General features: G+C 31.5%; 1 protein-coding gene across 1 annotated transcript; it reads left to right on the plus strand.

Annotated features, from left to right (window-relative positions):
* Positions 1–21,862: 21,862 nt before the first annotated feature.
* Positions 21,863–105,806, plus strand: LOC123670133. The gene is made up of 6 exons (XM_045603639.1): positions 21,863–21,932; positions 84,343–84,705; positions 93,029–93,146; positions 101,770–101,939; positions 103,272–103,343; positions 105,730–105,806. Exons 1-6 carry the CDS (start codon positions 21,863–21,865, stop codon positions 105,804–105,806), a joined length of 870 nt encoding a protein of 289 aa, XP_045459595.1.
* Positions 105,807–144,179: the final 38,373 nt, after the last annotated feature.

The raw sequence follows: 144,179 nt of genomic DNA on the forward strand, positions 1-144,179 counted from the left end.
AATGTATATATATAGTATTATATAAATATATTGTAATTAATAAACAAATCGGACGTTAAAAATAAGAGAAAATCACTGAAAGTCAATTTTTACTTTCTCTAATCTATTGAGGTATAAAATAAAGAACAGAAAAAATACACAGAAATACACAGTAACAAAAATACTATAACAAGAGCAGGGTGACGTGATAAAGAGATACATTTTGATATAATGATCATTACTCGAAAAATAATAAATAAAATGTCTATAAAACAGAAACGGTCATAATTATGTTTATAAAGTAAACAACTTAATGCTAGGTAATAAAAATTCTGTGTAAGAGCCGACTGACATGGCTATTTTTTTATTGAGTATATATAAATATATCATCATCATTGGCCTTAGTCCCTCTATTACAGACGGTTTAGACAGTGTCAGACAGACACTGTGTCCCTAGGACACTCTTCAGGAAAAAACGCAGAGTTGTTTAAGCTCTGCGCCATCGTCTCGACATCACTGGCTAGGCATACAGGAATGACGAGTCGATACGTGTGGAGCCAGTTCGGCTGCAAGAGTCATTCCTTCTTCGTCAAGCATTCGTGGCATACTTAGGTACCTATAATATATTAAGGAAACCGGATGATTATCCTAAGTATGGGTTATTGTAGTAACCCTAAGGATAAGAAGTCAAATAACCTTTCTGACAATAAAAATAATAATAAATACATATAATTCCACTATTGCAGACCCTAAACACCCGGATCAGAAGGCAAAAAAGAATAATTGAAAATTGAAAGATGGGTATTAGTCATTCCTATATAATCATCTAATATAGTAATATCGTGCCAAGCTTATCACCACAGCCAATGCTTGTTTCATCTCCTTAAAAATACGAAAGCGGATACATTATTTATGTCGCAATATCATATTGCACAGTGCAAAATTGTGACTCGACAGCGGAATACTTTAGTAAGTATTTTGTGCCCATAAAGATTGTAAAGAATGAACATTTTCTGACCTTTTATCATTTGGTGAAGATATTGCGAATGGTATATTATATTTCAACATTATATAAAATGTAATTGAAAATATTTATATATTTTATATAAAAGCCATTGTTATTTTTTTTTTTTGTATTATGTTCAGTCATATTATATTGCTACCAAGACTACAAATTTTTCTTCTTCTAGTAGAGTTTTATTGAGGTAGAGTAGAAGGGTAAGTCTTACTTATAAACTAAAACGGCCCAACTGGGGAAGTAATACATCAAAATAAAACTGCTCTCAAGCCGTCAAGCAGCGATGTGCTACCACCACAACGATATGAAAAAATCTAGCGTTCTCATGTTATATATATTATATCTTACCAAGAACACAAAATCAAACCAATATCATAATTATGTACATATGTACTAACTGAATTACCTTAAATGAATACAAATAGAAATTTTTTTACGACTAGGTCGGCAAATAAGTGTACGGCTTACCTGATTGTAAGCGATTACCGTAGCTTTAATTTATATATATATAAATGCCTGTAACACCAGAAACATCGAAAGCGAGTTGCCGATCCCACCCCTGATTCCCCCAGGATCTTTGGTACCTTAATCACCACATGAACACAACACTGCTTGAAAGCAGTATAATATTATACCGCCTTCATTACTTGAGCCTATCGCAGTCCATCGCTGGACGTAGGCCTCACAAGTTCGCGCCAAAGCATTGCGTGAACTCACGTGTGTTGCCCATAGTCACCACGCTGGGCAGGCGGGTTGGTGACCGCAGGGCTGGCTTAGTCGCACCGAAGATGCTGCTGTTTGTTTTCGGCCTGTGTATTTTAAAACCAGCAGTTGAGTGGTTATCCCACCATCGGTCGTCTTTTTAATATTCAAGGTGGTAGTGGAACTGTGTTATCCCTTAGTCGCCTCTTACGACACCCACGGAAAGAGAGGGAGTGGCTATATTCTTTACTGTCGTAAGCACACAGTAAAACTTTCTTATTCATAAGAATTTAATTTCATACTATTCAAGTGATTTTAAGACACCTAAAGACAGATAATATTAATTACAATTTAATAAAGCCAACGGTCGGTCACAAATCCTTTCTGTAATCGTCGCCAACTAAAAGACAGTCTGTCCAAAGAAGGCGCCAGCAAATTGTCAAAGCAGTACAATAACCCATTCTCGATTCAGCTTCCATTCTTTACCCTTCATTATTTGAATCCCGAATAGTCTCGACAATAGTCGAACGTTTTCGCCTATACCTTAGCTCATAAGAACAAATAGTTTCATGGATGTGGTATCAATCATTACTGAATTTATGCAATCTGTATTTCCGAAAATAAGAATGACTGATGTGTGATTAAAATTTTAATAATCACGAATTATACATACAATTGCAAGAAAAAAAAAAAAAACATTTTGATACATGTTGCTTGGCGCATTTTAAATGAAACGTGTTTTTATTTTTTAGTTATTAAACAATATATTTTAGTTACAGTTTAGCGCTTAAACAATAAATATTCGTTATTCGCAATTTTATTTGTTGAAAAACCATGACGACTTTTTCGGATTTTATCGCGGTTAATTAAGTTTTTAGATGCCCAACGTTTCGGACACTTTGCAGCAACCATGGTAACGGGAGGTGGGTCCTATGGTTTGATTATAATACGTAAAGGTATAAAAGCGATACCATTTCGGTCACACTGTTTATTCTTTGAGTAGGCCTATTACGCGAAAATACGGGTTTTCATTTCGTATCCAGAAAGGTCCGGGACACGAGGCTATCGCATCTGTTACGTAGTTCCAGCTGATTTTATTGCTTATACTGTAATTGGATCAGTAATTTAAAAATTGTTGACGTTTCAGAAATCATTTTTTCAATTCCTTATTTCACAGCTCTTCCTATATATGTATATAAAATCTGAAAATTTTTAGTTTACATATTTAATCGTTAGGGTAAACTTTTTTCACTTTAGTTCAAATGATTTTTTAACTTGTACTCGATGACAATCTTAAGTGAAATCTTAAGTATGATCTAGTGTACAATAAAAATAACAAATATTGACATAAACTCAATATTTTACGAAACTTTTGCTCGTAGCAAATAAACAAACATAATTAACATCACAATTTATCAAAATATTTGCTCCGTGAATACAAACTTAATTAATCAGAATATGCATTATTACACAGTAAATAACGACCTAGCGTTCGACCTTCCGTTTGTTTGACGGCTGAAGCTTTGAATATACTGTTTCGGAAATTGGAAAGTAACATAAATTTTTTGAAAAATAAAAATAATAAGTATAAAGAGGTGTAGAGGAATATAAGTATCGTAATAAAGAAATTGATAATTAAAATTTAAGATGTAGTAGGCGTATAGTTAGCCAGTATATAGGTAAGTAAGTTATCAGCAGCGTGCAGGATAATTTTTACGTATTTCTTATATTTTCAAAATGTCCACATGTTAAAATTATCGATCAGTTACTTAATTTGTAACTTTAGCATCTTGAACAAGTTTTGTAATCCCTTGTAATCAATATACGATATCACAGGCTAGGTAATGACGATTTATCTTTAACTAACTTCCAAAAAAGGAGGTTCTCGATTTTTCTCTTTAACTGACTTCGAAAGAGGTTCCAGAGAGGTTCTCAATTTGATTGCTTTTTTTATACGTTTCTTCTGCTGGTTTAAGTAAGCCATAATTATTTATTGGCATATATGTATAATTCATATATCAGCGGACCGACGTCAATAAATATACGTTTTTATCATACTAAAAAAATATAAATGCCCTCTATTTGTTTTTTATTAACATTTTCGTCTTCAGGAAAAATACTAGTAATATTTTTTTTCTTTTTTTAATAATATCGTAAGGCAATACACTAAAAAGTACTAGAAGAATAGAAAACTGAAAGTATAATTTTGTTTGTTCGCAAACGAAAAAAAAATAATTTTGTTTGCTCGCAAACGAAAAAAAAAACCGACTTCAATTACATCGACGAGTAATACAACGTAGATCGACGACAAAATAGTCAAGTAACTACGCGTTATCAAAGATTACTCAAAAAGTAGTTATCAGATCTCAATAAAATTTATATGTGACCACATGACAAACATCAGCTTTCGATTAAATTAAAAATTATTAAAATCGGTACACCCAGTAAAAAGTTATAGCGGATTTTCAAGAGTTTCCCTCGATTTCTCTGAGATCCCATCATCAGATCCTGGTTTCCTTATCATGGTATCAAACTACAGATATCCCCTTTCCAACAAAAAAAGAATTATCAAAATCAGTACATCCAGTAGAAAGTTATTGCGGATTTTCGAGAGTTTCCCACGATTTCTCTGGGATCCCATCATCAGATCCTAGTTTCGTTATCATGGTACCAAACTAGGGATATCCTCTTTCCAACAAAAAAAGAATTATCAAAATCGGTACATCCAGTAGAAAGTTATGCGGTATAATACAACGTAGGTCGACGAAAAAAGCGTCAAGTAAAAACGCATTATTAGATATAACTCGAAAAGTAGTTGTTAGATCTCAAATAAATTTAAATGGGACCAATTGGCACACAAAACCTTTCGATTAAAACAAAATTTGTCGAAATCGGTCCACACGGGCAAAAGTTCTGATGTAACATACATAAAAAAAAAAAAAAAAAAAAAAAAAAAAAAAAATACAGTCGAATTGAGAACCTCCTCCTTTTTTGGAAGTCGGTTAAAAAAACTTCAATACCATCGACCAGTAACACAACGTTGGTACACGAAAAAAGATTCAAGTAAATACGCACTATTATAGATAAATTACTATAAGATGAGTGAACTGTGTGTCGTATTTATTTTTCCTGTTGAAGTTTTTTTTTTTTTATTTCTATAAAAGTTATATATATATATATATATATATATATATATAATTCTTTTCTGCTGTGTGGTTACGGCAGTAAAGAATATAGCCACCCCTCTTTTCCCGTGGGTATCGTGATAACACAGTTTCACTACCACCTTGGAACTTAAAAAGCCGGCCGCTAACCATCCAACTGCTGGGCTTTGAAATACTCAGGCCGAAGATGGGCAGCAGCGTCTTCGGTGTGACAAAACCAGCCCTGCGGTCACCAACCCGTCTGCCCAGCGTGGTGACTACGGGTAAAACATATGAGTTCACCAGTTCCAGCAGTGGACTGCGATAGGCTGAAGTGTGTGTGTGTGTGTTTGTGTGTGATATATTATTTTTTTCCACCTTCGAATTCCACTGTATTTATGAGATATTTCTATTTGCAAAAATTTATCTAAAATTTGTACTTTTTTAATTGAGATGGAACATGTCTTAATGACCTATTCTACCTCCTGCTTTTAAGGGCGACCTATATCCACAACTGGTGATAGTAAAATTTGATAGTTGACAGATTGTCAAGTTTTAAAAATCTTAAAATAACAATGAAACCACAATCTGTATAAATTTAAAGGAAAATTTCCTCGTACTGATTATAAAGTTAAATACTTTTTATTATAAAGAAAAAATAAAAAAATAAAACAAACCGGTTTTTTCCGCCGCTATCAAGCTATTTATCAAGCCGAACAACGGAAATACATTTTACCGTACGTCTTACGCAATTCTTCTTACACGCTTTTTTAAATATTTTTTTTATTACTCCTTAACACTCAATCCACGTTTTATTTGTGAATTAATTTATAGTGTTTCAAAGACAAAAAAAAGAAAAATTATACCCTAATTTCCACGATGTAGTTACAGAACACCCATAGGAATATTAAAATAAATAATAATTAACATTATATAGATATGTCACAAAAATCATGCATTAGAATATATAGAACCTCATTCTCTTCAAAGTCGGTTATAGATATGAAAATTAGTTTTACGGGCTGACGTCCCAACGTACGAGTTGTGTCATTAAATATGAATCAAACTTTTGAAAGTAAACTAATTTTTGTAGTAAAAGCTGAAAATTGTAGCATCAGTTGAAATTAGTTTTAGAATTAAATATTTTCGTTTCGGGTTTTACTAAACAGAAAGGTTAAGTTATAATGAAAGAAACTGTTTTAAAATTAATTTCGATTTAAATTCTTGAAAATTAATTTAGTCTTTCCTTTGTTCGTTTATTAATATTAAATTTGTTAAAACTTTAATAGAATCAGTACTCTTAGGTATTGAAATTTAAACTTAAATCCATTTTTAAATATAGAAATAATCCCATAATAATAATTGATAAATAATTATGGACATATATTTTTATTTGTTGAAATTAAACTGCGAGACTAACCGATAACCTACGTGAAGCTGAATTGTCCTTATGTTATATTGAAATAAAAAACAGCATAATTAAAAAAAAAACTAATACAAGTACAACTAATACAAGTAAGTTATCAGGTTCAAGTACAAAAATATTATCTAAATACTACTTGTATGATTAGTAGGTTCAAGTAGGTACCATATTTTTTATTCGTAAAGATTCGAAAAATACCTCCCTCAAATGGACACGCGACTATCACGGTTGCTAATTACGCCATGGCCATCTCCGCCTACCCGCCAGTTAAATTTATGCACCGAATTTTCTAGAGCCACGTGGCCTTACTGAAATTTATGTTACACGACATTCGTATAGGATTTTACGCTTATAATTTTAACACAAAGTTGCAAGGTAAGCCTTCAAATATTACATTAATATATGGAAGATATTTGAAAAGTGAAAGATTCACTAATGTTATAATATGGATGGATAAAACACCAAGGCTTTAGGAAATCGTAAAAATCTTTTGGTGATGTGGGAATTTCTACAAACACTTATAGTACCTACGCTTAAGTAGCTCGACTAGCCCGTTGGCGCAGTTTGTAGTGACCCTACTTTCTGCTCCGGTGGTTGGGGGTTCGATTCCCATCCCGAGTCTGTGTGTAATACATATATATTTATTTTTATATTTACATATGTATTATTTATAAGTATGTTTATCGAAAAAAATATAGCTATACCTGTCGGTTGTTACCTATAACACAAGTATTAAGTTGCTTACTTTAGGAACAGACGACCGTATGTGTATTGTGTAGACATTTATTTATTTATTTAAATAAAAAGCTTTCGAAAGTCGTCAGCCCAACTGGTTGGAAATTGGCCCATGTTCTTTTGCGGCGACATGGTCATAATATTAAATACATAATAATTCTATTACAAACGAAAATTGAAGCATAAAAGGAAAAAAAAAAACTTTGACCGCTCGATATCAGCGAACAAAACGCTTTTATATGAAAATTAATTAAAACTAAAAATAGTCTGTCGCTTATAACGAGTAACTTTTTGAATTATTACAAGATGAAATTGCTTCGCGATAAAGAGAAAGTTTTTAAGGCATATTTTTATTGTCTTGAAATTTATTTTATCTCCATTTTAATGTACTTATTTTTTAGTATGAAAAAATCACCAATGTGTAACGATTTGCGAAAAAGCGAGTATTCGTGAAGGATTTTATTTTATTACTAGCTGCCCGGACAGACTTAGTTCTGTCAAAAGTTAATAGTAATTTTTTTAATTATTATTTTTTTCTTCTTTTATTTTATAATTAAAACCTTCCGTGGCTCTGAAGGTACATACAAAAAATATATTATCCAAATCGGCTGATACATTCTCGAGTTATACGCTTAGCAACATTCATTTTTATTTATATAGATAATTTAAAACCAAAACTATTCTTTTTTTCAATAAGTACCTTATTAAATCTAGCATCAAAAATATTGGCCAGTTTATATCAGAAGAAATCAATTTATACCAAACATACAAAATTGTAGCAATATATAACTGTAAGTTAATAAAATTAGTACAGGCTTATTATCAAAACTTACACACGTTGACAATGTTAGAAGACTCGAACTCGCAGAATTTATTTTCATATCCTTACTCCACGTATTTACTTAGTTGATTAAAATCCCTCTATTTTGCTCTCTAAAACTTTTAAACAAAAGAAATTCTTTAGAGTAAAATGAGCTACGTTGTAGAGCGTGTCAACTAATTCTGGTTTAAGCTCCAAGTGAAAAAATATAAAATGAATAAAATTTAAATTAGTTAACGAATGTTATGGATGTATCTATATTTATTTTAAGACAAGCTGCCCGGACCGACTTCGTTCTGTCAATGGTCAAAATTAAAGAAATATAAAAACTTCATTTTTTTTTGTATTAAAACTTTCCGTGGGCATTAAGGAACATACAAAAAAAAATTGCCAAATTGGTCAAGCTATTCGTGTATCTCAAATAAATGTCTTTCTTTCTTTCTTTCTTTCTTTCTATTCTCGATTTATGCGCTTAGCAACATTCATTTTTATTTATATATAGATTTAACCGCATCGTTTCAGCCTAATACATTCCACTGTTGGACATAGGTCTCCACAAGTTCGCGCCAAAAATGGAGTAAGCTCATGTGTTTTGCCCATAGTCACCACGCTGGGCAGGCGGGTTGGTGACCGCAGGGCAGGCTTTGTCACGCCGAAGACGCTGCTGCCCGTCTTCGACCTGCGTATTTCAAAACCAGCAGTTGGATGGTTCACCCGCCATCGGTAGGCTTTTTAAGTTCCAAGGCGGTAGTGGAACTGTGTTATCCCTTAGTCGCCTCTTACGATTTAACCGCTTTGCACAATATTTCTTTACTATTTTATAAGGGATTTTGAAACATAATTATACGTATAATAGCAAAATGGGGATTTTGAAGTTCCTTCAAAGAATATGAAATGAGAAAACAAAAATGATAAGTATACATATTTCAATGTCTGACCTTGGTGTTTGGCTCAAATTGAATTTTCTAAAACATTTTACATTGTTCTCTAAAGTTTTACAAGACAAACCGTTTTAATTTAAATTCAATTACTTGTATTGACCTTTGAAATGTATCGACTTCTAATGGTCTATAAGCTTACAATCTAAATTCCAAATTGCCTCTTAAGATTTAATCAAATGATACGAACTACACGAATTTACAGAATTAGAGTATAACAAAATAGAGCCAGGAGATTTACTATTACTATTGACTAGATTTAAAAATAAATAAATTCTAGTATTCTATGGTCATTATTTTATGTTCTTTATCCTTGAATTCCGTGGTTATTTTTATTTAACTATGGCAGCCCATAGACATTTATTCATCATTACCAATATTTGTTAAAACTAATTACACAATAAAATAAAATTAAACTACAAAACGACGACGTGTTGTCGCAACGGTCACCGCACTGGTATGTGGCTGTTGCGCTGGCGGTTGCGGGATCGATCCCCGCAGATGACAAACATTTATATTGGCCATAAAGATCTTTTCCGTGGTCTGGGTATTTGTGCAGTCCTTGTGGGTCTTCCCGTCGTGCCATGGAGAACACGTTACGTCGTCGGTCCCGGTTGTTATCATGTAAACCTGATAGCGATCTTTACTCATAGTAGGGAATATATCCACCAACCCACATTGGAGCAGCGTGGTGAATTAAGCTTTGATCCTTCTCCTACATGAACAAAGAAGCCTATGCCCAGCAGTGGGATATTACAGGCTGAAACGTAAACTACAATACGGATAAGTGTTGCAATTTCTTAAGGTGCACATTAAAATTAAAGTCTAAACTGTGTGTTTCTAACCAGTCTTTTGTTTGACAAATGATGTTTAAATAATATTCCTTTCGCTAAAATATCTAATTCAATCGAATTAATAACAAGTTTTTAAGTCGCTTGATACATATTCTTTTTACTAGGTATTCTTTCGCTCATCCAGCACGACGTCTGTTGCGTTCTCTGCATACATTCCCAGGCTTTGATCTCGCGGGCGTGACTTCACATGCGGTTCAGAACTTTGCTCGATCCGATACTATTCAGAGGAAAGTGTTAAGTAATAGTGATAGGTTAATTTTGTTGTTATAATGTCAAAAAAGTTGTTAAACGCTTGTAGCCGTAGCGCAGATTCTGGTTATTAGAACCTTGTCATAGATTTATTTAGTTTAAAAAGCACAATCACTTATTTTTATAGTATGTGCGAATAAATTATGTTTTATTATATTACATTATAGTTATTCTACACCTACGCATTATTTTCTTGCAATTACGTACATGTATGTACACTTGATAGCGATCGTTACTCATAGCAGGGAATATATCCGCCAACCCGCATTGGAACAGCGTGGTGGATTAAGCTAGAATCCTTCTCCTACATGAGGAAAGAGGCCTATGAAAAAAATGTATAGAGGATATCACGGAAGCAATGATAAGCATAGGAATAAGTTTACTTAAGATTACATATTTTTTATAATAAAAAAAATTATATAAATAATTGTAAACACAATGTTTGCTCGCAAAGGAAAAAAAAACCGACTTCAACTTCATCGACAAGTAATACACGTTATCAAAGATCACTCAAAAAGTAGTTATCAGATCTCGATAAAATTTATATGTAAAACCACATGATAAACATCACCTTTCGATTAAATTAAAAATTATCAAAATTGGTACACCCAGTAAAAAGTTATTGCAGATTTTCGAGAGTTTCCCTCGATTTCTCTAGGATCCCATCATCAGATCCTGGTTTCCTTATCATGTTACCAAACTAGGGATATCCCCTTTCCAACTAAAAAAATAATTATCAAAATCGGTACATCCAGTAGAAAGTTATGCGGTATAATACAACGTAGGTCGACGAAAAAAGCGTCAAGTAAAAACGCATTATTAGATATAATTCGAAAAGTAGTTGTTAGATCTCAAATAAATTTAAATGGAACCAATTGACACACACCACCTTTCGTTTTAAAAAAATTGTCGATATCGGTCCACCCGGTCAAAAGTTCTGATGTAAAATACATTAAAAAAAAATACAGTCGAATTGAGAACCTCCTCCTTTTTTGGAAGTCGGTTAAAAAACAAGTTGTTTTATAATTATTATTGAAGATATTATCATTCACATTTCTTTAGAGTTATAAACATTTGAAGTCATAAAAACATAGTCAATTAGAGTTATATTCTCTTAGATAAATAATGCTTACGTAGAGAAATATAACACATTCAAAGTAAAAATTCCTACTATATTTCTACTTCTGAAAGATAAAGCGCACATATACACTCTACGTGACGTAATACTTAATACGCAACTCAGTACAATAACGCTTTTGTTTTACAGGCAAGCGTCAAAGTCGCTTTGAAAGCATGTAATTATTTCAAAAATGAGGACATTTCATAAACTTACGACGATACGATTCGGCCTGTTACATCCTACTGCTGGGCTATATAGGTTTCTTTCTCCATGTAGGAGAAGGATCATAGCTTAATCCACCACACTGCTCGATTGTAGCTTGGTGGATATATTCCAGTCATCTCTATCAGTCTATCAGTAACTGAGGTAGGGCACAGTAGAAATTTCCTGCTCAAAATATGGAGCAGTCCGACTGGGGCAGTACCTCGACTTTACAGAAGATCACAGCAAAATAATACTGTTTTAAAGCAGTTTTGTGTTCCTATTGGTGAGTAAGGTGACCAGAGCTCCTGGGGGGATTGGTCGGCAACGCGCTTGCGATGCTTCTGGTGTTGCAGGTGTCTATAAGCTACGGTAATCGCTTACTATCAGGTGAGCCGTACGCTTGTTTGCCGACCTAGTGACATAAAAAAAAATCAGTATAGGTCGCTATCAGGTATATATGATAACAATATATTACAAACTTACTTGTTACAATATCAGTAATACGACGAACTTATCAGATGATACGCTATTATTTTTTGGACAAAATGAATACATCAAATCTTCAGTTCAGCCTATTGTAGTCCACTGCTGGACATAGGCCTCCCCAAGTTCGCGCCAGAAATCCCGGTTTTCCGCAATCCTTATCTAGCCTACACTGGCTATCTTAAGTAGATCGTCGATCCAACGGGCCGGAGGATAGATTAAATGTGATCGGTAATAATATAGAAACAACTAGGGTTCGTATCCAAATGATAAATCAGTGACTATAAATAACTAACAAAACTCCAGGTAAATTTTTTCAGATCATAAAATCTCAAAAAAAAAGTAATTTTTCTACTTGCCTAACGCTTATTATGTGTAAGCTTAATTTATAGATTAAAATTATATCTTTAAGTTAAATTCTATATAGTACTAGCTGACCCGGCGAACTTCGTATCGCCTAACAGTGACTTTTAAGTATTATCACAAATCTTTTGTATGGGAGTATAGAAAAGTGTTGTTTTTAGACTTTTTCAGAAAATTTAATTTTTTTTTTTTTAGAATTTTTCTCTCCGTAAGAACCATCCTCGTACTTCAAGGAATATTTTTAAAAAAGAATTAGCGAAATCGGTCCAACCGTTCTCGAGTTTTGCGCTTAGCAACACATTCAGCGACTCATTTTTATATTATAGAAGAAGATGTAAATCGATCGAATCTATCGTTTAAAAAGAAATGATTATAGATGACATAGCGTTGTAACCACTCAGAGCTCTGCTAGCCTTATAACATTCTAAAATAATGTACTAATGAAGTGTTCATATGAAAAACAATTTTATTTACCGTATCTGTAAAGTCGATATTCATTTGAAGTTAAAATTAAATGTATTAATTAATAATTATGATGATAACGATTAACAGTTAGAAAATGCAAAAAGTTTTCATTTATCAACGGTATCTATATAAAAAAGTACAAATCCCGCAGGACGTTACACTGAAGTTAATTTGTACTATAACAATTTTAAAAGCTACCATTTAATAACCTTAATACAATAATGTACTTCAATCAACCTCTTATCTGATGTAAACACACAATTGAATTGTTTCATTTGTCAGAACAATAAAAAAAACTGTACAATATCCATTAAGCGGTTAACTCTTTTATATTAAAAGTGATAGTTTAGTATAAGCCTTTACTGAAACGTGTAGCATTTAGCGATGCTCTGTATAATCGTTTCCATATTGTGTTTAGTGCCTTTGTATTTCATTTTTAATTTTCTTTGATATCATTTTTATGTTGCTTCTTATCTAATTTGTTTAGTTAAATGACACAAACGCCTTTAGACTCTTGAAACATAGTTGAGACAATCTTTTGAACTAAAAAAAATACATGTAAATATTTTCTTACATATTTTGTTACAAGAAACAAATTAAAGTTGCTTAATAACAAAACACCATCCCAAAAACTGGCTACGATCATATTATGTATTAGTGTTATACATTGCGAATTTACTACCACTATAATTAGTAATGGAACAAATAAAACGAGTCATTGTACAACGAAATTTTATTACTTTCAAGCTTTTAGGACTGAGGTCGTTTTTATCTGTGTTCACGATAAAGGGCATAAAATTCCTTGATTCATTTCCATATAGCTCATAAAGTTCGCGTGATTGCGGCCTGAACTTTACAAACAAGCATCTGAACTATCCCAAAGTAATTCAGAATGTTGAAATGAGACACGCAAATCGAATACTAGATTGGAAGTGTATTATTTATACTATGTTGAGGCGTAAGCGATTAAATTTTCTATAACAAAGTATTAAAACACAGTTTATATATTATTTTTCAAAAGAGTAACTGCGGAGTTTCTTGCCGATTCTTCTCTGCAGAATCTACATTCCGAATCGGTGGTAGCTTTACTTCTACAAATATTATAATTTATTTTTAAAGTTTTAATTTGTAGGATGACGATTCGAAAGTGATCTTGGAGCCTATTTGAATAAAGCTGTTTTTGATTTTGATTTTTGATTTTACCATACTTGACTGTAGAAATATCTTAACCTTATAGATGATCACAACTAAGTAAAAGGTTTCAAGTAGTAGTAGTTAAGTTCCTGAGGAGAGTAAGGTGGAGAGAAGTCCAGGGGACTCCTCATTATCCACATAATGATTTATTTATTGATTTAATTACAGAACAATAATACAATTTATGTGATAAACAATACAGTAAATACAATTAACAGTTTAACAGTGCACTGCGTTTCTAACTATTAACTATTATAAATATGATAAACTATTATAAAAATATGTCATTAAATTACACAAATCATCGGTTATACATCTATATTAATAATATAATGCTGAAGAGTTTGTTTGTTTGTTTGAACGCGCTAATCTCAGGAACTGTAGGTCAAATTTGAAACATACTTTCAGTGTTAGATAGCCCATTTATCGGGGAAGGCTATAGGCTATTTTTTTCAAATTAACGCGTGTGAAACCGCGGGCACAGCCAGTGTGAATATATTTGAAGAAAAAAAAAATGAACAAAGTGTAGTTAAAAAAATAAAAATGGTAAATATTTTGTATTTCTATTTTGTCTGTAAGTCAAATACGTTCATTTATTTATTTACAGACGTCAGTTGTTGTATAAAAATTTAAAAGAATTAAATAAATAGTACCTGGGTGACCGAGCTTAGCTCGGTATTTTTAGTAAATCGTGTGTTTTGAAATTATATTTAAACACGAATTACATATTGATAAAATATAAATAAGATTTTTCGATTTTACCGACATGATAATAAAAAATAAGAACTGCCTATTTAAATAAAAAATAACGAGTGCAATTAGAAAAAAAAAAGAAAAAATAATTCATCAGGGACATGGGGATTTGAACCATGATCTTCTTGGTTGATCCCGACCGGCCGACTTCTCACCGAGCTATTGCAACTGACTTGACAAACTCGAAATTTACCTTCGTATTCTAACGATATTTTTTTCACTCCCTAAAAACAGGGATAAAACGACATTTTCTAAAAATGAATCCTAGCTAGATGAATTTATCTCCCCCGAAACCGCCTGTATACTAAATTTTATGAAAATCGTTGGAGCCGTTTCCGAGATTCAGATTATATATATATATATATATATATATATATATATATATATATATATACAAGAATTGCTCGTTTAATAGTATAAGATTATGTCATTGTTTAGTTACAATAAATTGATTGCCATCCTTTATGGCTTCATACTACGGGCTTTTACCCGTCACCCTAAAGAATACTTCAGTTAGCCAGCGTTACCGGTGTCACTATTTAAAAAAAAAACATATTATTAAGTAAAACAATTTACATTTATATTATTAAAGTATTTAATTACGCAGCATGAAGGAATTTTAAACTTAATGTCTTATCTTTTCAGTACACTTTGAATCATGTATGTCTGTAGCTAAGGTCTTAAGTGTGACGTCTACGAACAAACGCTCTTTGAACTTAACAAACTTGTAATATCTGTTTAATTAAATGCAAAGAGATATACATTACACCTTGCTTTGATTTTTAACTGATATCAAAGAATGATGAGGACTCATTAGTGATACTGCAAAATATAATTGTTACTTATTATTTAGATAGATCACAGCGGGAGATATCACTCCTCTCGAGAATACTCTAAGATCAGGAGTCTCGCTAGCGCGTAACAAATCGGAGTTTCGCTAAGACTCTAGTTAGATGTGTCCGGACCATAGGCTATAGTTACCGATTACAATTTAGCGAACCATACGATTGTTTGCAGCCCAAGTCTTACACGAAAAGAAAATTGATTACACATACCAAGACGCGAGTATTGACTGTGACGTAAATATTTCTTATTGTCATGAAATATACTGATCATTTTTTACTGAACTTTTTACTAACTAGTAGAATTATAAATTTGGAACAAAGGACTGACTTAACCAAAATTTTTGTGCTGAACTATATTATGTATGTACGTGATCCATTTTTAAAACCTATTGTCAAAGAAAAAATGACAGTCCTTATATTGTTACGAGGAAGTATAGAAACTAAAGAAATAAACGCTTCAGCTTGTAATATCCCACTGCTGGGCATAAAGCCTCTTTCCCCATGTAAGAAAAAGATCGGAGCTTAATCCACCACGCTGCTCCAATGCGGATTGGCGGATATTCCCTCCTATGAGTGACGATCGTTATCAGGTGTACATGATAACGACCCACAAAGACTGCATACACACCCAGACCACGGAAAACATCTGTATGGCCAAAACAAATATCATCACACCTTCCACTCTCCATCGAACCCGCAACCGCCAGCGCAACAGCCACTAATATAAAAAAAATAAAAGATAATTAAAAAAAATATAATAGATAATTTAAAAAATAAATTATTTTCAAAACTAACTTAAACTTGAAATAAACTATACATTTACTAAGAACAAAGATACCCAAACAACAATTTGACGTTGTACTTAATCACTAAACACAAATAAAAGTGACCTCTGCAACAGATACGATTTTATTACGGCCAATAGAAAGAAACTCCTGTTCATATACACACAGCTAATGGCATGTGAGGCTTTTATATGTACGGCTGAATTATTGTAGGACCCCCATTAAGTTATAGGGCAATAAAAGGTTTCCGGCTAATATCACGAGCGATTTCCAAGGGGAAACAGTGTCTCCTGCGTCGGTGAAGCTGTTATTTGATTTATGCTATACGAAACACTAGACGGGTTCTTTTGGAGCAAAATTAATGGAATTATTTTGATTATTTATTGAATATTTATACTAAAATTAAAAAGCTAAAAAGTTTGTTTGTTGTTTGCTTGATTCGATTTGAAAACTTCTTTCAGTATTAGATAGCCCATTTATCGAAGAAGGCTATTATGGGCTTTATATCATCACGCTAAGACCAATAGGAGCGGAAGCACCAATGAAGAATGTTTCAAAATCTGGCCGTTTTTTTTCAAGTAACTGTTCCACGCGGACGAAGTCGCGGGGAGAAGCTAGTATTGTATATAATTATATATTTGAAAACGATTTGAGTATCGTTTTGGAAGTAATAAATCTTCGGAAAAATGTAATTGATTTAGCGATTGTTAAAACCCCACAAGTAACTTTGAGTAAATTTTTCAGGAGAGACTAAAATCTATTTATTTAAATATAATATACTGTATATAAATATTTATAATTGCTATATGTTATAGTTCTTTTATATACCTAGCCATAGCTTACTTTTTTTTAATTTTTAATTTGTTTAGTATACTAATTTAAAAAAAAAAAAATTTCACTTGTGTTGTTTTTACAATCAACGTGTTACATGTTTTGTTTTAACACACAACTGAAAGAAAAGTTAATGAAACACAGCAGATTACTTATTAATTTTATTGAAATACCTTTAAATTTTGCACATAAACACACTAACAGTTACTCGCAATCACTTTCCATGTCATTTGTACATTCTAAATTAGTAGTGGGCCATTGTAGGAGATCTTCATAAAATTCTTTGTACTTTATAGGAACATAGGGTATTAATTTTCTTACATCCCCAATTTTTTTAAAGTTTATTGGCTTTTTTGTTGAATAAGCAAGGTTGATGGGAAGGGTGAGCTGTTCAGGCAAACAACATTTTTTGGACATTCTCAAATGGAAGTTTAAAGCATTCATTGTATTGTCAATATATTCTAATGCTTTAATATTTCCAGGATTATCTGCTGTGTGGATGAAATGAGAATACTTTGAGATCAAAAAATTTACCTTTTGAGTTTTGGGCACATTTCTCCCATATGAACATTCTGACAAACAAGATTTTTTAAACCATGTCTTCCACCATATTTTAAAGTTGATTATATCACTTGGTTGTACAAGATGGACAAGAAATTTTGATGGAGAGCTACTAATAATAATTTTCATGATTTGCCCCAATGAATAGATCCTATCTACTTTTTCTAATTTGTGCGCGCGAATTGACGGTGTTGCCAACTTGAGTGTCAAAACAACATATTTGAAAAAGTTATGTTGTTTTAACAATCAACGGCATTTTGACGATCGTTTTTTTGTACTGATTTGACTGCAGTTGTGTTGTTAAAATACTCATTCTAAATTTGACCATAGACAAGGGATACAAAAATGCAAAAAAAATAATTTCAAAAAAAGTGTTACTTGTGGGGTTTTAACAATCACCGATTCAATTATAAAAATGCTAGAAGCTTTAAATCTAATAATAATTCATTGTAGACATTTATTATTATATTATAATATATTTTATAGCTTTTTTAATTTGTACGATTTTATTTCTATGTTACCCACACATTAGGGAATTCTAAACATTTTTTTAAAACTAATATCAAAAATCGACCGTTCCAGCGGGGATCGCACTTGCATCTCCGACGGACCGTGTCAGTTGTCCAACCAATTAAGTTGTGGAACGATGTACCTGTCATATCGAAATTTTTGATATGGTGATTTTATACACTGTAAAGAACTCACTATAGACGGCGCCACGGTCGCTTAGAACCGTATATAAAATCATCATATCAAAATTTTTGGTCTAGCGGGTACATCGTTCTATAGCTTAATTGGCTAGAGCACCGACACGGTCAGTCAGAGATACAGGTTCTATACCCGCTGCAACGGTCAATTTTTGATATTATACCTATTTAAAAAAATGTTTAGAATTCTTTAATGTGTCGGTAACACAAAAATAAAATCGTTCGGATATTGTATTTTATTAGTGAGTAATATTTTAAATGTCTTTTTTCCCGTCAATTTTGAGTTCAATTGTTTCAATTTCTTTTGTGTTAATTTTCATCTTATTTCATTTTCATCGTATTGTATCGCAGTGTGTCATTGCAAATAAAGCACTTATTATAATATACGATATTCTGTTCTTTTATTCCGCGTAAGTACTAAAATGAAACAAACGGCCCTTGTTTGATGTACGAGAGATATTAAACTGGCCAAATTATATTATATATGCACTTGATTACGATGCTGTTTGTTCCACCATTCAACTGTACACTAAACAAACGTGTTTGTACCGAATCAATATTTTCGGACACTTTATTTGTTTAACTTTTGAAAACTATTGATAAATATACTGGTAGAGTGTTAAAATATTGTAGGATGTTGTTTTTTATTATATTATCTATTTACTTGTTTGTTCGTTTTACTAAAACATTAGTTAGTTATTCATTTACACGTAAATCGATTTATTTAATAGTATGGAAAATTCGAAAATAAATCTAAATATTACCTAATAGACTGACAGAAACCTAATCGATTGACAGAAACCATCGACTAAACAAGGGGTTAAGTGCTTTAAAAAGGAGGTTATATAAACATTTTTAAATAAATAAATTAAAACTTATTATATGACAGATGCCACCTTCATGCATATTATGTTTTTATACTAAATTAGTATAGCTACGGCACTAAAGAATTTAGCCACCCCCTCTCTTCCCGTGGGTGTCGTAAGAGGCGACTAAGGGATAACAAGGTTCCACAACCACCTTGGAACTTAAGAAGCCGACCGATGGCGGGATAACCATCCAACTGCTGGCTTTGAAATACACAGGCCGAAGACGGGCAGCAGCGTCTTCGGTGCGACAAAGCCAGTACTGCGGTCACCAACCCGCCTGCCCAGCGTGGTGACTATGGGCAAAACACATGAGTTCACGTTATTTTTGGCGTAAACTTGTGGAGGCCTATGTCCAGCAGTGGACTGTATAGGCTGTAATGATGATGATAATGATGACTAAATTAGTGGTCGCCCAGTGGTCGAAATTCGAAAATAATTTAACCACAAACTTTAATAATAAACAAAATAGTATATATGCGTGTGTGTGTCCAATACATGGTAGTGTGTGTAATGTTTATTTATTTATTTATTTAATGTATTTTTGTGCTCAATTAAAAAAAGCATTCTGTACTCTTTCTCTTATATAAACTATAAGTGTGCGAAATTTCATTCGCTATTTTCGTATAAAAGGGTACAAAGTTTTTGCTTCACGCTTTATACTAAATGATTAATCTTAAGCTTTACTCTAGTCATAATATGTCGTTTTACAGCCTATATCTACTGGCATTAAAAATATTAGCGTTTATGTTAATCTAACTGTTATTCCACAACTTGCGTTCAAATAATATACTCTATCGCTTTATCGTGGTTTTGATAGAAGTTTATTAAATATATTTACGTTATTCCTAGAAAATTCTCGGAGTAATAACGTCTAAACCGATATCAACAAGTAACGATAATTTGATATACAAATGATTTGATGTCGTCGACCTTGTCACGTTATTATCGTAAATTTATTATATATACTGTAAAGTTATATCAAATATAACGTAATAAATATGTACTAGAAGAAACATTAGTACGTTATATACGTTTACATAAGAATATTCTTAGATATTTCATTATACAGATAATAACTAGTGATAGTCGTTACTTTGAGTTGCGTTTCATTAAAAAAAAAAAAAAAAACAGAAGAGGGGATCAGGATTTCTATGACGGAGTTTTTGAAACTGAGTCAATTAAGACATATGCCCAGACCCTGACGAATATTTATATAAATAAGAATTAAGTTGTTATCATATTATTAAATACATTTAATAACTCTTTTCCACTAACGAAGCTACGTTATCTAAAAGAAGAAAAAAAAACATAGTTTTCTCTTAGAAGTCAAGCAAAAATTACTCCAAACGACACAAAACCAACTGGAGAGAATCACGTGGTGTATAAAAGTTTACAAATCGAGTAGAAGACCTCAAACTTTTCGGGGCTCCACTTGGCTTTAAAATTCCCGATATCTCCGTCCTAACGTTGCGCCGAAACTTCATCGTCGACAACTTTAATACGAGTTTCAGTATTATCGTTATAAAATCGCCCGTCCAATGCCTTTTTTTGTCGTTTCGTATCTTTTGTGTTTATTTTCGGGGTGTCGCTTCTAATTTTATTAATTTTTTTCAAAAAACTTAAATAATAACTGTGTTTGCAGGCAAACGAAAATAAAACCGACTTCAATTATATTGCCAAGTAATACAACGTAGGTAGATGAAAAAATATTCCAGTAAATACGTATTATCAAAGATTACTCCAAAAGTTGTTATCAGATCTCGATGAAATTTAAATGTGACCACAAAATAAACATCTGCTTTCGATTAAACTAAAAATTATCAAAATCGGTACACAAAACCGGTTTTACCTCGATTTCTTTGGGATTCCATCATCAGATCCTGGTTTCTTTATCATGGAAGAATTATCAACATCGTTTCATAAACGACGAAGTTATCCCCGAACATATAATATATATCTCGACTCTATGGACAAGATATGAACCAGCCTTTCTATCATTAGTAAGAATTGAGCGTGGAAGTTATTTTTTTTTTGCTTTATATCTTGATAATTGTGTAAAATAAATAGAAACGACACTAATAAGATAAGTGATACAGATGATAAAGATAGTACTATAGAGTGATAGATAAAGATAGTGCTATGCGTTACTATCATATTAAACTTAATTCAGTCATTTTATTATACTTCCAATTCAGTTTTATCTGCCAAACTTTTTCACTATGTACAAGTAAATGTATTGTTTTTCGAATAATGAGTTAGCCTTACATTAACGAATAGAGCTAATCTTAAGCACTTATTTACTTATAAATTTTATGTTAGTAGCAATTAAATCTGTTGACTTTCGTAGTAAAATTGAATATATGAAATAATTTATTTCTTGTATCTATTATGCTATAATATATTTGTACGTATAAATAAAATATCACAAGCTTTAGCACTTAAAAAAAACAAAAGCGTAAATCAATTTAAAAAGAAAACTCATGAACATTTCGTTGCACCCTAATAGAAGGCAATCAAGCTGAAACGGCAACGCTTAGGAAATAATAAAAATGAAAAGCTAACGTCCAATGAGACGAAAATCGACTGGGACTGACACGTGGTCTCGACACTCGGAGTAAATAGCTGCGTTGAGATACAAAACATTTGATACCCTGCCCCCTCCGAAAGCCTTCACTCGGGGTAGCTTCAGTCGAACGCCGGCCGTCGGAGCGAGCGGATGTCACTTACGACGAATTTTAAGTCGCTTTCGACGAACTTTATGTTACGTCACGTTTGATAGAGTGAGGTTTTAGTGGCATGGTGGTTCGATGATTGAGTTAAAATGGTGTGGCGTAAGGATAAATTTACGTATCTGTGCGCGGTGTTCCTATGGCTGTTGACCTTATTTAGCGGTAAGTTAAGTTATAAGGGTCAAAATGGACTCGAAGGGGTTGCGTTGTGGTCCGTTGCTTTCGACCGTTGCGTAGTTCCTGTCAGGTATCGTGTTGTTATTCCCGGTTGTAATTGTAACCGGACGTTGTCATTTTTTTTCGTATAATTAAAGCATTCCGTTGAAAATCTTGTAACATAAATTATGTATGCACATATAATGAATAGTAATAATTTAAAATTAAACAATAAACAGCAATAACTTTTAACGATAATTTTCTACGTAAGTTTTAAAAAGTAAGCATTTGATATTAATGCAAGCGTTGTCACAGGTTAAATAAATATAACTAAAAAACAGCAACCACTTCTTTTTTTCAAAATTACATTAACTTTTTTCTGTATTAAATTAAAAAATAATTTCGCGCGTAAAAAAAACATCAAATTCAATTATCTGTCGATCATCATTACAGCCTATACAGTCCACTGCTGGACATAGGCCTCCACAAGTTTACGCCAAAAATAACGTGAACTCATGTGTTTTGCACATAGTCACCACGCTGGGCAGGCGGGTTGGTGACCGCAGGGCTGGCTTTGTCGCACCGAAGACGCTGCTGCCCGTCTTCGGCCTGTGTATTTCAAAGCCAGCAGTTGGATGGTTATCCCGCCACCGGTCGGTTTTTTAAGTTCCAAGGTGGTAGCGGAACTGTGTTATCCCTTAGTCGCCTCTTACGACACCCACGGGAAGAGAGGGGGTGGCTAAATTCTTTAGTACCGTAGCCACACAGTACAAGTACAGTTATCTGTCGATAACTTTCTTAAAAAGTGAAGTACGGTGGTGCTCTATTTAATCACTTCTCGATAGACTCTTAAATGATTGATCGCTAAATTTAATATGAGATGGTTTATTTTGTAAGGATTTTCCTTAAGAAAATATTAAATAAAATTAATATTTTTTTTATACTTCAATAATAAAATTGATTTGAAATGTATATAAACACAATATAAAGCGTCACAAAAACGCTATTAATTTTTCATATTTTCAAAGCTATATTTATAATTATTTTATCCCACTTCTTTCTAATGTATATTTTTATATTTAAAATAATATAATATTTAATTATTATTAAAATAGGTTAGAAAATAAGCAGTAATAATAATGTGGTAGGAATTAAAGTACATAAAAGTTCTGATTAACATCAATCAATACTTGCTAACATTTCAAACAAAAGTAGCAGGACCAATTAAATATAAGGACCTATAAAAGCGATTTTAAGAACAGTTGTCATTTATCGTTCAGTGTTAAAAAAGGTCTGCTTATCAATTCAGGTTATATGGAAATGAAAAGAAATACTCAAAAATTTTCTTTTGAAATAAAACATCTTTTAGCAAACGAAGTGAAGCTGTGAGATTATCGACAGAGTGCCTTTTTACAACCGCGTAAATTTTTACTATATCAATATAAAAAAATCTTAACTTTTTTTTTCTTAAAATTCATGACAAAAGTATATTTAATTTTTGTAATTGTAAAATCACAATTCTAATTTAGTGGTGGTTGAAGTAAAAAGTGAAATATATTTTATATGAAACTAGTGACCCGCCCCGGCTTCGCGCGGTTGCAAAAACTATCAGTGTTCCTCTACTATATTATGCATGTATTATACATATAAACCTTCCTCTGAAATCACTCTATTTACTAAAGAAAACCGTTGCATAGTTTTAATGATCTAAGCATAAAGACAGCGAGAAGCGATTTTGTTTTATACCACATAATAATTTACGAGAATATTAAAATAACTTATTATTTATAACACACGCGTGAACTCAATTGAAGTGGAATAGTGGCCTATAATTTTCTATAAATGGACCTCCTCTTCATGCAATTGTAGCTTATTTCGATACTGCTTTGTGGGTAATTTTGCTGTCACGATCGTTATCAAGTTTTTATGATAATAACTAAATTTTCACGTGTTTTATGAAGTTTAGTTGATTTTTACAAATATTTTTAACATTATTGAATCTGTCATTACCTTCATACCAAAACGTTCACTAATATTAAAATACAGTCCAAACTAAAACCTTTTAGAAGCATCACTTTCTCGTGCATAACTTTATTTAAATTGTTTACTATCTGCGCGTATCTAGAACTCATAACCTGCAGGGCGTCATTTATATTTTCCAGCTACTTATAAACTGTGTCGAACTTGAAGCGACATCACACTGAGAACCTATTAAAACTTTGCTAGGATGTTTTTAAATAAATCATGAGAAGTCAGACAGAAATATATGTATTACTAGGCACATGACCGAATTTTACTAGGGGCCAGGGTCACTTTAATGATTAAGACCCGGGGCACTTACGATAAAGGGGACTATGAGTAAAGTCATCAGTAATTACCGTTTGATATGATAATATCGTATTGGTGGTCGGTTATCGGTCAAATCTGATAGGAACTTGGCATTATTCACTGTACTCTGTGTCAGAAAGGCTTGACTAAGCGTACTGTGCGATTTCACAGTCGTTGAGTTCCGATGGTTTGCATATTTAAACAATTATTGTTTTACTTTACAAAGTTTTCCTTTTTAAAAAACGTTGCGCAATTTCGCAATATCATATAGAACCGTCGTTTATAAACAGACTCTGTAAGAAAAAAAAAGTGTCAATAATGACATTTATATTTAGAAAAAAAAAAAACAAACATACTCTACAGGCTTTTGATAGTCTAAATGTATTTAATTAAAAAAAAAAAAAAAAAAAACAAATTTAATAATCTACAAGTCTAAAAAAAACTTTGGAATATTGAAATAAAAAAGTGCAAAAGCTTTGCTAAATAATGGTTTTATAATTTTAACGATTCTGTTAACATTACGCTGCATTTGAATAATATACGGGTATATACCGACTTGCACTCGATAATGACATAGCGCGTATTTGTTCAATGTTACCAACAATGCCTTTATAATTCTTTCAAAAAAAGAAAATTTATGCAGCAATAAAGGGGAAATGGTTTTATTTCTGAGGAAATACTGCAAAGGATTTGAATTTTAAAAATGTGTTATCGTGTTATCGAGCAGACACGATCTTAAGCTTAGTTTATAGCCATTTTGTTTTTGTGTTACAAAATATAATAGTATATTATTAACTGAGCGAACAAAGGAGGACATTTTTACCAGAGTACGTAATTGACACTAAAGCTGTAAGTATATATTTTAGCAAGTCAGGGTTGAATTTTGAATTTTTTTTTTACTGTTGTACTCGTGAGTTAATTATAGTCATTTATTTAATGTATTTTATTATAATATAGATATCTATGTATTTTTGAAAGGAGTACGGAAAATGAAATCACATTCACTATAAATAATTCTAATGTATCAGTGATTATACCTAAAATAATAAAATTTAAAAAATAACAAATTTTTGTATAAGTTTTATTGATGTTACGTATCATAAAAATTATTAATGCATTGTTTAAAACCAAAATATAATTTACTTATCATTGAATATTTTTGTTAAATCTTATATAAAATATTTATTATAATTGAATACGCTTAACAAATCTAACTATAATTGACCTTTAAAATAGTTGCTAGGAAAAGAGATTCTCATAGATTTAAAAATAATACATTTTTTTCACACACTTAACTTTTTGTTTCACCATATTCTGAGGTGGAAAAGAAGCTAACTTTTCTTACAAAATTTGGCAGAAAATCGAAATTTTTTTGGTGTTTGGTAGGTTCATAAATTAGTTTAAAAACATTTTTAAGTTCAATACAGTTGATAATTTAATAGTCCATTCTAGAATGCGCAATCTTTATTTTTATAATTATTGTTAATTTTTTCTCGAATAAGTAAATATAAGTTAAACCTTTTTATGATATTTTTGTACAAACAAATTAAGTATATAAAAACATATTGGCTTGTCTGGAAGAAATGGCTAAATAGCCATAAGTCCGCCCATTGTACTTCACAGTCTGTAAATGTTTTATTTAAATGTGTTTATTGTTTAAAATGTAGTTGTGGTGTACAATAAAGTATAAATAAATAAAAATAAATAAATAAATAAATATAAAACCAAATTATATAGGTAATGTTAAGCATCTTTTCTTAACTTTGTTATATGTTTTTTTTTAATATCGGAAACTATTTATAGTTAAGTGATATTTTTGTGTTTTGTATTTCTGTATATTGATGTTTCTGTATATATGATTGTTTTCAAAAGAAAAGAAAAAAAATATAGCATAGTTCAATTAATTTCTGTTTATATTATTAGAACTGTCTGTTTAGATTCTAAAGCTCGGTAAGATCGATAATGTTGAAAACTGGAAAATAATATTGTTCATTCAGAAAACAATAGTCTGAAACTATGAAAGTGGTATTAATTATTTATCACCATATCAGTAAATCACATTATACAAAAGTGAAATAGGTCAAAAAAAAAAGAAGCGTGCTTTAGACCACACGACTGAAGTTAGACTTCTTTAGCTCCATATAACTTATATTTCCCTCTCAACTTCCGTTCGCTTCGCCCGACCACACTTTCCGTAACGCCATTGTCATGCATTCACCAGCTTACTCCCCAAGTCAAGCTTATGTAAAGAAGTTTTACATCTATATTTATATTAGACTCGAGCGTAATAGCCTAGCCTTAAATGTAGCCGCATCTGAAACCACAAGAGAGATTATACTGTATTAAAAAGAGGCAATCAACACACCTGACACTTGTTGATTATAGCTTATAAATATTATTTTTAATTTATAAATATTTTCCATCGGTTTTCTAATTAAAGTTTTTCAATTTGTTTGGGTGAAATTAAATTTATATGTCGATAAAATATCGAACGCTGCCTTTATTAAAATGTCTGATATTGACATAGGTCCTTGTTCCTAATCGTTTTCACATTAATTTCGGCATTAGATTTAAAATAATATTTTCAAAATGTGTGTGTGTGTGTGTTTTAAGTGTGTTTTCAACCAATTTCCAAAAAGGAGGAGGTTCTCAATTCAATTTTTTTTATGTATGTTACCGTAGAATTTTTGACTGGGTGGACCGATTTGGATGAATTTTTTAATCGAAAGGTACGCCCTACCTTCATGTGGTCATATTTAAATTTAATTGTGACCCTACAAGTATTTTTTTGAGTTATATCTAATAATGCGTATTTACTTGAATATTTTCCGATTTTGATGATTCTTACTGCAATCGAAAGCTAATGCTTGTAATGTAATCTAATTTAAATTTGACCGAGATCTGATTAAATTTTTTTGAGTAATATTCGATAACTCATATTTATTCAATTGTTTTCTCGTCACCCTACGTTGTACACACTTAGTGCAGCGATTTTGTAGTTTTTTTTTTTTATAAATCAAAAGCTAATACGTACTTGCCATGTGGTCCCATTTAAATATGATCAAGATATAATGAGTACTTTTTGAGTAATCTTTGTTGATGCCTATTTATGAATGGTGCGTACTTTGTCACAACGCCATCTATCGGAATGCAGTAAAACTACTTCGGTGAATATCGATTAAATGATGTGACATGGCCAATTCTACTATAATGTAGTGAACTGTATTATCCACTAAGGTAGCAGTTTATTCTTTATAAATAATTTTAATGGAAAGCTCATGCTTGTATTATGGTCCCATTTAAATTTGGTCGATATCAAATGATACAGATCAGATCAGATCCACTTTTTGAGTAACCTTTGATAACGCGTATTTACTTGACTATTTTTCGTCTCCTTTCGTTATTATACTTGTCGATGTAATTGAAGTCGGCTTTATTTTTCGTTTGCGAGCAAACACAATTATTCGATATCTAACATAGAATTTCATAATATTTGGATTCGTTGTACCTAAATCTAAGTGCTATAAGACAATGTTTAGATTTGCAGAATTTGTTATTTTATATTTAAATTAATAAGGGCTAATTCTGGTAATTATTTATCAATTTATAAACCAAAAATAAAAATTAAAAATTTAATGAGTAAAGTAACGTCAATATCTCACATCTGGTTTCGACGCATAAAAGATAATTAGTAACATCAATATTTAGTATCTTAATTAATTGTGGGTAAAACGACAAAAAATATTTATTTATAAGAAAATATAGTGTAGGAGTTTTACTTTCCTAGAACAAATATTGATCACATCTAAACCGAGATTATGTTTAAAGCGATATTAGTCACGTGGGATTTTATTATCAACATATTATTATATATTATAAATGAAATAGTACTCTATAAGTCGTTCTTTTGATTAAATTTTCAAGGCTGAATTACTGATTAAATATTTTAATGGAAAAGCTTCGACCCTGATAAAGGATATTCTGTTAAAAAATAGAAAAAAACGTTCGAATATTGAACTTTATTTTTAAACTTTTCACTTTACACACGGGTATTTCAACTAATTAATTAGTACCTGCTATTATGTATCCATTTTCGCTGCAAGTTTTATAGGCTTTTCGTAAAATTTAAACTCTATGAAATATATTTAAATAAAAACATATTGTTCGGCATATAACGCCATCTAGTGCAGCGTAGAGTAATTAATAGTAATTAAAAAAATGTGGTTTAATTAAGTGAAATTATATATGAAATGGAGTATAAAATTATTTCCACTTCGGTACACAGTGCCGTGTAGTAAACCGTGTAATTTAATCGTAGTTCATAATAATTCAATGATACTTTATTTTAATTGCTGATACACTATTTAAGTGGTAAAAAAGGCTTTATAACTTCTATAATATTTCAATCACTTATCTACTCAAATTATAAATGTGGTAACAGTTAATATTGAAAACGTAAAAGATTATTTTATTTGCTTTTAACTAAATATGTTTTTTTTAAGGTGGTAATTTTATTGGTATCGAAAACGACACGTAAATACCATTAAAATAATCTATGTTAATGTTATAGCGTCTATACATATAAAAATAAAATTGAAGTGTCTGTCCGTGATTTCAAAATAACTATGTTTTTCAATAAAAAAAAAAATAACACGATACTAAAATATAAACAAATGGTTTTAAAAATTTCGTCTGTCTGTCTGTCTTTCTGTTTTTCAGATCTAATCTTTGGAATGGCTGAAGAGATTTTTATGGGGCTTCTACAAAACTAAACACTTTTTATTAAACATGACAGTTTTCAAACGTTTGTCTATATGTCTGCACAACTGTTCCTGGAACGTCTAAAATAAGATAAATTAACCATTCATATGGCAACAAATACTATTTATCATCATCAGGATCAGGATCAGGATTACGCCGTTAAAAAGTAATTAGTATCCACTTAAAATCACCAACGCGAACGAATTCACGGGTACAGCTAGCTTATGTAATATTCATATATATTCCCTTAAATATAATTATAACGTTGCTATAGTTCTTGGAATAGCAAAAGTAAGAGTAATTTATTATGATAAATCTTATTAGTTTATCTAGAAACTTCAAGTTGACTTTTGCTTTGTAACTGTATTTAATTAAACAGCAAAATTCCTTTGTTTGTTGTTAAAGGCAATGACAAACTAGTGAGGTACAATAATGTGCAAAGATAAAATTCATAAATAAAATAATTGGAATAATAAAAGATTAATACATTTAATAAAATATCTTTAAATATTGTATTTCGTTTAAACGTGTGTTCCACTGTCATGGAAAAAGATAAAATTAATTACCGAAGATCACAGCTAAATAATACTGCTTTCAAACAGTGTAGTGTTCCTGTGGTGAGTTAGGTTACCAGAGCTCTTGGGGGATTGGGGGTAAGGTTGGCAACGCGCTTGCGATGCTTTTGGTATCGCAGACCTTTATAGGCTAGGGTAATCGCTTATCATCAAGTGAGCCGTATGGTTGTTTGCCGACTTAGTTTTATGATGATGATGATGATGGTGATGATGATGATGATGATGATGATGATGATGATGATGATGATATTTAATATAGAAAGAGATAAATAGTCTTGCTATGATGTTTAATTGACAGCCAATGTAGTTTTTAAGTGTCACATAATTTTAGTACCTACCAATTGTAATTTTATCGTAGAAACACTTTAGAGTAGACATAGCCACGGACAGTATTTAGTCAAAGATAAAACAAACGTTACATATATGGCCCGTTACTAAATACATAGACCTAAATGATTTACAGATAGCGCAAACATAACGTAACTTTGCAAAGTTTAGACATGTCGCGAAATTTATAATAAGGGTCGTTTTATCTATTGTTCATATTCGCCGCTGTTTGTTGTCACGAACTTGTGTTTTAGGAGCGTTACATTTAAATGTTTGTGCGTCTAATGTGTGCGTTAAATAACAAGGGTATTGTTGATTGAATTCTATTTTCAAATAACAGCAAGTAAGAGGAGGTTAGCAAACTCCTTTCGAATATTAATTTGAATTATGATTGAGTAACTTTAGGTCTTACAACTTAGACTTACAACTTTAAACCGTTGGTCCCGGTTGTTATAGACACCTGATAGTGATCGTTACTCATGCATTCAATAACACCCCACTGCTGGGCATGGGCCTCTTTGTCCATATCGGAGAAGGATTAGCGCTTAATCCAACACGTTGTTCCACTGCGGGTCGGCGGATGTGTTCTCAAAAAGTTGTTTTAAAAACATATGTAATAATCATAACTTCTTGACATTTTTGATTGCAATAAATTAAAAAGTAAAAGTCAATGTCGAATAATTGCTGAACGTACATTTTACCTAAGGGACTAAACTTTTCCAATTTTATTTAATTATTATTAAAAAAATAAATAAAACTAATCTAAACAATGTAAGATAACGATGTAATGTTAAATGAAAGTAACAATGTGTATTGTCTGTTCGGCGTCGACTCGAAATTAGTTACATTAGTTGAAGAGCTCGGTTAGCGAGCAATAAGTCTTGGTTTTTTTTTTTTTTTTTTTTATTTCATTCTACCGTCGGTTTAATTTTTGTTTTAAACTTGTTATATATTTTGTTTACGCACTGTACACTTAATAAAAAGCGTGTTTTGTAAAATATTACCAGTAATTTTACTAGCCCGTTGGTGCAGTTTATAGTCATTCTGCTTTTTGCTCCGAATGTTATGGATTCGATCCCCACTCCGAGTCTGAGTGTAATTTATATGTATATTTATTTACTTTGTTATTATTTATATGATTAGTAATTATAAAAAATATAATTGTATCAAACGGGTATTATCTATAACACAAGCATTAATTTCATTAACTTAGGAACAGACGACCGTGTGTGTATGTTAAAGATATTTTTGTATAATGTTTTACAACTGAGGGTACTATTATTTGGGAGAAGGATATAGGACACCGCTAAGTTTTCGAGTGTTTAATCCTAAAGTTCATTTCTAGTGTGGCTGTTAGGGAAACATCTCGAGAAAACTATGTGTCTTTTCAAAAAAAATCAGTGTAGACAACCGTTCCGCATTCGGTACTGGTTCAAGTAGATGTCTTAATAATGGCTATGGTGAGTTTGATGCCCGCTCGGAAAAGATATTTTAATTCGTACAAATATTTTTATGTCTCCCCACTGTGTCTGAGGGAGGACATCAAATCATCTGTAAATAATTTTGTAATACATATCAATCGCTACACATTATGTAGGTAAGGAAGTGATTCGATAATAAGCTATATATAATAATAATAGCTCCAAGCCTTTTGTTGTTAGGACAGGAGCTTTTCATATTCTCATACATAACCACGTATAGTGGTAGATAGTACTACATTCATAGAAAATTGGCAAAAAGTGAGAACTTTATATTCTGCACTTTTTTGTAATCTCTCTCAAACCATAAGAATATACGTATCAAATAAGTATGTTTATTAAGGGAGGTCTTAAGTCAATAAAAAAAATGGCCTACGACTCCTAAGAATGACAGATTAACAACACGCTCGCAAACCTTTTTAACCGACGAGTATATATATATATATATATATATATTTTTTTTATGTATGTTCGGGGGTAACTTTGTCGTTTATGAACCGATTTTGATAATTCTTGTTTTGTTGGAAAGGAGATATCCTAAGAGTGGTACCATGACAGAAGAAACCAGGATCTGACGATGGGATTCCAGGGAAATCGAGGGAATCGCTCAAAAATCCGCATAACTTTTTACTGGGTATACTGATTTTGATGATTTTTAATTTAATCGAAAGCCCATGTTTATCATGTCGTCACCATATAATTTAAATTTCATCGAGATCTGATTACAACTTTTGAAGTAATTTTTCATAACGCCTATTTACTTGACTATTTTTTCGTCTACCTACATTGTATTACTTGTCGATGTAATTGAAGTCGGTTTTTTTTCGTTTGCCAGCAAACACAATTATTAATGTTATTTATGTTACACAGGTAATAAAATTAACACAATCAAGCATTTTCTATATTTAAATAATTATAAACTATGTTTTAGTACAAAATTAGTAATATATAATAATTAATAATAAATGAAATAATGTATTAGTAATACATGAAGTACAGCGTCACTAAATCCAAACATATTCAATATAGCACGTAATTATAATCTATTCGTAGTTTCGTTCATAAAGTAAGTTACTTTTAAATTCCTACATATGAATAAAATTGAATATTACATTTGTTAAATTTTTTAAAAGCCATAAATTATTGCATTTTCTACAATTTTCTTTATAATATATTGATTTGATTATCCCATATGGAGTTGCTTAAATTATTAATCTATCACTAACAACTAAAGCTCTGTTTAACTCGTCTGTTCGAATATGCAATTGTAATAATGTAGCCCCACCGCTGGGGACGGCTGTCTGTAGTTAATTTATGAACACGCCCCTAGAGACAGATTCGCAATTAATCTGTATTGGAATACAAGTAAAATTACCGGGATGACATATTCATAATATTCACGTCAGTGATACGAGCTGGTTGGATTCAATTACTAATACGTCATCTGTATCTATTAATAGCGACAACAGCAAGGCCTATAAATAAATAAAAACATATATGGTTCTTCCTCTTAATTAAAATTCAAGCAAACGCAGTCAGAAATTTCACAAAAATTAATTAATTTGTCACGTAATGCGGGCGTTCTTACATGTAGATAAGCGTTTGTTTTGAAAATTTTATTTACTATTTTTGTTGACTAGAATTCTTTAAGAATCAGATTTTAAAGTTATAAAGTAAAATGGGTGATATTTTAACTTAATAACATAAAAATATACTCTTGCAAGTAATACTTCAACTGAGGTAGGATACAGCAGGAATTTCGCTCTCAAATAACCTCGACCTTATAGAGACCACAGCTAAATAATACTGTTGTCAAGCAGTATTTTGTTCCTGCTGGTGATTAAGGTGACCAGAGCTCCTGAGGGGGATTGATTTAGGGTCTTGCTACGGTAATCGCTTACCATAAGGTAGCCGTACGCTTGTTTGCCGACCCATATATACGTATTATATAAAGTGTTCAAATAATTTCATATCTTTATTTTCTTCGACAATTTTCAATTCAAAGATAAGATGATAAAAAACATGGATATTTGTGTTACGTCAAAATTTATTCAATTTCTCTTTTCGACATTCATTTTGTTTGTTTCTTAAATAGTCATGAAGCAAAGACAAAGAATTAAATTAATTTTTCCTGCTTTTTGAATGTGACGTTTCATTTTTAAACAATAGCTACTCCAATTTTCCCTTTTATCTTTGAACGTTACACGTAAAATATATTATTGTGGTACTCATTTTTTATTTTTATTTTTGTATAAAAGTATAGAAGTATAATAAAATTCCTTAATTGAAGAGTGAGATTTGAGAGTCTGAAATAATTAAAAATTAAAAATGTCACAATTTTTGAACGCTAGAGTTGAATGTACAAAGGTTAAAATTCAACAAACAAGGCTTTCATAAATAATGTTAAATACGATGAAGCGTCAGATTTTTATGAATCACTTTTGATATTTAATAAAATAAAAACTATGATTTTAATTTTATTTTTTATTTATTTTATTTTATTATGGACAAAAATTATACGTTAGATAAAATAAACAAGTATTATAACTAAAGCATATGTGTTGTTGTACAATCAGCACCATTATCCTCATATTACTCTAATCTTAATGTTATACAATAGTTGCAGCACAAAAGTATCAAGTTAGAAGTAGTTACAATCATATACAAAAAAAATAATAAAATAAAGGGGTTCACATTTAAGCATTGTATATTATAATGATGACACGACATGAAACAAAATATTAAAAGTTACCTAAGTTATCCAAGAAGTCACTTAAAATGTCAACTAACCTGTCTAGCATCGAAAGCCAGAAACAAAAGGCGTCTAGTCCTTTTATCGAGTCAAAATGCTGAAATTGGAAGTTTCCCTTTCTTTTCAATTACGAACACGAAATGCGAAGCCTTAAATTTAATTATAATATTAAATAGTAACTTAGCTTTGTTGTTTGTAGTGACGCGCAAAAATTTGCGTCGTTCTTTTATATGTTAATTAACTAAACAATTGAAAAGAATTCTTGCAAACATTTTTAAATAAAAGAACTATTTTGTGAATCGATAGGGCTTCCTTAAGTAAGGGGCTAAATGTGAACGCACTGGTTAAAATGTCATAGCTACCCCCACAGATAGTAACTAACAGGGCGTCGAGTATTTAGCCTATACAAACATTATTAACTTATGAGTCTTCCCTTTTCAATCCCCCTAGAAGCTCTGGTTATTTTACTTACCATAGAAACACAATACTGCTTGCAAGCAGTATTATTTAGCTGTGATCTTATGTCAGGTAGCTATTTCTCCAGTCGGGATGCTCCACATTTTGAGAAGGATATTTGCTGCTGTATCCTACCTCAGTTAATACGTATTACACATTACATATTACACACTTTATTTTGTACCTATAGTTGTAACAAACTAAAGTATTTTTATTCGAAACTCGTTTTCAACTAAGTATGTCAGTGCTTAAATACAAGTTACGTAAGTCCTAAAGTAGTCTACTTAAACGCATCTGGACTTTCAAGGAAATAATTGATTGAGGATTAAAACCACTCAAAACTAACACGAAGTAACTTTGCTTAACACACTTACTGGGGAAGTTTGATGAAAACACACCGAAGTTAACAGAGTTCCACATATTTTCAGGACAAAGAGAGGAATGAATTACGCATTAAAAACTGGGGGTATTTCCTGATAGTTACTATTAATTTAGAGGTGGAAATATTTTTAATAATTATGAAATCTGTTGAAGTACCCGCAAATTTTAAATCTCCAATACGGACCTTTTTTTATAATAAAACTAGCTGACCCCGCAAACGTTGTTTTGTAATATATTTTATAAACTTTCTCAATCCCCTCCCCCCCCCCTTATAACTTAGGGGTATGGAAAATAGATGTTGTTCGATCCTCAGACCTACCTGATTTGCACACAAAATTTTATGAGAATCGGTCAAGCCGTTTCGGAGGAGTTTAACTACAAACACCGCGACAAGAAAATTTTATATATTAGATTTGAAAAGCCTAACATTAGTGCGTAAAAACGAACAGTTACAAATACAAGTTGTTATGCTTGTGATGTAAGTCTTCCAATTCCAAGAATGTTTTCTCAAATTTATAAAGTTATACAAAATTGTTATTTTAAGGCATTGTTACTTTGGACCCTTTTGGAATCTTTGCATATGACTTATATAATTGTAATTTTAATTAAGGTAATAAATTATTTAATATTACGAGACTAGATAAATAAGTATTCTATGTAAGTTGAATTAACGTAAATAAGAAATAAAACATAGTTCAAATTTTACTAAAGTATTAACGAAATTAAATCCAAGTAAGTGCCATCGCATAGCGAAATCATTAATCGCTCCAATAATGCAACTACCAAAATTCCTGGTCGAACTATTGCTGATGCTCGCATTACTATCAAAGTATCAAGAAGCTTACGCAGTACTTAGGAACTTGTGTAACACATAAAGGCCTCTTGGCATGAGTGCATAATTGAGTATACCCGCTTGAACTGGAGAGGAGTAAATGGCTTCAGAGAACCAGATATCTTGTCTTTCCTTTACTACACATATAATAGCCACTATAATAGGAATACAGGGAATAATATTTGTGATAAACTTCATGAGTTTCAGCGCAAAGTTTAAATTAAATGTCTTCCCTTTTGTATTTAAATATGAAATCAGAAAACTTTTACCTTTTTGTCTACCGCCAGCTCTTTCAGTAAACTTAATATGTCACCTGAAAAACCTTTTGACTAAAAACGCTTTTAATGGTGGAGCACTAAAATGGTCTTTTTATAAATATTTTTTGGCTAAATATAATAAACTACATAGAAACTGGGACGGGACGTACATCCTTATTTTTCGACATTTTAATGGATATTTTCATAAACGCGTTTAACATGCATTACGGCTACGAAACTTAAAAGGTAAACACGAAATTTTGTTCAAATAGATAAAGTTTCTGAACGCGGTGTTGAAAATGCACCAACTTGTGTTTTGACTTAAAACAAATTTTAATATTTAACTTTATAAATTATCTAGACTTACATTAAATTACAATGTTTACTTAGAAAATAATATAGTGTTTTGAGCTAACGCGATCACTTTTCATATTTAAATTTATACTAGCTGACCCGGCAAACGTTGTCTTGCCGCTAAACGCTATTTAAAAATAGAGATTGATGGTAGAGGGTTGAAAATTTAGGGTTGTATGTATTTTTTAATGTTGTATCATAAAAAAATAGAAATTAAAAATTTTGTCTAAAAAATAAAAAAAAAATTTAGGGGTGGACTACCCCTAACATTTAGGGGGATGAAAAATAGATGTTGGCCGATTCTCATAGATACCGGATAAGTACAAAAAATTTCATCAAAATCGGTCAAGCCGTTTCGGAGGAGTATGGCAACGAAAATTGTGACACGAGAATTTTATATATTAGATTTGTTCGGGTGCTTACGGTGAGATCCCTATAGATGAGATCTCAACAAAACAATAAACGTGGTAAGCACTCAAATAAATATAAATTTAAATTAGAAAATAATTTAATTTTTAAAACTTTTCTTAATTTGATGAGTTTTATTGAGTATATTTGAAGAAAAAGGTAAAAATTTCTTGAACTTTTTACGTCATTTCATTTCCTTACTCCCTTAGAACTTGTTGTTTTAAGTGTTTCGTTGTATTTTGTATAATACAAGAAAACAAGATAACATACTTGTCACAAATTTTTGCATTTTTTGTTTTAACCCATGTAATTTTAAATCTCATATGATTTCAACTAACAAAGTTACTCTTAAATCAGACATCTACAAGCTATAAAAACTCAACAAAATTCGTCTATCCATCGAGTCATATATGACCATCAATAGGATAACAGTATTAATATATCGCAAATTATTATTCTTTGTAAGCCATCATACGTCAAAAAGCCTGAACGGCAACCGACAAAACAGACCATTAGTAAATTGAAGATAAGTAATAATCTAGAAGTAAGTCTACTCAAACGATTTCAATAGCACACGTTTCCAATACCATAGAAAAGTCATATCACACATGCATAGACTTTTTTTCTTTATTTGTCTCACTATCGCTCACTATCTCTTCCTTGGTTCAATCCATTCAAGTAGTTGAACACTATACTTCTATATATAGGGGGGTCTATAGAAATTTCTGTCTTCGCTCTTAAGTGCTTTCCTTAGAATCGTGAAGTCACTTATTTATATAGATATTTATATGACTGACTTTAATGTTTTTAGGGTAAATTGGAATACATATACTATAACAAAAAACATTATTCATGTATTTTAGAGCTTATATTTATAATATATTCATAATATAGTAGAGGGACGCTGATAGTTTTTTCGACCGTGCAAAGCCAGGGCGGGTCGCTAATTATCTATAATTATGTATTATTAATAATTCAAATTTCTCTAATTTAGGAAATATATTGATATACGGTTATTTACTGTTGTCGATAAGGTGATTTGAATCACTTCTCGATACATCTAATTCGTGTAAAAATAAATTGTTTAGTGACGTAATCCTAAAACATTCAATCTTGTTTGTTACTACGAAGATATTACTGTTTTATATCTGCTGCATATTTTTTTTCTAACCGTTACAAAACTTGGTACTTTTTATCGCTCCTCGTAAAACCTTTGTTGCGGTTTTCAATAAAATTGACATTCAAACAACGGTGCCAACTGGTGAAGGCTACCATTTGAATAAGTATTTTTATTTTATTTTCTAACTGAATTTTATTTACTTTTGCCGAAGGGTAAGAATAAATGTATCTCGGTGCTGTACTTGTATACTTATTTATCAAATTATATCGAGTTATATCCAGTTGCTTCGAGTGTAACAGTTATATGTTTGTAAGGACAAATAGGAATCTTGGTGTAGTCATAAGAAGACGATGTTGTAACAGTGATATTTGTTAAGATTTTTTTTTTTTTACTTTTTTAATAATCTTTAGTTACTTGAACTTTCGTTGTTATTTTTGGTAGTTTTTATATTCAAGTTTTTATTAGTCATTGTATCTATGAATGAACACTTGCTTATAATAATAATTAGAGCGGCAATTATTTATGAAACAAATGTACGTATATTTGTGGATAACTTTTATTGTTGACTCTGTTAGCAACCATTATTAAAATAAATAAATAAATATGTACAATTGATTGTGCTGTGTGGCTACGGCACTAAAGAATTTAGCCACCCCCTCTCTTCTCGTGGGTGTCGTAAGAGGCGACTAAGGGATAACAAGGTTCCACAACCACCTTGGAACTTAAGAAGCCGACCGATGGCGGGATAACCATCTAACTGCTGGCTTTGAAATACACAGGCCGAAGACGGGCAGCAGCGTCTTTGGTGCGACAAAGCCAGTACTGCGGTCACCAACCCGCCTGCCCAGCGTGGTGACTATGGGCAAAACACATGAGTTCACGTTATTTTTGGCGTAAAATTGTGGAGGCCTGTGTCCAGCAGTGGACTGTATATGCTGTAATGATGTACACTTGACCATGTTATGTTTAGTTTAGTTACATGTTACCTACTTTTTAAAGTTCGATGTAGATGTCCGATGCATTGCACTTAATGAGACGGAGTCTAGGCGTTTGCGTTAGAGTCTTGTGTATTACCAGTTCCAGTTTGTTTTACTGATAGCGTTACAGTCCAATGTATAACGTCTCTTATTTCTTATGAAATACCGCACGGTAGTACAGTATAGGACAAAATTAAATACAGAATTTTCTAAAGTTATTTAAAAGTTTTAGATTTGATCTACGTATTTATCTTTATTTATCTCACCTGGTTTTATATTTAATGTAATCTATTCGCGATAAAATTACATTAATATCGTACTTACAAGCTATTGATGAACGTGATGTTTGAACGCCTATGATTATCCTCTTTTAGTTTTTGAAAGTATACAGTTTGGTTTTTTGTATCAATAACAATGTAAGTTATCAAAGTATGATTGCATACAATAATATTCTACTATTCCTATGTTCAAAAGATTCTTTGATATTGTCACCATATAATTATCATAACACGGACAACTCAGGACGGTTCGTAGTTCTAAGCCCGCATACATCTGACGTTATGAATTGATTCCATCAATTTAATGTGTCAGACGACTTACTGTGATCTTATTTCATCTGTTATAATACAAATGTTAAAGTTATTGTACATTCAATACATTAAAATTTTTATTCTTTTTTTATTCTTTAACTTGAATTTATGTTAGATAATTGTGTTTGCTGGCAAACGAAGAAAAACCGACTTCAGTTATATCGACAGGTACAACGAATACAACGTAGGTAGACGAAAAAATAGTCAAGTAAATATGTATTATCAAAGATTACTCCAAAAGTTGTAATCAGATCTCGATGAAATTTAAATATGATAAACATCGGCTTTCGATTAAATTAAAAATCATCAAAATCGGTACACCCAGGATTTTTGAAAGTTTCCCTCGATTTTTCTAGGATCCCATCATCAGATCCTGGTTTCCTTATCACGGTACCAAACTAAGGAGATATCCTTTCCAACAAAAAAAATATTATCAAAATCAGTTCATAAACGACGGTGTTACCCCGAACATACATAAAAAATATATATCTATACTAATATTATAAAGCTGAAGAGTTTGTTTGTTTGTTTGAACGCGCTAAAGAAATTCGTACATTACAAATATTCAGATGTGTTATTAATTAATTTTATCTAATTGTACATACACAGAGATCATAAGCGAGATTCACGGCTCATAATAAACTTTTGATAGTAATAACATTATTACAACCCGGAGAGCACAAAAACGCATATATCCCACTGATAAACAGAAGTTAGTGAAAATTGAACCTTATGTCTAGAGCTACTAGTTTAAGTATCAAATATTTTACATTTAATAATAATAATCCTATATTATTTATTGCCGTAACTACACATCATAATTGATTACGATATATTTTAAATATTTTATACAAAAAAAATTACAAATTTTTATTTAAATGTAGTAAAAATGCAAATTAAACTATGTGCATAATTTATGAAATAATAAAACCTTAATATATTTTTTGCATAAGTACTCCTTTGCACGAAACTCTTTTTCGAAATATTAAAATTCCAATCTCATAAACGGACACTCAAATAGTTTAAATAGTGTTGAGTTTGCGTTTTTTTCTTGTTAACGAAGCATGTCAGCGAAATTACTAATAGAGCCAAATGACAATGACTCTTTCTGGACCTGTAGTAATCTAACTAAAAGCTGCCAAACGTTTTGCCATAACGTTCACCCCATTAACCAATATATTGGAAGAGCTACATTATCGTAAATGTGTTCTGCCTGAGATTATTTTCGAGAAAAATTCTGTGTAAGATGTTTTTAGTTCAATGATATTTTGTGACATGGTTTTTGGGTTATAAGCCAATATTCTTTAATTAGTAGAAATTTTATCGGTTTCTTTATAAAATAATTATATGACATGGTCATTTAAAGCGTACTAAATTCAGTAGGGTATGAAATTTGTGTCAGGCTAGGCCAATCCCATAAAACATTAAAAAACACCCAGACTACGACAAAAAGCTTTATAGGCACCACTAATATAATATGTCATGTGCTATACCTCATCAATCAATAGATGTGACCACTGCCTCAAGATGTAATTTTATTTATAATGTTTTATTACATACGAGATGATAAATAAAAGAATAACTCAGGCTTAAGATACTTTTCTCGCTTAGAGTACACTGAGAACATATTCGATCTTATTTGTGGGTGTTCTGTGATACCAAAACTGATAGACAAAAAAAAAATAGCAAAGATTCTTCAAAATCTTAGTAAAGCACTTCGTTCTAGAAGTGTATCTCACGAGATACTATAGACACATTCGTCCGGTGCTGCGGTAATGTCCAACCGATTAACCGAACTCGATATGTTTGTTCGGGAACATTCCGGAAGAAGGGCCCGCTTCCGGCCGGGTGATAGCGCTTTATAAATCAAAATTTATCGAAAACGACGTTTTTAGCCATTGCCCTATTTTTTTTTTCTTCTTTTCCACACCCCACTTCTGATATATTAAAGTTCCCATAAAAAAATTGAGTGCATATTTTAAAAAATAAAAAATTAAAACGTATAAACATTATACTGTAATAGTAATTTTTAAAATTTATAATATAGGATACGTTACAAATATCTACTATATATACATTTTATTTTTATCCTCGTGCGCTTCAACCTTACCGCTTATAATAAACCAACAAATATAATAAAAATGTTTCTCGTAATATCGCTTTGTCGGAGTTAAAAATAGGTCATCCTTAATACGAAGGCTCTTTGTGTTGTATAAAATAGAAATGTAAACTTTTTAGTTTAGGTCATATTTCTGTTTTATATATCTTAAGATGCTTATTACGTTTATTTGTTATTGATTTTTATTTCATCTTGTAGTTATGATAAGATATTGCGTGAATATATATTATTTCAATGGTATGATGATATGCATAAATTTTGTATTGAATGGTATGTGTGCATTAAAAAAATACTCGAATCCCTATTTATACATTGAAAAAAACTTTTATATACAACACTTAATGGTAAAACTCTGCGATACATTCGCAGTGTGTCATCTTGATTTCATTTTTTATATGAATATCTTTATCCGGTGTGAACTTTTTGTAGACAGCATCAAGTTATGTAGTTACGAAAAATACAAGTACGTAAAAATAGCTTGTATAAAGTAATACTTTCGAAATATTCAATAGATGTTAAATAGAACCTTTTATTACGCACCTATTAATAAAATAATAGAACAATGAAAGACTTGTTTCGAAAATTAAGAAATAACTATAATTGTTTCAATTTAAAAGCCAGCAGTTAATTGCTCTAGTAATCGAAGGTCGATATAGTTTATTTTTTCCCACAGAATGATTTAAAAATGTACAATTACTAGTTAAAATAAATTTTATATTTTCATGTTATTTTTAGTATGTTGCAGTTATTAGAAAATGGTTTAGTCAACATAATGACCTAAACTGTATTATATTGTTCTCAGAAATTATCGAAAGGTTTGTAGTAAATAAACTTAAATACTTTTATGTTGTTAATTATTTTGCTGTGTGGTTACGGTAGTAAAGAATATAGCCACCACCTCTCTTCCCGTGGGTGTCGTAAGAGGCGAATAAGGGATAACACAGTTCCATTTCCACCTGGGAACTTAAAAAGCCGACTGATGGTGGGATAACCATCTAACTGAAGAAAAAACGAAAAGATGAAAAGAGCAGCGTCTTTGGTGTGACAAAGCCAGCCCTGCGGTCACCAACCCGCCTGCCCAGCGTGGTGACGATGGGCAAAACACATGAGTTCACGCCGTTTTACCGCGAACTTGGGGAGGCCTATATCCAGCAGTGGACTGCGATAGGCTGAAGTGAGTGAATTATTTTATACGAGCAGACACGCCAAACATTTTGGGGATATATATACGCAATAATTTTTTTCTGAATGTATCGATTTTTTTAATGATTATATATGTATACAAATTTTGTGCAGAAAATCATGAATACAAAATTTTGTTGTAATTGTTCGGAAGTTGTGTGAGTACAGAGATTGTAGCGATGATTTTTTTTTATACAGATGTCTTAACAAATTAAACGACATTGTAACAGGCCGTTCAAATATTTTTTTTCGAGCACGTGTTACAACGAAAAAAATATTAGCTTGACCTAAAATTCTGTCTTAATCTAAAAAACGATGCCATGTCTATAATAATTATTGTCTGTCATGTTAAAATCACGCATAATATTTTAAGGATTATTCGACTTTTGTTCCACATTTTATTTGGAACGTTTATAACAAATTTACGATCAGCGTAACATTTAATGGTGTGAAAAACGGTAAAAATACATGAAATTTTTCCATTTTATTTATAGCCAAGTCGTGTTCTGACACACTCATAATAATTTACGCTTTATCTACCCCTATACCGGTAATAAATTATGAGTTGATTACACACTGATGCTACAAGACTTTTAGTTAACTGTTTAAAAAAAATGTCGATTCCCTTAATTGTTCGACAAAGAAAAATAAAAAAGTAATAAATTAACATCGAGGCAAACAATTAACTGAGGTAGGGCACAGCAGGAATTTCCTGCTCAAAATATGGAGCAGCCCGACTGGGACCTTACAGAAGATCATAGCAAAATAATACTGTTTTCAAGCAGAATTGTGTTCCTGTTGGTGAGTAAGGTGACCAGAGCTCTTGGTGGGAATTGGGGATTGGGTCGGCAACGCGCTTGCGATGCTTCTGGTGTTGCAGGTGTCTATAAGCTACGGTAATCGCTTACCATCAGGTGAGCCGTACGCTTGTTTGCCGACCTAGTGACATAAAAAAAAAATAGATGACTCTTGTCTCGTGCGAGAATTCTATTCTCGAGGTAGGGCATACTAGGATATCCTGCTCGAAATCTGGAACAGCTCGGCTTTGGAAGTTCCTCAAGATTACAGAAGATCACAGCTAAGTAACACTGCTCTCAATTAGTGTTGTGTTCCTGTAATGAGTAGGTTTGCCGGAGCTTCTGGTGAGGGTCGGGAGTACAGCACTATAACGGTCTGCGATGCTTCTGGTAACCACAATGGTGACCGCTTTTCATAAGATAGGCCGTACGTTGATTGCCGACCTAGTCATATAATAATAAATGACAGAACTGTCTTTTAAAATACGTCTAATAATAGTTTTATGATACGTACTAACACCAAATAAAAACGTACTTAAAGGCGGGTGTAACTTAACATCTAAATAAGTTACAGCTTTTTTTAAATTTAAATTTTAAGTTATCTTAAGTAAATGTCAAGGAATGTTATATAACTTTAGAAGACATACTTGGTCAGCGCATTATATTGAAACGGTTTATTAAGTTATTTTATCAGATACCCAGAAGTTTGTATGTTGTAAACTCATTCAAATTTAATGTGACAAGAAAGGTACAAAACTCTATTAAATTAAATATTTAATGATACCATATTTTTTCATGCCATTACCATATACTATGAATCTTTAAAATAGACATGAAATATTCTAATAAAAAAAAAAAAAAAAAAAAAAAAAAAACAAGGAGAAAAAACCGTATTTATTTATTTATTTATTAACTTTAATTAAAATATTTTTTTACAATAGAATATAAACACGAATAAGTTTTAGTGATTTCATCCGTGAGTAAAACATCGATATTTTAAGAATCAGCCAGACATGATGATATGATGTAATATACCTATTACCTATGACCTTACCTATAACATTATGTGTCATTTAATACCATCTGTAATTATACTTGACATATTATTAGATAGATGTCAACGAAAACAATCCATCTTCCGGAGTTATTAGGGGTGAAGCGATAATCGTCCCAAGTTTCCAATTACTGACAGATGCTTCTGATAAAAACAATGCAATACCAATGGAAAAATCCAAACGATACAAACGATATTGTTAGTGCATCTATACAAATAAATATAATTGGAGTGTCTATTTGTAATATTAAAATAATCGCTTTTTACTAAATTCGTATTTATATACTCGTTATTAAAATAATCGCTTTTTACTAAATTCGTATGTCTATACTCGTACATATACCAAAATAACATTTTTTATAATTTTTGTCTGTCTGTCTGTCTGTTTGTTCCGGCTAATCTCTAAAACGGCTAGACCGATTTTGATGTAACTTTCACTGATATATAGCTGATGTTAATAAGGAGTAACTTAGGCTACTTTTATTCTAGAAATTTATTTATTTTATAAGTCTGCGAACTGGACAATAACTGTTTTGTTAAAATCCACGCGGGCGACATTGCTGGCACAGCTAGTTATACATAAATAGGAAATACGCATTATTAAAGATAACTCAAAAAGTACTTATTAGAAACTCGATCAAATTCAAATGGGACCACATGACAAGCAACAGCTTTCGATTAAAAATAGAATCAAAAAATTTATAAGTACAATAAAAAGTTACGATGTAACACACATAAAAAATACAGTTGAATTGAGAAACTCCTCATTTTTGTCGGTTAAAAATCAGCACGGTCGTAACTGTCATTATTGCAATATAAAATGCTATAAGCTTGACCTTTTGTTTGACCAGCGAGCTCATTAAAAACCTCACGTCACGATGTCCTTTGTAAACAGATTGGTTCAGTTTTTTTTTTTGTAAAATAGCTTTTCAGGGTTCCGTCGAAAAGAAAATTGGATGTTCTTTACGTCCTGCGAGAGTAAAATCTGACACAGGCTCGTAAAAAGGGGTGAGTCACTGTTATTCAGTGCCTGAGAGACATCGTACGAGCCTTGGGATATTAAAGTAAAAAATACCAATGTCTCCGCGACTTCTTGCAGACATAATGGTGATATGGTTTTGACATTTGGCATTCTTGGATTTTTCTTTTTGTCAAGTATCAATTTATTTAGCTTTGGCTAGAAGTAAGATTGTGTTTGTTTTATTTCTGGATTTTCCGTATAACGGAATTACGGTAGCAGAAGTATTTTTTACGAAAATTTAAACGTGATAAAAATTACATCAGTAAAAAATATGATTATGAAATTTTACAATACAAACATTTTAAGCTACAGTTTGTAGATAAGAAAACTACATTAATAATTACTAACATACTAGCTTTTTCCCGCGGCTTCGCTGGCATTGTTTTTTTTTTTTAAAGTATCCTATGTTACTTCTAATACCTCCAAAAATGTGTGTACAAATTTTTATGATGACCGGTTAAGTGATTTTCGCGTGAAAGCATAACAAACAAACTTACATTCACATTTATAATAGTAGTAGGGTTTTTTAATATTTTTTTTTATTATAGAGTTGTTTAATAGAAGTAGAAAATAGCTAAAAAATGGAAATAAGTATCTTTTTACAGATAGCTGATAATTTTTATTACACATCTGTTGTTAGGTTTAATCTATGTATCATTCATTAAACACTAACACAAAGTTAAAAATATTAAAATTGTCATTACGAAGCAAATCTCTAGAAATATATCGATTTATTCTAATGATTACAAACTAACAAATTATAGGTGTAGTAATCTCTGTTGAGTATATCCCTAAAGTGTCGTAATCAAGACGAGTTTCCAACACTTGTCGGACAGTAGTTGATACTCGTAACTGTTAATACCGCTTACATTTGACGAGAGCCAGTTACACGAGAATCCTGACATTGAATCTGAAATTCGTAATATTCTGAAGTGTATTTGAACGTTTTGAACGTACGAGGAAAGCTTGCGGGCGATTTGCTTTGTACGATTTTGGTTTGTTGTTATGAGTATTTTTGATTAATGGCTGTATGCTGTAACTTTTATTTCACTCAGCAAATAGGTGTATAGGCCATGTACGAATTTTCCTTATAATATTATGCTTCCCAATATTTATTTCTACAGTTGACTATTTGATGTCTTATCTAACTATAATAAATACGAAAGTTTGGGAATAAGTTTATATAAGTCGCAACGCAAACACTTCAGTTTAAGTTCATGATGATGAGACTAATATGACATGTAGAGAATTTGAAGTCCACTTAATATGCAGTTAAAGCCATAAGGCGTGAGTAATCCATATCCTTCCTAAATGAGTTTCAATAGTGTTGATTTATTAATCTTATTCTTCTTCTTCTTCAGGGTTAATGGCTTTCACTAGTGCCCAATGAGCACAGATGATTTCGCCAATGTCACGTAGAAGATTTCTTGATTCATGATTTTCGAAAAATGAGGAAAACATCTTTGATTAATTATTTTATAAATAATGTCATTATTTTTTTTTTAGATCTGTATTAATATCACTTGACACCTTATAATGCACATTAACTCAGAAATCACGTTATTAAAATGTCACACATAATTATGATTATTTGTGATATTTTAATAATTATTAACTCTCTCGATCGCCTTCCCTGCGTACGCATTTACACCGAATCAAAAGATTTTATGCTTTAGTTTGTAGAACTACCCACCTTTTTGTTAATTGCCTAAATGAACCCCATTTAACCGGACCGATCTCCGTGATTTTCGAAGTGCGTTATTCTAATTTTTTATGTAACATGAGGTGAAATAAAAAAAATCGTACGTTATTCGACTTAGGGCCTGTGTTTTAAATAACAACCGAGTGATATTTACAATGTATATGTATGATATTCACAATATATACGCATGTGTATATTTTTAAATCTATACATAATTTTGTATGTAAATATCACAGCCCACTCTGGGCGAAACCACAGTAATTCAGTATACATTACGTGTTATAATACAAACTATCATTTTGTAACACCAGCGCTTTACCAGAAATAAAGACCTCTTAAAACTTTTTCATAGGCTGTAAACACAATCAAATCCGAACTTAACACTGGCTGCCCTTTGAAAAACTCCATAACTAAGCACATAATAGCGTATTGTTTAAAAATAATACATAAAGTAATACAGCCCCTTCCATTTGCAGTGTTCCGTATATTGAACGCCTCACATGTTGTTAAGTATACGTACATTAAAATGTTTCGTGATAATAGCTTAATAAATATGAAGCGTAGAGAAATGATGTTTTGTAAAATGTCCGGCATGCAATGCAAGAAATTTGAGCGCTTTATGTAAAATAACGGACACCATTTTCGCTTTTAATGTTAATGGAATTGTAATGTTCGATAAAGGGGTTCATTAATTTATTTATCATTTATTTTGTTTATTTATTTATTTGTTTTTTAAGCTGTCACAGCTATTATTATTAGACCGTTGGTGCAGTTTGTAGTGCCCTGAATTCTGTTCCGAGGGTTGTGGATTCGGTTCCCACCTGAGTCGGGGTATAATATTTGTATTTATATGTATTATTTCCATGAATATTTATTAAACAAAAGAAATAGCTATAGGGGTCGGCTATTACCTATAACAAAAGCATTAAGTTGCTTAACATGGGAACAGACGGCCGTGTGTGTATGTTATAAGATACTTATTAAACTATTATTTATATGTTAAAGGTGATATTTATCAAGTTTTTCGCTGAATATTAGTAATTACCCCTATTGCAATACTATCACTACTGCGACAAAAATCAGTAAATTCTTAGAAGGATTCTAAGGAGTATCTTAAGAACAGTTACCGAAGTAATTTAAATATATATTTATTTCTAAAATTAAAGCGTCACTTTTAAGGTAGATATCAGCTTCACTGCTCAGTAATAATTTTTTATATGTTCTACTTTCTTTTTTCATGTCACGGGTCTGATATCATTTCTCAAGAGTAAAATACAATACAAATTAAATATTAACATTTATATATATTGAGGAAACTAAAGGATGTAAAGCTTTAACTTACTTTAAACTCAATAAAATTCAAGTTCTAACTTTTATTTGCAATTTGTCAAAGTGTAAGTGTATATTTCATAGAAGATGTCGAAGTAGATCGAAACATTAAAAAAAAAGATCCAACTTTATTATTTCCACGAATGATTATATATACGGTATATATATATACAATCGGCAGTAAAACCAATTCACCGCAGACCGAAGCTGCTTAAAATTTAACATTGGATATTACGTACGAGATTATCTGTTACGATCACGCTGTAATATTTACGACGAAATGTTATATATATTTTTTTATTTTCTTAGTGGCCTGTAACAACGGTCGTTTTGTAAAGATTGTTATATAAAATATTGTCATCTTGGACCGTTATATGTAATATTATCTTTTTATATTCTAAGCAATATCAGTAATACTAAAATATATATATATATTTTGTTTTTGTTTATGCGACTAGCGTAGCAAGTGTTCTTTTTATGGTAAGTGGCAACAGTCGGACAATAAACAGTATAAAACTACATATAAATCAAGTTATAGCATCAAAATTAATCAAAATTAAAAAATATGTATTTCTTTAAATCTGAATTTATTCTAAAACGACGAATTAGCCGGGACACATTATTGATTTAAAAACTGAGTGTATTCAATTTAAACACATCAGAAGGGTGAAAAATAGCCTTCTGTATTCTATTTCATTTTCTTCTATACAATTATGTGTTTATTTCCTTATCGTCACGCATTTATGTTTCATCGAGTTTTATATTACAACAATTCTAAAGAAGTAAAACTTTAAAAATTTTCAATTTTTTTTTCTTATTATTTCTAAATCTTGTACAATACATTTTCTTCTCAGTAAGTAGTCATAGACTCTTGCTTAGGGACTATCAATGATCCGCTAGTTTATTATTCCATCACATAATGCCTTTTCACAGAACTATTAGATTAAGCTAAATCTCATAAATATTTCGGCTCGCTTACCTGCGAGTATAACCGAATAATTCCAATTATCGAATTTGTTAACCTAATCTACCGACTCGAAGACCGACGACCAAGTTTGGAATCCCCGGAACACGGTATTACGCAAACATCTCTAGTTAGTTCCAGTAATTTTCTTAGTTTCATAATATATATGTGTGGTATGTTTCAGCATAGTTCAGATAAACTGGCCAAGTATGAATTTAACACCAGTAGGTATTGTTCCACTTTAAAGTGTTTAATACTCGCTGACGCGACGAATGCTGTCATGTTCTTTAGTGTCAAACGCGGAAGTTCAAAATTTTTTACTTTTTTTTTGTAATTTCCTACGAACATGCTTTTTGAAGTAATACTTGAACGCAAGGATGACTTGGGGTAACTGGTAAATACGTAAAGATAGAAAGAGAGAGAGTTATGTTTCGTATGAAATGAAACAACTTTTTCGGATTTTATTGCGATTTATTAACTTTTTTTTTAAACCACAGATTAAAGACTCAATTAGCACATTCTGCGTAGATAGGACTAACTAAAATATTGATATATGTCGGGTAGTTTCGAATAACTTTGTAACGTTAGGACATCTGACACCTCAGTCCTCCCGTGACCATGGTTGCTGTAAAGTATCCGAAATGGAGGGAATCTAAAAAGGTTAATGAACCGCAACAAAAAAGTTGAGAAAGAAATGTTATTTCATTTCAATGAGTGAAATTCGCGTAAACATTAGAAAACAATTATGTTTCTTATGTTACTGTAGGAGCTAAAGAAGCTTAACTTCAGTCGTGTGGTCTAAATATAAAGCACACTTGTTTTTTTTTTTACATCACTTGTCATAATTAAAAGTAAAGTAATTTAAAATAACACCCACAGGGTCACTGACGGCTGTGATTTTTTATTACATATTTATTACTTGATATGACAAGGTGTACTTAGTGATATAGACAACACGACTTATCCTAAGATTAGAAGTTCTAATATTTAAGAATGAAAGTGACACTTCAATTAAAAGAATATTTGTTGCCCTTTTTTTCTTCAAACAAGTATCGTGAAGTAGATAATGACCAAGTTATGATATATTTTTAAGTTGTTGTTATTCATCATTACAGCCTATACAGTCCACTGCTGGACATAGGCCTCCACAAGTTTACGCCAAAAATAACGTGAACTCATGTGTTTTGCCCATAGTCACCACGCTGGGCAGGCGGGTTGGTGACCGCAGTACTGGCTTAGTCGCACCGAAGACGCTGCTGCCCGTCTTCGGCCTGTGTATTTCAAAGCCAGCAGTTAGATGGTTATCCCGCCATCGGTCGGCTTCTTAAGTTCCAAGGTGGTTGTGGAACCTTGTTATCCCTTAGTCGCCTTGTTGTTATTACTTTCCCAAAATTACTTTCGGACTTTTTAACCAACTTCAAAAAAAAGGAGTAGTTTCTGGATTCGACTGTATTTTTTTTATATAGGTAGCTCAGAAGTTTTGACTGGGTGGGCTGATTTTGATGCTTTTTTTTAAATCCCAAGGTGGTCCGTGTCATGTGTTCCCATTTAAATTTAATTAAGATTTAACAAATACTTTTTGATTTATCTCTAATGATGTGTATTTACTTAACTATTTTTTCAACTACTTACGTTGAATTACCGATCTATGTCATTGAAGTTGTTTTTTTTTCGTTTGTGAGTAAAACACAATTATTTTCACTTCTCAACGTAAGAATATCATCTATAACTCTTTTATCGTGTTAATTAATCAACATTTTGAAGTTTCTAAGCATGATCTACGTTAAATAACGACAATATTTATACATTGTTTTGAAAAAATGTATGTCTTACTAGAAACTGTTCCTTAACAGCCTTAAATGGAACATGTGATATGTTCCAAGGAGTCATAATAACAATGGCTTTATTTTTACTACAGATCCCAAATTATATAATTAATTTTTAACCTTTTTTTTGTATTTACATTTGAGATGAGAATAATCCACCACTTTTTATATCAATCAGTATACCTATATTATAATTAAAAAACTAACAACTAAATAAATGCAAATAATTTTTAATAATTGGATTATATATGCACTTACTTTCAAACCCAAATGAGACTTATAAAATCAACAACAACTAAAAATGAATGTTTGAAAAATGCTATAACGCAATAATGGTCATTAACTACGGAAGGTTGAGTAGACATTATTAAAATAGCCTTCGATTCCCACTCACCTGAAGTACGGTCACGCATACCTGAACCTTTTTTTAAATAATATGTGAACATCCACTTCGTTTAACTTATGGGGTACTTATAATTCCCATTATTCGTAAGTCACTTGTAGGCGAATACAAAAAGCTCGAATACTATCCGCAAAATTTCGTAAAGATGGTCAATGTACTATTTGAATTAATTTCGTCTCAAGGAAAGGATCTTTATCATATTAAACATTCTACGTTCAATATTATACTTTATGCAAAGATATTAAGTCGTCTCAAAATGGAATTAGAATATTTTTACAAAGAATAAATGCGATTGAATGATTCAAATAATGTAAGTTAGATCAAAGGAAGGAAGATTCAAGATTTCTTAAGTACCTAAATTATAGGGACAAATTTTATTGCAGTCATTCACAATTACAGTACCTATATAGTAAAAAAAGACAACGAAAATGATATACAACTTGAGTATTTAAAGGCGGTTTTATTGTCATTAGTAAACCAGACAGCCATATGTATTTTCGGGAAAATGGAATAAATTTAAAAGTATTATAGTAAACTTTATGAACTGTCTAATAAACCATAACATTATCTTTGCTGGGTTTAAGCCAACCGCACCTACTGGTAAGTGTTACACCTTGTTGAATAATGGATGAGGCACTGATAAATGTACTCCAAGACCAGACGATGTTTTACTTCACAATTTTTTTACGCGTCATGCCAACAGTTTTTGGGCCATCGGTCAACGTTACAATGTAATGCAGACACTGTTACACAGTGCTTCATTTAACACAAGCGTTAATTTTGCAATAAACACAGCGGAAACTCGAATTATTTTGTATAAATCAATTGACTACTTAGTTTGGTTTATCAAATATAACTGAGGTAGGGCACAGCAGGAATTTCCTGCTCAAAATATGGAGCAGCCCGACTTGGGGTAGTACCTCGACCTTACAGAAGATCACAGCTAAATAATACTGTTTTCAAGCAGTATTGTGTTCCTGTTGGTGAGTAAGGTGACCAGAGCTCCTGGGGGGATTGGGTCGGTAACGCGCTTGCGATGCTTCTGGTGTTGCAGGTGTCTACTACGGTATAAGCTACGGTAATCGCTTACCATCAGGTGAGCCGTACGCTTTTTTGCCGACTTAGTGACATAACAAAAAAAAAAATCAATTTCAAAAAATACTGAAATAAGTGATTATTTTGTTTTTATTGAAAAATATCATGCTTGAATTTAAGTCTATATGCATGTGAGTATTTTTAATACTTTATATTTAATTTAAAAAACAAAATTTGTAATATTTTGTATTTTTTTTACATATCATTTTTTATAATGACAATCAATAATATTTAGCTATCCGTAAACATCTTATTTACATTGAACTAGCAACGTTGGTTAATGAAACAAGCAGAGAGCCAGCCAATTAGTAAGTCATTTAAACAGAAAATGTTACTTTTTTAATATTGAAGATACGTGTACATACATAGAAAGACCGAAAAAACCTTTGTATCATGATTAGATTAATTTGCATGAAAAACGATGCGACCGTCCGAGAAGGAAAATCTAATACAAACGAAAAATCTTCGAATATCAAAAGAAGAAGTAACATTAAAGTATACTAAAACAGTTTCAAAGATATGCCGCTTTTGCTTAACGCTTGTAATAATACACTGTCTTCTGTACTGTAGCGTACAGATAACTTCTTATCACCGGTTTTAGCGTTTATAGCGCACAAGTTTCGCTAACTTAGTTTAGTATTCCGTTTACGTAAGCTGAAATACATAAGGTCGAGGTCTCGGATATTGTGGATGTTGGATCTTTAGAAGTGTTACTTTACACTTCGGGGATAAAATGTAATTTGCCAATATGGCGAAGGAATTAACAGTTAGCGATGCTATTTTGTTTCATTGCTGTATCGCGTGGTTAGAATGAAAATTATATTTAATGGTCAATACCTACTTGTCTTATAATGTTATAATTATATACTTACTTGGATTTAATGATGCGTATTACATGCTGTAATTTTGTAAATGTTGCAATTTAACAATTCGTTATACAATTCTCTTTTGAGAAAGTTATACAAAATAATTTCACTGAAATGAACTGAGTTACAAATTCTGTATTGATTGTGGTAAAGAGAAAGAAACATAAATTAAATAAAAATGGAGGTCAGCTGTCACTCACTAAAGACTATTTATTTCAACATTAATCATAAAAAAGTAAATATAACGAAATAACAATTAAGGGATGAAAGATTAGACTACAAAAAAGTCTATAAAAAAAGTTTGATTGTTGAAGATGATAAATTGAATGACTGTGTTGCCACGTTAATATCTATTATAGACTTGGATATCGACGGTTAGATGGACTCATACGATAGGAAAGTTCGATAATTTGTTTGACCTGGAACTGTAGAACGGGGTGCAGGAAGTTCGGATTATGTTACAAGTATTGCAATTTGAAGATAAACAGTGGTAATATTTTGGCACACTAAAACGCCTCGTCTGATTTTATAGCTCACTAGCTGACCTGGCGAACTTCGTATCACCATATTTTTTTCTGAAATATAATAATAACATAATATATCAAAATAAAATATAGCCTATCTTTTAAGTTGGATCAAACTGCACACGGTGTGCAAATTTGACTAAAATCGGTTAAGTAGTTTAGGAGTCCATTGAGGACAAACATTGTGACACGAGATTTATATATATTAAGATTTTTGTTTTTGATTTATCGCAACTGCAACATTAACTCGGTAAAATAAATTTTCCCAATTACATAACTGGTAATTATGAAACTTATGATAATTATTAACAAACACAAGTGGTTAACATATACGTATACCTCAATAAGGCAAAATATACCGAGAAAAAAAAAATACTCATTTAGATATTCCACACAATTGTTGGTAACCATCTCATAAAGAAAATCGTCCAGTATCAGTTCGTCAAATTGCCAATTATGTTTAATCAGTCCAACCTCCACTTGAGGCAATCACAGTTAAGTTGAATTTTGATAACGGCATTAATATAGAAGGGTTTCCGCGGAATCCCGAAAAAGCGGTAAAGATAACACCGTCCCAGTTTTAATGTCGCTTGCGAACGGACACGTCCGGTTTGTTTTTCGAGTATTAACGCCTGGATGCTCGCAGCTCCCAATGTTCTGGACTTTTTGGTCAACGATTTTACATTTTCTGTTGTACTGTTTTTGCGAGTCTGTTGAGTAAATGACTTTTACTTTGTTAACATATGTATGCTACGACGCACTCTTGGACGTTAACGATGACAACGTTTGACGTTTATCATGTGAGAAATAACAGCTGAATTGTGGTGATAAATTTTACAAAAGATTGATGTTAGACAAAAATGTAGATAATTTTTGTTCTATACTATCATTGATAAAAATTAGTAAGATTATAACATTAAGACGAAGCAAAAAATAATAACAATTGTTCATTTATAATCAAAACTAAAATCACACCGAATGTTACCAAAAAGTGATTCGATTTACTTTGAAATGGCTCTCAAAAGAATTAATATCGCTTGAAAAGTATAAATCTAAATAGGATTACATTAAAGCTCTTTTCGATTTGGATAAAAAAATAATGAGTATTGCAATACATATAATGGTTTTGACATTTCTTAGAATAAGATTGAATTTCACTTCAAAGGAGTGATGTTAGAATTTAGGAATAATATTTTATTTCGCGAATAAATAAATTTATGGATAGCGTTATGCTAAGTAATACTTGGTATCTCTTCTTATCATTGCATGCTAACTATATTTTTATCTTTTTACAATATTTAATGTATAGAGATAGCTTAGTCCTGTTATATTGTAGGTATATTATAAATAACGCCTATATTTCTTTACGTAACTATATAAAACTTTCAAAAACTATTTATATGACTTAACAAAAAGTGACAGAAGAGTCTTAAACCAAAAAAAAAGACTATCAGTCACAAAGCTGGGCCGTTGCTTCGTTACCATTTTTATTTATGTTTAAAAAGTCTATGTTCTTTTGTATCGACTTTATTTCATTAACTCTGTACACATTTGGATCATTTTTTTAAACAATGATAGGCTTGCATTTGACCACTATTTCACCTGATGATAAGTGAAAATGCGGTCTAGGATGGAGCACGCTTAGAAGTAACCTATTCACTAGTGACTTAAAGATCCCCAGTTTCTAGCTCTCCGGAAACACAGACGCTGGTAGAGAATTCCATATTATACATATATTCGCGATTCCTTCACAGATACTAAGCTAAGCGTCTACAATAATTACACTGCCTAGAATAATGATCATCATTCAGAATTTTGTAATAACCGGGATTGACAGTTTTACGAGCTTTAAGATTTTATCCTACGAACTGAAAGTAATTCATTTAAGATTCCATAATTAAGATGAATTGACATCGTATTTGAGCGCTCTAAATAAAAAAAAAACAGAGTCTTGTAGGTATGGTTAGAAATTCACTTCATGCGATTGAAATATTGTAAATGTGGTTTAATTGGTATATTTTAATAGAATTAATATACTATATATTATACTAATTTACAAGTTAACGCTACATATATTAAAAATGCTTTCTTCTAAAGACATATATTCAACCTTTCAAACATTTTGTTCTCGTATCTCCGATACTAGACGATTCTATATACAATTCCTATATTGTATTTTACACGAATGTTGGGATATTGCTGTGCCACGTAATTTTATGACGTCACTTGCCACTACGTGAAAGTGGAGGATTAGTTTGTTTTATCACGAGTAGTATTAGTAAGAAGTAGCGACTATTTATCGATACATAAAAAAAAAAAAAAAAAACTAATAGGTATTAATACACTACGTGGGTGTGTTACAAATTATTACCTTTTATATTTTTTTCTAATGTTATGCAAATTTCACTTGTTATAATGAAACAACTTTTTCGAAGGACTCGGAGGATTCCTCCCGTGACCATGGTTGCTGTGAGATATTCGAAACGTCGGCATCTAAAAAAGTTAATAAAAACCCAGCTAAAATCCGAAAAAGTTGTTTTATTATTGTTTTTTATTGAATCACTTGTAATAAATTATATTAATACTAGTAACTTTCTATCGACTATCAATAAAATTAATATTTTAAATTTAGTCTACAATTAATTAAAACTAGCTAATAGTAGTTTCGTACAGACAGTAACTTAAAAATTTTAAATATACACGTTAAAATATTGATTTATTTCTTAAGTTACCATCTATAAAAATAACTTGATTGTTTAAATTTTTATTTCGTAACAATTTTTTTGTAAAGTAAATTATGTTACAAAATGACAAATTTCCTATTAAATTAAGAATGTGGTTAATTAAACTGCTCTGTTTTACTCAGGAAAGGTCATATTATTATTTTTTTATATTACAGTTATTAAATAAGTGCATAGTTCGTCACGAATTTGCAAAAAATGTTTTCAGTAAACCTACAATAAAACCTCTACGCTACGATATTATTATTTAGTCGCAACAGTAACGTCACTAGTGATGGATTACACCCTTCGTATCGATTGTCGATTAAGCATACGTTTTCATTTCAAAATTCGTTTTTGTTTTAAATCGTATCAGTTCGATTCCGGACAGATGTTCGATTCTCATCAGATCGGATATGGCTGCAGGAATAATTTCCATACAAAAATAGGTGCGCAATGTTTCGGAATTCAGCCGCTCAGCTTGGCTATTTTTTTATTGAAACTTTTGACAGAAGGTTTAAGCCTAAAAATTTATACTTGGTTATTGACATTGTACATGGATTCTTTTTTATTTTGCAAGACTGTCCACTTGATTTCACTCGCTTTAACGCAACGCCACTACGCTTTCGCTTTTTGTTATAAATATTACAGCTCCTCTCCTATAAATAAAAGCTCGTTAATAACGTACTGGCATTCATCATTTTAAAAGGATTTTCTTTACATAATAATATTATTGAGAATATTTTAGATGATATCTGATAATTTTTTGTGGGAAGCTTTGTTATAACCTTAGGTATTGACATGACAATTGTAATATGCTTGGTTCAATGGACGCTATTTACCGCTCGTGTTAAATAGTGTAGACCTATTGACGTCTGTCACGGTCTGTTAGTATTGTGTGGTTCCGGACCCCCGGCACAGGATATCCTAGCGGTGACTGCTGATGCGTTAACTTTATTATTACTTTGTAGTATTTTGTTTTAATTGAAATCCTCTTTTGTGATTTATATGTTACATATGTGTCGTTAATGTTAAATGATTTCTTATTTTTTCGTCTATTGTTTTTTATACGTCAGTTTTTTTTTTTTTAATAAAAGCAAGGGGTTACCATTGATTAACTAACTGGATATTCACAACAACACACGCATTATATGCAACATATTTCATAGACAATAATTCAAAATTGGAAAGAAAGCATCCTATGATTAAAAAATTGTAATAAGGTAAGAAAATTTTATGAAATTTAATATATAATATGATTTATAGTAACAAATTATTTTGGATAATATCAAGAAGACAGGATAAAATATATATATTTTTATAGTTTATTTTATGATATTTAAGAAATACAACAAAGTTAAACAGAAATTCAAAATTAAATTTAGGCAAGCGTTACATAGTAAGCAGCTTTGATTACAATTTACGCCGTTTTCTTGGTTGTTTAGCGCCGGCAGAAAGTTAGTTACAAATTACTTAACCATTTTAGGTCTTAAAATTAAAAGTATGAGTATTTTTTCTTTTCAATTATCATCGTGTAGTAGTCATTAATAAACATCTTATTAAAAAAAAAAAAAAAAAAACATTGTAATGATTGGTTTTGAAGTGAAATACATAAAATATACTTAAAACCTTAAAATGAGAATCCTTTGCATGGACCTAGAAGTACACGCACTACCATCACATCAACATCACTACTCGATCTTTGTTTCAGGTCATCACATACCAACACCAATTAACATCGCACATTTAACATCGAAAAAAAAGACGAGTGTGCGTCACAGGACTGAAGTATAACTTCTGCACAATAGGCCTGCACTGTGTCTTAGATATTCGAAACGTAACTAGCATGAGAGAAAGAGAGAAAGAAAAAGTGACGCACCTCTCTCTCTTTCGCCGTTCGTCTCGCCTAATCACACTTTTCGTAACGCTCTCGTCACGCATTCATCACCTTACTTCCCAAGTCAAGCGTGCGTAAAGATGTTATACTTCAAAAGTAATAAACACCAACTCTTACAAACTTGCGTGTTAACTATATTTACATACGGATTAGTAAAGAGTAAATAATTCATCGTGGTATGAAAAAATACAAAAGCCATGAAAAATAAAAAGGTAGAACGTTAACAATACAACATTCCCAACGGAAAAGTTTACACTGGAGTAATTACAGAAATTTAATTCTCCGTAAATTACAATACTGTTATCCCAAACGGTACAGATGTTGCTAGACACGAAATTACATTTACATTAAAACGTGGTATATGGAAAGACTAGATGTGATACCCGGTTTTTTTTAAATCAAATTTGAGTTATATGTAGTCTCTGATTTATTATAGCAGCGTAGAATGTTCCATATATAATGCCTATATAATGGGCTTATATGTCTTTTTTCAAATTGTTGGCTTAAGACATGTATTTTTTTTTTAATGGACAGAAACAAAATAATTAATATTGTTTAAACAAATATATACTTCAGAGAAACATTTAAGAAAAATCCTAAACTAACTTGTACATTCTTCGTGGTCTTAATTTTACATGCTTCTTAAATTCTGTATTTAACGAAAATAACAAAAAATTTGTCAACCGTAAAAAAATAATCTGTCATACGGCCAGACTTAGTTCATAATTAAATATATATTGAATATACGTTTAAATATAAAACGTTTCATGCCGCAATAACGTTTTTCATTATATTATTTTATTTACAAGTCAGCTTCTTGCTTTCAGAGGCCTTGAATGGCGTGTGAAATACGGTGTCGCCATGTTGGTCCGACTGTTGAGGACACTTAATATATATTTTATTTTGGAGTTCCGTATTGCTATTGTGTCGGACTCTTTTGTTAGTTTTGTAATAAAAAATATATAGACTTTTTTAAATGAATAAAGTTCAACTAATTTAGTAATATAACCTTCTTTTACATAGAGAAAAAGGGCAGCAGAATGGAGCAGGAAGTGATATGCTGAATCTATAAATCAAAAATGTTGACAGTTGTGTCTGGATTTTTCCCTACGATGTTGAATAAATTAATTTCAAACAAATTAAATAGTTATAAATTCTATAGTGTTAATCTAGAACTTATGTGCACATCATCAAATATAGTTCAAATCAATCCTCGTTATTAATAAGAAAAAGAGCATGACCCCTATTGTAAAATATTCATTGATTATACTCTAACTCACGTCTTGAACTTCTACTATCTTATGATTTTGAATTGAAATATATGAGCTTACCTCAAACTGTACCACTTTATTAGTACTTCGGTAAAGAATTACATTGAACAAGATAGACATACGATACATATTTGAAGCTCTAGTTAACTTTTGCACGTATGGACTCACATTTTTTTTTGTTATTTGCTTTTCTACACGCCATCATCGGTAAAGACATGGCTAGATAATATTTATCGTTAGTCACATATCTGTAAAGAATATAAGTTGTAAATTATGAAATGTATCATATTGTAAAATTACAGAATAAAAAAATGAAGAAGTATTTTCTTATAGATAGATATTAAACAAATTCATCAAAAAATGTCTCCCTTACGTTTGCAACATCAACGTATTTTTCTTTTGTAGCTATAACGAATAACATGGAACTACAAAACTCCATTATTCCAAGATGACAAACGTTCAAATATTTGTGTCCGACAGCCGAATAGAAATTATTTGTCCCATCTGACGCGACGTCGTTGTCACCGTCGCCTGAAGTATGTTCTACGTTATGACGTGTCCGTAATTACTTAGCGATGGATCGCAGAGTCATGCTCTGTCATTTTCGCTAACACCACGGCCACCAGTTAAGAGATCGAAATTTAAATTACGGAAGTATAGGGTTATATCAGTGTTCGATGGATTTTTAGCTGTATTTTGTGAATTTTCTTCTGAAAGCTTTAGTTTTACGTTTGAAGCTTAACAGGTGTAGATATTCTATTAGTATAGTTTACAGCACAATATATGAAATGATGCATATATTAATGCTTAGACAATCGGCGGTGTAATATAAATAAAGTTTTGATGACCTTCATTTGTAGGTACTGGTAATATAGTAATATGGTGGTATAGTCAAATTTAACAATGTTACGTAAGAACGAAAATTTCTTCGCAAACAATAAAAATAACTCAAAATAGATTGAAATATTTAATTATTTCATTTGACCATAATTTATATTTTTATGGTAATATAACGTCATTATCATATAACTTTTCTTCTAAAAACCAGATCATCAAATAAAATATTATTTTAACTCTTAATATATTTCAATTAATATCGAAAAGTAAGAAATTGTTGTAATTATTATCTTTAACGAGACCAAATACGTTCCTGAGTATTAATTCCGAATATCAAAATAGTCTTAGGAAACATTATCACTTGTAGAATAATTGGTGCATGCATTTGTAACTAAATATTCATACCAAACGAGATTGTGCAATAATGTCAGGTCGATGCAAACCACAATTATATATAAATATATATTTAATAAATAAATATAAAGTTTATTTTGAAAAAAATATAAGAAATTCTGATGGTTAGCACCGTTAACAACGTAGGTAGTAATTAATTTTATACCTGCATGCATAACACATAATTATTATATTATATCTATCGTTATTTCCATTTTTTTAAGTACGAATTTTAGGAATTAAAAAGACGTTTTGATGTTTTTTTCTATAGTTATTGTTATATAAAAAAAATTCAACAGAATTTTCTATATTCTTCGATTAAACGCGTTTTGTTTTATTTTCTTGTATTACACACTCGGCTGAACAATTTTGCAGCAAGTTAAAAGCGATGTGCGTTAACAATTATTAACTAATAATGAAATTATTTTTCATATATAGGAACTTTATCGCGGGATAGTGTAAGAGCTTGATGTGAACTAATTCTTAGGTAAAATCCGTTTTGCATTCCATTTCTTAGTAGTCACAATATTTTTGTTAAGGTTTTTGTTTCTCTGTCAAATTCCCGTAAATAAATAATATATACCAGTTATAAAATTTACTTAAAATTTTATATATTTTATTTCATTGTAATATCAACCAATCCAATAAAATTATAAAAACAGTTCAAGTACAAGTTGAAGAAGGTCTTTACAAGTAAAGTCACATTTTAACAAAAACAAAATATGTCTAATAATATGCAGCTATTCAAAATACTGTGAATGTAAATATATCCGACATATTTCATTACAAATATAATAATACGAGTGCATATTAAAAACGTTTGCAAAGCGCTACACGCTGTAGTCTCACAACTTGAACCAATCAGAACATTACTTCAGCCATTTTTTTCACTATCGGTCCGATCTGTAACGCGAAAGGGAATTTTTAGTGGCATGTTGACAGTTGACCTCTCGTCCTTTCACAGCTTTACACAGAAGAGCCTTCAACCGATGTTTGAAAAAAAAATGGCTGTTTCGTACGGTTTTGTTGTTGAGTTGAAGTTGAATTTCTGTTTTTTGACTATTCAAAAAGGAATTATGCACAAGTGATTTTGTCTTTTATACAAAGTATTGCAATATAATGGAGGTACAATTTAATTATTTAAATAAAATAATAAGCTGAAATAATACTGTTTTCAAGCAATATTGTGTTCCTGTTGGTGAGTAAGGTCACCAGAGCTCCTGGGAGGGATTGGGAATTGGGTCGGCAACGCGCTTGCGATGCTTCTGGTGTTGCAGGTGTCTATAAGCTACGGTAATCGCTTACCATCAGGTGAGCCGTACGCTTGTTTGCCGACCTAGTGACATAAAAAAATGAAAAAAAAAACTGTTTTCTGTTACAATATTTTATCACTTATGAATTGGGTCTGTCAAGTTTAAACAGAATTGTTCAAACAAGACTTTTTACGTGCTTTGATTAATATTATGTTTCTGGAGAAACACAATGAAGGCATCTGAAGGACAGACATTTGACATTTCTAATCTGTTCGCGACAAACCCTCGAAATTGGTTCAAAGTTCGCGCTCTACAAAAATGTATTTTTTAAAAAAATTTCATTATTTATTTGCTCGTGAAGGACGATAAATAATTTTTCGTAAACACGTTTACTCTTTAAATGAAGTATTCAAGTTATTCAAGCAAAATGATATTTTGTTACAAGGTTAACTAGCAGAAATTCTTTAACTCTAAATATTTTCATCAGAGATATTTGATTTTATGTAGAAAAATATTATATATAGAAAATAAAAGACCCAATCTGCTGGGGTCACTAAACGTGATTACTTTATGTATTTATAAATAGTAACTCGATACTAAAACACTCTCTTGCATTAAATTTACAAACACAGTAAGTAATACACAAAAAAAACCTTTGAAAACATTGAATATTTTCTAATAAAGTAATATTTAAGGTCTTAGTTCTACATATATATTAATATTTATGTAAGAAAGCCGAACTTCATATTACAAAAGGTTTTTATAGCCACGTCACCGACCCCATTAAAACTTTGAAATAGAGAAAGAAAAATGATTGTTTTTTTTCTTCTCCGATCACTCTTAACCTTATAATTCACATGACTTGCTCGAATAATCTCGAAAGATCAACTTCATTATGTGATTGATATATTTATGAGATGGGGATAAGCTTCAGAAATATGGCAAATTTTTCTTAAACCATGATTTCATTCCTTTGGTTATCATATTTCAAAATACTACTAAGAAGGGTTTTCATAATGTATTAGTTAGAATGTTTCTTGAGGAAGCTTTAATAGGCAATAAAACTTAACGATATGAAGATATCCAACTTCAAATCAACGACAGTGAGCTTCATACGCTAGTAGCGGAGACAAGACATACTAACGCCAGTGTCTACTACACTGACGACGGGGACGACGCAATCGGCAGGTTCATTAGCTGAAGAAAAAAAAAAGCGATACGAGGCCTAGAGACGGTCCTTTTAAATACCAACAAAATTACGTCTTTTAGTGTATAAGCCGGTTTACGTAAAACGCTATGTAATACAAAATAAAATTGAATGTAAAATAAACGTTGAGTCTTTGACGAGCACTTTGTTAAGGATATACCCTAATTTAATGTAGCAAATGAAGATCTAGTAAGAAGTGTAGAGATTGAGAGCATGAATATTCAAGGAACTTAGTAGTTACATTCTGCTCACAGTAGAAGTCGGCGCTTACTGAACTGAATTTCAAAACGTTAAAATAGAATTAACAAGAATTTATATAATTTCTAATTTACTATATTGGATTTTATTTAACATTAACCTTAATTAGTTAAAAACTTTCGTGCTCATAAAATAATAATTGTGACGTTTATATTTAAAAATTATATTATTATTGATACAAAAAATAATCAAATATAATATTTATTTAAAATATTAACCTATTCCATTTTCAAAACTTAAACATTAAAGTATATTAAATGCCATTTAGCTGCACAAATCTAACGTAAAATTGATGTAAATTTTTACATTAGTAACTTATTCGCCTTTAATCTTATAAAACGTTCTCACGCGATACGAATGCATGGAACAAGCCATAGTAATCATGCATGCAACCGTGAGACGTTAAGAGGCTCATTTAAATATAACTAAGCTTCAGAAATGCTGGTTCGATTCGACGTTGCATTTTAAAACGGTCGGGTAACCGCTTTATCTTAAGACTGCTATCCGCGTGCGATTTAAACGTGTATGACATGAAATTTATTCGATTATAAGAATTAAAAAAGAGAAATGTTTTCATTTTTTTGCTATTTAAATGTTTAATTATACTTGTAATATTTTATTGTATTTAAATTATTAATTGTACTAAGATTATTGTTTTTGCTGGACGATGTGGAGAAGTTGGCTTAAAGTATAGTTATTAGTTTACATTCCACTGCTGGGAATAGGTACCTTTTACCACGTAGTGACAAGGGAATGTGTAATATCAAAATTAGTGATTTTTTTATTTTGTAATATTCCCGCTGCTGTTGATAAAGAAAAATGAATTGAAAATAATCCACCACGTTTCTCCTCTGCGGGTTTCATGATATGCAAAAGAATTTCTTTCCAACACGAAGATATTATTAAGAGTCGAGTCACATGAAAACTCAGCAGTGCTAAGTCGGCTTTGAACTGACGCTCGCTCTTAATATTAAGTACTTTTATTTTATTGCGCGTTTTATTGCTTTATTTAGTCATTCGTTTTCTCTACAACAACAGAACTGTAAAACGCCATTTTTGTTATCAGGACTACATGCAAAAAGCAATACAAATTAAGTACGGTCTACTTCAATTTTTCAAAAAATGAATATTTATTTCAAAGAAAAAATAGGAGACATTTAGTCAATACCAAAATGTAATTATGTAACGTCGCTGCAAGGATCGATAATACTAGTACGCTTATACATAGCTTAATAGCAGAGCATCGTGATAGCCCGGGGCTGCAGAAAGAAATTTAAAATTATCACTTTTATATATAACGCGGAGTAATAAATATTTCTCATTAATATTTCTAATTAACTTTGTTCTAAAATAATGCATTATTTGAGAAGATGCTTTTATATACATGATATAAATCCTTATTCAATAAATAAATATTTACAACATATACACACGGTCATCTGTTCCTAAAGTAAGCAACTTAATGCTTGTGTTATAGGTAACAGCAGAGTGGTATAGTACATTTTTTTTTAATAAACATACATATAAATGATACATATATACATAGAAATATACTATACTAGCTGTGCCCGCGGCTTCGCCCGCGTTGAAATCAGTGTGTCACAAAGTTTTCCCGGCAAACTTTCAGTGAAACTCTCATCAAAATTGGCTTAGCCGCTCCGTAAACCTTCCTCTTGAACCGCATGAAAATCCGCTCAGTAGATTTTGAGGGAATTGATCACATACACTTTTGGAGACTTTGTTTTATAATACACTAACTGTTGCCCACGACTACGTCCGCGTGGTTATGAAGATATGAATTACGATTAAGATGTTTAACGCAAATTATTTTTTTACTTAAGTCACTTGAAATGCTTATCACACTGAGTAACTTTTTAAAAGGCACAATTTAGTATAATTTAATAGTTGTATTTATAAAACCTCTCTATACACCATATTCTTAGTTTTATTTTCAGGCTGCAATATAAATAACCTATTAGGCGAACTTATAGCTGCTGTATATGTTTCATACAAACTATCAACCCCAATTAAACCACATTAGCGGTGGAATATCGCAAAATCCATTCTTAGCGGACGTCTACTAACTATAATCTACCTCCCTGCCAAATTTCATCTTTGTCCATCCTGAATGGATGGACCCTCCAGAGGTTTTTGAGTTCTCTTGATGAGTGAGTCAGTGACCTTTCTCTTTTATATATATAGGTTACGATGCATTATTTGGACACCTCCTCACCATCTATAGAGCATACATTTTAAATTTCAAGTCTCTTACTTCAAAAACATAGGACTTTCATACAAACTTCCAACCCCGTTTTATCCCCTTAGGGGTCGAGTTTCATAAAATTCGTTCTCAGCTGATGTCTACAACCTATAAAGAACCTACCCGCCAAATTTCAAGTTTGTAACTGTTATAGTTCGGAGATTTAGCGATGAGTGAGTCAACCTACCATCCCCCGTTTTAACCCAAAAAGGGAGTTGATTTTTAAAGATACATTATTTAGACACCTTCTCACCATTTATAGAGCATACATTTAAAATTTTAAGTATCTTACTTTAAAAACATAGGACTTTCATACAAACTTCCAACTCCCGTTTTATCCCTTCAAGGGTCGAGTTTCATAAAATCAGTTCTTAGCAAATGTTTACGCGCTATAAAAAACCTACCTGCCAAATTTCAAGTTTGTAGCTGTTATAGTTTCGGAGATTTCGTGATGACTGAGTCAACCTACCGTCCCCCGTTTTAACCCCAAAAGGGTATAGATTTCTAAATATATATTATTTAGACACCTTTTCATCATCTAAAGAGCATACATTTTAAATTTCAAGTCTCTTACTTCTAAAACATAGGACTTTCATACAAACTTCCAACCCACGTTTTACCCTCTTAGGGGTCGAGTTTCGTAAAATCCATTCTTATCGGTAGTTTACGCCCTATAAGAAGCCTACCTGCTAGATTTCAAGTTTGTAGGTGTTATAGTTTCGGAGATTTCGCGATCAGTGAGTCAACTTACGATCCCCCGTTTTAACCCCAAAAGGGAGTTGATTTCTAAAGATACATTATTTGGACACCTTTTGACCATCTATAGAGCTTACGTTTTAAATTTCAAGTCTCTTACTTCAAAAACATAGGACTTTCATACAAAATTCCAACCCCCGTTTTACCCCCTTAGGGGTCGAGTTTCATAAAACCCGTTCTTAGCGGATGCCTACGTCTTATAAGGAGCCTACCTGCCAAATTTCAAGTTTGTAGGTATTATAGTTTCGGAGATTTCGTGATGAGTGAGTGACCTTTCGCTTTTATATATATTATAGATTATAGATTACACCCAGACTCGCAATGCGAATCGAACCCACAACCCCCGGAGCAGAAAGCAGGGCAGGCAGCACTACAAACTGTGCCAACGAGCTAGTCAAAATAAAATACGTAAATAAAATACTTTATTTATCACAAGTTGTTTTTTGCATAAAATTGTACTAGATTAACCGACTTCCAAAGAAGGAGGAGGTTCTCAATTTGACTGTATTTTTTATGTATGTTACTTCAGAACTTTTAACTGGGTGGACCGATTTCGACAAAAAAAATAATAGTAATCGAAAGGGGTGTGTGTCATTTGGTCTCATTTATTTGAAATCTAACAACTGCTTTTTATTTTTAAGTTATATCTAATATGTGTTTTTACTTGACTATTTTTCCATCGACCTGCGTTGTATTATACCACATAACATTTTACTGGGTGTACCGATTTTGATGCTTTTTAATTTAATCAAAAGCTGATGTTTATCATGTCACATTTAAATTTCATCGAGATCTGATGACAACTTTTTGAGTAATATTTGATATCGTCTATTTGCTTGACTATTTTTTTGTCTACCTACTTTGTATTACTTGTTGAGGTAATTGAAGTCGGTTTTTCTTTCGTTTCGTTTCGTTTGCGAGCAAATACAATTATTTATATTATTTGATCTTAATGAATATCCGAGAAGATATCGTAGTTTTAAAATAACATTACAACGAATTAATATTTCCAAAAAAAAAAGGTTCATCACTTCAGCCTATCGCAGTCGACTGCTGGACATAGGCATCCACAAGTTCGCGCCAAAAATGGCATGAACTCATGTGTTTTGTCCATAGTCACCACGCTGCGCCACGTGTTGGTGATTAAAAGGTTATTGCATTATTATTAGCCAGGCATATGAACTCTTACGGATTAAAAATACTTCTCAATAAAGCAATTTTATGAAGATAAACTTTATCTTTTAGAGAAGTTAATTTGGACGCATAGTTTAGAATACAACGTAAAATCAAATGAAACGACGCCGCGTCACGGCGCGCTATTGTATGCTGAGTGAGTTGCACAGTACTAAATAATATTAGGTTTAAAAATATGTTAGTATATTTTCCCTCAAATTAGCGCGGTTGAAACCGCGAGACACAATTAATAAAAGGAGAAAATCAAGAAATGTTAGTAATATTACTGTATCGTAACTATAAAAGTTCAACGGAGTAGTAAAAATTTTCCATTTCTTATTTCTATAAAACAAATCAACCGTCCTTCAATCACGATTATTGTCTGACTTCCTGCGACGTTCCACATCAATGTGTAACTGTTGGAAAATCGGTAACTTTGTTGTCGAGGACATTCACTCGATGAATTTAACGAGTTCCCTTCCGATCTTTGAGAAGCGACAAGCCTCGGGCCGGCCATTGAATCTTTTGTCTGATATTGCGAACTTTATTTATACTGCCCATTCTATTGCTGAACGAAAAATAAGATCTTGATTAAAGTAGCAGTTTTTATTAACTAAGATCCGTTTTATAAAACACGTGGAACGGTTTCAACGTTCGATTTTCAAGCGCTTTTGTGTTGTATTTTTAACTTTTAGCTTTTAAATTGTTAAAAATTCAAATTTAATAACCAAGCATATATATACATCGAATTGTAGTACTTCTAATGATTTTAGAATACAGGAAATGAGCATTTACTTTTTCCTAATTATTGAAAATGAATAAAAACCCTCATACTACATACTCATTCACTAGTATATTGAAAAGAGAAAACTGAATATAATACTTAAATTAATCAAAAGGTTACAAGCTGTAACTTTACAGTATAATAATTTTAAAAACTTTACACACTTTTTTGAGGGTATATTGATATTTAAAATTGTACTTGTCTCGTTCTATACTCTGTATACTGTCAAACACATGACAGCAAAAGTTTCGATTATATGATAGGGTGTGTCTTCATAGTAGATTAAGCTGTAGTCTGTATAAATGTCACAGTTCGGCAACCAATCCCTTAGAAAACTTGACATTTGATACACGCATCAAGGCCGAATTCATTTCTATTATGACCTTTTGTAGGACATATATTATAAAATGTAAGTCACTTAGGATTTTAAAAGTTTTTTTTATCTATACTAATATTATAAAGCTGAAGATCTTGTTTGTTTGTCTAATCTTATGAACTACTGTTCTGGATTGAAAAAATCTTTTGGTAGATAGTCAATCTACCAAAGAAGATTATATAAAATTTTAAAACGTATTTTTTCTTTAAATTAACGCAAGTGGAATCGGGTCTCATCTAATTATACCGTCGCTCATATCGAATTTTACGAAAAATCCTATTTTTATCAAATTGGTTTTGCATTATATTATCTGAGTAAATAATTAATTAGAAATTTGAATATACCGGATACTCTCTTTGAGGGAGTACGCGGAAGTTGAAGAATATTAAAACATCATAAAACAAAAATATTCTCTTAGCTTTCTTAGGATATTACGAAGATGAGCGATTTAGATATTTTATTTCCATAGTAGAAGTTTGACTAAATACTTATAATGTAAAGGAAGGTAAATAAAAAGCCAATTTTGAAAAGCCGTGCCACAAAGAACTTAGTCTTTTTGACATTTCACCTGTGACTGGAAAACTATTTACTGAGCTGTTTCGAGAAACTCATTTTCCATTTGTTGTATTAGACGACAATAAAACAAGTCATCAGCAAAGAGGTGGACTTAAAATAAATAAATTTGTCTTGGCAAGTAGTCTAACCGAGCTTCCACGTGGGTTGTTTGGTACTTGAACGTTTTAATAACGACATGCGATTAAAGACCCAAGTCTATGGGAATAAAGTCTAATAATCTCTGTATAGTTTCCATACGCTCGTATAGCTTTGAGTAGTGTAACATATACATACGCCTCATCATAAACAAATGGAGGCAATAGCAATCATGTAAATAGAGCATCTTTGTTTTCGTTGCAAATATGCTGCAGACTTACAAAGGGACGAATTCGTGAGCGAATTGCTTCTATAAACTATATATGAAGATAAGATGATTCCTAATATTCAGAATGGAATATATTGACTCAAATCTTCAAATCACTTACAGAGAAAAACTGTCGAACTTTGTTTCAAATTTGAAAATGAAAATAAATTTAAATGTTACTATTTCGTACTTGGAGACTTTAGAATAATTATATTAAAATAAAATTAGATTCGTTTTGTTGACACGAGAATAGATTGAACGAGATTCGCTTAGCATAATTATATAAATTTTATATAAAAAAACTGTGCTTATATTTACGAGATTTTACCTCTATAAAATTTTGTATATAAAGATTATCTTTTTTTGAAGTACAAAGTAAAAAATAATATACAAACTCTTTGTATATAATTTTCCTAAAATATAAATTTTCACATTATTTTTCAACTATTGAAACTTTTTTTACCAAGCCGCTTTTTAAATATTAACATTTTGCTACAATCTACGAAAAATAATGTTCATTTTTTGTCCGAACAAATTCTTTTTCATAAAAAGATTTTAAGAGTATTAAGAATTTAAAGAAAACTATACGAATTTTCCGGACAAAAAGTACCCTATATAATTAGGTAAAAAGTGCAAATAGATAATAACAAAGTCAAATGCAAGCGGAACGGGGCCGAGAGAATTTCGAGATCACAAGAAAATTACACAGCGCGTAGTTTTTAGTGAACGACTTAAGTCATAAGTGAGACGATTATGTTGATTGAAACCTTTTCAGCCTAATATCTTACTATTATTACTAATTACATTCAATTCATATGAATATATAGCTTTAAACGTTATATGTGAGTTACACAATTGTATTTTTGGAGCCGTATTGCGTAGGATAATAAGTTCTGACCGAAGTATTATAATTAACATTTTCCATACTTGTGAATCTGATCGATTTGTTACGTCCTCATTGTTTTAAGATTTATATAAAAATCTAATATATTTAGACTCGCTTTTCAGTTTTTGTCTTAGACCAAAACCTTATATCTTTGTAAGTTACTCCAGGACGGAATGACCTACATTCGCCGCTCGTTTTCATCCCAGAAACAACGATATTTTTGTGTTGTAAAGCGCTACTTTGTTCCACTCGCGTTTTCCCTTTTAATTAATTAAAACAAAAATCATTTTCTCCTCCGCGCAGACTTTATTGCATGCATGTTCTTAGTGCAATTAACATTTTGCTATTTAGCACGTTTTAGTTCAGTGCATCGCACAAAACAAATTAACATTTAGTTTGGCTTTATTATACTCTCTAATTTTAAAATTAGTTTAATTTTGTTCCGAAGTAGGTAGTATTACTTAAAAAAATATTGTTAATCAATACTTTATTATAAAGCTGAAAAGTTGTTTTTTTTTAATCAGTGTACGCTTTAATCTCAAAAACTGCTGGTACGAATTGATAAATTATTTTTCTGCTCCATAACTCATTTACCAGGGAACGCTATTTTTTGTCCTCAAATTAAAGCCTATGAAACTGCAGGCATAGATAGTTAAATATTTAAATGTAGTATTTGAGAAATTTAAGCTTATAATATCTTCTTGGTAGCTAGTAGTAGGTAACTAGATCTGGACTTCCACTGCAACTAATTTTAATTTAGATAATTTTTAACTTACCCGTAATTTTACAATTGGAAGAATCCCTAAAGAGCAAGTTTTCATCAAACCGCAGAAAATGAAACTGAGAATTCTCGCAAAGACAGTTCAGTTCAGTAGTATCACCTGACCTTGTCACAAAGGTCAGAAATGTAGTCATATTTTATAGAGAAAATACTTGGTGAATCCAAAGATTAATTTTGCTCGAGTTTCGTTAATTGATCTTCTTTGAAATCAAAATACCAAGTGTAAGCATATTACCCATTGGTGGCGATAGCTTGTACTAACGTACTAATGTAATCTACGATAAGAACTTATCAAAATTAATGATTGTCGTCATACAATAACGGAATAATTATCAAAGGCGAAACAGAAATTTTAGCTTTACGACCAATTTCTCCTAACAACCAACCATGACAGCTTAGTTTTTAATGAGTTATTACAGACTTGATTTTAATGCCAAATGAATTTCTTCAGTGGAAATTCCATTAAATTCACAACTATGAAATCGGTATTTTATTTTATTACTATACATAAAAGAAATAATATAAATTACAAATGTCACATAAACTCATCCGAAATTTACTGGACATTGGTGTAGTCGATATCATGAGTAGATAGACTGATATTTGACGTAGTGCTTATGTACATCATTCCGCTATGGCCATCGTGATTTATGAGTAAGGTACACTATTTAAGTAAATGTAAATTGATATTAGAGATGTCTAATAACCCAAAAACAAAGCAGTAGCCGTTGAATCAGAGCTTCATTGAGACATACATATTACTAGTATAAATATCTTGTTCAAAATCTGCACCACCTTGACTGGGAACGTACCTAAACGTTAAGGAAAATCAAAACCAAATAATAATAAAAAAACTGACTTCAATGACATCGACAAGTAATACAACTACGTAGACGAAAAAAAAAAAATAACAAACGCACTAGCCGTCACTACGATTTACGAAGGTTCACCTCTATTTCTCTGGGATACCATCATCAGATATTGGTTTCTTATCATGGTACTACCCTTGGGATATCTCCTTTCCAAAAAATCGGTTTATAAATGACGAAGTTATCTGCGAACAGACACAAAAGATACTTCCTCCTTTTCTTAAGTCGGTTAAAATATTTGCTCCAATAAGATATTCAGAGCTTTGATTGGCTTTGGATACTGTTGCTCTTGCAAGACCATCCATATACACTATATTACAATCAGATAGAGAGTACGCTTGTGTGCCACCTTGCTAGTAAAGTTAGCTAGATTCATTGAACCACCTGAAATGAACCTTCGTCCAGCTAAAACTAAACTTCGGATAATGAAAATCACTGTATCAATACAATAAGACCCAATTGTTCATACCAATTTAGTTTCCATATCGAATATTCTCTTACTAAATAATAACACGTAATATCGTGTCAGCTTACTGGATACTGGAGTCAATTTTAAACATTAATTATAGAGTTAATTGCTGATTCTTATCGATACCGAATCTAAATTCAGAATTGGTATCAGATTTAAAATACATGCAAAAGTTAAATAAAATTGTTTTACATATGCGAATATTTCTACCGAAAAAAATATGAATAATGAACTATAAATGCACTCATGTTTTGCCATAACATTTACGAGTAATTAATGAGTTCACTTCTTATTATGAAATATGTGACGTTTCCACACCGCGAACACAGCGAGCGTGTTGTTGAAAACAAATGATTTATTTATGAAAAAGTTAAAAATTAATAAAATAACCTCGGGTCGAGCGACTGAAGATTTACGAGTCAACTTGAAAAGCTAAATTTCGTTTGAAACAACTTTCGGGTTCGAATTTCTATGAATCGAACTCCGAGTACTTCTGTATAGTCACAATTGTATCCAAAAGCGAAGTTGTTCTGTTAGATTTATTGAAACGAAAACTATTTGTGGAAATTCAAATAGTTCAATGGCTTGAAAGTCTATTCATGGTAGAATTAATTTCGTTGTACATACTTAATTAGTATGCGAAGTATTTGGAGCTATGTAATCGAATATATGTAATCAAATTAAACATTTAATGTTACACATAGTATGAATGAAGTACTGTTTGTTGATTGTCAATTATGAAGCACATGAAATTAGATCTTTCACAAAAATCCCTTTGATAGTTTAATAATTAAATAATTAATGTCTTAAACTAAATCAATATCCTTAAATGTACGTTACTTTCATCGAGCAATACTTACGAGTCGTCTCATGTATTTCACCATAATATTATATACATATAATGTTATTAAGAATAGCTTTATTTTCACTTAGTTACAGATGTCCATATTCTTTTTTCCTTCACTTTCAATTAATTATGATAATATCTGACTGAAAAGTCATCAACTCTTTCTGTACTCTTTACTAGTATTCAATAGTAATATAGAAATATCGATGAAATTTGTTGATAGATGTTTGTTTTGGCTGTTGCTCTGGCGGTCGCGGTTTGGTATACGCTCATGACAAACATTTGTATTGATCACACAAATGTTTGCCGTGGTCTAGATGTTTATGCAGTCCTTGTGGGTCTCCCCACTGTACCTCTGAAAACACGTTAAGCCGGTCCCGATTGTTATAATGTATATCTAATAGCGATCGTTACTCATAGTAAGGAATATATCCGCCAACCCGCATTGGAGCAGCGTGATGGATTAAGCTCTTATTCTTCTCCAAAATGGGAAAAGAGGCCTATGCCTATTACAGGTTGAAGCGAAACGTTTTTTTTATTTCACTTGGTCGGCAAACAGGCGTACGGCTCACCTGATGGTAAGAGATTACCGTAGTTTATAGATGCCTGCAACACCAGAAGCATCGCAAGCGCGTTGCCGACCCAATTCTCAACCCTCCCCTCTCTTAGGAGCTCTAGTCACCTTACTCACCAACAGGAACACAATACTGCTTGAAAAAAGTATTATTTAGCTGTGATGTTCTGTAAGGTCGAGGTACTACCCCAGCCGGGCTGCTCCATATTTTGAGCAGGAAATTCCAGCTGTGCCCTACCTCAGTGAAAATGACTGAAAATATGTTATATCATACATAAGGACATTTAAACTCAAAATATAGTATATTTTCCTTAATAATTTATTACTACGTACATATATAGCACAAGTTTAGTGAAGATAATAAAATAATGATAAGGAAACATTGGGGTTCATTACGAAATGAAGATAATTTCTCGTGTGGCGTTTCCTTGTTGTCTCGGCTCCATTATCTCATGATAAATGCTGTTGTAATGAGGAAGATGTTTTTTTTGCATCATAATTATCAAAGGTAATAAATTCATTAATATTATCACTTAAAGTGTATTATTTGTATTTAAATTTGTTTAGGGATAATAATAAAGGATAATAAAATATACAAGTTTGGCAGTATCCCTCTGATTTTAATGGACAGTCGCTGGTTTTCTCATTTAGCTTCAATCTGTCCTGTAAAAAAATAGTTTTTTTATTTATAGTTTTTTATATGCTTGTGTGTTTTATGAACTCTGTGATAACTTCTTCAATTGTGGACCAATACTAAACACTTTATTTTTTCCCTGAAATAATCAGAAGTGATTCACCTTGTAAAGGTTCAGAAATATTTCGACTTTGTCAAATGAGGTTAGGTTTGCGGAAGCTGGGGAAAATCATAACTTTTATACTTCTCAGAAAATGAACCTTATTGTATGTATTTTTGTCTGTACATTGGTTCTTTACTAAATAATAGGCTAATCACTGTGGTGGGATGGTTGATGCTTGCGCTAGAATTTTTCAATGGTCATGAGGAAATAAAAGCGTCTCGTTGACTAGGATTGTTACTGCTAGTAGCTATTGCATCCGAAAATCAACTAACAATTATATTTCAATAATAGTTGGGGTCCTTCTTACATATATTTTTGTACATAACCAACATACTCATTCGTTTTTGAATTACGTCGGCTAGTTTCAACAACAAATTATGAAAATGAATTTAATTACTTTGAGAGGATTACTCATAAAAAATATGTAATTAAGAAGTGAATACTTGTTTAATTGAATGACTTCTTTCATCATTACAGCCTATACAGTCCACTGCTGGACATAGGCCTCCACAAGTTTACGCCAAAAATAACGTGAACTCATGTGTTTTGCCCATAGTCACCACGCTGGGCAGGCGGGTTGGTGACCGCAGTACTGGCTTTGTCGTACCGAAGACGCTGCTGCCCGTCTTCGGCCTGTGTATTTCAAAGCCAGCAGTTGGATGGTTATCCCGCCATCGGTCGGCTTCTTAAGTTCCAAGGTGGTTGTGGAACCTTGTTATCCCTTAGTCGCCTCTTACGACACCCACGGGAAGAGAGGGGGTGGCTAAATTCTTTAGTGCCGTAGCCACACAGCACAACGACTTCTTTACTTATAAAAATAAACACGTAAACATTTAGACGTGACTGAGTCATTAAACTATAAACAAGACTTAAAATCAACAAAGGGAAAAAAATATATAAAATCAACGTTGTAAAAACTGCTTATTTGCATGATTCGGTTAATTGTTGCGTAAAAAAGGGAACTACGTTAAAAATTTAAATTTGTGTAAAAATTGGGGCAAAATTTAAATAATAAAGGCGGTCGACACGATAAATGACAGAGTAAAAGTGCGATCGTTACTGTCAGATGCATGTAGCCCTGGCAAAGGAAAGCCGTTATTAATAGCTGCTGGGCAACCCTGGGTTTCCGCAGGGAAATAATATATCGCGACCTTTCGCTGCTACGCTCTTGGAAATGTGAAGCAAAGTAGGATTGTAACTGACACTTGCGCTATAGCGAGCAACTAGTGCGAAACTGAAGTCTGAAAATTGATAAATTTTATTAGGGGGCTCTTGATATAACAACTATCTTCATCTCTGTTCGACCTTTATTGTTAATTCCAAGAACAGGATAAAACTTGTCTCATTAACATCAACGTTCGTCCACACTTCTCTTGACCTTACAAATGGGACGTCTCTTAATTTTCTTAACTTTCCTGCTTTGGTAAATATTATTTATACTGTGACAGATCTTAAAAAAACGATCGACGTTTTTGTTACCCAAAGAAGTTATCTTTGGGTTTGCTGGATTCTCGTAAATTTTTTTGAAGTGAGACTTCTTTAGCCCGCTTGCCTTAGGGAGTAAGCTTGTGAATGCGTGATGATAGTGTTACAAAAAGTGTGATCGGGAGAGGCGAACGGAGCAAGAGAGATAGTTGCGAGCACGCATTTTCTTTCTCTCTTTCTCTGTTAGCCAGTTACGTTTCGTATATTTAAAACACAGTGCAGGCTTATTGTGCAAAAGTTTTACTTCAGTCGTGTGGTCTAAAGCACACTCGTTTTTTGTACTAAAAATGCTATAAGCCTTATTCTACTAAGCCGACAAATATTTTGCGTTGGATGTAAATTTAAAATAAATACAGTAAGAACGTACAAAAAGAATGAAGACGATTCTGGAGGAGAGCTATATTTTAATTCCAGGGAAATTTTATACATACAGATAGATACAATACTTCCCCTTAACACTTCTTATTTGAGAGAAGATCCTTTGTGATATGAAAATGTTTTCCTTGTATTGTATTGAATAATTTAATCTCGTCAAACCTACCTCAGCAACTGAGGTAGGGTATAGAAGGAAATCCGTATCAAAATCTGGATCAGTCCGACTGGGGTAGCACCTTAACCTTTGAGAAGATTACAGCTAAAAAAATACTGCTTTCAAGTAGCAGCTCCTGAGAGAGATTGGGGTAGGTTCGACAACGCACTTGCAATGCTTTTGGTATTGCAGGCGTCTATAAGCTACGGTGATCGTTAACCACGAGGTGAGCTGAACGCTTGTTTGTCGACATAGTTGTATAAAAAAAAAACTGTATTTTTACGAGACATACGGCTGAATATTTTTGTGATCTTCTTAGAAAGATTTTCTGAAGCATCATCTATATAAATAGTAAAATTTTAAGCATACGAATCCAGAACAAAAGTTTAACTATAAATAAAATGCTTAAACAACTTCCAAGCCTCCTGGGTTTCTTAATGGCTTGACCTTTTTGGTTAAACTAGTTCCTTTATTTTGTTCTGACCTACTTACCGTTTTAGAAAACGAAATTCGATTAGAATCGATTTGTGGGTATGCTTCCGGATAATAAACACCATCGTTATATTGGAAACTGTTTACCAACTTTAGATGTAATAAATTATTTATCCCTGATAGAAAAGGGATAATGTTCAAAACACGCCGTGTTGCATCAATCCAGTTTTTTCGTATCAAGAACAATATATATATATATATATATATATATATATATATATATATATATATATATATATATATATAGGAATATATTTTGTAAAAGATTCCAAGATAACCAAAATACAGGCTAGTGCTAAGACAATTTAATACTTAACTCCGATTTTTTTTAAAGTTTAATATTCTACTACTAATGAAAGGAAAATGCACTACATTACACAACCAACGGTATTCTTTAAGGAATAACAGGGTAAAAATATTTCTTACAATGTACAAACTTGGTAATATTTTTTCGTTTATATTATTTGCTCTCTTATAAAAGAAATTAGCTTCACAAAAATTTATTACTTGTTAAAATATTTTCGAGTTAAAAGTACATCAAAAAAAAAAAAAAAATCTGAAGTTGTGATGTTAAGTTGTGATAGTCATATATATAATATAATTCCAGAATTATTTTCAAAAGAATCTTCTTAGACGTGATAAGAATAGATTCTATGAGTATATGCAATGAAGTGCTGTGTGGCTACGGCACTGTGCTGTGTGGCTACGGCACTAAAGAATTTAGCCACCCCCTCTCTTCCCGTGGGTGTCGTAAGAGGCGACTAAGGGATAACAAGGTTCCACAACCATCTTGGAACTTAAGAAGCCGACCGATGGCGGGATAACCATCCAACTGCTGGCTTTGAAATACACAGGCCGAAGACGGGCAGCAGCGTCTTCGGTGCGACAAAGCCAGTACTGCGGTCACCAACCCGCCTGCCCAGCGTGGTGACTATGGGCAAAACACATGAGTTCACGTTATTTTTGGCGTAAACTTGTGGAGGCCTATGTCCAGCAGTGGACTGTATAGGCTGTAATGATTGATTGATTGATGATGCAATGAAGAAGATAAAGACATAATTATGACTATTACTTGGATTCATAATAACCTTTACTTGCAGTTTTATTGTAAGTTTAAGTCTTTTATATAAAGGAAAAATGTCGATCTTAATTCCCCATATTATTTTATTACAGGTTAGTGAAAATAATAGTAACAAAGGTAATGTTGTTAAATAATTAATGATGATAGTTGGAACTGGAAGGCTGTACACATTATTCAAGGCAAGCTAATATCAGACTAGAAAAAAATATTTGTAACGTACAAACGATACACTAGACACTTGTCTAGAGTCTTGAGAAGTCATATAAATGTGGTTTTTTTTATACAACTAGGTAGTGAAACAAGCGTACGGCTCATCTGATGGTTAGTGATTACTGTAGTTTATAGACGCCTGCAACACCAGAAGCATCGCAAGTGCGTTGCCAACCCTACCCAATGATCAAATATTTGTTCACTTTATTACACGTAAACTTGTGTATTTGTAGTGTACATAAATGTTCTTTTTTCGCCGCTCACCCTTTGGTGCTCAGACGGAATTAAATATAAATAGAATCGAAGGGTCTGCCAGGGTTACATAATCAAATTAAAAAATAATATGGCGTTCGAGCGCCAACTCCTGTTCAAGCAAAGCTTGTTGGTATTTTATGTAGGTTATATTTTGTTAAAAGGATTACTTTATTTTATTTGACGCACACTTAATAGATTACTAAATTTATATTTTATTGGTATTTAAAACACCTTTATGAAATTAGTTTAAACCGTAAATCTAGAAACTGTGTTTTAGAATATCGCGCATATTGTACCTTATACTCGCTTTGAGGAAGCTATTGTCTACGTAACGGCAGCAATTCCTCGCACTCCTAGTTTCAAGGGTTCATATGCATGCCTTATCTTCTACAACAGGGCGTTGTAATCTTAACCCAAACCCTTACCCTCTGACTTACCACGCCCCGCTCGATGCCGGTAAATTGCCAGTAAACACACACACTGCGTGCTCTAAGCTGTTCTAATATCGAATGCAACTCACGGCAGGTAATGTATACCTTCTTCGGGTTAGGAGAAATATTAGTAGAACTGCTGTTTTCATAAATAAAAATCTTTGTCTGCTTAAAACATAGTGATGTAGTTTGCGAGTGTTAATTTTAGTGTTACTTTCATTTTATTCTGAGTAATATACGTAATATAATGTTACCTTGTTAATAAAGATTCGTTTGATCTATTCATTTGCTTTGATCAGTAATTATTACTATTAGTGGTCACAGTGGTTGAAATTCGACCATAATTAAATTAAATTCTAAGTTTGAACATTATTACGGTTAATAATTCTCTTCTGTAATAATAAACAAAAGAGCGTAAAGAGCAATAATATATGCGTGTGTGTGTCAAATACATGGTAGTGTGTGTAATGTCTATTAAATTGATTTAGTGTACTCTTTATGCATAATTTAAAAAAAAATATTAGCATTCTGCACTCCTTCCCTATACCAAATATTAGTGTGCGAAATTGCATACTCCTTCATCTACGCAATTTCCGTAAAAAGGGGTATACAGTTTTCTATTCACGTATTAATATATAGATTTATTAATAAAATGATATACAATTTGTATAAATGCAGCTATAGCTTTTTATTTCATTTTTTTTTATAAATCTATACGTCTTTTAAATAGTACAAAACACTATCGAAATATAAGAACCTAATTATTTCTGTCGTGTATAAGATACATGTCGAAAAAATACTCGATGAAAAATAAAAATTCAACAATTCTCACTAGAAAAGTATTCCTGCTAGATTTTTCTAAGCACTTGACACGTGACACTCGACGAGACGTTGACACAATCATGTTATAACAACGGCTTGTACAAGCCACATATCTGACTATTCACGTCTGCTGACCGGAAGATTTATCTAAATGTGACAGACTCGCTCGTTAGTGAGGATTCTGAACTACTAGAGCTCTTGGGATCCTCTCTGATATATTTCAGCAAATTTCTGACGTGAACGGGAACAGTTTTTGGTATTGTTGATTTTATTTATATGGAATACTTTTTAATTTCAGAGGTCAATAAGTATGCTTTCTATATCTTTATAATTTCTTAAACGCTTAATTTTAAGTTCATTTTTAATTTTTGTTTTAATTATAGCTCAATGATGTCACGTTTTATGCTGAAAACCAATAAATATATTTCCAATAACATATGAATGTCACCGTATGAGAAAAACGATTAAATTAAGCCTTTTTACTAAATTATTCTCTCTCTATTTGCGGTTTGATATAATATTATTATAACAAAAAGAGACATTAAAAAATTTACATGAACAAAATAAAAATATATAAAATTTACCAAATGCACATCGGCACTTAAAATTAAAAGTTGAAAATTTCCATGATTGACAACATTAAATAAATCGAAAGCCTTAAAAGATATTCATGAATTCGTCATCAGACACTCAAATCTATTCACTTTGTCCTTTCGGATGTCCACTGATAAATTTTAAGTATATTTTGAATTTTTAGATAGCATTCGCTTTTAAGAAGTAACAAGGATGAATTTAAATCAGCTTTCAACAACATTGACTCGAGTATTACATAAATATTAATGCCTTCAAAAGAGTCACGGCTGCGGATTAGGTGAAAGCCATATTTGACTGTAAACTAGAAAACTTTGGGATACTCTATGTTAATGTTGTATATTTGATGTTCTATTTTTAAACAATGTTGGTAGTAAAAGACCTATTGTATCAACAACGACTAGAACTTTTACTTATTTAAAAAAAAAAAAAATTATAATACTCAGTAAATAACACGTGGAAAACGTTTAAATCTCTCACCAAAAATATAATTTGTACCGCAAATAAAGAAACACTACACAATGAAGTAGGAGGAAAATTGTTTGTTGAATACACGACAAAAACACTAATATTCAGACAATGAAAAACACATACACAGCCTATAAAATATTTGTAATGTGATATCTTTTACATAACTGTTAGTACAATTGACACATGCTGTGAATAAACACACCACCTTATTATCAGGTGAAAGACTACTACTTATCTAGAATTATATTATTTTCAGTAGCTACATCAGTCGGTTGTTACTTGTAACACAAGTACCGAATTACTTCTAAACTTAGAAAAACACGACCGTATGTTTAAAGATATTCATTTACTATGTATTATATTTGAAGAACATCTTAATAAAAAAATAGCATCAATAATTTGTTTTTGGTTTTCATTGACGAAGTGAAGACAACGTACTTTACTGGTGTCTTAAATTATTCTTGTCTCTTTTTGTCATAAAACGTTAGTGAGCTAGACTATTGATTTGGATTAATATTTAACAGTTTACGATACAGGAGTGTTCTGATGTCGTGATGATGCCGTACAATATTGGTTTTCCCTATTATTATTGACACTTCCATTAATGCGCTGTCAGTCACATGGAATTGTTTTTGTTTACATGAAAAAGGAACATTATAAATCAATGTTGATTATAGAATAAATATTAACGGAAATCGTGTTCTATGTTCTTATATTTTTTCGTATTACTATCACTCGTAATCAAAAAATTGTTAACATTCAAAATTTTAATTCTGACAATTTTTAAAAAATTGGATTTTGTATTAATATTAGTTTTTATTCGTTTAATACCGGAATAGTTCAAAGATGTCAAAACTACTTTGACGAACACTTAGTTTGACGGCTCTCGAACTGATCCGTAGGTGGCATTTATTATTTTAATACAACTGTATCAAGTGAACAAGCTTTTGTAATTTAATTGTGAAAACATGTAATTGGTGTATTGTTTTAATTTGGATATGTTTTTTTTTGTAATGAAACACTGTTTGTTTTCCGAATAAATAAAAATAAAAATAAAATAAAATGTCAACACCATATTCCAAATGGTTAATATTACTTTACGATTAATCAGTTGTCATCTTTATTATCTGTTTTGTAGGGTAGTTACGCAATAAATACTGTTACCATTTAAATTTATGTTTCTAACAATTTTATAAGATTGTATTGATTGTAATTTTATTAGATTGTAGTGTTCTTACTGTAATTTTTATTTGTTGAAGTACCGGAAGAGCATAAAGATAGTGATACCATCTTCCGAATAGTTAATAATAATTTTCTGATTGGCCAGTCGCCATTTTGTAATCTATTGGCGCGATTGTTGTCCTATAAATATGATAATTTTTAAGTAAAGAGGCAGTTATTGTTTAATTATTGTGCGGCTACTCGATAAGTGGCGTATAAGTGATTAGTGTGATAACGTTTTCAATGAAGTTAAAAGTCTTTATTGTGAATGAATAACTATAGGTTTGAAGTGAGGTATTATTGTTGCATTGAGTATTCTCAGTCGTGTTCTACACAATTTATTAAGATTTACTTGTGTTTAACTTTTAGTTCTTTTTAATTTAATCGGATTCAACTGTTCGTCGGACGAACTGTTTTATTTAGAAAAGAAAACAGTTCTACCTATATTGTACATAATAACCGATTGATATATATTTGAGATATTTTTGCACAAATCTAAGGGTAGGTTGTTAATAAGTCGAGGCACAATATAAGCGGTTGTATGCTAACCATACATATTGTTAGCTCGCTGCGTACGTTGTCTCTCAGTGATTGCCCAATATAAGTGTGATAAGTCATCGTGGTGTTTTTCTTCGCTATCAAGTACAAAATGAGTCTAATCAGTAAATTCCACAGAAGAAAATTCAGCATTTTTAAAACGAAAACTTATTAGCTAAATAACTAAGCTCAAATGAGTTCACGACCTTTCGATTACCGCCCACGTGTTTATCTCAGGCTTCATAGCCCTCATTTATTTATAATAACGTATTAACTTCTTAGCTTTACGTAATAACAGCTTTTACAATGATTTACACTTAATTTTTTGTTGTCTGTGTATTATGTAAAGAGTAACTGAGATACTAACATAATTTAATATAAATATTATTGTTAGATTACTTTAAGATTGATAACTTTGGACGGTTAAACTTTTGGGTAAAATTGAAACAAACTTCCGAGTAAACAATGAAATCTCTTTTGTTACAGGACTTAACGCCGTGAAGATAGTGAAAATTGTGGTGCCAGAAATAATTCAGTACGGTGTACAAGACGCCGTGATATTAGACTGTGATTATGAGTACGATAACGATACATCGGGTTTAGTTGTGAAATGGTTCTTCAAGAACAAAGCGAGACCCGTTTATCAATGGATTCCATCGCAGAAACCTCAGGATTTGGGAATATTAAGAGGTCGAGTCGATTTGACGTATCGTGTTTCAAACGATCCCTTAAAAATGCATAGAGCTCTTCGTATTGTAAAACCTAACACAGATATTTCTGGTGAATATACGTGTGTCGTGTCGACGTTTATGGATGAAGACTCGAAGACGAAACAAATGATTGTATTCGGTGAGTGCTTTTTTATGGTATGTTTAATGTTTGATGCAGCGTTTTGTAGATTGGAGACAACTGAACGTTACATTTCGATATGAAATAGATAAGGTAATTACTATTGTTGTTTTAACTGTGTCGTTTGTTATTAACTTAATTTTTATTATATAGATTAGAATCTATTTATATTAAGCTAAACAGGATTAAATGTTTTAAGCCACTATCTAAATTATTTGATATTTGCAGACGATACGAAATTGCTTCTACAGTTAAGTCCCCAGTCACTGATAATCATCGAATCATTACGTTCAATTAGCATTAAAGTAAGCCTTAAGTTTAATATCTTAAGTATTATGACAATGATAAAAACTTTGAAAAGAGCACTAAATGGATAACAATTAAAATATTGAGATTACTGTAGACGTTTACCTAGGAAAGAGATTGCTAGCCTGAAAAAAAATGTTTCATAGTAATAATCATACCGTTAATTATTAAAATCAAGTATTTATATATGAAATAGTAGCTGTACCGCGAGTTTGTCCGCGTGGAATTTAACAAGAAAGTAGTAAAGTATTATTAAGTTTTCAGAGTTATAAGATAAATAAATTTCTAAAATAAAACTAGTCTAATTTACTCTTTACTACATTAGCTATCTGCCAGTAAAAGTCCCGTCAAAATCCAGCCGTTTCAGAGATTAATTGGAACAAACAGACAGACAAAAATTGTAAAAAATGTTATTTTGGTATAGGTACTGTATATCTATACGCATTTAGTAAAAAGCGGTTATTTTAATATTACAGATAGACACTCCAATTTTATTTATTTGTATAGATTAAGATGCGGCTGTATTAATACGCTTACGCTTCAGCCTGTAATATCCCACTACTGGGCATAGGCCTCTTTTCCCATGTAGGAGAAGGATCAGAGCTTAATCCACCTCGCTGTTCCAATGCGGGTTGGCGGATATATTCCCTGCTATGAGTAACGATCGCTATCAGGTGTACATGATGACAATCGAGACCGACGGCTTAATGTGCTCTCCGAGGCACGATAGGGAGACCCACAAAGACTACACAAACATCCAGACCATGGCAAACATCTGTATGGCCAATACAAATGTTTGTCATGTGCGGGTATCGAACCTGCAATCGCCAGCGCAACAGGCACAATCCATAGCCGTGACCGTTACGCCAACGCGGCTGTATTAATATTTCACTTTATCTATGTTTTTAGGGCTAAGAAAAATCGTATTGAACGGCTATGCAGAAGTACCTTGCCAGAGCAGCTCGTATATCATTGAGACAGAGTAAATTAAAAAAAAAGAGCTAGGAATTTGTTTTTACGTTGAACGTAATCTATAACAGCCGTGGAACCCTCATTTGAAGGAACGCTGATAGGAGTCGAACATCAAATAGAATGTACAAAATACAGTACAGTACAGATTCACAATTATTTGAAAGTTAAATAAATATTTTATTATATTTGTTCAAACAACAAAATCTCTAGAAATAAAAATAAAATAAAATCTAATTTTATCATTAGTTTCAAGAAAATTATTTAAACTTCCGACGGAAATACTCTGTCCTCGACATAAGTGAACGTTGTACAGAATTTCATATTTCGAGCAATCGTCTCGTAAACGTTTATTCCCCTCGTATGATATATTTTTCACAGACTTTTTGTAATTTCATGTAATTGGAGTAGAAAAAAAACTATCTATTTGCTTAATAATAAATAAAATTGGAGTGTGTGTATGTATACATGGTACATATACCAAAATAACATTTTTAACAATTTTTGTCTGTCTGTCTGTCTGACTGCCTGTCTGTCTGATTGTTTCGGCTAATCTCTGAAACGATTTTGACGGGACTTTTACTGGCAGATAGTTGATGTAATAAGAAGTAACTTAGGCTACTTTTATTTTAGAAATTTATTTATTTTGTAACTCTCCGAACTGAACAATATTTTTTTTGATTCTACGCGGATGAAGTCGCGGGCATAGTTACTACTAAATATAAGACATCCGTCGTGGTAGCAACTAACATTTAGTGAAGGCAACACAGCTCAGCCTATTCCAGTCCACTGCTGGACATGGGCCTCCCTATACCATACTATACATATTTTTTATATATTTTACAACTGATGTCATATATAAACAACTTTTTCGGATTTTATCGCGTTGTATTCTGTTTTTTAGATGCCCGACATTTCGGATGCTTTATGGCAACCATGGTCACGGTAGGTCCAGTCCTTCAGTCCAGTTCTCCAGAAAAAGTTCTTTCATTATAATTAGTGAAATTCGCGTAAACATTAGAAAACATTCCTGTAATATTATATATTTATTTTTTATTTGAAATTCAACAGCGTTACAATTCGTATATATACAATATAAAATAAATATTTATGTTTTTTAAAAAAATATATAAAAAATACACAAACATTTAAAAGATTGAATTGTTTAAAACGTTACGAATATTCTGTCGTATTATTAAGTCATATTTCCAAAAAGAAGTTGACAGCTGACGCTTTACTCTCACCACTTCCACTTCCTTATCCTTTTCCTCACGTTTCGAACCAAACAAGTTTGTGTACCAGCCAGCATCTGTTGTCCGTTCCGTATCTCTTTTTACGTTCAGTCGTAAGGCTTCGATCATCGGAACAAATGGCTTATGGTCTTCGTTTTATGTCCGTCAGATTATTGGCTATAAATTTTAAAGCTTATGCTTCTTTTCAATAATACCTGATGTAATATCAACGGTGTCGGTCAATAAAATAGGGCTGAGATAACACTGGCGTTAGTTTCAATTTACGTGTTCAAAGTCCGAATAAAGAAAGAAACACCAAAGTTAATATGAAAAAATATTACAACTGCCTTTGAAGTAACTCTAATTGTGATTTAGAAGTATTTAGATATGACTCTTTGCTTGGCTTTCAACCAAATCCAAAAGTTATTGGATAGTTTCAAGTATATTTAAATACGAGCATATGTAAATAAATAATAAATTTGATTGGATGAAAAAAAAATCATAATTGTCTCTCTTCAGTATATCGCAGTCCATTGCTGGACACAGGACAAAGTTTGCATCAAACATCCTGGTTATTCGCAATCCTCATCTAGCCTTCGCCAGCAATCTTACGTAGATCGTCGGTCCAGCGCAGCGCAGGACGTCCTGCGGCCCGCTCAACCGTCGATCTCAGTTTCATAAGTGAATTAAATAAACACAATTAAAAATCTCTATTGCTAACCTGCAAATAAGCATTTTCGTAATATATTAGCTGTATGGCTACGGCAATAAAGAATATAGCCACACTCTCCCAATACCACCTTGGAACTTATAAAGCCGACCGATGGCGGGATAGCCATCCAACTGCTGGCTTTGAAATACACAGGCCGAAGACGGGCAGCAATATCTTCGGTGCGACAAAGCCAGCCCTGCGGTCACCAACCCGCCTGCCCAGCGTGGTGACTATGGGCAACACACATGAGTTCATGCCATTTTTCGGCGCGAACTTGTGGAGGCCCATATGTCCAACATTGGACTGCTGATAGGCTGAAGTGATGAATATATTAACTAAATATACAATATAATACATAACCATATTTTTTGTTATTATAATTTTGGTATAAATTATACTATTTGTATAACAAACAACGTTATACTAATTGAAATATTCAAATAGACAATATAAACAATTAATAAAACCAATAATATTGAAATATTCTCACTTAGCTGTATAAATTTATATTCTATTTTATCTAGTGGAATTAATTTGAATAAGTGATTTAAAATGAGTCACGGGTATCGAAATTTTGAAAACGCTTCGCTAAATCTGCAGTGTTGTCAATTATAGCAGTGTTCGAAAGTTTGACCTAATTTATTCATTGATCTTCCATTTACTTTATAATATTAGTTACATTTCAAATATTAGATAAATCTAAATAAAAGGTTATGTACACTTTGTCATGAAAAAAAAAAACGTTTAACGATACTATTACCCAGAGACTATCACATAATTTTAATAAGTTTCTATAAGGAAAATCTGTAATATTTCCGCATAAAACATTCCAAAGCCACGCGGTGCTGACTATAAATTTAAATGTTTCATTTCCATTCACTCTGATAAAACCAAAGAAAAATATGAAATAATTGAGAAAAATAGTATATCCAATATCAAATTTACTTTGTGTACAGGGGCAAGAAGTAATAAAGTCGTATTTTCGGAGCTCGTATGAGGGAATGCAAATATTTTGCAATTTCCGATGTTCGGTAAGACAGTTCAATTACGTATAGATAACATAAGTCGCCATAGTCTTACAATAAGTTAGTTCCAACTTTATCTTACAGTTAGTGAACAAATAATTCCATATCGTGTAACAGGGATGAAGAACTAGAACCTTCCACCAGATGCCAGGGAAGTGAATGAAAGGAAAACTCGAATAAGGGGAAAAGTTAATCATGTTTGTGATTACGGTACAATATTTGGAACATCATAGTAAGACCTATTTCACCGCTGCCAGCTCTGGATTTAATAACCATAATACGTTTTCGGATGTCAGCATCGTTTACCTAACTGAAACTGACTTTTGAATTCTCAAACTTTGAGACAGTTGTAAGATTTACGGACGTATTTTTATGGAAAAGGTAATATTAGGAGAAGAAAGTAACAAATAAGATATTTTTGATGGAAACAATTAGGTATATTAGATTTTATTGTATATTTCGTTCTTTTCTGTATTACTATGAGAAGTGCTTTTAATAAAAAATGTACTCTTATCCTTAAAGTATTTTTATGTAACGCTTTAAATATTTTATTATTCTGTCGACTCATCTTTACTTAGCTTCGTGGCTACGGCAATAAATAATATAGCCACCCTCTCTCTTTCCGTGGGTGTCGTAAGAGGCGACTAAGGGATAACACAGTTCCACTACCACCGTGGAACTTATAAAGTCTACCGATGGCGGGATAACCATCCTACTGCTGGGTTTGAAATTCGCAGGCCGAAGAAGGGCAGCAGCGTCTTCGGTGCGACAAAGCCAGCCCTGTGGTCACCAACCCGCCTGCCCAGCGTGGTGACTATGGGCAAAACACATGAGTTGCCAATGAGAGCCAAAAATGGCGCGAACTTGTGGAGGCCTATGTCCAACAGTGGACTGCGATAGGTTGGAGAGATGATGATGATGATGATCTTTACTTTGCTATAAAAATACATCTGCTTGTTACTTTATGAGGATCGAAAATAGAAATTTTAATTTTTCGCGCTTATATTTACATTTCAAGTAAACAACATCCAGAAAACTTTCGTTCTAGTTTGATTTATTTAGAATAGTGAATTAACAATACAATGTTATGTAAAATGTTTAGCCGAGTTTATACTGAAAAGCGTCTAAGCTTTAGTCCTTAATTTGTAATTTAGAGACTCGGATAAGCGAGGGTTGAAACGAAATTTGAATATCTTACGACTTAGGAGTCCGATATTATATTGTGATTCAGGGATTTCTTTGAACTAGTTGTAATTAGTTTATTTTAAACTTTTTAGATTTACATTATTGAGATTTATAATAGATCAAAAATAAAAAAAAGTATTTGAATAATTATGGAGAAAAATAATGTAATAATTTAACTCTAGAATTTAATAAAAGTTTTTAATCTGTATTGCAATTATAAATAATTAAAAGTGTGTATCAAATTATTAATGAATTAGATTTACTAATCAAAACACGTAAGCAGAATACAAACCTAATACACAATTGTATAATCATGGAATCTTAGCAGTAAAACAATAGAGGATAAATATGTGAATTTTTTAGGAGTGAAGAGATATTAATCAATCTTAAAGAAAGAAACTCAAAACAAAATAATAAACGTGCCAGTGTTCTGACACAATGACAAAAAGTAAGTGATTAAAAAGTACAAAATCTTAAATTGTTACTAATTTGTCTGAAGCTTTTTGAATATAAATTTAAAATTAAAGAGGTCTAGAAATCTTACCTTCAACGATTATGTTGCTAATTTAAAACTTTAAAGGATATAAAACCACTAGGAATTGGTTTAATTTTTACTATCTAGACAATTGGAGCAAATCAATAATTTAAGGAAGGTCTTACATTTTTTACCAAAACTTTTGACAGGCTAGCCTGTTGGCTCAGTTTGTAGTGGCCAGGGCCAGTGCTGATTAAAGAAAAAGAAAAAAGAAAAAAGAAGGGTTTCAACAACCAAATCTAAATTCTTACCTATTGACGTGATTTTAGATGAAAACAAGAACCTTCCTTGTATATCTACATTAATAGAAACTTATATTAAATTTTCCACATTGATGAGAAAGACTACAAAAGGATTACGCATTTGATCTTTAAACGGGGTGTTAAACCTTCTTTTTTGAAGAACTCATCCTCAATCCAAACTAATGATTCTAAAAAAAGCAATCTGCATAATCAGGAACGTATACACGTATACCTAACAAGTTATACAAAGTAAAAAGGAAACGAAAGAAAAAATCAACGATCTCAAGATAAACTCTTCGACATACAATTATATATTTTTAACCGACTTTAAAAGGAGAGGAGGTTCTCAATTCCACTGTATTTTTTAATGTATATCATACCACCTTTCGATCTTTAATCGAAAGGTGGTGCGTGTCGTGGGGTCTTATTTATATTTAATTGAGACCTGACTAGTGCTTTTTGAGTTTTCTTGTAAATGCGCATTGGTTCGATTATTGTTTCGTCTACGTCGTTTGTTGATGTAATTGGAGTAGTTTATTTTTCGTTTGCAAGCAAACACAATTATTTAAATACAAAAAACATATAATAAAAAACGAGTGTGCCTTAGACCACCGACTGAACTTATATCTCCATCTCGACTCCCGTTCGCCTCGCCTTATCACACTTTTCGCAATGCTCTCGTCACGCATTCACCAGCTTACCTACTCCCCAAGTCAAGTGTGCGTAAAGAACTTTTACTTCAATAATATATGTTTACGTGTAACATATACACACGTACATCTGTCACCAATAAAGAACTTACTGTCAGTGTTACAGATAAAGATAAGATAAAGACCAACTGGCATACATACAACATTTAACTTAATATATTGTACATATATACTCTTTGGAGCGGAAAGCAGCCTTAATACCGACTACGCCACCGGGCCAGTCAATTAGGAGTAATACTTGAATTATAATATACCTTTTTGCCGACAACTATAATTATCATTATTGTAATTGTAGACATTTATAAATTAAAGTGCAATAATTTTCACAACAAATCTAATGTACTTTTCCGATCCTTTTCCTCACCCCTACATTTCTAATATTTTATGACGTAGCTTAAATAAGTCTAGTGCCTTTAGTGAAGTGAATGTTAATTTAAATTATTTTTTATTTATCGTTTTATTGTTGAAATATTTTCTTTAATTATCTGTGTTATCTACATGACTACAATTTTTTATATTATTTCAATTAATGACTGTGAATATAAAAGTGGCATCCAATCAACGCTATAAAATTCTGCGCGATTCAGTTAATGATTTTGCTGCTATAAAACGATGTATTTTTATTATTATATTTTATATATTTTCTGTCTATTAAGAAATTTGAATGAATGTCAGTGGTTTACAGTTTCTCACGAGAATGTTTTTATCATAAAGTTAGTAAATGTTTTGTGGTTGATCACAAGACGAATATATTTTAAGAAAAAAAAAAAGTTTATGTGTACTTTTTGTGCGTAACAAAAGAAGTTATACTTCATTGGTTAACTGTACATTGCTGACTACTTTTTCGTTGACTACCAAACTTCATGGCGTCGGTTTTTAATGTCGGTGTGCGAAAGAAGTATAGCTTCCAAAACACAATAACCCTGTATGTGAGTCAGATAAGAACTGGTTTCGCTTACAATTCAATAAAAAATTGTCCATCTATTCATCAACATACAATTTTACAGAATCACATGGAGTAGCTGACTACTTGGTTGTTTTTTTTAGATTTAATTATTACTAGATCCTTAAACACAACTTCTAAACAATCTATTCCGTTGAAAGATCTATTTATTTAGATGTAAGGCTTTCAAAATTATTTCTAAATTATATCAAATCTAAATAGTGGTAGCAGTGCTGAATAATATGAATTATTTCTAAACTAGCTACATTTAAAAAAGGCAGGTAGCAACAGAGTAGCTTAGGTACAAGATAGTCTTATAATAGAAGCCTAAAAGTATAAGTAAATTATAAGTAATTATATATTATGCCAAAATATCAATTACATATCTTTTTATTTACACGATGTTATGTTCCGGAAAGCATCAGTACTATGAAACATGCATCCTTATAAGTGTATCTTTCCAGTGCCGGAGACGAACTTCCGCCTGATACAGAACAAGACTGATGATGACACTGTAAACGTCATCTGCGCGGCGGAAGGCGCCTTCCCTGCGCCCAACCTCACTCTCGCCACGCCTGAGAGGTAAGAAATCGGTTACTTGATTTTACAACTCGATTTAAAAACAATATCAAAAATATATTTATTTCATCAGGTTTTATTACACTTTTAAATGGTTATTTGAAATAATATTCAAATTGTGTATGTGTTTACTTACGCCTATGTACATGTGCTTAAAAAGCCGACCGATGGCGGGATAACCATCCAACTACTGCCTTTGAAATACACAAGCCAAAGACGGGTAGTAGCGTCTTCGGTGCGACAAAGCCAGCCCTGTGGTCACCAATCCGCCTGCCCAGCGTGATGACTATGGACAAAACGCATGAGTTCACGCCATTTTTGTACATGTGTTAATAATTTTCGTTCATCTTGGTAGACATATTTTTTTTAATACAACCTTTTTTGTACCCAATGTAAAAAGGGCTTAAGACGAGTCGAAATATTGTACAACTAAAAATCGACGCAGTCAGTCGAGTCAAGTTTAAAAATAATAACATTCCATTATAGTTTAAAACTACGTTGGTATTTTATGAGCGAAACGTTTTTATTAAGAGCAATATTTTTTACTAGAAATATAAAATATCTAAAGAACAAAAAAAGACACCATCTCGCCAGATGGCCGGCAAAAGACTTCTTACGCCATATTATGGAGGCACTCAAACAAATTTGAAGAGGGACGAACTACACTTGTTCATTTTATGTGAAATTATTTTATTTTTTAGTAATTTAAATAAATATAGTAACATATTATGAATAATTACTTTCTTTGTTCCGCTATAAATATTTATTAATTTAAAAAAAAAAGAGTTTATTATAACAAATAACAAGAAATAACAAAAATGTTGTATTAAATAATTATAATTAAAAATATCATTTAATTTTTTTTGTAGTGAAACTTCTTTAGGCACATGAGGGTAATTTTTTGCGGATGAAACGGCAACGCTTTGATGAAGCGGCAACGTTTTTGTCGATGGTGCTAGAATGGAAATCTAAAGCTTTAGATTTGTATAAATATAAACGAGACTTAAAAATTTGTTTGCTAAGGAAGTTTCGCTACTGTACTTTGTACGCACGCACTTTTTTTTGTTTTTAAAACAATAACAAAATGTTTTTATAAAATGTTTGGAGGACATATTTCATTATGAACTACTTTTAAAAATATTTTTTTTTATTATTATATTCTTTTATATTTTTATATTTTTTATCAATACTAAATAGCGATAAAGGAAAAAATAAAGTGCTTAAAATTAAACTTTGTATCTATCTTAAAAATAACTTTTAGTTACGCGTTAGTTATCTCTAAGATTAACGATAAAATATATCTACTTTCCATGGCATCATATCTGTTTAAATGATTTCTGTCTCACCCACTACAAGGTCTTTATTCTTATTTTGGTTCTGGTTAAAATTATAATTAACTAAGAATAATAGGTATACAAAATTTGTATTCTTTTTTTTGCCTTTATGACAACTTGGCCATGATATTGTTGGTCACGATATTGAATAGTGAGCAACCTTTCTATAGTTAGTGTATGTAATTAGTTCTTTATTTTTATACAACTAGGTCGGCAAACAAGCGTACGGCTCACCTGATGGTAAGCGATTAGCGTAGCCCATAGACGCCTGCAACACCAGAATCATCGCAAGCGCCTTGCCGACCCTACCCTCAATTCCCGCCAGGAGCTCTTGTCACTTTACTCACCGATAGGAACACAACAGTGCTTGAAAGCAGTATCATTTAGCTGTGATCTTCTGTAAGGTCGAGGTAGTACCCTAGTCGGGTTGCTTCATTTTTTGATTAGGAAATTTCCTACTGTGCCTTACCTCAGTTAAAAGAGTATTCATAGAGAATATTTAAAAATGTTTCACGATTCAATAAGAGTCACACGTGAATATTTGTATAAATCATTATATACGCGTACATAAATTATAATAGGTGTATAGGATTTTATGCTATGTTAGCAAGTTTTATCAATTTAGCGCACTATTCGGATATTTTGTTTTCAATTGGCAATTCGGTACTAAAATATAGTCTGTTAATACGCTTGAAATCGGGTTTTACTATATATAACGATCGTTTTAACGATATATCTACCGCAAATAAATTTAATTCATTAACAGCGTTTTAAATTTAATCCTGTTGGGGTATGCTTTGTCTATACTTGTATCGAACTGTGACGCATTGTCTGTTTAATTTGTTATAACTGGATAATTATTACCAATAAACGGCCATTTATTAAAGTAATTACAAAAAAAACAACTGTTTCAGATACTGTTGAGATCCGTTCATTATTTAATAGTGGTTTTATGTGGTTTTTATAATATGTAGTATAATATGCTAATATTATAAAATGAAAAAGATGTCACGATTGTTTGACATCGATTAAAAAACTGTTGAAATTATTTAAATAATAACATTTCACTATTGACATACAACGTTTTACAAATGTAACAGGCTATAATAAAACACTTTTTTATTCATCGTAGCTAAACAAAAGACAAATATCAAAGCGACTAAATATACACAAACTGTAATTTAAATCCTGTATAATTTTGATTTGAGCTAAAAAAAATATACTTTTCATGTCAACACATGTATTAATCATATCCATTTTAATGCTATATTTTACCAGCATTTGCGTTTATATATGCTAACTTCTTGACTTAATGGCTGCATTATTAGGTAGTAAACGGTTACGCGTACGAAAACACCCCTAGAATATAAGGGAGACTTACTTTAGTTACTTTGTATTTAGTAGATACTCTTCACTCGAACAAGTTTATATCTCACCCCAGACCTATCCTCGCTCGTAAAAGAGGAATAGAGGTATCAAAGCCTTACCGTTAAAATTAATTATCTTCTTACCGTTACCGTAAGATATCTGAAAACGTGTGGCCGAAAAGTGTTCCTTATCTAAGCCTTAGTTTTCCAATATTTTCTCTCTGTATTGCAACTAAATCTGAAATTTATATGCAGTTAACTTTATGTGAAGTATATAAGCACAGTAAGCACCATAAAGAAGATAATAAAAATGATTTAAGCATAAACATTAATATATATAAATATATAAAACTAGAAATACGTTAGTATATAGAAATGTAAAAACATAATAATTGTGTTTGCTGGCAAACGAAAAAAAAAAACCGACTTCAATTACATCGACAAGTAATACAACGTAGGTAGACGAAAAAATAGTCAAGTAAATAAGCATTATCAAAGAATACTCGAAAAGTTGTGATCAGATCTCGATGAAATCTCATCATCATTACAGCCTATACAGTCCACTGCTGGACACAGGCCTCCACAAGTTTACGCCAAAAATAACGTGAACTCATGTGTTTTGCCCATAGTCACCACGCTGGGCAGGCGGGTTGGTGACTGCAGTACTGGCTTTGTCGCGTCTTCGGCCTGTGTATTTCAAAGCCAGCAGTTGGATGGATATCCCGCCACCGGTCGGTTTCTTAAGTTCCAAGGTGGTTGTGGAACCTTGTTATCCCTTAGTCGCCTCTTACGACACCCACGGGAAGAGAGGTGGTGGCTAAATTCTTTAGTGCCGTAGTCACACAGCACTAGATGAAATCTACTTTTGATTAAATTAAAAATTATCAAAATCGGTACACCCAGTAAAAAGTTATGCGGATTTTCGCGAAAAAAAAAAAAAAAAAAAAAAAATATATATATATATATATATATATATATATATATATATATATATATATATATATACGGTCGAATTGAGTAACCTCCTCCTTTTTTGGAGTCGGTTAAAAAGGAAAAATAGAACATCGTAAAATCTTACAGCAAAATGTTAGCATGTGAGCAACAATATTACTTAAAACGTAGCTGACATAATTGTGTTTGCTCGCAAACGAAAAAAAAACCGACTTCAATTACATCGAAAAGTAATACAACGTAGATCGACGAAAAAATAGTCAAGCAACAACAACATTATCAAAACACGCAACAACAACACGTTATCAAACAACGCATTATCAAAGATTACTCAAAAAGTTAGTTATCAGATCTCGATGAAATTTAAATGTGACCACATGATAAACTTCGGCTTTCGATTAAATTAAAAATCATTAAAATCGGTAAACCTAATAAAAAGTTATTGCGGATTTTCAAGAAGTTCCCTCGATTTCTCTGGGATCTCATCATCAGATCCTGGTTTTCCTATCATGGTACTAAACTAGGGATATCTTCTTTCCAACAAAAAAAGAATTATCAAAATCGGTACCCCTAGTAAAAAGTTATTGCGGATTTTCAAGAGTTTCCCTCGATTCCTCTAGGATTCCATCATCAGATCCTGGTTTCCTTATCACGGTACTAAATTTGGGATATCTCCTTTTCAACAAAAAAAGAATTATCAAAATCCGTACATCCAGTAGAAAGTTATGCGGTATAATACAACGTAGGTCGACGAAAAAAGCGTCAAGTAAAAACGCATTATTAGATATAGCTCGAAAAGTAGTTGTTAGATCTCAAATAAATTTAAATGGGACCAATTGGCACACACCACCTTTCGATTAAAACAAAATTTGTCGAAATCGGTCTAACCGGTCAAAAGTTCTGATGTAACATACATAAAAAAAAAAAAAAAAAAAAAAAAAAAATACAGTCGAATTGAGAACCTCCTCCTTTTTTGGAAGTCGGTTAAAAACTAAATATAAGTATTCTTATTTATGTTTTACAATTAGTTCGGATAATATACTATGTAATCGTGTGATATCTACACATTCTGATCCTATTGTGGTTATTGAGTGATAGAATTTCATTTAATTATTAATTTATTATTAGTGCAACTATCAAAATTATTTTCACATATAGAATTGTAATTATTATTTCATATTTTTTATATTAATAAAAGAAATAGTCTTTAAATCTACTTTTTTTTTAAATAATATTTTATATGTAAATATTATATACACATAATGTACAATAAATAACTTGTTATTTATGGACTATTTACGCTCAATTTAAAAACATACCGCATACAGGCACTCAAAAGTCAACCACGCGTGGACGCTTGACCGCATTCAACGATGATTCTTACGAACAACTCAACGATACGGTCCGATAAACACCATGTGCTGTATGTTACTTGTATCGTTACGGTTGCAAATAATATACGTATCGTTAGATCTATGTACCTACCTTAATAAGTCGAGGAGTACTTGAAGTCCAAAATCTAAAGTTAACGAAAGAACCAAGATAAAATGTGTTGTTATTCATTTGAAAGTGATGTGTACAAATTATAGCCATATAAGCAAACATTATATATACTAAAAATTTTGAAGTTTTTATTGGATCTAGTCAATTACCAATCAATTATAAATGCAGGCAAAACTGTGAAGGTTGTCTAGAATAACATAATATTGGGCAGGCGGGTATTACAACATAAGGCGAAATAAAAATGTTTACATTAGATTGCAGTAGTAAAACTATGATTGTTTCGTTAACGACCATTTACGAGCAAGTGTGAATGGAAGCAGGTGCGACCATCTTATGTAGAGGCTGGCTATAATTATAATTAATTGCAATTAATCTAAACATGAGAATGGTAAATTCGATGTAATCATACAGTTGATGTCGTAATTTTGTGCCATACAGTGGATTTTATCCAATTTGTAGGAATCCGAGTCGAAATACGAAATTTTTTCATCAAAAAACAAAGACGACGAAGATCGCGGCCTAAAAAGTGATAAACAATCGATACAAATCTGATGAGATATAAATTGGCAATAAAAAATATATTGCCGAGACTGCGCAGATAGCCAGGGTGATAATATAGAATTAAAAACCAATACGGTGTATTTTTTAATCACATTATACACCTCATTTATAATTATCATATTAGGTAACACGTTACAGAAATGTTCATGTTTTATTTAGATTTTGTCTCTATGAGACAGAGGCCGTCTATTTCGTTATGCTTTTGCTATATTTTCGTAGATTTGTCTTTACAAAAAAAAAAAAAATAATAATAATAATAATAATAATAATGGTCGCTTTTTCTCAATATTACTTATACTATAATCGTTTTGATTATTTATTACAATATTTCACAAAAATCCTTTTAAATATCCAATGTTTTTCGATTCTGGTCTACTACCAACCCATCTGTTAGTGCTACAGTTTTTTACCATACTGATGCCGGGTTAACGAGGACCTAAAATATCGATGACCTCCCTTTTCCTCTCGACCGATCTAAAGACTGAGCAATGAGATTAGGCGTCATAAGTGTCATGCTTAAAAATAATCAATATATATTTTTTGATGTTGTAACCGCATAACTACTTTGTAGAAATATCTTGTTTTCCAATTTTATGTACCAAGATTAATTTTAGTATTAAATATTCAAATTAAAATAATATTTGATTAAGATAAAAGAGAAATAACCGAGGATATAATTTGGGTTTGATAGCTCATTTACGTTTATTTGAACGGAAAATTAACACCTGTGCTGTGGATGAATGAATTTATTTCTAAAAGTACACAACGTACCAAAAATAACTTCAAAGCTTAATTTTGGTTATAATGTTGCATGAATTATGAAATTGTGAGTACTCGTGTAAAGAATATAGTTGTAACTGAAGGTAGGATTTTGTATAAATTCCGTTTTTGTGTAAATTATATATGTTCGCACCCACTCGAAATTCTATCTGAACTGTTTTATGTAAGATAAAAAAATTGAGAACAGTAATTTTGTTATGTGTTTTTGTATTTGTGCTATTGTCATATTATTGTATAAAAAAGAGATACCCACGCAATTAATATTGATATTTCGTTGAAGGAATTTTCTTAAGCGTTTGAAATATAAAGACGCATGTACTGTAGGACTTTGTATAGATGTTAGCAAAAATTTTCCTCTTCAACTTCGCAAACCCAAACAAATTTTATCGGATCGTCCTTAATTCATTATAATTATAGCCTTCCTTAAGTCCTTATATCACAATAATCTAAGAAACATTCATGGGTGTGATTCGCAATAAAATTTGAATGGACTATAAATTTCTAAAGAACTTGGCAACGATCTGGAGGCAGAGATTAAATTCGGTCGCTTTCAACACCTGATGTTACCTGCCAACTTTTCTGTACCTACTGTATGAAATATGTTTGCTTCTATCATCTACAAAATGCTTTATCGTTAATAAAATATCTAAAGTGGGCTATTCGTGGAAAAAAATGGGGCGAAATAAAATTTTGATAGGGCAACGTGAACATCGTACTTTTGAATATTGCCTCTATGATTTTTACGATAAAATATAAAAATAAAGTATAAAATATGATTTGGTTAAAAAATCAACGTCGAAGCTATTTTGTGAAGAACAAATTTTGGAACCGTTTTTTTTTTTATATTCGGTCAATCGATTCTGATTACAAACGGGCAAACCTCCGAAAATATTTTCGATATATTTGATAGGGTATTTCTCTAAACCACAAGTGGTTTTATTGCGGTACTCGCACCGTCGAAGGATTTTCATAATCATAAATGGAATTCATGCTAAATAACTACGTTTTTCAAATATTTATGTGCTAGAAATTTGGCAAATTTGTTTATGAATTTGATTTTATTTTTTATATTTATCCAAGCAAAACATTACATCCTAGAGGATTTTTTTTCTTGGCATCAAATAATCATTATGTTCTTAATATTGTTACTTATTTAAAGTTTTTCTTACATAAATGAATAATCCCAGGATACATTCATAATATCACAGTGATTTTAATAGTTTTTCTGGTTTGGTCCAACATTTGTTATGCTCATCTTCCCTCAAGGCAGATGATGTTTGTGCCTCCAGGCATGGCCACTTTAGTTCTTTTACCGCAGCTCCTGTAACATATTAATCTGGTCATTGATTTTGACGATAGCAAACTTTTGATTAATTACTATATAGGCACTCATTGCCACGAGCTCTTTTCAATAATTATTCACGCTTCCTTAGCTTTACTCAGGATATCCGGCTAAAATCATTGACCATGAAACATTTATTTTATTTTATTAAGTAGGTATGTGAATTTTCAACCCTCACAGATTGTTTATAGACCCTTCCAAAATTGTTTGATGCGAAACAGATTAGAGCGATATAAACACATTTTCTAATAGAAATGTTAATGTAGGATGACGTCAAGGCTGGGCTTGTCCATAATTATAACAACGCTATTGTGACTTTTGATACTATTTATCTCATATATTTTGTCATATTAAAACTTTGCTAATACGAATATCCTAGCATAACTGTATTTAATCAAACCTGCTTTCTCAATGATTAAGTTAGTTTAATTGATTGATAATTTGGTTCTGTTACTGAAGATGATCTACATATATATTAATGTTAAATTCAATGATCATAACTAATTTAGTTTAAAAGTTAAAAATTACTAACATGAAGAAAAAAAAAACTAGTACCTCTCATAGTCAATATACAATTGGGTCACTTTTATCAGTTGAGCGACGAGAAACGACACGATGTCACGCGAAAATTACGTCGAAGAAAAAAGAATATGTCATAGATATAATGAATATTTTTAATACAGTTTTTTAAATCACGCTGGCCCGTTTGTTCGTCATTCGTCGCTCATATAGAACAGCAGCTCTGTAAGAGGACGTACAATGTTGTTTTAAAGCTATATTTTTAACAGGCGACTAGATGGCGTGTCCCACAGTCTGAAGCTGGTCAATGGACGGTATTCAGCGGTAGCGTCCGTCACGCTACTGGACGCGGATCTCCCCTCCCCTGCGGAGTTTATATGCACCTTGAGGATACCACTCGCGAATTACGCGGTGCGGAAAGAAGCTATTTACTATCCAGGTTGGTTATTACTTAAAAATGTTTTTGAAACAAAATTTCTTTACGATTGACTTTGGCAGTAAGCTGATAAGTTTGATCGGGCGAGGCGAACGGAGCAAGAAAGAGAGGTGCGAGCACACATTTCCTTTCTCTTTCTCTCGTAGCAAGTTACGTTTCGTGTATCTAAGACACAGTTCAGGCTCATTGTGCAGAAGTTTAACTTTAGTTATTTATTTATTTACAGAAAAAAATAGATAAATTTTATGTGATAAACAGTGCAGCAAAAACAATTAGCAGTTTAACAGTGCACTGTGTTTCTAAAGTAATAATACTAAAGTATACACGACAGTTTAGATTCAGTCGTGTTGTCTAAGAAATAGTTTTTTTTTTTCGTTACATTCATTTTAAATTTTAAATATCAGCACTTTTTCTTTTTATATATCATAAAGTATGATTAGAATAAAAGAAGAATGATTATAATTGTGAATGTAAAAAAAAACACAAATTCAATGTAAAATTTACGCAAAACGATAAAGGTCAATGTAGATGTTTATTTGTATTATATCGTCGGTATTATTTTTTGCTTAAAATGAATCTTCAATTTGTATTGTATCAGTGTACGAGTAATCGTAGACTTCATAAAAATTAACATTGCGTTGTAAAACTTTAAGTCCCTTCTCGTCATCTCAAGGGTATGATAAAATTGTTCTTGTTAACACATGTGCAATAGTTGAAAAAATAATTTATTTTAGTTTCAATTTTTTTTCGTAAGTCAATAGCACTTTTGACGTAAAAGAAAACTGTTTATTTATTTAAAACAAGCCATTTTATAAGTCTACGAATGTCGTTAAAGCGACTATAGCCTTGAAAAGAACAGCGGAGAAAATATATTAGCAGGTGGGTACAGAAATAACAATTCCGCGGTATAATTTGCGAGCGGACCATTTAAGCTTTTTATCAGAGCAAAGTTTGTATGCACAGCTATCTAAACTGTAGGGATGAAACATTGCCCGCTATGGACCTCTTGAATAATTTTATGGTTCGTTAACTCCATTGTTAAAAAAATCCTTCTTGAGACGTTTGAAAAAAATAAGCAGCAGTTATTTTAGTAAATAGTCGAAGGGAAGGATATTATTCGAATTAGCGAAATTATTCTTAAGAACAAAATTGAGAAATAAGGAGAAATTATCTGATTATTATTAAAATTTATTGTTTTAAATGAGCTATTATTTATAGAAATTCTATAATTAAGTTTGTGACGTTTTCGGGTTAAAACTTGCAGAAAAGTTAAAATTTTATTCTTGTTATTTTTTTGTTATATTATTTTGAACTCATTATTTTTATAATTACCAGGACCTATCAGCACCACTCCCGAGTTGCCCACCGCTGCAGACATGCAGTTAGCAGCTGCTGTAGGATCTACAGGTAAACAAATAATTTGAATTAATAACTGTATCTTGATACGTGACGTGTTACTTGTGACGTGTGAAAGGTATTATGGCGTTTATAACGTTAAGCAAGAGAGATAGAATCAAAAGCCCCACTCATCATACATACCCCTTCCTATTATCCCTTACTTTATCCATTTAAACCAACGCTATTATGGCTCTAGTGCTGTTACATATGTACTTAAGTGTCGGTGATCACTTGACATCTTATGGTTCATGTTTATAGGCTTGTAAATAAAAAAATTATTGAATTTGTAATTAATTCGTAAAACTTGACTGTAGTTTATATAAGTTTTTTCTTATGTAAATAAATACCTATATTATATACCTACCATTACAAGTTTAATACCCAATATGACATTACACGCTAAAAAATGTTGATATAAAATTTGTATTTTTAATAGATAATAAATAATTGTTTATTGTTATAAAATATATTAGAAACTAGCTGTCCGGACAGACTTCATTCTGTCAAAAGTTAATAGTGAAAAATTTTTTTACTATTAAAACCTTCCACAGGACTTAAGGAATGTACAATAAAATGAATTAACCGAATTTGTCAAGACATTCTCAAGTTATGCACTTAGCAACATTCATTTTTATTTATATACTAGCTGACCCGGCAAACTTCGTATCGCCTAACACAAACTTTATCGTATGGTATTAGAGTTCAAATTGACTTTTAAGTATTATCACAAATCTTTTGTATGGGAGTATAGAAAAGTGTTGTTTTTAGACTTTTTCAGGAATTTTTTTTTTTTTTTTTTAGAATTTTTCTCTCCGTAAGAACCATCCTCGTACTTCAAGGAATATTTTAAAAAAAGAATTAGCGAAATCGGTCCAACCGTTCTCGAGTTTTGCGCTTAGCACCACATTCAGCGACTCATTTTTATATTATAGATTTACACATAGGACATCCTAATTTTAATATACGATATCATTTAAAATTAGAATATTGAATAATTTTTTCCCCTAAAAGTCCTAAGGCAATCAATCAAAATTGAGTTTATTTCCGCATGTTATTCTGAAAAAACGTTTATTTTAAAAAAAAATTTAAGACGGAGAAAGAAAAATTTAAAAAAATACGAATGATATTTTTAATCCTTTATCCTTACTGGCTTGTGGTTTGGTAAAAAAAAAGTAGATCAGGCGACTGTTTAAAGTTTAATTATAATATTATGTAAAGATTGAAAATACAATGTTTTTAACGCATATTAACCTTTATATCAAGATATAGATATAAAATATACCTTAACTGTAATATGAGAAATTATAAAATATATATATAAATCAAAATAAATTTAACAATTAAAGAACTAAATATTTGCAAAAAGTTGTATAAATCATATCCCAGTGGAATGGTGCTAAGAATGCTGGCAGAAATAGTAAATAATACATAAAAAATATTTAAAATATATTTTACTATATAATACTTCACGCAATGCTAGGACATCAATGAATCCAATAAAATTTAATCAAATTTTAAAATCACTATTCGATTCCTCTGACAAGTATTTCGTAAACTCTGTACAAATATTTAAATATCGAACTCACTTACCCTCTATTTACTGAATCCCCTTAACGGTGTCGATTTTATTCTACCAATTAGTGCAGTAATTAAACTAGAGACAAGGCGGTAGATTAAATATCAGTCTACGCAGAGACTCGAATGGTTAATGAGTTAAGACTAAATACGGGAGAATTAAATTCTTATTTACTTCCGCAATTCGTTAATTATTTAACTGAACTTATCATCCGCGTTTTTGGTAGAGTAAAATTTTGATACTTAGCTCTGATATTCTGTTAATGTTATAAATAATTATTGTGGCTATAAATTATCATAGTTTGTGTATATTTTTAATAATAATAATAATAAATATTTACAGCATACACACACGGTCATCTGTTCCTAAAGTAAGCAACTTAATGCTTGTGTTACCTATAACACAAGCATTAAGTTGAGAGCGTGTGTGTATTGTGTAGATATTTATTTATTTATTATTTATTTACATTATTAACCCCCTTCATTCCCCCCTTTATAACTTAGGGGTATGAAAAAGAACATAGAGACACAAGCATTTTATATATAAGACTAACTGACCACGCAAACGTTGTTTTGCCATACATATATTAATAACCCCCCTAATCCCCCCCTTATATATATTATATATTACTTAGGGTTATAGAAAATAGATGTTGGCCGATTCTCAGACCTACCCGATACGCACACAAAATTTAACAAAAACCGGTCCAGCCGTTTCGGAGGAGTATGGTTACTAATATTGTGACACGAGAATTTTATATATAAGATGTATTTCAAATTACAATTCTGTACTAACTTAGTTTTTTTTTGTTTGTTTCAGGAACAATTTTTTATGCAACAGCAAACTTACTTTACTTGGTTATACTGCAAGCTATAGCTCAAATAACTATATCATAAAAAAAACATTAAATGGTAAGTTAAAAAATCTCTCTTGCCCATGTTAATTAAATATAAGATTTTTAATAATAATATTTTTATTAAAAAAAATAATGTCCCTACAAAAAGAAATAACTTTTACGCTCTTGTTAAAGTAAAAATAATAACAAGACTTTCATTTCGCTATCGGCGGTCTTGAAATGTAAAAATACTCGTCTTTAATTTTGGGTTTATTAATTTCTCCTTTAATAATATTTGTTTTATGTTATATTTAAATGTATTTCAATTAATCTATTTTAAAATCAAATGTCCTTTTTTAAGATTAATGTATAATATATGCTAATGACACTTATTCATTATAGTGTATAAAATAGTTTTTAATGAACTTCAGCAAAAATTATAATGAAACAACTTTGTCGGACTGCCTTCCCATGACCATGGTTGCTGTAAAGTATCCGAAACGCCCGGCATTTAAAAAAACCTTATAAACCGCGATAAAATCCGAAAAGGTTGTTTCAAAAAGTTCAAAATATTTATAACTTATAACCAGCATTGTTGTTTCAGACATCAACAGCATCAACAATTGAGCGTACAGACCCACAATACATCAATACTGAATCATCTCTAGTCATATCCAGTTCACCAACACTCAAAAATCATATACGGATTTCGTTTTCGGCTACAAACGCTCGTAGCTATTGACTACTTGGCTACGGTTCTTTTATTACATTTCGTAGCGTGATGTTTTGTAGCCAATACAAAGAGTATTAGCTACAAAATATACCATTGTATAATTTCTAATAGTTTTAAAAAGTATTGAAATTTCGTAGAGCATACGAATAAATAAATAAAAATAAAAACGGTTTTATTCGTGTATAATATACATGCGTATATATTATACATGCATGTATTCATGTATAATATGTACGATTGTATAATACGTATACATGTACTCGTGTATAGTCCGTATTTGATTTTGGAGTGTGTCTATTATTTTTCCATTCATTCGAAGTTTAGCTTCTGTGTCTACATTAAAGGCGTTAAGTAAATTAGGTAAATAACTGTACAGCTCTATGACGTGAATTTTCATATTTGAATATTTTTCTTAATAAAAAAAAGTGGTATAAATGTAAATAGCGTCCCTTAATGAATTGTAAAAACGGTGTTCGTGTAGATAGTATGGCCTAAGATAAGACGTTTTTTAAGTACACATTTGGATAGTAAATTTTTTTTGATTTGCTCGTTGAAGTCATTGATTTTTAGTTAATTTGAAAATATTAAATAGAAGAAGTTTTTAATTATAAGAAGTTTATATTTAATATTTTTGTTATTCATATCTTCTAATACTAATTATATACTAGAACAATTGAATCCAACATTTTTATTATTTTAATGAAACAAACTCGATACAGTCGGAAATATCTGAATTTTGAGAATTTAGTTAAAATACTTCACGCATAGAACACAAAAAATATCGTACATAGTTCGAAAGAAAATATTGACTACTTCGCTGTTTAAAATTTACTCTTTGAAACAATAATATTGACTAAGTCAACTTTATATTTAGTCTATAATAGGAAAATTAGACTAAAAGGCCATACACATTAAGACAGACGGTCTGTTTGCAATGACTTTTAATATTTAACACGAGGCCTTGTAAAAATATGACTTCAACTCACGCAATCACAATCAAACATGTCATAATCACATGAATAGCCCTCTTTATTCACATCACAACTGTCACGTGACCCCAAGTCGATAACTTTATTATGCCACCGTGTTTACGTGATTGCACCACATTGCATGTTCCAAAGTCATGCACTACTCTGATACTAGGGTATGTATTTCTTATCAAAACGTAATAATACGACTGAGCAAATTAAACGTAACTCTAAATTAATTCAGGTTGTTTAAAAATAGTGTACTTGAATTGAATTAAACAATAAAATTTGTGTTTCTTTTTATTTCATTTTTTGTACTATTTACTAGTACAAAACTTGAAACCATTTTAATATTAATGCCTTACATTTATGCGTTCCTAGCAGCATAAAATTTTATATCAATAGAAATATAGGGCCTAGAAATTTTAATACGAGAATCATATACATAAAAGTTCTAAACCACAACACACATCTGTATGCCCTACTTTATCTGGAGTGGTGATTTCGAGCAACAGCCAGTTATTGTGACCACTGCCCTAAAGATTATTTAAAATTAATTCAATATAGTTGAATTTCGAGCACTAATAAAAATGTTATTAAATAAATTATGCTTGAATGAAACATAACTAATGATTCGAAATAAGCAGAATTAGAAATAGTGTCATTTTTTATAAAATGTCTGTTGTAGCTCATTATGAATTCGAAATCTATTTGTTGATGGAATATAAGGCGCTACAGCGATATTTAGAGCGATTTTTAGCTAAATTTCGTTAGCATGTATCAAAAATTTAATGTCTACTTAAAAAACGTCATCGTTGTTTTTTTTTATAGATAATATCTATTATTTTAAAATATTTTCACCAAAGGTATTTATAACGAATTTCAAATTCAATTATCTGATGTTATTATTATTAAAAAAAAATAATATTTGTATATTTATAAAAATGCTAAGCCTAATCGTGCTTCGAAATTGTATAATGCACTAATCCAAAGCTTACTTCTCATAAGACGATACCATAGACAAAGTGATATATTTTAATTACGTATTTATTTTTTTTAATTATGCAAACTTATACTTGTATCGATTCGAATATTCGAATTTTCAAATAGTTCGATTTCTACTTTTTCAAATCTAAAATAAAATACGTTGGTAAAAGAATAATAAAAATTTATCATATACGTACTTATCACTTACAGATTAGTTAGATCAACTAGTTATGTTATTTGAATTGTTTGTTTAAAAAAAAAACTATAACAGATATTTATGTATACACTTATTAGAAAGAATACTGATTCGGAAAATTAATTGAACTTTTTCAAAATTCGAATAATTCAAAAAAGTAGGTACAGTATCTTTTTTTAATTGGTTTGCTATTCGAATACTTAAAATAAATTATATTTATGTACGAGTTCTGGTAAATTTATTCAGTTGAATTACGACGGAGGCACGCTACCTTCAAAAACAGGGTATCGTATTTTGTTCTCATTTATTTCTTATTAACGAATACATAATTATGAATTTATGGACAATATTACGTAAATCTATATTAAGATTTCCGCCCTTATTCGTAAACTGTAATTGGATTTGTTATTTTTTTTTTCAATATTATAATAGTAAATCATCATTTCAAATCTTTTCTTAATTAATAATATAATTTGATGGCTTTTATTATTATCTTTTTTGCATGTTAATGTTATTTCAGTATAAACAAAAAAGTGATTTTAGATTTATAATAAATAAAATTAATCGTTCATGAATAAGGGCACATGTAAATATTTGTATGAAAATCTCATAGAGTAAGATGTATTTTGTTAATTTAAGTATAACACGTTCGCTGTGCATATTGCCGTTTATGGATAAAATCCACTCAAAACATTTGTGAAGTTTCTTAAAATAAATGAAGCGGTCGTTGTGTACGTGTGTTTTTATTTTATCGGAAATAACATAAATAATAAAAGGACGTCTTAAGCCCTCCAGAGGGGCTTTTCTTCTTTTTGTTCGTCTTTATACGACTTTAGCATTTTTGGTCGCCTTTTCGCCGGGTTCCCGAGCACGTATTCCTCGCGCCATTATGGAGAAGATGAAACCAAAATAGAAACGTGAAGAAACTATTATGAGAAGAATACAAAAATGTCAGCCATTTCCTCCTCTCTTTTAATAAAAATTTGCAAACGTTGCCAAATCAATAAATCACAGCAATACCCTGTGGAAGTTATAAATACTTATTTAATTGAATACCGACCTACACAAGTTCATTTAGGGTTGTTATATCATCTTAAGCTCACATATTTATATTTTTGTAAACTTAAGTACCTAAAATGGCAAAAATACTACATTATAATGATCACTTGTTTTTTTATCAATGTATTGTAAACCTTTTACTTCAAACCTTGAGTTGAATCTCACGGGGGAGTATAACCTGACCCTCACGTTTACCCTCAAATTGTACCATAAATTAAATTAAAGATATAATATATTCATATCAAAAGATAGAGCTTGTCGTGAGTTACTAGACATATTTCTGAAGACTAAAATTATATTTTTTTAATGTATGTAATAGCTTACAGTTAATATAAAAGTACGTTTAAACTGTTAAAATAAATATGAACGCAAACTACCAGATAGTCAGATTTTTTTTACAAATTATTAAAATTATGCTCGAGGTTGCGGGTTCGATTCCCGCACATGACAAATATTTGCATTGACGATACAGATGTTTGGCGTGGTTATGATCCTTCTCCTACGTCGAGAAAAAGGCATAAGCCTCTGGGCATAAGCACAGCAGTGAAATATTACAGGCTGAAGCGTATATGAGCGTGAACAGAAAGACTGAGTTCTCATACGAACTTATGAATGATTGATGATGATATATAAAGATGAATTATAAAAAAGTGTGTGTGTGTCACCTCCGACGCATGACTGGAGTTTACTCCTTCAGATCGACTGTCTAAATAGGCACACTAAGCTTACTAGTCTAAGAAAAAGATTAATACCATATTATATGATAAATAAACGAATTCAATAATGCCATCTATCGGCGATAGATATCTTTATTAGAAAAGGTCGTCTATCGGAACCCAATTGACTTTCTATGGATTGCGTTACGAGAAACGTAACGAGGCCATTCGCTTAGTAGATTTTACTCCTCACATTTTCATCATTTTTAATTTTTTTCACATTTTTTCTTTCGTGCCAGCAGTTAAAAGTTAAAAATTAATAACATATTATATTTCATAATATGTAAAATACTGGAATGCCATATCGAGTCTCCATGACCGATTCAGTTAACCTAGTTATGTCTCGTTCTCGACTGATCCTCAAAACCAATCAAATTTCACCTGACGTTCGTAGAAGTGGACAAACGCTCGAGAGAAATCATTTTCACGTGTCACTGGATCTAGGCCTATTAGCTCTGACTACATGCAGCTGTAAATCAATTTAAATACGAACTTCGTTGAAAATTCGTTTGTAAAAATACATTTGGTGTTATTTTTACGAGAAAAAAAAAAACATTATTTTTCAGTAATGTCTGTTGATCTTCCGAATTTTTATTTAATTATTTACTCTTCTGGTAACACAAGTACATAATTGACTAAGTTATCCTTTAAAACACAAAGTAATGACTCATGAATAATAGTCAGTCGTAAATTATTAAAATCAGTTTAGCTTACTCTAAATATATAATTTTAAGCTAATTAGGAAATCAGCATAGGTAGGTAAGTTGTATCAAAAAATGATAACAGCTGTATAAAAAAAATAAATAAAACATTTAATGTTTATTACAAAAATAATATTTAGAATGTTCACACAACGGTTAATAAACATAATACAAGTAAAATGTGTGACACGAGCACTAAAGCCTCATCACCAAAATCAATAATGAAATAGCGAGACATGAAAAGTGTTCAAGATAAAATAGTTGGAAATGAACATTTGATGTTCATTTTCCGAATTGTGGTGTCGCGAGTACTAAATAATACAGCACCTTGAATTTCGATAAATTCGGCTTGTTAAAATTTCTTGAATATAAAATATTGAGGCAAATAAATTCATCAGGTGAATAAATATTGAAAAATTAAGACTAAAAATTATTTTTAATGACATTTCTGCTCATAAAAAATTAGATTACGTTAAAATCCATTTTCTTTTAAATCGGAACGTGAGAAAAATAAAAATGTTCGATATTAAAATGAAAATATTTAAGAATTACTTTGCCTTTAACTTAATTTCAACTAACTAGACCTTTTTTTACAAGGAAATAGACATTATGTGCAAAATATACCAAAACAAATATAAAATGCATCGCTTCCCAACAATATCAAAAAATGTTGAAACCATTTTGGTACCCTGTATGTGCCAATCAGAGCGAACTTTCATTACCGAGTTAACGAGGTAAATAACCAACAAAGCAGATTTATTCCTTACGGTCAGATGTCTGTTCAATAATTTAGTTCGGTAATTCGAGCGGGAGGCAAGCCATGGGTATCTATTATTCAAGAGGGAGCCAAAACGAAGTTTATGCATTCGAAATTGCTTCCTAATTCGAACGGAATACGGTCTACGATTGATTGATTTTGAATGGTGAATACTTTATTTCACTTTTACTTTCTTTTAGTTTATTGATAGTTGTGTGAATACTTCTCAATGTTTTTGGGTCAGGACAATAAGTTGATCGTGTGATGGAGTCACTAAACGACGAATAAATACCGTGTACTTTGTTATCTTCTGAATATAAAAGCAGGAATTTGGAAACGATTACATGCTTTGATAAATGTTTATAAAGGATTTTATTGAGGTCTTGTACATTAGAAAATATTTTGCTAAAAGCTTGAAGCAGCGCAACTAGTGTAGCTCAATCTTACAGAGGATTGCAGCGAAAAAATACTGTTTGCAGTGTTGTATTCCCACGGGCAGCCAGAGCTCCTAGGAAGGTCGGTGGTAGGGTCGGCAACTCGCTTGTGATTATTTTGGTGTTGTAGATGGCCATAGACTAAGGTTAGGCACTTAACATCAGGTGGGCCTATGCTTGTTTTCTACTCGTAGTCGTAATAGAATAAGTTTAAAAGTTTGCTATCGATATGTTCTAAATAATCAAATGCGTTCAATGCTTAATAATCAATTGCTTTCCGTGCAACTACTGCTTTTTTAATTTAATAAACAGGATTTTTTTAATAGCTCTTCACCATTTCATTCTTAAGCATATATATAAAACCTATGATAGTAAACATAATATTCTTTATTGCTTTCACTTTAATATTTGGTGCATGTCGGTCTCTAAAGCTAAAGTCGTACCTGTGACAAAGCGACTTCGAAATATATTGTAATTATCTCGGTTGGTCGCTCAGCTGTGACTGTAACCGTACAGACTACACCGCGTCGCTGTCGCTTCGCTTGGTCGCTCAAGTTGCACCAAACCGCTATCTCTCTACTTCTGTGATATACTGGTATCGTGTACTTTAAAATTAATTTTATTTTTGTAGCTTTGGAGCTATGAATGTTTTTTGATTTTTTTCATGTACGGCTTGGGTAACAAACAAGCATACGGCTCGGTTAGTGGTAAACGATTATTGTTCCTTATAGATGCCTGCAACACCAGAAGTATAGCAAATGCGTTTCCGACCCTATCCTCAAATAACCACGTGCTTTTGCGACTTAACTCACCACAGGAGAATAACATTGCTGGTGGTAATTCTTTCCCAGACGGACTGCTTGCCTTACCTCACTATATATTTTTCAATGTGTTACATATCTATTAACTTAATTTTTAGTCATATTTACAATATCCTTCAAGATTTTCAGTTTAATTTCCCGATAATCCGCACAAAAATGAATACAAATACGGCTAAAAGTCGAAAACATATATCTTTGATGCCACACAAAAACTTAAAAATCCATGAAAAAGCTTTGAGAGCAAAAAGATGCAGATGTTAAGCTCGAAGATTTAAATAGGATTCGTAAATTAGAATGAGAAAGTCAATCTTGTTCTTCTAAGACATTCAATCATCTGAAGCGGGTAAAGAAGATGGAGCTCTTACTGTAATGGACAAAGATTTCAATCTAGTTTAAAAAATGGATTCCTATAGTTGTTAACGTACTTCTTATATCTCTGTAAAATAAAATAATTTACTTACAACTAGCTGCCCGGACAGATTTTATTCTGTCGAAAGTAAATATTTTTTTTTTAGTATTAAAAGCTTCCGTGAGCCTTGAAGAACATACAAAAAAATTAGCCGAATTGGTCGAGCTATTCTCGAGTTATGCGCTTAGCAACATTCATTTTTATTTTTATAAAATAAAAAATTGAAGTTGATGAGATTAAGCCACCGAAAAAATTTAATTAGGATCATTTCTCTAAGACTAATTACAATCATTTTAGAATATTTACAAATCGTGCATTTAATATTTTCACACTTGTACAATAATACCTTAGATCATGAACGTGCAGATACAACATTTTGAAAGACTTACATTATGCATTTAAATATATACATAACAAAACTAAAATTATTGTTGCCGTTTATACATTAAAGCTTTTAACTTGTTCTATAAATTCTTATGTAAATCTGTTGAATTACTTTTAATAATTATTTAAAAACAATAATAGCAGCTTCATCTGCATATTCAAATTTTTATTGTTTTTAACCATAATTTGTGAGACGTTTCTGGTAGGATTTACTAAAGACCAGCTTTGCCCGCGACTTCGTCCGCGTGGAATTTAACAAAACAATTATTGTTCAGTTCCCAGAGTTATAAAAAAAAGACTTAAATAAAAGTAGATTATGTTACTCTTTATTACATCAGCTATGTACCAGTTGAAGTCCCGTCAAAATCGGTTCAGTCGTTTCAGAGATTAGCCGGAACAAATTAATTTAAAATTAATTAATTATATATTAATATTTAATTACATAATTTTTTTATTTTATTTTATTTTTATTGGATGATTAAAATATTAATATTGATTCGATATAAAGAATAATGTATTCAGTTCCTTCATTTACTAATAGATGGCGTTGTGCGTCCGAGTCAAATACTAATGTATTTAGTTCCTTCATTTACTAATAGATGGCGGTGTGTCGTCTGTTAAATCGCGCTGACAATATTATTTCACAGACGTACTTATGAGATTTCTGATTGTATTTTTTAAACTTTGAATGAGTTAAAGTGTGTGAGTTTAAATACGAGTTTAAATATACGAGTTCAGTAAAGCTTGTAGTTGTGAGTGTGTTTCATTTTAACATTTGGAAACAAACAAAATCTATAGTACATTATTTCGTACATTCATACTCAACATAACACTAACACATTTTTCAAACAAGTTTCTACTAATAATTATATTTATAACAATAATACAATTAGCAAAATGATTTGGAGTTAAGTAACAAAAAGGAGATGTGGACTCTTAGGCCAAAATGTAATGAGTAGAAATATGGTTTAAAATATTGATCATATTTTTTTATTTTAAAATGTAAACATAAAGCCATTTGAATAAAGTTACATTAATAGCGAAAATATCCAGTAATATCTGATAAACCAAAATGATTATCGATTTTGTATTGATTTAAATTGATTGATTGGTTTAATGGCTTTCAGTATTGATTTAAAATAAATCATATTTTTAATGACAGCTTTGACAGCTGACTAACAGTAATACTGTGTCTGTCACTCGTTTCGTGTTTACTGTTTTCCAATGCATTCTGAGTCCATTCCTGATATTTATTTATGGTTTCAAGTGTATATCAGTATTTGTAATGAGTTTTCAAACATTCTTCACTAAATATAACAAACATTAGTGCTACAAGACCTTAGAGATCGGGTTTTTTGTAGACATTGTAACATAATCTCACTTTTACAAAAAGTTTAATAACTCCACTCTCAGATAACCAAAATGTAGATAATTTTCAGCGAGGGATCAATAAGCGTAAATGCATTAAAATAAATGATACCATTTTCATTTCATTTCATTACATTTTGGCCCATGAATGTATGGAATCGTTTCCATCTCCTTTTAAGGTCTTTGAAATATAACAGATACAAAACAAATACACTATTATATTAATAACTTCGATTAGGCAATTAAAAATTAAAAAAATAATCTACATAAAATACAGTCTACATATTATTTTCAAAGGAGTAATTGCGGAGTTTCGTGCCAGTTTGCTCTGCAGGATTTGATGGTAGCTTAACTTTTAAATACAATAATATTTTTATAATTTTAATTTGTAAAATTATTATTTAAAAGTGCTTTTGAAGCCTATTTGAATAAAGTTATTTTTGATTTTGATTCGGAATATTATCATTTTATATACACATGAAAATTGTTCATGTCATTAACAGACACGTAAAACATGTAAATAACATATATTATATTAGTATATAATTTAATGAATCTGGGAAAAAAATTTAAAAACATGACTCAGATGCCAGTCTACTTGTAATTCTGGGAGGCATTTGCCGAAACGTGAGTGGAGCTTACGCACTCACCTTGTTACACGGATATAGGAACACAAAACGTTCTCATACAATTGATACATTGATAGAAATTATAATTTATCACAGTTACAGTTAAAGTTAAAATACTTGTAGAAAGAAAACACCATAAATTTAATACTTATTTTACGTTACAATTTTGTTTTTCTATACAATAAAATGATTTTAAAGAATTATAGTTACTGCTATTTTAATTGGTTATATCGTTATGCTAATAGGTACCCTCGAACTAGGGCCTTGCAACTAGGCATAATCGAAATAGGTGAGGGATTTTATTTAAAAAAAAATAATCCATACCGCATGAGGGTTAGAAAATTATGCGAAGAAATTAATCTCCTTTACATTACGTTACTGTCTAAGAAACTTCTTTTTATTATTATATATAACATACAGATACGGTTGTCTGTTCCTAAGGTAAGCAACTTAATGCTTGTGTTATAGGTAAAAGCCGACTGGTATAGGTACTTTTTTACTACTTAAAATATTAATAAATATAAATAAATACATATATTTCACCCAGACTCGAGGCGGAAATCACAAACTGAGCCAACGAGTTAATCAAAAAATAATTTAAGTCACACTTAGTACCATCTTTTTTATTACAAGGAGTAAAAGTTAGCTAGTTGCAAATATTAGTACGAGTGCATAGGTTAACGATTTATCTGGGACATATAATATTTATCAAATCATACAACAAACTATTTAAGTAATTGATTACTTAAATAATTTGTTGTAAACTAAACACACATACAATGAGTACACTACATATTAATATCACGATTCAGCATGTAGCAGCCCACCATTGTCACACCTTATAAATAGCATTGTACGTAATGGAATAAGTAGATATTTCGCTGATTTTTGGTAATATATATTTTATTATAACTTCATTTCTAACAATTTTTTCTGCTTCGAGTAAGATCTAGAAGATGTTATTCTTCGTTTGGACGTCTCATTTGTTTTGCACGGCGCACATAATAACGCGATCAAAACGTATGAGAATTTTGACAGCGAGACGTGATGGGAAAACTTAAATGAAATGAATTTTATTCACCCTGAGAGTTAAGCTTGTTTTTCAGTTATAAAGCAATGCTAATCAAATAATACGTATTGAGACACGGTGTCTAGACACTGAACGACTTTAGTGATACTTGAAGAACAAATAGCTGGAAGACAGAGGAACAAGTAGTCCACTTGATAGTAAGTGGCCACAAACGCTGACATTGTTAGAGGCTGTATTGTTTTTTTAATAGCTTATGCATTGGCAATCTACATCTCAAAACACGGCAGTACGGCGTCTACATTTATATGTAGATACAGGTAAACCTGCATCGAAATTTGTTTTACAAGTCTTTTATTTTGTAAATAAATTTTTCGGAAAATTCAAGTTTTTATTCAAATGATAATGAAACAATGAAATTTTTCATTATGGTTCGGATTTTCTAGCTTTAGGTCGTAGAAAACTGTCTTTAGTATGAACCCGATATCAAACAATTTTATCTGATTCAGGTTTTTGAACTATTTCAGTTAGATATTTTTTATTTTTTACTGATTATATAATTTTTTTTTTATTATTGCATAAAATTTATGATAATTTTATCTTTGTGTTTTGTCAATTATTCAAAATTGTATGTTATGCTAGTTAATGCATGAAATTATTTCATGTTACATGAAAAGTAATGAAGTCTATATATCAGTCAATATTATATTACTGTAACCACTGCAGAAGTGGGATTTGATAAATTACTTTGCATTATGAGTACTCCGACCTTAAATCTACATATATGTAACCTATCTATCAAAGTGTCCGAAGCATTCCCTTACTTATTACTTTCCAATAGAACATAACGTATATCATTAATTTCACCAAAAACATTAAAAATCTTGTAATTCCTCCTTTTTCAGTATATTAAAGTAAACATTATATTTTAGTACCTTCTTGAGTAGAATAGTTGCGATAGGTTACAGTGGTAAATCATCATCATCATCATCATTACAGCCTATACAGTCCACTGCTGGACATAGGCCTCCACAAGTTTATGCCAAAAATAACGTGAACTCGTGTGTTTTGCCCATAGTCACCACGCTGGGCAGGCGGGTTGGTGACCGCAGTACTGGCTTTGTCGCACCGAAGACGCTGCTGCCCGTCTTCGGCCTGTGTATTTCAAAGCCAGCAGTTGGATGGTTATCCCACCATCGGTCGGCTTCTTAAGTTCCAAGGTGGTAGTGGAACCTTGTTATCCCTTAGTCGTTTCTTACGACACCCACGGGAAGAGAGGGGGTGGCTAAATTCTTTAGTTCCGTAGCCACACAGTACAGTGGTAAATATCTTGCTCCAAATTCAGTATGATTGATGAAGTATTTTAACCTTCCAAAAGATTAAATTTAAATAGTGCTGCTCTCAAAACCAAAACGGCAAAACAATTATTAAGATCCGACAATTGAATATTAGCACATTTTTGCGTCATAATAAACTGTCCCTTATTACTACACCTTGAAAATGTCTGATAAATTTGACAGCTTTCAAATATTTCTGTTGAGAAATGATATATAAGGTGTTGATAGCACAAGAAAGAATCTTTTTTAAAGCCCATATCTACTCTAGGAAAATTTTGTGTTTATAATATGTCAGAAAGCCCGTATACTCCGATGCTTTTTTTAAATAATAAAAGTAAAATCGCAAAATGACGCAGTTCTTAAAAAGAATTTCCGTGGAAGGTCCAGCTAAAACATTTACAATATTTAATAACACAGAGTACTCTTTACGATTTCCTTCATACATATTTTCCAAAGCAAACCTCTACCCAACCACGCCCTAAATGCTTAACATAAATTGTTGATGGGCGAGGGTCACCTATTTTAAGGTAAATTTGTTCTGCATCTACAGGTAGTATTACACTTACATATTTTAAAACTCCACTTACATTTGTCTACAGTTGCTCTATATATGTATTGTCATTGATAGTCTATTAGGAAAAAAGTATATATTACTTTCCAAACGCCATCTATAGGGTCTGTGAATAAGCGTGTAGTTACTGGCACAGCGCCCTCTATCTTTCCGTTGCTTCTGCTAGCTTGACCCTTGTTAATACACTGATTGAATCTCCGATAAATCTACTCTGTACAATAAGCGGAAAGCTGCACATAGTCAATTTACTACGAATTACTTGGTCGAGGGGCGCAGAAAACAAAAATATTTTTCAACCCAGATACTAAATCTATTTTGCTTATAGGAAAAAAAACTGTTAAGTCAAAGTAAAGAAGAAAGCTCTTGTTTTAATTTTTAACCGACTTCAAAAAAAAGAGGAGGTTACTCAATTCGACCGTATTATATATATTATGTATGTTCGGGGATAACTCCGTCGTTTATGAACCGATTTTGATAATTCTTTTTTTGTTGGAAAGGCGATATTCCTAGTTTGGTACCATGATAAGGAAACTAGGATTTGATGATGGGATTCAAGAGAAATCGAGGGAAACTCTCGAAAATTTGCATAACTTTTTACTGGATGTACCGATTTTTATGATTTTTAATTTAATCGAAAGCCGATGTTTATCATGTGGTCACATTTAAATTTCATCGAGATCTGATTACAACTTTTTGAGTAATCTTTGATAATTCGTATTTACTTGACTATTTTTTCGTCTACCTACGTTGTATTACTTGTCAATATAATTGAAGTCGGTTTTTCTTCGTTTGTTTGCAAGCACAATTATTAATACAACATTGCACTCGTTTAACACATATAACCAGGTATATTTTATTAGCATATTATATATTCCAATCATATACTTGTAATATATATTGGGTAAGAGCATTAGTAAGATTTTAAAATAAGTTTCAAAAACAGTGAATAATTTATCTTGACAACTTTGTCTATTGAAATAAACAAGGGTTTTTATTTAAAAAAAAAAATTCTGTTTTTAAAAATGCAAAGAACTATAATTTGATTTTATAACACATGATATTACTAAACTAAATACACGTTGACATTTTATGATGGCTACGCTTGAGCTGATCAGGTAACCCTCTTTACAAAGGTCAGAGAATATTCCTTAGTATATTTTATTAAGTATATTCATTCAATAGGTGTCATATAAATTTAATAAAAAAGCGAATAGATATTTTAATCGACTTCAAAGAAAGGAGGAGGTTCTCAATTCAAATGTATTTTTTTAGTGTGTTAGTTCATAGCTTTTTACTGGGTATTGACTAACTTACGATTAGACATACGGTGCCGAGACGCGGACACTGACAAAGGGATTAGACTACAAGATATAAATCGCTCAAAGTACAATGGAACGGCCTGTGCTTGGGGTGTCTACTATCCGCGAGAGAACGAAAGTAACTGACATAGCCCAAAAATTATTAAGTTGAAGTCGCAGTGGACTGGTCGTCTGTGTCACGGAACCGACGGCCGCTGGAGTAGAAGTGTCTTGGAGATCTCGTGTTGGCAAGCGTAGGTGTGGGACGCTCTCCGGCCCAATGAACTGACCATTTACGGACGATTGACGGTAGAGGCTGAATGAGGATTCCGAAAAACCAGGATGTTTGGTACGAACTTGGGGAGACCTTTGTTTAACAGTGGAGCAAGCAGCAGTAACTGACTGAGAAGCGATACCTGACGAGTAATTTTATCAAAAATATTCGATGACATTACACAGTAAATAGTAATATGTCCTATACATTTATAGTAAAAATATGCTAGATTATAAAATATACATTCATTAACCACTTAAAATTTAATTATTTATGTCGGGAAACACGGCATCGTGCTGATTGTTCCACTTTTAAGCACCTTGTATCAGAAACGGTGATGAGAATTGGTCGATGGTTGGACAATATCATCATGGGATTCCATTGTAATAAAATAATCCGTCTTGTACCACTTCTTGTTCACCAGAATTCTCCTATCACCTTTGATCTCAGATTTTCATCCGCTTCGGAAGTAATAGTAAACTTATACAATTTTTGTTTCTGTATCTGAGAATGAACTCCTATAGGTTGCACTAAAGCACTTCGAAGAGCCCACAAACTAAACGACCCCTGTTATTACTACAAACATCTAATAACGGTAATTACTTTTAATGGGGAAATTATTCTAGTCTAAATGTTCAAGAAGCTATCGTCATGAGTTATAGAGGCTAAATTGTAATCGCTTTGTGCAAAAACCGTTAACCTACCAAATACAATCTGCTCTATATATCTATTGTCAATGATTGTCTATATTAAGATCCATCTTTTGAGTCTGTAGATACGCGTCTGATGCACAAACAATTTTTATGCCCTTAACGTTGACTTCAGTATTACTTTTTACGTCACTATAACGTTTTGTACGTCTCTATTAAAACGCAAATCGTAGTGCTTTATCTCCAATTAAATCGATTTAAAATAAACGGTATCGGTACACAGAACATATTATATTCGCATTAAGCAAGTAGTGACTCATAGTTGTCATGTTTAAGTTGAATACTTCAAGTAAGCTCAGACATGCGTTCTAATTTAGTACGATTTAAGTGGTCAGGAGGCGTGGTTAAGCTAAGTGATAACGATGAGTAACTAATTTACTAGCGTAAATACGTAATATATTAGCGTAAAGAACAGGAAAATGCAAAACAAAAAAGATACGAAAATAAAAATGAATAAAAAGGATAAACCAGAATAAAAAGAATATCATAAATTAAATTTCCCATTGGAAAATAAAAGATATACAAAATATTCGAGAAACAAACGGACAATTGCGTAACATTACAAGATCATCAATGGACAATTAATGAGTTGACATAAAGTTCCCATCGATCAATCATTCGATTCGCGAGGGACCAATATGCTTGCCTCATTAACATAAAAGCATTTCGCTATTATTATTGACATCGTCGACGAAGAATGATTATTTGCATGTTTTTTTTTTTTGTGTATTTTACAACTTACTAACAAGTAAGTTTAGTAACAAATTACTGCAACTTTGGTCTTGTCTCTTTCCAAAAATTTAAATGTTTAGATAAATAAAATAATTGTATTTCCTCGCAAACAAAAAAAAAAAAAAAAACGACTTCAGTTACATCGACAAGTAATACAATGTAGATAGACGAAAAAATAGTCAAGTAAATACGCATTATCAAATATTATTCAAAAAGTCGTAATCAGATCTCGATGAAATTTAAATGTGACCACATGATAAACATCAGCTTTCGAATAATTAAAAAATCACCAAAATCGGTACACCCAATAAAAAGTTATCTGGTATAATACAACGTAGGTCGACAAAAAAATAGTCAAGTAAATAAAACGCAAGTCAAGCAAATAAACGCATTATTAAATATAGCTTAAAAAATAGTTGTTAGATCTCAAATAAATTTAAATGGGACCAAATCACACTCACCACCTTTTGATGAAAAAAAAATTGTCGAAATCGATCAAACCAGTCAAAAGTTCGAAGTAACATGCAAAAAAAAAAAAATACAATCGAATTAAGAACCTCTTCCTTTTTTGGAAGTCGGTTAAAAAGTACTGTGTTTTAGACTATATGACTGAAGTAAAACTTGTGCACAATAAGCCTGCACTTTGTCTTCGATATACGAAACGTTACAGGCTATGAGAGAAAGAGAGGAAGAAAATATATGCTCGCATCTCTCTCTCTTGCTCCGTTATCGTCATGCATTCACCAGCCTACTCCCCAAGTCAAGCGTTCATACAGAAGTTTTACTTCAAAAAGTTTAAGTATTGGCACATAAAATCGAAGTAATAATCAAAAATTACTTTAATCAATTAGTCTCCAAAAGCCCTTTTTTAAATCGTCACTATACAAATTAAAATTATGTTCATTTTAATGCACTAAATATAGTGTGCTACCACCAATTTGGAATGTAGATTCTGCGAGAAGAACCGACAAGATTGCTCTTTTAAAAAACTGTATTTTGTTATAAATTTAGTCATATTCTCTAAGTAATATTCTCTTTGTCCCTAAAATAATATTTTAAATTATGAGCAGTTCATTTATTTTAATAGCTTAACATAATTATCTCAAACTGTCAAGCCGATTTGAAAATAGATTTCTGATATAATAAACTTATTCATAGACGATAAAATATCGCTCGACTTAAGGGAGCAATAACTATCAAATTCAATCTAAAAAGGAATGATATTCAACGCAGCGGAATTTCATCCCCAATCGGGACATATATTATTATTGTCTGAAGTGTCACGTTTCTTATTCATTACTAGCTGTGCCCGCGACTTCTTCCGCGTGGAATTTGACAAAATAGTTATTGTTCAGATCGCACTTATAAAAAAAATGTCTGAAATAAAAGTAGCCTAGGTTACTCCTTATTACATTAGCTATCTGCCAGACACAGACAGACAAAAATTGTTAAAAAGTAATTTTGGTATATGCGCCGTGTATATCCATATGTATTTAGTAAAAAGCGGTTATTTTTAACCGACTTCAAAAAAAGGAGGAGGTTACTCAATTCGACCGTATATATATATATTTTACGTATGTTCGGGGATAACTCCGTGTAGATTTACTTCGCGTTTCGTCTCCACAAAATTTAGCATTTATAGCTAGATGGAAGTTTAAATGTTACTTAAAAGGACAATTTAGAGCACTAGCGACTAAAGCATATTTTAATTGTATATTATTAGTTATTTGTTTGTTGTCGTTACCCGCATGAACGTTATTACTGTAACAAATGAAGGGCAACAACGTAAATCCTTTGATACCAACCACACAACTCTAAAGTATCATTTAAATGGGAACGGCACCAATTATAACTTGAAATTACTTTTAACAAAGGAAGTAATTTGGAAAAGTCGTTTACGTATGAGTAATATGCTTCAACAACATCAGTACCACATGGTTATGTAGATTCCGTTAACGACCTTGTGAATTTGTCATTGATCGATTTAAGGATAAATTTAGAATTAGTCTAGAAACACATTTCGATATCAAAAATATTTTCTAGCAATATTGGGCTTGTTGTGTTCTTGATTTTTTTTACAAAATGTTGTTAGTTAGAGTATCATAATATCCATTTCTATTTTTATTTTATTAACCTACTTCCAAAAAAGGAGGAGGTTCTCAATTCGACTGTATTTTTAACCGACTTCCAAAAAAGGAGGAGGATCTCAATTCGACTGTATTTTTTTTTTTAAGTATGTTACATCAGAACTTTTGACCGGGTAGACCGATTTCGACAAATTTTGTTTTAATCGAAAGGTGGTGTGTGCCAATTGGTCCCATTTAAATTAATTTGAGATCTAACAACTACTTTTCGAGTTATATCTAATAATGCGTTTTTACTTGACGCTTTTTTTGTCGACCTACGTTGTATTATACCGCATAACTTTCTACTGGATGTACCGATTTTGATAATTCTTTTTTTGTTGGAAAGGGGATATCCCTAGTTTGGTACCGTGATAAGGAAACCAGGATCTGATGATGGGATCCTAGAGGAATCGAGGGAAACTCTATAAAATCCGTAATAACTTTTTACTGGGTGTACCGATTTTGATAATTTTTAATTTAATCGAAAGCTGGTGTTTATCGTGTGGTCACATATAAATTTTATCGAGATCTGATAACTACTTTTTGAGTAATCTTTGATAACGCGTAGTTGCTTGACTATTTTTTCGTCGATCTACGTTGTATTACTTGTCGATGTAATTGAAGTCGGTTTTTTTTTCGTTTTTTATTTATTAAACTTTATTGTACACACAAAAAAGAAGATACATTTTAGAACGATTAGATACAAAAAAAATAATGTATGCAAAGGCGGCCTTATCGCTTATAGCGATCTCTTCCAGGCAACCTTTAATAAAAGTAGTATAAGAAAAATATGTTGGTAGTAGTGCGCAATGAACAACGCTAGTACATATAATTTTATTCTATTTAAAAGAACTCTTCTCCATTTCTTTTTTTTAAAGAACTCTTATCAATAAATATGTGTCTGGCTTTACTGTTTTATTTAATTAGTCTGTATGCTATTCAATCAATACGAGTATAATTATAACGACTAAAGTACTCATAGGTTGGTATACAATAAATTGCAACCGAGAGTCGTGTGTGGCATACAATGAGCACATGATAGCTTTTGAAGAAATTTAGGTCACAATTTATTGTATTGCTTTGCATTCATTATCTATGGATGTCACAGAAATGAAATCTTATGTAACTTAAATTAAAGTTTATCGTATTTTTTATTTGAAACAAAAAGAGGTTTTGTCGTGGTAACAAATGAGAGGATGAGGTTTTGTTGAGGTAACAAATGAGAAATAGAATTTGATTGTAACAAAAATAAACCTTACCTATCTAATTTTAAATTTACAGCGTTTATAGACATAGTTTTGTTACTTAAAAAAATAACCCAACCTATCTAATTTAAAAATTACACCGTTTATAGACATAGTTTTGTTACTAAAAAAATGACCCTAACCTATCTAATTTAAAAATTACACCGTTTATAGACTAAGTTTTGTTGCTAAAAAAATAATCCTAACCTATCTAATTTCAAATTTACAGCGTTTATAGACATAGTTTTGTTACTAAAAAATAACCCTAACCTATCTAATTGAAAAATTACACTGTTTATCGACATAGTTTTGTCACAAAAAAACCCTAATCTATCTAATTTAAAAATTACACCGTTTATCGACGTAATTTTATAACATTAAATAAAAATAAAATATATTTAATTAAAAAACATAACATGATACAAGGCTGTATGGTCTTAGATCTTTGCCTTTACAGTTGTTTAAATAAAAATAATGAATTTATGCTTACATTGCTTTGGAGCGAAACGATAAGTGGCGCGCCATTTTTTAAAGCATCTATATCTCAGTCATTAAACATCAGTTGTATTGTTTGTTAAAAAACCGTGTGAAAACAATAACTTAACGTCTGAAATGTTAATATCAAGTGCGAAATGTGAATATAACATCTGAAAGCTACGGAACTAAGCATGGTTACCGCAAGTTGTATCGTTTGTTGATTTTGGAGTCGAGATCGTTTTTACGTACTCCTGTTCGAAAATAACTTATAAAGTTGCGAAATGGCTCATGGGTGGCACTCCCTATAGCGCTGGAGCTAAGGTGAAGTCAGACGCGGAGCTCAAAGGTATTATAATAGCTTTAAATTCTTCCTTTAATCTCAAAACTTTAACCATGGATATCTCCATAACCACGGGGTTTCAAAGCGTGGCAGTGTTACCTTGTATAGCTCCCCCTACACCCTCCACTCTTCATCTCCCAAAACCCCATAATTCGGTTTTTCCTAGTCTAAAGCTTAGCCAAATCAATCAATCAATAGTATAATAGTATCGGTTAAGTCGCTATATATATAAAAAAAGTTTGTTGTATGAGACGTATATTCGTATCTTTCGACATAAATTTTCACGGAGAAATCGAATTTACTCTAAGTGATTGTGAATCTCTTTATCGTAGAATGATGAAAGGGCCATCAGTTTTCCTTAAGATCAAACGAAGGATTCTCATGCACCACTGACTCCGACAACATTTATATGAGCATTCGAATCGCTATATCTTTATAATACCACGTTCACCAGTAGCTTTTTCCTGCCAAGAACCACAAACGTGAAGGAAATATTACAAATTGCGTGCAGTGTCAGACGGTCACAATATTTTCTTAATCTAAGTATAATAAATTAAGTTTTGTTCGCGTTGAGCACCCTGTAAATGATGATGTCGTTTGACGAAGTTTACGTTTTTGATCAAATCTTTGATCGTTGCGATTTTGAAACGTAAGCAGCAACGTAACGACTTTGACGCGTGGGTAACTATTTCATAGAATGTCTGACAAGTTTGAGCTTGTTTGAGTTTGTCAAACAAGTCCGAGTTAAAGTGAGACAACGTCGCTGATTTTTGACGTACAATATAACTATAAATTATAAATATTTAATTGCTTAAAATTCTCTCTACTGACAGACTTTCTTAATCATTTTTATGTACTAGTTTATCATTGTATATAGGATCATGTAGTAAAAATTATTCTATAAGCAATGTAGGACATTTTCGATACAGTAATTAAAAACATAGTTGTCGAAAACCCTTTCCATAAATTATAAATACTCGATCGTTTCAAATAAAACAGTACAGCCAGGAGCTTAACTGTACGATCACACGCTAACCTCGTTACGAACTCACGAATGTATTACCTCTAGTGCACGCAGTAGCGCTTAACTCTAGCTAAAGTACACAAGAACACCAGGCGAATAAAGTTAAAGTTAACCGTAATTTTTGAGGTAGGCCACAGCAGTTTATATTTCAAAGGGCCAGCAACATGCACACATTGCTTGTTGGTCAAATTATATTTTTTAATTCAAGTAGTCGAATATATTTTTATAATTAAACAGCTGACCCCGCAAACGTTGTTTTGTTGTTTTTTATTTTTTGTTGTTATTAACACTATTTTTGCCCCTCCCCTTGTAATTTAGGGGTATGAAAAATAAATGTTGGCTGATTTTCAGACCTACCCGATATGCACCCAAAATTGCATAAAAATCGGTCCAGCCGTTTTGGACGAGTATGGTAACTAACATTGTGACACGAAAATTTTATAAATAAGATAGTTGTTATTCTGTGTAACATTTTTGTTTGTATAAAATTAAAATCCATTATAGCAACGTTTTAAAAATAATAGGTATCAAAATCTAAACTTTTGCGACTATAAATATTGAATAATTTAGCTCAAATTATACCCCAAAATTTTATTTGGACTTTTCCCATGATTTTTAGGAGACGTTTGTAAAAGTTTTGAAAATCGTGAAAACACGGACTTCAACGTAAATCTAAAATAAAAAAGGACCGACACTCAATTAAATCGTTTAACTTTCACAGACACAGTAACAGCTCTCACCGATATTTTAGTCAGTAAGTTCTTCAACTAACTCGTACCTACCAGAAAACAGAAGTTAAACGAGTTTAATTTTACGGGTATGACAAAATAAACTCGCTTTAAGGTAGCTTGTCCTGCTGTTGCTATGATAACTACTTATTTGTGCGTATTTTTTTATATTTGATTAGGTTTATTAATAACAAACAAGACGACCCACCTGTTGGAAAGAAGTTACCGTAACCTTCGGATGCCTGCAAGATCAGAAGCATCGAAAGTGCATTGTCGACTGTACTCCCGAACCTCACCAGGATCTCTGGCCTTGCTCGTCGCAGAAGCACAAAACTAGTTGAGATAATTATTTAGCCATTAATATGCATGAAAAATTATTATACGATAACTGAGTAACATTTTTATAGAAGAAAAATTTATTAACATTATTTTTCCAGTACAGTTTTATTACTGAATATTAAGAGATACCTGTTATATTAAGATAATTGTTATATTTCACCGCATGCATGCTATTTGATATGCATAGACACAGAAATAAATAAGGAATAACATTGAGCTGTCTGTAAATATTACAAAGTCTATTAAACGTAATTGCAATAATAGATATTGTAAATCTGACAAATTAGATTCTTTGTTTTTAGTTAGGTGGCTTATTTATTCAATAAATATATATTAGACATAAATAATTAAACAAAAATCCAAGTATGTTTGTAACAGTTATTCCATTCAGTCACCCGTACACATTCAAATCATCCAAGTCATTCAGTCAATCACTGTTCATTCCTATGCAGTATTGTAATTTGTTTTCACACCATAAATCTGATCGTCGAATAATAAAGACATATTTTTCCTTTTCCCCTGCAATTAATATTCCAACAGAAAATAATAAAATTCAAACTCGACTAACTGTAAAGGTAGTGTTATCACTAGTAGATATCTTATAGCATGCTGCTGCAAAATGTAATAACACAGTATGTCACCATATAAATCTAAAACGAATCTCTGAAAACTCATAGTAACATAGGCTAAGTTGATTATTTTTAAAAGCTTTTATTTTATTTCCAATGTCCGTACGTCAGTTTTCTGTTATAAAATTTGCATAAAATTTTTTCAACAACATGGAATGGTACTGGTCTAAAAAGGCAATGAGTCTAAGTGTCTAAAGTTTTTAATGAAAAGTAAGTATAAAAGCAGAATTAATTTCACTGAGGTAGAGCACAGCAGGAATTTCCTGCTCAAAATATGGAGTAACCCGACTGGGGTAGTACCTCGACCTTACAGAAGATCACAGCAAAATAATACTGTTTTCAAGCAGTATTGTGTTCCTGTTGGTGAGTAAGGTTACCAGAGCTCCTGGGGGTTTGGGGATTGGGTTGGCAACGCGCTTGCGATGCTTCTGGTGTTGCAGGTGTCTATAAGCTACGGTAATCGCTTACCATCAGGTGAGCCGTACGCTTGTTTGCCGACCTAGTGACATAAAAAAAATATATTTATTTATTTATTTTCTGGTATAGTCGTATGTTGTATCTATTAACAATGATATACAAATGAGTCGAATAAATAAAGAAGAATAAAGATAATATTTTTAAATTAAAAATCACAAATTCAATTACATTTTGTTTAGGTCACGTGTTTTATTTTATAGAAATACTACTACCGAGGTACTATACTTTTACCGAGGTTACAAATAGAGATATCTCACATTAAAAAAATTCATAATTATTTTATGTATTTCATTTGCAATATTTATATTAGACCTCGTTTACTTGAAACGTTTTGAAACAAATGAAGTCAACTTCAAATACCAGTTAGTAGTTTGTCATACGTGGCAACGCAATTCTTAAGTTGTATGACATTATAAATCATATAGAAATGTAAGAAAACGTAAGTAATAATATAGTTATGAGAAATGTGAAATGGGAAACAGTGAGATTGTGATCATTTGTTTTAAAACTTGCTTAATATATGTAATTAAAAATGTATGATATTAGAATAAAAGTTTAAATTATATATATTATATAGGGCTATGTCCAGTAGTGGACTGCGATAGGCTTAAATGTATTTATAATGCATAATTTAAGTTATGTTTTGAGATTAACGAAACCAAAGCTCTACTATAAAATAGTCAGCAAGTATTAATCCAAAAAAAGTGTTGCGATAAATAGGTATTCAAAAATAATCAAACAAAAGTAATAAGGCCAGGAATTTAATGAATTATGCTTAAATAAACATCGTCATTGTTAAGATAAGTCGTTTATTTCAAAAGAACTAAAAAAATAACTCTATAATACCTGCTTCAAATCAATGGTCTTTGTACTAACTCTTCATATATTTAAATTCATTCCAATCAAAACCTCAAAATACTTTGTAACCTGTAATATCCCTGCTGGGCTCCATATAACCTTTTCCCCCGTTTAGCTTCAAAATAATTGGTCATAGTTAAATAATATTATAAACATTAAATCGTTTCAATTACCTCTTACTTTAATCAATTCTAAAACATCTTAAGCGATTGTTATGAAAACGAATTCTGGAGCTCATAAATATATCGATAAGATAACATCAACACGTAACGAACGGATCATTTCTCACACGAGACATTTATTTAGAAAGGGAACCAATAACACTTTTTCTAACATCCGCAGAGCCCACAACAACGTCAACGATGTCGTATTATTCACTCCGCACGCTTCATTCGTTTCCTTGACGTACAAATTGTATTCTTGAGCCTGAATAATTGCGTTACAACGTCTCGAATACCGATTATAATTGCCCGCTTACCGTGTCTTGAGGGTTGTTTCGGGAAATCGCTTGTTTGATGTCCTGATGAATCACTTCTTGATACCCGTTCCGAATTATTTGATGGTACGGATTTTGTTTTGTTGTTTTTTTTGTGTAATTCGATTTATATTTTGATGAGATTTCTAAGTGTATTTTTATGTACGTTGACATTGCTAAAATCATGCTGCTTAGTAAATAGCGTATAAGTAATATTCATTTCAATTAGCTTAAAAATAAAAATAAGATTTTAATTACCCAATTTACCCATATTCCTATTGCGGAAATGTAGGTGAATACTATGTTGTCGTTTTATGTAATAACTTATTTTAAAGATATAAATACTTTTTATATAAATTAGTACAGACCTACAATAAGTGATCGAAATATAAATTTCAAATAATAAACCGAATGACTCACCTTGCATGTTCAATAAAAGTTATTTTTTTTATATTTATTACAAAATAACTAGTTAATTAGTACATAATTTCGTGATAATTTTTACCTCACTAACTCACGAAAGTATTTCAAAACTCTGACCGCTAATTATTTAACTTATCGACATACATACATAATAATAACAAAATATTATTATAGTTATTTTAAGAGCACTATTTTTCAAAGCTTACTCTTATATATTTAGAAAGAATATATCATAAAGTTCTAAATCCATTCACAAAATATATACAAGAGGAAAATAAAAATAAAAACGTAGTAGATGTGATGTGATTATTTAAATAAATCTTTCATATACGGCCGTAATGGAACAAGGGGTGTAAAACGATCTAAATGAGTGCGCCATGAATGTAGATAAATTACATTAAATCTGTCGCTCCTGTAGCGGAAAATTCACCTGTCTCTTGACGATTCTGATAAAATTTCAACTGACGCACCTCGACACCTCGCACTTGTGTCAAGGATGCGAAATTATGTTACGTTTTTAATAATGTAATTATTTTAACACCATTTAGTTAAAACGTCTAATAATTCATAACCTGTAAAATAAGAACATGAAAACCAAATATTAGTATAAAATATATTTAGTTCACAATGTAGAGATGGTTATATCACTTTTACATTTTTTTATTACAAGAAAATAACGAAAAAAAAAAACTATCTTTATAGTACTAACGTCACGGGCTAGTAACTTTTTGACTAGCCCAATTGCACTGTTTATAGTGGCCATGCTTTTTGATTTGCGGCTTGTGGGTTCGATTCCCACCTGAGTCTGAGTGTAATATTTGTATTTATGTATTTCAGCTTAAATATATATATATATAGCATGACGCATTAGCGCAGTGACGACGCGTTGGCGCAGCGGTTACAGAACTGGCTGTTGCGATGGCGGTAGCGGGTTCGATCCCCGCTCACGACAGATATCCGTATTAGCTATATGAGATGTTTGTCGTAATCTGGGTGTTTGTGATTGTATATTGTGTATTTCCGGACTCTCGACACAGGAGAAAATCCTACTGGGGGTCGTTGAGTGTGAAGTGTTTGTGATTATGATTTTATGATTATTATCTTTTAAATAATATCGTAAGTTTTGTTAGATTTATATTGTTAGGACTTGTTCTAAATTTAAATTTTTAATGAAAGTTATTAAGTTAGCTTTAGTTAATTTAGTTTATTCAACAAGCTTACCAATTGGTTTCAAGTCACAGAATGGAAAAAAATTGATGGTGAAATTTTCATATCATAATATTTTTATATTTGTAGTCTAGGAATAAGAAAATGTACCGGACAAGCAATGATACAAAATAATATACACATTACTACACGCCTTTGTAATAAATACGAGTGTCGGTGATTTACTCACTTCATAAGGCAATGTATGATAGCATTTGGTACAAACATAAACTTTGATAACAGAATGAAACACACAAAATATTATTATAACAACACGAAACTATTATGGATTTTAGAGGTACAGATAAGCTAAGTGTTAAAATACATCTACGTATAAAATATCCGAGGTTTTAACTGAGGTAGAGCACAGCAGGAAATTTTCTAATCAAAAAATGGAGTAGCCCGATTGGGGAAGTACATTGACCTTACAGAAGATCACAGCTTAATAATACTGCTTTTAAGCAGTGTTGTGTTCCGATGGTGACTAAGATGACCAGACCTCCTGGGGGGATTGGGCATAGGGTCAGCAACGTGCTTGTGATGCTTGCATTGTTGCAGGCGTCATAGTCTACGGTAATCGTTGACCATCAGGTTGCGCCGTACGCTTGTTTGCCGATGTAGTTGTATATAAAGAAACATTTACTTCATAAACTGTATTTAAATATTATTTTACGTAGTAAAATTTACTACATGAACAACAAAGGTCGTCAATTTCACACCCGGGCTTTGTCAAATATAAATAAATTTTCTTTTGTTCACATTAACTTTCAAAGTTCATAATGTTTATCTAAAGTATCAGTCAAAACAAAGCCTTACATTAATCAAAACTCATGAGTGAAAGTCTTTTGTTCTTTAGTATTTAACTTTATGGAAATTTTAAGGTATTTTATCAGACTATAGTTAATTGCAGCATATTTAATGCTACCATGGATAAGGAAGGGTTGGAGCTTAATTAAATATTCTGGTACACTGCTGGTTGTCAGATAATTTCTCTATCAAGAATAATGACTGTTTTAAGATATTTCTAGTTACTAGTAACGAAATCCTTAAGATCCTATCAAATAAAGAAGTAATTGTATAAATACCTTCTAACAAGAATTATATAATCAAAAAAATGAGTTATATAACGAACTACTAAATTCAAATTATTCTTAAAATCACTATTGTAGCATAAATAACAAGTAAATTTTGCAGTAATGTAGGCAGGCTTGCAGTATTGACGATTAGTTTTTAATCTAAAAGCAATGAATGGGAACAATGACCTAAGTGGTGTCCTTTAAAACAAAAGATTGACTACAAAAGGATGGCGAGACGTTAATGGAAAATTTTGACATAAAAGAAGATGACAAGTTAGAAGGAAAGAATTAGATGAAATATTTTAATTATGTTTTGTTTAAAATTAAACACTCGTAAATAAAGTTTACTGATATGGTAACGATCGTGTCAGTGAACACGTTAGTGAACGCGAGTAAATTGTTTGAAGTTATGTTAAATTAAGAAATAGAATAAGAAAATTTGTATCTGTATTCTTTAGTTACAAGCAAACATTTAAAAGTATATATTAGAAGTCTGTTTTTATTTAAACTTTTAGTTTTTTTTTTGAGTTTTATATTCAATTTGGCAATGTTAATCTTATTTCTCAGTCAACGATTTAGTTTAACATTTGACTGGGCATTTGTAATTTACAACGAAAAAAATTTAGAATATTCCTAGACCAAAATTTCAAATAATGGTAGCTTTTTTTGCATACCGATTATAATGTAACCTATACATAATGCTAGGGACTAAAACACATACTAAGACTTTTATTGATATACTGGTCGTTTAAAAACTATACTAGAACTTATTTCGTCCGTCGAAATGTAGTTTGACGTCGAATTCGCTAGCTAACTTCACGTTGCTAACTTCTTCTTCGTTGTCTAGCTAACTTCTGGGTGTCGCTTATTTGTGACGGTGTGCGAGCGCATCGTAAACATTTACTCTCATCATTTTTCCCTAACGTGCCAAAAGTGTGAAACGTGCCAACTATAACTTCAAAAAAAAAAAAAAATAAGAAATTTAAAACGAAATCTTAGCGTGAGATAGATTTAAATATAAACATAAAAACTCATTCATCTGTTCCATAAAAGTAATAGACATAAAAATGAAATGGAATTTACGATTTTTCCGCCACCTCTCATAAGTTATTCGGTACAAAAGTATCGAATACAGTTACCGACCGATAAGGCCGAGAGCGCGCCGATGAAGCGGCTAATTCAATCAGTGATATCTATTCAAAGATCCAATTTACGTAAGAGACTCCGAGTTAGGGATCTCTTGGCCATCCATTCTCAGAAATAGTGGGAATTATATCTGTTGTACTAATTTACTTACTGAGATTGTTTTGTTAGGTTTCCGGAATGTCGATTCTTATTATTAATCTTAATTTTGGTTTGATTAAATTAATAAAATGTTGATAAACTTTGAATTTCTGATTTTATATTATTACTAAAAATCCTTTTTGAATTTAAAATTCTTTAGAACTGTTGTGATTTGAAAATCGATGAAATGGAAATGCATCACGATAAAGAAATTAACACAAAAAAAAATATGGGAGAAAATGAGATAGAATAAATTACCACTCAAAACGTGTAAGCGATTTGCATGGCACTTAAGACATTTTTCTTGATACCGTGATCATCGTTGATAGAAGAAAACGCAACGACCTATCTTCTTACGACTTTTCAGAATGTTTACTTCTGCGTGTGTAAATTGCATACATACACTTTTTTTGTCGTTTTAAAAATATTCTTACCAAGGTTCAAGATTTATAATTATACCTAGTATTTAAAATCTAGTAATATAACTGAAAGTAAATTTCATATCGGGTTATTTACAAATATCTAATATATAAAATTATCGCATCGCGATGTTTGTAGTTAAACTCCACCGAAACGGTTTGACCGATACTCATGAAATTTTGTGTGCATATTGGGTACCCAATGGTAGGTCTGAGAATCGAACAACATCTATTTTTCATTCCCCTAAATGTTAAGGGTAGTCCACCCCTAATTTCTTTTTAATTTTTGATAAATTATTTATTTTTTATTTTATTATGATTTGGCGTTAAAAAATACATACAACCCTAAATTTTCACCCTTCTACCACCAACCCCTATTTTTAAATAGCGTTTAGCGGTAAGACAACTTGTTTGCTGAATCAGCTAGTTAATAAATTTTACTATCTCAATACGATAATGGAGTGTAAAATATTTAAAGTGATTTATGTAGTTTTATATTTTATATACAATATTTACTATTATTTGCATGAAAGTATCAAATTCGAATATTAAAGTACTACATTGCATATTAATAGTTAGGGAGGTAGATAAGCCTCACGTTAATGACAAGATGGCGAGAAGAGCCGTAGAGTGTCTCCCTAATGGAGTCGCCGAAAATTTACTAAGAGCATTAAGTAAACTTTATTATAAGCCTAAGGAAATATATTTATGTTTTCTATCACTTAGATATTAATTAGCATTTAAATGGAACTTATTAAGAGTAAATTTAAATTCTTCTAACGCTTGTCTCGCAAATGAAATAAACCGACTTCATTTACATCGAAAAGTAATACAACGTTAGTAGACGAAAAAAAATTAACAAACACACCAGTCGTCACTACGATTTTCGAGAGTTTCTCTCGATTTCTCTGGGATTCCATCATCAGAACCTGGTTTCCTTATCTTGGTACCACACTTGGGATATCTACTTTCCAACAAAAAAGAATTATCAAAATCGGTCCATAAACGACGAAGTTATCCCTGAACATACATGATATATATATATATATATATATATATATATATATATATATATATATATACGGTCGAATTGAGTAACCTCCTCCTTTTTTGTCGGAAAAACTTTATACTAACCCAACAATTGGTTTTTGGTTGGCTGGACAAATAATAGGTATTTATTTAATACACCGTACGAAGTGGCATAACATTTAGTATGCGAATGGAAGTTATCTTCGTAAATTTTTATAGACAAGAAAAAGTATTTTAAAGGCAAAAAAGATCGAAGCTTAATCTGGCATGCTAATATATTATGACTTTTATACCCAACAGGTCATTAACGCCAGAAATCTTTGCATCTTAGCCGTACTTTACAGTAAGCCGAATATAATGACCATTATAATCACCTTTAGTGATTTTATAATTTCTAGTATTCTGAAATGTGATTATTAAGTGCCAATGTATATCATTTGAAATAAAATTATCACATTTTTTAAACTGTTTTCTTTTAAATCAAAATATAGTTTTACTTACTAAGTTAAAATACCTTTTGATTAATTTATTTTGGGGATAGTAATTTAGGCAATTGTTATAAGCTACAGTACCTACGGATAAAAATAACATAGCAAGATTTTTTTTATTAACAGCGAAATATTAAAGCATCAAAAATGTCACGTCTTAATGTCTTGTGTAGGCTTTTGTTCTCAATGCTGCCGTTATTTCGTTCATTCACAACCAAATAATTTGACTCACACGTGACTTTAATTATTGTTCGCTTTTGCTTATCTCTGCCAAAATTAAAGATTCTTTGACAAAGAAATAATTGTGTTCGAAAATTGATTACATATTTTTTACTTTAGAAAATTTAGTCTGAAACAAATATATTCTCGCTTAGAACGAGAGCTACAATTTTTAAAAGTTAAAGATGTATTATTGTCACCACAATTTTTGTTTCCTGTTTATAGTAAACAAATTGTAAATTGTAAATCAATATTTTCATATAATAGACTTCAACAATGTTCTAATCTTTGATGGCGTTCAGATAAAAATATTGTACGACAATTATTTGCAAAATTATCATATCAACAACAGCACCTCACGTTCTTTTTCTCAGTTTTTCTTAGTGGAATACTGTTCAATGACTCCAAGCTATCCCTTTTCTCTGCCATTTAATTCCTTTAGACTACAGTATACTTAGCAGCTGCTAGTGCAGAACATTTTAAGCGTCATACGATGACTACCTCAGAAAAAAAATTATACATGCAAAGTTCTATAGTAACTCGTTGCAAGCATGAAAATTATGATCACTTCCTTAAGTGTCCTCATGGTGGTGTACTAGCTACATACTCATTTTGTTACATCAATAATTGTGTTTGCTTGCAAACGAAAAAAAAAACCGACTTCAATTACATCGACGAGTAGTACAACGTAGATCGACGAAAAAATAGTCAAGTAACTGCGCGTTATCAAAGATTACTCAAAAAGTAGTTATCAAATCTCAATAAAATTTATATGTGACCACATGACAAACATCAGCTTTTGATTAAATTAAAAATTATTAAAATCGGTACACCCAGTAAAAAGTTATTGCGGATTTTCAAGAAGTTCCCTCGATTTCTCTGGGATCCCATCATCAGATCCTGGTTTCCTTATCATGGTACCAAACTAGGAATTAGGAATTTATTGATGGAAACTAGAATTTAAATTTATTTGAGATCTAACAACTACTTTTCGAGCTATATCTAATAATGCGTTTTTACTTGACGATTTTTTCGTCGACCTAGGTTGTATTATACCACATAACTTTCTACTGGATGTACCGATTTTAATAATTCTTTTTTTGTTAGAAAGGAGATATCCCAAGTTTAGTATCATGATAAGGAAACCAAGATCTGATGATGGGATCCCAGAGAAATTGATGGAAATTCTTGAAAATCCGCAATAACTTTCTACTGGATGTACCGATTTTTATAATTCTTTTTTTGTTAAAAAGGAGAGATTCTAAGTTTAGTATCATGATAAGGAAACCAAGATCTGATGATGGGATCCCAGAGAAATTGATGGAAATTCTTGAAAATCCGCAATAACTTTTTACTGGGTGTACCGATTTTGATAATTCTTTTTTTGCTGGAAAGGGGATATCCCTAGTTTGGTACCATGATAAGGGAACCAGGATCTGATGATGGGATCCCAGAGAAATCGAGGGAACTTCTTGAAAATCCGCAATAACTTTTTACTGGGTGTACTGATTTTAATAATTTGTAATTTAATCGAAAGCTGATGTTTGTAATGTGGTCACATATAAATTTTATTGAGATTTGATAACTACGTTTGAGTAATCTTTGATAACGCGTAGGTACTTGACAATTTTTTCGTCAATCTACGTTGTATTATTCGTCGATGTAATTGAAGTCGGTTTTTTTCGTTTGCGAGCAAACACAATTATGTACATGTTCTCATATTTATATTAAAAAATATAATTTATTTTGTATTTTTGCTTATTTGTACACGTTTGAAATATCTATAGCTTTATGAGGTATAAATCAAATAAAAATAACGAAAACTTAGAAATAAATGAAAATCGAATCGGAGGGTCAGTCGCAGATGCGTTAAACGTCTATCGTTCGAACTGATGCGATTTTAGGCTTCGCTGAACTCTTATTGAATTGCACTTTGAAATTACTCTTCTAATTTAATTTGCAATTGGTGATATTTTAATGTTTTCTTACGGGTATATATATAAACATAATTATATACAATTTTTTTATGGCTGTACAAACAAATTCTTTGGTTTTACTTCTTCTTTTTATCCGCATATATTATAAAGTACGTTTCAATACATAAAAATACACACTAATACCCGTAGAACACCGAGTATATCTAGAGTAGTTAGTTAAATATATGTTAAATTTGCTTAAAAATCATCTCGTGATCAGCGATAAGGAAAATTCTTAGATCCGCATGTATTAGCAAATCCAATGAACTGCGGCGTAGCTGTTTAAATTACTGTGTTTAATGGAATAGAGGCTTTTGATCAAGAATTGGTAATCTCTAGACTGTTTGTCAATAATGTTTTTCAGACGATGCTTTGTTTGTAACAATTAACTAAGTACACAGTTTTTTATTTGTGTCTTTCATTATGGAACGTTTTGTACTCAAACATCAAAAATCATTATCTATACTATAAAAAATAAGTTAGATATCTATTTGTGATTGTAGATATCCTGAAACTTTAATCCGCCAACTCGCATTGGAGTAACATCCAACCTACCCGGGGAAAGAGGCCTTTGCCCAGCAGTGGGATATTACAGCCTGAAGCGTAGCGTGGAGCGAAAACTTTAATTGTAGACCAATTTTTAAACAACTCAACTTATTAAGAAATTATTCTTTTATAAAGAAACAATACATTTATTATTAGTGTACAGGATTTTTTGAATAATTTATTTTTATTTTAACATAAACTTCATGCTATCGAGATTCAACTTTTTACTAACACCAGGTGTATCTGTTCATGTATACGTATCTCTATTCGGAGTCCGATGGATGTCCAACGCATTCGTCCGACTGCTATGTAAGCTTGCCTGTCAAACGAACTGAAAAAAAGGGATAGAATACTAGAAATATATCCATGCTAGGCTATTTTTTTAAGAGCTCTACAGACACTAATTCTTTGTTTAAACGTTTTAAATTTTTAACTTAAGTTGAGTTTAGAAATAGTTTTCCCCAAGTAACACTGAAAATATTATACTCAGAAGATAGTTTTTATAACTTATTGTTGTGTATTGTATTTGTTACAAATAAAAATATATTTAATATTTATTGTATTTTATTTTTATCAAAACATTTTTATAAAATTATTACGATAGTTTAAATATTATTTTATTTCGATTACTGCGTAGCATGTTCTAGTAATGTTAGATTAAAAAATGAGATTAATGTATATACGTTTCAGCCTGTAACATCCCACAGCTGGGCATACGCCACGTTCTTCATGTAGGAGAAGGATCAGAGTACCCTGCTATGAGTAACTATCGCTATCAAGTGTGCATGATAACAACCGGCACCGATAGCTTAACGTGCTCTTGAGGGCACGGTGGGGAGATCCACAAGGACTGCAAAAACACCCAGACCACGGCAAGCATCTGTATGGCCAATACAAACGTTTATCATGTGCGGGGATCGAACCTGTAACCGCCAGTGTAACAGCCACAAGCCAGTGCTGTGACCATATAGCTTTTGAAGAAACAATGTCTCAGTGTTATTACATTTGTATGTATGAGAATACTCCTAGTTGAATTAATACAAGATAAAAATTACATATTTTTATTTTACGTCAATATTAAATACCGCATAAAGTATTAGTTTACGTTACTCGGAATATAAAACAATATAATTTTACAACATTTCTATGTTAATATTATTGTATCGAGAAAGTTTTTTTCGTAAACAACTAAACGTGCGATAAAATCAGAAGCCTATTTCTTCGTCACTAAAATAATTTTCAATTCAACGTTATTTTTCCAATCATCTCCGGACGAAAACAACTTTTTCATAACTATAATAATAACAATGGGACTCTACTTATTTTATGTGAAAAACTTTATCGTATAAAATGAATCATATAGTAAAGTTATCCTATAACGCAGGAGGAAATTGATTAGGAAAAGTTATTATTAGATCGAACGCGAGACGACGAACGACGTATTATCTTTAACCTTATCCGTGACCAATTTGTAGTATCGACTTGTAAGGAAAAAACAAGGTCTTTTTTTAACAAGTCGTTTTTGTATATATATACCTACCTAACATTGATAATTTTTGTTAATTGTGCTTTAAATTAATATTTTAATTTTTAAATATTCATGTAGGCCTTACATATTTTATCGAATATTATGATTATGCCAGTGTCATCTATAGTGTTATTTTTTTTATATATATAAAGTTATGTCCACAGGCTTATAGTGCCCGTGCTTTTGTTATTCCGATTTTTATTTTTATTACTGATCGTTTACTTTTTACACTACTGCAGCTTACATTAAGAGAACTAACTACTCTATCTTAGTATCCCTAATGCAGACATGAGTTCACGACCAAAATTATGCTAAACTTAATTGATATCTTACAATGCAAAAAGACATAGAAAGAGATAGATAGATTATATTGCGCCCTACTTTAATTATTGTTGGCATTATTATTATTATCTATGTTCATATATACACTTATTAGCTATCTATAGTGTTATTACAAATATGAATTGTTTGTTTGTTTGTTTTAATGCACTAGTTTCAAGAACAAGGTCGGAATTGAAAAATTGTTTTTGTGATTGAACTACTATATAATTTTTAAACGACAATATAATTTTTTATAAGGTGTGTATGTCGAACTTTATGAATGTGGTCTACGGTGCTGTAGCCTTTTTTTTATAGATGGGGAAATGCATTTACGTACTAACCCCGCCACACGAATGTGACGGGAGTGTGGAACTCCCGGCGTGTGGTGCAATGCCAGACTATCCACTAAAACCCACATCTTTTTTCCGCCGGCACCTTAGTGGGCACGCCATGGGATTGTTTTCGCACACTACCACGACGCCCCCCGATGATGCTGTAGCCTACTGTAGCCTTGTACGATATTTGGAATTCGTCGAGTCTTGTGGCGAGACTATTCCTAACGACCCTCGAAAACAGTTTATAGACGTGGCTCAGAAGTTATCGATCTGTAATTCTTCAACAGAGACTTATCTCCTCTCTTGAAGAACATCACCACCACACTGTTCTTCAGCAATTCGAACCATCACATTAAATTCTGACAAATCTCGTGCTGTCGTATGCGCTTGGGTGGTGATGGCTTAAAGATCAACGGATATAATTACTTGGAATCACAAAATATACTAAAAGACTAAGATAGCTGGTGAATTGTTTTATTTTTATTTTTTTTATATCACTAGGTCGGCAAACAAGCGTACGGCTCACCTGATGGTAAGCGATTACCGTAGCTTATAGACGCCTGCAACACCAGAAGCATCGCAAGCGCGTTGCCGATTCAATCCCCAACCCCCCAGGAGCTCTGGTCGCCTTACTCACCAACAGGAACACAATACTGCTTGAAAACAGTATTATTTTGCTGTGATCTTCTGTAAGGTCGAGATACTACCCCAGTCGGGCTGCTCCATATTTTGAGCAGGAAATTCCATTGTTTTGTGAATTGTTGCATAGATAGAGGGACCGGACAGCTTAACGTGCTGTCCGAAGCAAAGTGGGGAAATCCACGAGGACAGACATGTGAGTGAATTTATTACAAGTAATATAAAACATATACTCGTATATATGTTATCAGTGTCGATATCAAATAGATCAAGTCATACCCAACGTTCATGTACCTAGAACCGTATAAGATCTAATGTGTCGTACATTATACAAGTTTGCTAAGAGAGGACATTAATGTTCTTTAGGAGTTGTTTACTTCGCTTACATATTTGTGGCGTGGCTTTTGAAAGAAAAATAAAGTCTAGACAGTCTTTTTAAAACACAAGTAAGTAATTTTAACTTGGATAATTTTAAGAGCTCAAAGTAATAATGGACACTTTATAAATAATTTATATAAACACTATAATAATGACTTAGCTAAAAGTACTAGGGATAATAACTATATTACACTTAAGATAGGAAAGCATACAAGATAAAATACTCAGCCATAATTCTTAGACAGTGTTTTAATTAAAAATTATTTTATCTTTTTTTATACTACAATTTAATGTAAAATAAGTTTTTGTGATCTGAACTTCTTACTTAAATTTGTAAAAATATTGTATATTCATTGTATTAATGGATTTTTATTTAAGATACGTCAATTATACCCAACAAGAAAGGACCGCTTAACTAAATACATCGGTGTCAATGTCTTGTAACTACATGCCATTTTAATCTGTGATAACTGCATAAGATCTCAAGATTAATAGGTATTTTTCTTATTCAGTTTTATGATACAGTAAAAATATTATTTTGGTTTTCATATGTTTGATCAGAAAGTGACGGGTATGTGTCTTAAGCAATAACTTTAATTTCAAATTGTTAATTTAGTTAATTCCATTAAAAAAATAACATAATAACATACTTTATTTACTTTTTCACTTCTAAATATTATAAATATCAAAATAATTTTCAATTCATCATTACAGCCTATACAGTCCACTGCTGGACATAGGCCTCCACAAGTTTACACTAAAAATAACGTGAACTCATGTGTTTTGCCCATAGTCACCACGCTGGGCAGGCGGGTTGGTGTAATTGTATTGCGGGTGTAGTAATTTTCAATTAATTAAGTAATAAAAAAAAAATACTGTACTCATCTTTTTTTAACACTCTGGGAAATGCTGTTACGAACTAACCCCGCCACAAACGGCGACGGGTGTGTGGGACGCCCAACACGACTTAACATTTAGACAGAAGTGTTGACTACGTAGCGGTTGTATACGAAAGTAGTAACAAATAAAATCGACCAATTATCGTTTAGTCTCATTATTTTATTGTAATTGGTAAATAAGTTATAACATAAAAAACGGAAACTTGAGTTTTATTTTATAAAACCAAAAAAAAACGACGTCTCCTGCGTACACGTCTACGACACTACGAAACTTTTGGCTAGTACAAAATAATTACACTCACTAATGCACATTAAAAACATTCTGTTTATTAACTCTTTTAATGACACAAATAAACAAAGAACAGGATAAAAAAAGCTTAAGCAGCGTGTCAAATAACTTTGGGAGTTGGGATTTTTCATCGTTGTACCGTAAACGATTTGCTTACGAAACTACTTCCAAATTTAACATAAAGTTTGACAAAGGCTAAAATAATTCAGGAATAGGGGCTTATTTTTACGTACCACCAGTTTTCCCTACGCTCGCATGAATATTTTTTACTTTATCTTCTAAGAACAGCGAAGTTTAGAAATGTCATAAACGTATAAAAACTTTTTACGAGTACTCATAAGTGAAGTATTCTCTTAGCGTTTGCCAACAAAATTTAGCGGTCTAAACTGCAAAAATCCCGGGAGGAACAGTTTGGTTATCTATACCAAATATTGGATCACCTGGTTGGCACAATATTTGAGTTTTGGAAGTTTTCAATAACTATTTCAAGTAACAAATGTGATAGTCATTCTCTTTTATACGTTAAGCGAATAACCGCATATAACAGTATG

The sequence above is a fragment of the Melitaea cinxia genome, chromosome 4 (genome assembly GCF_905220565.1).
Source record: "Melitaea cinxia chromosome 4, ilMelCinx1.1, whole genome shotgun sequence".
Taxonomy (NCBI): Eukaryota; Metazoa; Arthropoda; class Insecta; order Lepidoptera; family Nymphalidae; genus Melitaea; species Melitaea cinxia.

What these genes read in the sequence shown, in the direction of transcription:
- LOC123670133 (XM_045603639.1), top strand. Translation starts at nt 21,863, where the DNA reads ATGGTGTGGCGTAAGGATAAATTTACGTATCTGTGCGCGGTGTTCCTA. An exon ending in GAAACAAATGATTGTATTCG is followed by an intron (nt 84,706 to 93,028) that starts GTGAGTGCTTTT and finishes GTATCTTTCCAG; the next exon opens with TGCCGGAGACGAACTTCCGC. An exon ending in AGCTGCTGTAGGATCTACAG is followed by an intron (nt 103,344 to 105,729) that starts GTAAACAAATAA and finishes TGTTTGTTTCAG; the next exon opens with GAACAATTTTTTATGCAACA.